The 144179-nt window shown below is 45.7% G+C and overlaps 1 long non-coding RNA gene across 2 annotated transcripts; it reads left to right on the top strand.

Annotated features, from left to right (window-relative positions):
• Positions 1-34874: 34874 nt before the first annotated feature.
• Positions 34875-38625, top strand: LOC109741552 (uncharacterized). Of its 2 annotated transcripts, none has more exons than XR_012181437.1 (5): positions 34875-35808; positions 35928-35972; positions 37351-37453; positions 37532-37653; positions 38305-38625. It is a non-coding gene; the product is annotated as an uncharacterized lncRNA (long non-coding RNA). The 2 variants fall into 2 exon arrangements; XR_012181438.1 differs by having other exon boundaries at positions 34895-35808; positions 37565-37653.
• The last annotated feature ends 105554 nt before the right edge of the window (positions 38626-144179 follow it).

The raw sequence follows: 144179 nt of genomic DNA, 5'->3' as shown, positions 1-144179 counted from the left end.
TAACTCTAACCTTTAAGTGAGTTAGAGTATCCAAACAGGGCCTTTGAGAGAGACGAGGAGGGAGAAGCGATACGAGCTGCTGGATTACTAGAGATAGGTGTCGCACGGAAGCCAAGAAATATGGTGATAGCATGGGTTAGCCATGTACTAGTATGATGTAACTACACTGGGCTGCCGTGTTTCGTACTCTTCCAGTCTACTGTGGAGATGATTGGTTGATTTTATATCACTAAATAATATAAAATATTATGAGTGCAGACGCTCCACCCCGAGGTTCCTTGCTCCTTCTCGGTCGTCGGGAATCTATGTTCTTCCACTCTATTTTTTTACGTGAGCTTTGTTCATCCTTTTGCCAACATGCGACACATCTAGCATCAAGGTGCACGTGTCATGCAAGGATCGTTCCATCTATATGAAGAACACGTGGGACTGGAACTACGAGATGGACATGTACCCAGGAGTGGACGTGCGAATCTGTGTAACGTAGCGCAGTAAGTGAAGTAGAAAGGCACAATTAGTATGAACATGCATGGCATATAGGCATTTGTCTCTTACTACCACTAAATGTTGTACGTGCAATGCTCGGTGATGTTATGGAGTACGTGACTAAGTACTCTACTACAACTATATTAGTTGGAGGCACATATTAGGTTTTATATTTGTTTACGTGTATGGCCCGAGACCTTCCAACTAGACGTGTCTTTCTCTCCGGGTCGCACTTTGTATCGTTCATACCACTAGTACGGTAGTACTACTACGTGTGGTCTCCGACCCAGAAGTGGAGACACTCTACCACGCTGTTCATGTCCCACTCCTTTCGATGACGTGTGCGACATCCAGCACGTGCCGTGTGTTTCGCACTCCTTCGTCATAAGATTTGAAACGCTAGCATTCATTAGAAATAAAAATAAATATAAATCACAAGTGATACTATACCACGCGGTTTCCTTGCTCCTCGATATCGGAAAGAATACTTCCGCTCGCCGACATGTGGGACGTCGACCATCCTGGTCCACTTGCCATGCCCGCAGAACTCCAATGGAGAGTCACCCCGGTCGTCGCGCTGCAGTAATTACTAATCAGCCGTCAAATCACAGGCCCAACCTTACCCACTGTGAAGTTGCTCGGACGAAGGAACCATCATGACTTTGAATTCCGCTTCTTGAAGAAAACTACTGTACCAGCAGTACGGCTAGCTACAGTAGTTACTCCAGTAGAGGCCTCCTTTGGTTCATAGGATAGGAATTAGGAATATGAAAATCATAGGAAGTGAGATGACATGCATCTCGATTCCTATAGAGAAAGATATGCCATTTGATGCATAGGATAGGAATTTTTCCATTGAGTCTAGGCTAATGTACTGGTAATTTGCTCTAAAAACTACAGTAGTAACTATTACATGCTCGTAATTAATTAAACAAACGTACGGGCGACACAGACACACGCACTAACTACTAGTACTACTACTTCTCACATGCTGGCCAGACGCCGTCGTTCTCCTTCCCGGCTTTGTCGGCGACACCCCACCGTGCTTGGATCTCCGCCGACCTCTCCGCAGCAGTGCGTGCGTCCTCTTCTTTCTTGCGGCGGCGGGCCTATCTTTTCTTGAGTGCTTTCTGACTTTTCCGCTCCCTCTGTGCGGGTTTGGCCGCCTCTTACTCTACCGCCCATTCGGCCTTGGCAGCTTCAAATTCCGCCCACATAGGTGTAAGGTCGCGAGCGGCGATGAACTCGGCACGGCGGGATGCCACCGCTTGCCTACCATTCTGTGTGCGGTCGTGGGCGGCGAGGAACTCGGCGCGGCGGGATGCCATCGCTTCCTTACGGGTTAGTGTGCGGCACGGTGGCATGAACGACGCTTGGTGACAGCTCTGGGGTGGAGTGGCCGGACAACCGTAAAGTGCATTGGTTTGTCAAGAGCTCAAGGACGGAAGACGAAGGAAATTTGGATTCCCCTTCAATCCTGGTCATTTATTACCGAGTAAAATGCATTGGCGGTCATTGAACTTGTCTTGATAGCTCACTTTGATCATTGTATACGAGATATGGTGATTATACGGTCACTGGCTCAGCGTATAGCTCCGTATTTGTCTGGTTGACCAGCCAAACAGTCCGCATGCGCCTCATCAGCTCGTGTTCTTTATCTATCTGTCTATGCGGGCCTACCTGTCAGTGGAGAAAGAAATAAAAACCAAAATTATGCGTATGTGACATTACTGTTTAGACGTTTGCTGGAGGCCTCCGCGAACACCGAGCATGTATTCACCTGGCTCAACACCAACGGTCATACTCGTGACTCGCGCCTTGCTCATGTATATCATCCATCACAACGACAATCTATAAAACAGCCTAGCTAGAGAGGGTACTATGGTGCGGAGTATGTACTATCATGAGCAACCGATCATAGTGCCACTGCACACGAGTGTGTGTCTGATCGATTCGTCCATTATTCGTAAGTTATGTATGGTTGTGTGGTGTCTAATGGTGGTCGTCGAATGCTAGCTGGCGACAAGAGCGGTTGCATGGACGCCTGGTTGTCAATATGTGCCACATACGCTTCAAAGGCTCGTCATCCATGAGTTCACATTTTACCACCACGCCAGCGTCTGACCGCCCTGGCCTACCGAAACCCCTTCCATCGCTAGCGCGCGCTTCCTGCCTGAAATGATCACCGTCTCTCCAGAACTTCAATGCCACATTCACCGGTCTTAACTGCAGGTGCAGTTGGTGTGTCACTGACATGCGGGCCTGATGCCCATTGGGCCCACATGTCAGTGAGACAACGCACCTGCGGTTAAGTCACTGAAGCAGCATCGGCATTCACGCCCGACGCAACCTCTCACTGGCGTCGGCATTGCAGCAGCGCGACGGCCGAGAGAGCGCCACCCGCGCGGCATCCCGGTGCAAGCGACTGCTCCGCGTTAATGACACCACGGCTACCGACGAACCTACTCCAGTGCCAGCCGTCCATCCGTCTGCCGCGGCTCATTGCCATTCGCCCGCTATATTAACTTGAGCCCAGCTCCCAGCCATAGCCAAAGACCCACACTCATTCTCCTCCGGTCCCTTCCTTCTGTTGGCACCACTCCAACCATGGCCTCCGGGCACTCCAAAGCTCTCTTGGACGTACTGTCGCAGGAGCAGACGAAGGAAATCGGTGGCTCCGCTCTGGGCGCACTACAAAGCTCTCTTGGACGTACTCTCGCAGGAGCAGACGAACGAGATCGCCGGCTCTCCCCCCCCCCCCCCCGGCCGCCCTCCGCCGCCACGACCATGAAGTTGGCGCGCGTGCGCGGGCGCAGCCGGTAGCGAGGAAGAGTAGTACATGGTAGGTCGCCACCGCTCTGGTCCCAGGAAGGCCACCGCTCCTCCACTCAATCGACGCCAAGCTTGGTGGGATAAAAATTGGCGGCCGATTAGCCGCTTGACGGCGATGTGGAGGCGGAAATCTACATAACCTTGTGCTCCGGAGGAGGAGGTTATCGAGGCGGATAAGGAGGAGGCAAAGGCAATGGTCGGCTTTCTCGGGTTCATGGCCGGACATGGTGGTCGGGGCCTGGCGATCGTTTAGATTAGGTTTACAGTAGGTTTTAGTACGGTTTGTGCGAAATATGTAATGAATTTTGCCCAGTTTATAGGAAAAATTCTCGAAATGTAATGAATTTCATCCGGTCAATTTGAAATTTGCTTTGTTTGCACGAATTTCGTCCGGTTAGTTCATATAGTTGTCGAAAGGTATGCGGGCAGCATTGGATGGCATCCACCAGTGTCCTCGGACAGATGCCGGTGTAAATTTGAGGGCCAGCGCTGGAGATGCCCTAACTATCATGCTATAATCGCTAACAGTGCTCCATTATTTCGCAGGGATCAGTTATCCCTCGATCAAAATCAGATCGGCCGTGTTTCGCACTCCTCCCACGTAAGAGTGTAGACTCTTGCTTACATAAAAATGGAGCAAGTGGACGGCACTGTAACACATCATTTCACTCAAACTAGCCCGCCTAACGCGCGGGAAAGCACCGCCCTCGTCATTTTGTTCCGGATTTCTATCAATCGATCGCACGAAAGTGTTACGCTTTGCAAGTTCAAAAGGAAAAGGCGGCACACTTACAACTCGTACGCGTCGCTTTCATGTCGCACCCCCGACAGTCCGGCTCGCACGCCGCTCACTAGAGGGGACACGCGTTGTCTTGCATTTTCACTGACATGTGGGACTGCAATTGAATAAACCGTCGATAGCCAAAATCTAATCGCTCGGTGGGCGTCGGCTGAGAGGAGAGAGACGGGGGAGGGAGAAGAGATCGACCGCCCACCGTGCACGGACTCCAAGAAATATGTGGTGATAATGTGAGGTGGGCCATGCAGGAGTCCGCACCGCTTCCAATCCCGCTTCTTACCGCCCTGGCCCACCAGAACCCCTCCCCCACCCCACCACCTCCCCACGCACGCTCCCCCCTCAAAGGCCAGCTGCCCGCATTCATAGCAAGTAGTACCAGTAAAATTCTAGGCTATAAAGGGCATGTACAATGGTTGATAAGATAGTCTTATCATAAGTCTTGCATGTAATTTAGAGATGACAAGAAAACATGTGTACAATGGATCATCTCTTAGCCTTATCTTCAATAACTAGTTATTCCTAAAAACATGGTGAAACATATTGTGCTAAGAGATCATCTCCTATCTTCTCTACAAGCCCGCCTATGTGGAGGAGAGAGAGGCATTGACAAAGTCAAGGAGTGGGATCTGCAGGAGCTCGTCTCTACATGTGCTCCTAGGTATAAAAAACTAATTCTAAAAAAAGAGGCATAAAAAACAATTGTGTCTAAAAAAAGAAAGGTAAAAAACATTTGAGAGGAAATAGATAGAGAGAAAGTGAGAAAAAGTTGTAACCTTATAGTCAACACTATGGTGCACATGCCAAGTTCACTGGGCTGCCGTGTTTCACACTCCTCCGTCATAACAGTGGAGACAATAGGTTTCATCAAAAATAAACAATGGATACTCGTTCCTCGTCCACTATATCGGAAAGAATACTTTCATTCGCCGACATGTGGGACGTCGACCATCCTGGTCCACCTGCCATGCACAAAATTATCCTGGTCCACCCCGGTCATAGCGCAGGCTCAACCTTTCCCACTGTAAGTTAGTCAGAGGAAGGAACCATCATGACTTTGTTGAATTCCGCTTCTTCAAGAAAACTTAGTCTACCCGCAGTACTGCTACCACACACGAAGACTGGACGACATTGTACCACGTCATATCACTAAAACCCACTAGGCCAGACTAGCCCGCCTAGGATCTGTACTCCCTCCGTTTCAAAGTTAGTAGTACAAAGTTGACTCGTCTATTTTGAAACGGAAGGACGTCTCTGTACTGCTATGATTTTGTGTTGTATGTCTCTGTACTTTTGCTACGATTTTCCTAACCTATGAACCAAATGAGGCCTGAATGTATCTGTGTCGACTATTGTCTGATCGATCGCTAAGCCTACAATTTTAGGAGCTTGGGCTATTGGTCGATCGACGATGGATCAGTATAAGCGTACCACGAGCTCATCAGCCCCAACATTTCTCTTCGGTGAGTGTTTTGCAAGTACTATAGCTCGCACAGTAGCTAGCCTACTAACACCAAGAATCATCAAATAAGCCCTGCTGATATGATAAACAGTTCAAACTTACATCTAAGCATGCCATATATTACATCAAAAGCTGGTGAGGATACATCTGTTTCCATAACTCGGAGAGGGTTCGCATGATTCACTATCAAACAAAAGTAGCAAGTACCGCCCACACAAGACAGTGCACTAGCCCTAAGATGGTTTGATAACATGCATCGTTCTGGTAATTAAACAGAGGGCAATGCAAACTACCCTGAAGGATTAGCGCGACCAACTATTTGTTGTCATCGATTTCTCGGGCAATGACCACAGCACGGACAGCGGCATGGGAATCGATCTCTGGGGTGATGTCCACAGGACTGACCGCGACATCGGAATCGATCTCTGGGGCGATGTCCACAGGATGGACAGCGGCATCGGAATCGATCTCCGGGGCGATTCCAACAGGACGGACTACGACATCGAAAACAATCTCGGGGGCGTTGTCCACAGGACGGGCCGCGACATCGGAATCATCAAGGACGTCCACCGGCACCTGCACAACCCTAACATATTAGCAAGCACATTGCAAATAATCAAAAACCACAACTTTCGGTAATAAGCCATTATTTTTTACCTTGTGCAGCTCACCAGGGGATCCCATCCCTCCGGGGGCCATCTCCTCGTCCTCGATGGGGGCCATCACCTTGCCAGGGGAATACTGCTTCTCAACGGCGACTATCTCCTCAAACTCGGCCTTGAGCCTCGCAAAGGTGGCCATCAGAGTTTCTGGGGTAGGCACGGTGGGGCCCTTGCTGTTCTTCCAACTTTCTTTGAGGAGTTCGTCCGCCAACGTCGTCAACTATTTGGCCAGTGCTTGTTTCTTGGAGTTCTTCGTCTCCATGGGTTGGCCCGCCAACATGGTCAACTCGTTGGTCAGTGCTTGCTTCCCGGAGATCGCTATCTCCAGTGGGTTGTCCGCCGGCAACTCTTTGCCTAGTGCTCTAGGATCAATCAATGAACTGACAAACAAAAATCAATCAAAAGGAAACCACAATCGCAATGAAAACGGGAAAAGAATAGGCTGTGAGAATCGGTCGGTGCTTCACAAAAAGAAGATTATTGGAATGAAAATATAGCAGCATCACTGATTCGCCCACCTTTCCTTCGTCGGTACAGAAGAAAAATGGCAGAAGTGAGTAGCCTGGAGTGAGGTTTTCTTCAAGAAAGGGGAGAAAGGGCTTCAACGAGCGTTCCAGTGAAATGATGGTTGCTTCGTCCAGTCCAACTTCGAGGCCACTTTACCACTGCTGGTAAAGGTGTGGGTTTTGTGATATGACGGGTCATGACGGCCACACCGAGGTGACCGGTGAGTTTCGACTGTAGCACCTCGCTGTGAATTGGTGGATGGCACGCGGGCTTGGATGCTTTGATGTCCCGCATGTAGATAGAGCGGCTAGTCATATAGGAGTGGTCAATATTGTGCACCGTGACCAAGATGGAGAGGAAAACGAGAGAACTACGTAATTAATGCATGAGTTTAATTAGGGTAGTTTTGTAAAGTACGAGATACATTCCTCCAATCGCAAAATGCCTTGGTTGATGAGATTTGAGATTTGAGCCCTATAAACCGGAAGGGAGATTTGAGATTTGAGATACTGCACGCGGTGTAGTCTAGTCACTTGTTGGAATCTCTAGAAAGACTTATACCGCATGATTCTTTGCTTCTTCTTACTACTACGTACTACTTCGCTGACATGTGGGACGGCCAACAGCATCCGGGTCGACGTAATACGTGTCATGCACCAGATTAGAGTGCGAAACGGAAGGGGGGCATCACCCCGGTTGATGGCCAGCCTCGACGCGGAGCAGTCGGTGCACCGGGAAGCGGCGCTCTCTCGGTCGTCGCGCCGCTTCAAAGCCGGCGCTAGTGAGAGGTCGCCTCTGCTCTGGCCGGGCATTAATGCGGCACTGACGCTCCAGGGCGACGCTGACCGTTCACGCGGGAAGCGCGCGCTGGCAAGGGAGTATAGGTTTTGAACCGTTTCATGTGTAGTACTGGTAGTTTGCAAAACTACTCAATTATTGCACTCAGTTTCCTAAGAAATTGCGGTAAAAACGTTACTCCACAGCCCTCTTCCCTTCTCCTTCCTCTTCCACCGCCTACGCACGTCCGCGGGAAGCGACCGGTCAACCCTTATATAGGGGTGCTAGCACAAAAATATGCATGCATGACCACTAAAATTTCCAGATTAAACAGCCGCTCCGGCGGGAGTATGGCGTATGTTGTTACCTTCGACCGGGCCATGGCTACGGGGCGACGGTGACCAGAGAAGAGGCGGCGGGAGGGGAATGAATGCAGCTACTGTTTGGGTTCGCCGTCCGGCTTAAATAAATGCGCAGCATCATGTGTACCCGCGGGTGCACAAATTGTAACATATGTGTCTACTTAAGTGGGCGTCACGTAACTGGTGTGTGTGTGTGTGTTTGTGTGTGTGATTCTGTGAGACAGAGTGCGTGTGTGTGACTCTACTCTTCAGACATGTACTCAACCTTTTGCATCGGGATATAAGTATAATGGTATTTACTTTAGCTAGTGATTTACGTGGCCATGTTAACGTGGTTGTGTAAAAAAAATGTCACTTCCTGCTCGTGATTTGCGTTATATAATTACAAGCAAGATGCTCGTGCATTGCATGGAACATCAATATGCATTTTTTTTACAAAACACATGTTGTGATCTACCCATGCAGGAGTAATCCCATGTGTAAAAACAAATGATATTTCGAGAATTTTATTGGAAAATTGGTATCTCGAGAATGTCATCGAAAAAATGAAAGATGAGAGATAAGGTGAGGAGGAGTGGAGCGTGGTGGTTACTGGTGGTCGGAACGGGCGGAGGCATGGGGATGGACGGCACCGGCAGGCGGCAGCGGCCACCATGCTTGATTGTTCCGGAGACTTTCTTTTTTAATTTCTCAGCAATGAGGTGTGGGAGATAAGTATGTGGAGAGAGGTGCGGCTATCTTTTGTAAAATTATCATAGTTTGCTTTCTATCCGTCAGATATAGATCAGACGGTCTATATTACAAGATGGCAGGCACACCATTATCGCCAACTCGGTTTTTTATAAGGGTACAAATGATAAGTTTGCTGACTACTAAAGTAAAGTGGAATTTGTCCATGTTATACAAGTAAATTAAGGTGATTGTTTATCATACGGGTAAGGGTGGATGAAGGGTGGTAGGAACAAATGCTACGCCTAGAGCATGTGTGTGTGAGATGGAGTCTCAGTGTGTGTGTGTGTGTGTGTGTGTGGGAGAGAGAGAGAGAGATGGAGTCTTAGTGTGTGTATGTGTGTGTGTGATGGAGTCTTACTGTGTGTGTGCGCGCGTGTGTGTGGGTGGGTGGGTGGGTGCGTGTGTGTGTGTGTGTTTGTTTGTGTGTGTGTATGTGGGTGTGTGTGTGTGTGTGTGTGTCGCGGGGTCCTCGGTGGCGGATGTAATTTAAGTGTGCATGGCTTCATCATAGAGAGGTGATGTGTATGGCAGATGCCACCAACGATGGGGTGCGAGAGAGAAAATGCCCGTAGAGAGGGAAGAGAAGGTGTGTGCGCGTGAGAGTAGTCGACATCGAGAGAACGTGTTTGTTCGAGAGACACCAAGGAAGACTACTATATATCGATGGTGCATGTAGGCGGGAATTAAACGAAGGGATGGTCTTATTGGTTTCGGGGATATAGGCGAAGAGTGAGAGGGGGGTAGCTACAAGGAGATTGTTAAGTGTGAGTGTGTGTTTTACCCATCCAGGCGGAAGTTATGTGCACACAAGAAGAGAACGATTCGATGTGGCGTTAGGGTTGAGGGTAATTAAGTATGTATGGAGACATAGAGACCTTCAACGTGCAGGTGTGAGAGGTATACATGTATACGTGGGATGTGTGTGTGTGTGCGCGCGCGCATGATCGAGATAAAAGAAAGAAGATATAAGTCATAAGCTAAGATCAACGACATGGGAGAGACGGATCGGTATGACAATATGCATGCATGCCGAGAATGCAGGGAAGAAGGCCCGACAATTGAGCATGTGTTTTTGTCTTTAAGAGATAGTGGCGTGGGCTGGAGCATGCATCTATGGCGAGCAGAGGGAGTGAGGCTCAACGATTGTGCAAAAGAGATCAACCTATAAATGAAAGAAGGTTGATGGAGAAACAGATAAATAGAAAGATAAAGATGCTAGCTAGTGTGCGTTAGAGATAGGAGTCGAGTGGATCAGAAGGCTGAGTTATGGGTGTGGGTGTGAGAGAGATGAAGAAAGGGTGCATGTGACTCACATACAAACAAATATCGGAGAGAAATGAGATCCCGAGAGACAGAGTTTTGTGTCTGTGAGAGAGAAAGATATTTCAAAATGAGAGTGATTGCTAGAGAAACATATGAGGGAACGCAAGATATCTCTAGGGAGAGACAGTGTGTGTGAGCGACATGCAAGAGAACAGTGGAGAAATATGAGACCCTGGGAGACAGAGTTTGTGTTTGTGTGTGAGAAAGAGATATTTAAGAGGAAGAGTCGTAGGTTCTCATACCTAAGGAGCGAAAGACATCTCTTTATTAGGGGTGTGCGAGTGGCACACAGGGGAATAGTTGAGAGAAATGAGACCCCGGAAGACAAAGTTTTGTGTTTGTGTGAGAGAAAGAGATTCCACATGGAGAATCATAGTTAGAGACACATAGCAGGGAGCGAGATACACTTAGAGAGAGATAGAGTGATGAAGGTCGAGGGAGAGAGTACCGTCAGTGTGTTACGAAGATAAAAGATCATTGTCAACATACAGGAATACCCGAGAGACGATGAACGCGTATAGGTCTAGAGAGATAGTCCTATATAAGCATGAGTGATAGTTATATGAGACGAATATCTGGATTAAATGGGATTCAAATATTTAAACTGGAGATCACGACATCGATAATATCATAACGCAAATTGGTGTATCAAACATGCATATTCATTTGAATTTGGGGACACGTGTAATGTTATATAGTTTATCAATATTGGTGATCCATAGATTCTTTAATTAGAAACAATGCATGGTTTACATGCAATTAATGTCTAAACGGGATACACTATATGTTGTGTGTGTGAAACACATTATACATGTTTGAGAAGTAAAAAAACGCATGAAACACACATTAATTGGAGACAGTTAGCGAGGAATGCATACATTGGATTTCAACATAAAGTGGTTTCAAATATTTGAAAATCCAAGTTGATGGATACAACCTTATGAATCTGAGATCATGCCATTTGTAAACCATATTTATGTATAAAGGGTGTTGTGCTTTTGAAAGTATATATATAAAAAATGATGTATATAGAATTTTATTCCAATCGAAAATGGATCCCGCCCGAAAAAAATAGAATACAAACGGGATTCGAATTGAGTTGGCACGGTAAACGTGCACTCTACAAAATTTGAACGAAGCGGGGAAAGTCGCAGTAACCGCCCGAAACCAAAATCTGCGAGATGGAAATTACTACTGCCTATCCCTGCCATGCAAAGCCTATCTGCTTGATTTCTATAGGTTTCGATAGGGGTAGGTTTGTAATTTCACTCGAACGTGACATAACCGCCTCTCACCCGGATTCATACACGGTGGGCGCCAAAACACAGAGTGTCCTCGGCCGAAATTGACTCCCTCCCCGATTCATACACGGTGGGCGCCAAAAACAAACTCTCGTCGGCAAATATTCGGTGTATGCGAGATTACCGTCCTATCCCCAACCGACTAATATTGTTGTGATGTAGGAAATTTGAAACGAGGGCTAAGTTTGTAAATTTCCTCGCATTTGAGACAAGCGCGCCCTGAAGACATGGTTCCCCCTTCCTCTCCACCTCCATTTCCCCATTCGTACTCCGTGGGCGCCAAAACACCCTCTCCACCCCAGCCTCCTCCAGCCGCCACCCCATCCACCGCCGTCCTCCTCCACCATGCCGGAGCTGATACCCCGACGCCGCCGTCCATTACAAGAGATCGACCTCTCTCATCCACGGCTTCGGACCGGGATCCTTGCATCCCGTCCTCTCGCTTCATCCCCGCCGTCGTCCACCTTGCCGGCGCCGCTCGTACGACCGTCTCGTCCACCACGCCCTGCCGCCACCGTCTACCCTCCTAGATCTGCTTCCACGCCACCGACAGCCAACGCTACTGCAGCACCGTCAAATTCTCAGCAGATGCATACACGGCGCCGCACCCGAGGTGGTACTCTTTCGTATCTGCTCAACTTATTTATCACAGCAAGAAAATAGATCGCCACTGCTTTACTCTGATTTCTTGTCCATCACTTACTTGCTAGTTGAGAGCAAACATTGGTTGAGAAGTTGCCTTTGTCCGGTTTGCACCTTCAGATCCGCCATGGCACGCTCAACACTATACTCCCAATGCTTATGGTTTCTCCCTTTTATATTCCACACTAGTTAAATCATAGTAGACTAGATTTCAAAATTGGGTCAGTCGATTTTTCAGAGCTCGCCGGATTTCGCCGGTGCGAACGAAGGGGCTCGGGTGGGGACTTTGGTTGTTGGGGGCGGTGGTGGGGCCTCGCCGAACGAAGAAAACTCGACGCGGGTGGGGGCGGGGGGTGGGGTGGCGGAGGAACACAGGCGGTGGGGGCCGATGGTCCGGCCGGCGGCCCATGCGGTGTTCTGTATGGGAAGAATCAGAGACGAGGAAGAAGAAGGGCTAGGAGACGTAGGATCTTCATTCAACCACCTGAAATGGTCGACTGACCCAAATGCAGACGTGCCTTTATATTCAGTACCGTCATCGTACCTGCTTAGCACTGCTCCTGAATCCATCAAGCTAAACAACGTGCCACTCATAATTCCAAACTTGCTGCTCAAGTACGAATCTGATATGATGCTGATATTACTAAAACAGATAACATTTAATTGGTCACCAAATGAAGAAAACTCGACGCGGGTGGGGGCGGGGGGGTGGGGGTGGCAGAGGAACACAGGCGGTGGGGGTCGATGGTCCAGCCGACAGCCCGTGCGGTGTTCTGTATGGGAAGAATCAGAGACGAGGAAGAAGAAGGGTTAGGAGACGTAGGATCTTCATCCAACCGCCTGAAATGGTCGACTGACCCAAATGCAAACATGCCTTTATATTCAATACCATCATCGTACCTGCTTAGCACTGCTCCTGAATCCATCAAGCTAAACAACGTGCCACTCATAATTCCAAACTTGTTGCTCAAGTACGAATCTGATATGATGCTGATATTACTAAAACAGATAACATTTAATTGGTCAGCTAATGTTCCTACTTTACTTTCAAAAAAGCACGTGCACCACATATAGAGAGACAGCAGGGAGTTGCTTTCTTAATGCGCTCTGGTTCATCATGTGTGGGCACTGCGCAATGAACTTTTTATTATCCAAAATCTGCTTTCTCTTCTTTACCATGTTCCTCTTTCGTTCTTCTTTAATAAGTACTCTCTCCGTTCCTAAATACAAGTCTTTGTATAGATTCCACCATGGACTACATATGGAGCAAAATGAGTGAATCTACACTCTAACATGTATCTGGATACATCTGTATGTGATCCATAGTGGAAATCTCTACCAAGACTTATATTTTGGAACGGAGGGAGTATGATAGTAGTACAGTATGTTCCTTATAGTGAAGATGAGCAGGGACATTTGCAGTGTGGAGGTCTATACGGTCGGTTGGTATGGAAACTTTGAACTCGTCGGGCCTCTTTGATTCGTAGGATTTTGTAAACATGGGAATAGGATTTGTAGTGGCCTGCCCACTTGAATCCTATAAGAATAGCAAGGAAATGCGGGGAGCCTATTTTCAAGCCAGCTCCACTTTCCCGATTTATATATCGTGGTTATGGTGTACCCATTTTATGTACACTATGATCTGCCTAGTTGCTGTGTGCTCTTGTTATCATGGTTTGGCATAAACTCTCTATACAGTATATTTTGAACCTATCATTTGCCAACTATCCTTACTTCTGGAGCCTATTTTTTGTGTACTTGTACCATATTACAACACACATGAGCTCTCTCATCAGAATCCAGTGATAGCACACAAGTATTTACAGGGGCGCCCCTATATTAGAATATCCTCTGCATTACAAAGATAATCTCACAACTATTTATGTTTTCATGGTTCTCAGATATTATACGTAATTACATTGAATATCAGAATCCGCGCATCAGAAGAATATTGTGGAACACTGCAATGACTTACAAAATTGGCACCAAGGCATTGAGTGCCATTCTGGATGCAATGAAACTCATACGCTCCCCACCTGTAGATTCTTGTTCAGAATATGATCCTAATGACTATTCTAACCTCGAGGAGTCAAAGGCAGATGACCTGTCATGTTCACCCATCAAGGTGCCTGCTCTAATTTGGCAAGGTTTTATTGATTGCGCGTATCTTGCATATGTTGTCTTGCATTTCTTCTACTTTGTTGCACCGCCATCTGCTTAGTTTACTCATCATATATGTCGAGATGCCATGCCCATCCATTATCAATACATATTACATCTGTCATCATACCATGTTTTTCCACTCAAATGATGTTCTTGTGCATCAGACATCAAAAAGGAAGAGGGTGATTGCCGAACCTGAAGGAGCACCAGCAAAGTCCTTGAAAAACGTGATTGTGCCGGAGAAATCAGACATCACCCCACTTATATTGGCTGTACAACTAGTGACACAAAACGTAGGACCGACTCCAGCAGACTGTACCCATACTTCACTGGCCACACCACTAGCCCCACCACACAGAACCTGTACTCCAGCAAAAGGTATGCCAATTTCAGTTGCCATAGCACCAGCCGTACCATAGAAAAATCCCACTCCAGCAAAAAGTATAGCAAGTCCACCGGCCAAAGACTTATCCCAACTGCAGAGACGGCCAATTCCTGCAGATTGGAACCCCATTCCAGTTATTCCCAGTTTAAAAGACAATGCTTTCAATGTTGTTAGGGACTACGTGCATATATTCCCATCCTTGGAAGATTATAGTGAAGACAAACACCATTTTCACATCTTCCTGTCCCACTTCGTGTATTCATGGTGACTATTTTCCTGTTTTCTGCTGATTGAACACATCAATGATTTACATTACAATGTTGTAAGTAGGCGAGGGTCGATCTGGATAGTCATGACGAGCATAGCTTGCTTGCGCTTTTCAAGGAAGCATTGCAGCAGTATTGGTGTTACCTGAGGAAATCACACTTTGATGGCAAGTCTATAAACGAATTTCTGGTGAAGTCTCCTGTGCTAAATTTAGAAGACATTGAATGGAAAAACCTTGTTATGCACTGGTCTCGTTCCGAGGATGAGGTACTGTCTATGATATCGCATGAAAATTTGAACTTCTACTTTTCCGCATGTGCCTTACTGATCTTTTTTGCAGGAAATCTGCTCGAAAAAGAATTCCGGTTTGAAAAGAACGACAGGATATTGCAAATATGCTGCCCGCTACTTTGCTCTTGTTAGTACCTGTTGTCCTGTATCACTGTACTTGCATACATACCTGGTTCATTATGTGACAGCAGTATGCATGATAGCTTGCTTATCAATTGTTCGCTCCAAATTATCTGATCTGTATGAATGGTTACATTAGCGTAGAATATATCCAATGCCAATAAAAAAATTTAGCTCTGCATTGTTCTTGTAAGTACCTGCTGTCCTTTATCAGTGTACTTATATTGACAGGTAGTTGTTCATGTACCATCTCTCTGCAGCTTATTTTCCTTTGCCCTCCATTTTCTACACATAAGATCTATATTTAGTCTTACCATAAGGTTGGATAACACCGATGGTACTGAAGAAGTTTAGCTCTGCATTGCTCTTGGCTGTACCTTTTGCCTGTATTGTTGTACTTACATTTATAGCTACTTGGTTATGTAGCATCACTCTTCATCTTATCTTAAATATTCTCCATTTTTTCTTATATTGTCACATCTATATTTACTCTTAACAAAATGTAGAATAAAGGCAATGCTTATGAAGAAGATTCTGTGGTAAACTTCTTGAATTGCCCCCCCCCCCACATCAGCATGGACAAGGGCTTTATAGAGCCTGCCTTCACCAATAATGTAAGTTTGTCCTTCTCAAGCCTTCAAACTTTGTTGTGTATATTTGGTTAGGCATGACTGCAACGGCTGTTTATTTTTGGTGTTTGCATCAAATTGCATGTTTAAAGTTTATTATGTACCCCAGTTCATAAACAAAAGTTTGTCCTTCTCAATTTAAGTTTTTAGTTGTACAACCAAGTTCCTTCTTCATACCATGTAAATTAAACTATACAGAGCAAGTGATCTTATTTTGCCAATCTGAAATGGGATAAATTGACAGCACACTAACCATTGATACTTATGAGTTCTTGATCTGTAATCCAGTGGTGTCGTGAAGCTGCCAACTCCTTCACAATGTCATTTCCTACCATGTCTTGACCTGAACAATACCATATTCTATTAATGCTATTTTAAATTGTGTCACTTTATTCGTCAGTAAGAAATGTGATGAACTGTCAGCACTGATACTTATATGTGCAAAACCTGTCATCTGTCTGCTTGTTTATCTTTCAGAGTGAGGAGGATATAAGTGTCAAACAAGTGCAGTCTCACCAGCTTGCTCAGCTGCTTGCGTTGCAGCTCCCGAGCAGGGCTAACCTTTCTTGAACTCTATTGAAGTGATGTCGGTTTTGTATATTATTTTGTCGGCGTGTTTAGTTGCACTGGTGGCGATCTTTGATGCCCTATGTAATCTGCTGTCTGCTTGTGCTTTATTATCATAGTGGCGAACTTTGATGCCCAGTGGATGTAATATGTCGTAATTTCTTTATTATATAGTCTAGGTTTTTTTCTTATTCACGAAGCTGCAGTTATTTTACTGTATATATATCCCGTCTTCGCAGTAAACCGGCCAAACCGTAAAATTACGGTACATAATCGGGCCGTCATGCAAATCACCATGTATGATCCGCATCATGGGCCCCGTCATCTTGGTCCGTTAACAGGCCTAAATGTAAACTGGCCCACTAGTAGATTCGGGCCTTTAATAGGCCGAGTAAACCCCCGGCCCTATTTTCCCAAGAAAACTTAATGGGCCTTTAGGAGGCTGAAAAGTAGGTTGGGCCTGAAACGTGCCGAACAGCTCACGCGCCAGCAGAAGGCCGAAATAGACCCCAGCCCATGAATGTGCCAATCAAATCATGGGCTTCTAACAGGCCAAAATTGTCTCCGTCCTTGTTTGGCCCAATTAGATTATCGGCTGCGAGCAGGCCGGATGCAAACCGGGCCGTAGTTAGGCCCAACTATATGACGGGCTTTTAACAGGCCGAAATTAATATAGGGCTGAAATTTTAAAAGGGCCCTTAACAGGCCGAAACTAATATCAGGCCGAATTACTAAATGGGCCTTTAGCAAATGGGCCCAAAAGCGTAGCGTCCAGTTGACGGGCCGAATCTGATGTGGGCCATAATTTAGCCCAAAGCCTCTTAAAGGGTCGGACCTGATCTGGGCCATAATTTGGCCCAGAACGTGGTAGGCTTTTAACGGGCAGGATATCATATGGGCCATTATTAGGCCCGGAACGTGGCAGGCCATTAATGGACCGGATCAAATATGGGCCGGCATTTGGCCCAAAACATGGCAGCTAGTTAATGGGCCGGCCTACTAGGGTCCTCAAAATCTTGTGGGCCTACAGCTGGGCCGGCCCATTAATGTCGGCGAAATCTCGTGGGCCTTTAGCTGGGCTGGCCCATTATGGTCCACAAAAATCTTGTGGGCCTTCACCTGGGCCGACCCATTATGGCCCACAAAAATCTTGTGGGCCTTTACCTGGGTCGGCCCATTATGGCCCGCAAAATCTTGTGGACCTTCAGCTGGGCCGGCCCATTATGGTCCGCAAAATCTTGTGGGCCTTTAGTTGGGCCGGCCCATTTAAACTTTATGGGCCACTTTTGGGCCGGTCCACTTGTTAACATATCATAGGCGCATCTCGCCCATTGGATGAGTGACACCTGTGCCAACACAGAGCTGACACGTGTTTCCTCCAACCAATGATGATTTTACACGTGGAAAATCCCCATTGGTCGGGGCTGTTAACAGGTTATCGGATCCAAAACCGGACCCCAATAGCTTAACAGTGTTCCATTACGGTGGATGCCACGTGTCGGTCACCCTTGACGAAAGCACTTCTGTGACGCGTGATTTATCGTCATGGAAGTGGACACTTCCGTGATGATAATTTTGGTGATGTCATGGAACACTTCTACGACAGCACATGTATGACTATCTTGATTCTGTCATAAAATTGTCATGGATGTACATGCATGACAGAAAACGTGACCTACTGTGACAAACACGTATCATCACAGAAGTGTCTTTGTTTGTAGTGTCGGTAGGATTTTTTAAACTTAGGCAAGTACTGGACTGCAGCTAAGCCCCCGAGTGGGAGGGTTGCTCACCACTCGGTAGGATTTTTTAAACTTGGGCGAGTACTGGACTGCAGCTAAGCCCCCGAGTGGGAGGGTTGCTCACCACTCGGTAGGATTTTTTAAACTTAGGCGAGTACTTGACTGCAGCTAAGCCCCCGAGTGGGAGGGTTGCTCACCACTCGGTAGGATTTTTTAAACTTAGGTGAGTACTGGACTGCAGCTAAGCCCCCGAGTGAGAGGCTTGCTCACCACTCGGTAGGATTTTTTAAACTTAGGCGAGTACTGGACTGCAGCTAAGCCCCCGAGTGGGAGGGTTGCTCACCACTAAGTAGGATTTTTTAAACTTAGGCGAGTACTGGACTGCAGCTAAGCCCCCGAGTGAGAGGCTTGCTCACCACTCGGTAGGATTTTTTTAAACTTAGGCGAGTACTGGACTGCAGCTAAGCCCCCGAATGAGAGGCTTGCTCACCACTCGGTAGGATTTTTTAAACTTAGGCGAGTACTGGACTGCAGCTAAGCCCCCGAGTGAGAGGCTTGCTCACCACTCAGTAGGATTTTTTAAACTTAGGCAAGTACTGGACTGCAGCTAATCCCCCGAGTGAGAGGCTTGTTCACCACTCGGTAGGATTTTTTTAAACTTAGGCGAGTACTGGACTACAGTTAAGCCCCCGAGTGAGAGGCTTGCTCACCACTCGGTAGGATTTTTTAAACTTAGGCGAAACGGATTCGCAGCTAAGCCTCCGAGTGAGAGGCTTGCTCTTCACTCGACAGTATTTTTTAAACTTAGCCGAAATGGATTCGCAGCTAAGCCTCCGAGTGAGAGGCTTGCTCTTCACTCGACAGGATTTTTTTTCAAACTTAGGCGAAACGGATTCGCATCTAAGACACCCACTGGGGGATTTGAAACATATAAAAAAGAAACAGCAAACATTTAGGAGACTGTAAAACTGTGTCTTTGATAATCAAACTAGAAGGTATTTCTTATTACATCTCAAAAGTCTGAATGCTTAAGTGTAAAAGGGGCGGAGCAGCTCCGCATTCCAAGCGTGTGGCTCATCTTTCTTGTGCTCGACGTTGTAAAGGTGGTACGCTCCGTTGTGGAGCACTCTGGTGACAATGAAGGGGCCTTCCCAAGCAGGAGCAAGCTTGTGTGGTTTCTGCTGATCCACTCAAAGAACCAAGTCTCCCTCTTGAAATGCTCGACGCCTCACATTTCTGGCGTGGAATCGACGCAGGTCTTGTTGATAGATGGTCGACCGGATCTGGGCCATCTCTCTTTCCTCTTCTAGGAGATCAACTGCATCTTGCCGTGCCTGTTCTGCTTCATCTTCTGAGAAAAGCTCGACTCGGGGTGCATTGTGAAGCAAGTCACTCGGAAGTGCAGCCTCAGCTCCATAGACCAAGAAGAATGGGGTTCGGCCAGTCGACCGATTGGGAGTTGTCCTCAATCCCCAAAGCACTGATGGATGTTCATCGACCCAGGCGCCTACTGCGTGCTTGAGATCACGCATCAGTCGGGGTTTCAGTCCTTTGAGAATCAATTCATTTGCTCTTTCAGCTTGTCCATCTGACTGGGGGTGGGCGACTGAAGTATAGTCGACTCGAGTGCCTTGGGAAGCGCAGAAGGCTCTGAACTCATCAGAATCGAAGTTCGACCCATTGTCGGTGATGAAGCTATGCGGAACACCATATCTGAATGTTAACTCTCTGATGAAGCTGACAGCAGTACTAGCTTCAAGATTTTTGATAGGCTTGGCTTCAATCCATTTGGTGAACTTGTCGACTGCCACGAGCACATGAGTGAAGCCACTCCTACCAGTCCTCAGAGGTCCAACCATATCCAATCCCCACACAGCAAAGGGCCAGACAAGTGGAATGGTCTTCAAGGCTGATGCGGGCTTGTGAGACATGTCGGAATAAAACTGGCAACCTTCACATTTGTCGACTATTTCTTTTGCCATCTCATTTGCTCGTGGCCAATAAAATCCCGCTCGGTATGCTTTGGCCACAATGGTCCAAGAGGACGCATGGTGACCACAGGTCCCCGAGTGAATGTCGTTGAGGATCACTCGACCTTCTTCTGGTGTTATGCATTTCTGGCTGACTCCAGTTACACTTTCTCTGAACAGCTGTCCTCTTATCACAGTAAAGGCTTTGGATCGACGGACGATCTGTCGAGCCTCTTCTTCATCCTCTGGGAGTTCCTTCCTAAGAATGTACGGGATGTACGGTACTGTCCAGTCGGGAGTGATGACCAAAACCTCCATGATCAAGTCGACCACGGCTGGGACTTCGACTTCAGTCAGATCAGTGGTGCTCTTTGGTTGTGGGGGCTCTTCAGTGAAAGGATCTTCTTGAACTGAAGGTGTATGAATATGTTCCAAAAACACATTGCTGGGAATGGCCTCCCTCTTGGAACCTATCTTTGCCAAATCATCGGTTGCTTGATTTTTCAGTCGGGGTATGTGATGGAGCTCTAACCCCTCAAACCTCTTCTCTAACTTTCTCACTGCATTACAATAGCCAGTCATAGCTGGGCTTCTGACGTCCCACTCCTTCATCACTTGATTAACAACTAAATCCGAGTTGCCATAGACCATGAGGCGACGGACGCCGAGTGAAATGGCCATACGCAACCCGTAGAAGTGCTTCATATTCAGCTTCATTGTTGGAGGAGTCAAAATGAATCTGGAGGACATAATTGAGTTTGTCACATCGGGGGGATACCAATACCACCCCAGCACCGGAACCATTCAGCATCTTGGATCCATCAAAGAACATGGTCCAATGCTCCGAGTGAATCTGAGTCGGCAGTTGCTATTCGACCCACTCGGCGAGGAAATCTGCTATTGCTTGGGACTTGATAGCTTTCTTTGCCTCAAACTTGATATCCAAGGGAAGGAGTTCAATCGCCCACTTTGCCACTCGACCAGTTGCATCTCTGTTGTTCAGAATTTCTGACAATGGTGCGTCGCTGACGACTGTGATGGAGTGATCAGAGAAATAGTGTGCAACCTTCTTCGTGGTCATGCAAATCCCATAAACAAGCTTCTGATAATGTGGATATCTTTGCTTGGATGGAGTCAGAACTTCAGAAACATAGTATACTGGGCGCTGAACTTTATAGGCTTTTCCTTCTTCTTCCCGCTCGACCGTGAGTACTGTACTGACAACTTGTCCAGTGGCTGCAATATAAAGCAGTAAAGGCTCTTTGCTGATTGGGGCAGCGAGCACCGGCTGGGTGGAAAGCAGGGCTTTGAGCTCTGCAAATGCTGCATCAGCTTCAGGAGTCCACTCGAACTTGTCAGGTTTCTTCATCAGTCGGTAAAGAGGCAATGCCTTTTCACCGAGGCGAGAACTGAATTGACTCAAGGCGGCCAAACAACCAGTAAGCTTCTGGGCATCATGCACACGCACAGGGCGCTTCATCCGGAGTTTGGCACCAACTTTCTCTGGGTTCGCGTCGATCCCTTGTTCGGAAACGAGGAAACCGAGTAACTTTCCGCCAGGAACTCCGAATGTGCACTTCGATGGGTTAATCTTGATATCATACCTTCTCAGGTTGGCAAAGGTTTCAGCAAGGTCAGCCAGCAGGTCGGAACCTTTACGCGACTTGACCACGATGTCATCCATGTATGCTTCCACATTTCGACTGACTTGAGTGAGCAGACACTTCTGAATCATCCTCATGAATGTGGCTCCAGCGTTCTCGAGACGGAATGGCATGGTGACATAACAAAAGCATCCGAATGGAGTGATGAAAGCTGTTTTTATCTCATCGGGTCCATACAGTCGGATCTGATGGTACCCGGAATAGGCATCAAAAAAAGACAGACGCTCACACCCCGCAGTCGAGTCGATGATCTGGTCAATGCGGGGGAGAGGAAAATGATCTTTCGGGCAAGCCCAATTGATATGCTTGAAGTCAATGCACATGCGAAATGAATCGTCCTTCTTGGGGACCATGACAACATTGGCGAGCCACTCGGAGTGGTAAATCTCTCGGATGAACTCAGCTGCCAGGAGCTGAGCCACTTCCTCACCAATTGCTTTTCTCTTCTGTACGGCGGACCGTCGAAGATGTTCCTTGACTGGTTTTACTTTTGGGTCGACTCGCAAACGATGCTCAGCCAGTCCCCTGGGTACACCCGGCATGTCAGAAGGTTTCCATGCAAAGATGTCCCAGTTCTCACGGAGGAACTGGATGAGCGCTTCTTCCTATTTACTGTCGAGTGATGTTGAGATATGAGTAGGAGCAGCATTAGGATCGGTCGGGTGAATATGAATCGGCTTGGTTTCACCGGACGACTGAAATGCAGAATCAGTGGCAGGCTTCTTGGAGCGCAGCAAATCATTCGGATCTGCATTCTTCCTGTATTCTTGCATTTCAACTGCTGCCATTTGTGCATCGGCGATCTTTGAGCCCTTCTGGAAGCACTCTTCTGCCTTCTGCCGATTGCTAGTGATAGTGATCACTCCTCTGGGACCAGGCATTTTCAATTTGAGGTACACGTAGCATGGTCGAGCCATGAAACGTGCATAGGCAGGCCTACCCAGAATAGCATGATAAGCACTCTGGAAATCCACTACTCCAAATGTCAACTTTTCCTTGAGGTAATTCTTGGAATCACCAAAAACCACATCAAGGGCGATCTGGCCGAGTGATTCAGCCTTCTTGCCAGGTATAACGCCATGAAAACTCATATTACTTTCACTAAGCTTGGACATCGGAATGCCCATTCCTTTCAGGGTTTCAGCATAAAGGATATTCAGGCCGCTACCACCATCCATCAGCACTTTAGTCAGTCGAGTGCCTTCAACAACTGGGTCGACCACCAACGCTTCCCTCCCAGGGGTGGCTATACGTGCTGGATGGTCAGACTGGTGGAATGTGATGGCAGTCTGGGACTACTTCAAATAACTTGGTATTGCCGGAGCAACCATGTTCACTTCTCTGTTGATAACTTTCAGTCGACTTTTGCTCTCAACATCAGAAAAAATCATCAGAGTGGAATTGACATTGGGAAAACCATCATCATCTTCTTCCTTATCCTCACCCTTGTCCGACTCCTTTTCCTTCTCATTGGGTTGTTTCTCTCGGAACTGCTGGATCAGGAGTCGACTGTTGAGTGGTGTGTTTAGGGTAAATGAGATTACCCTCTTCATCTTTCTTGGTATGAATGTGGCATGGTAAATCCAACACATCATTTCCGGCTTGATCTTTCACTTTCTTGGGGTTCCAGGGCCCTTTGGGCTTCCCCTTGAACTTTCCTTGAGCCACAACTAAAGCTTCACCAGGAGCAGCTGGCTCGGCCTTGCGCTTCTGTTTCCGATTGGAATTCCCTCCTACAGTTTTCTGGGCGACTGTTTTGTGCTTGCCACTCCGGAGTCGGTCTTCCTCTTTGCCGTTAGCATATTTGGTGGCAATCTCCATCATCCGAGTCAGGGACATATCCCCTGTCCGACTGAATTTCAGATTCAACTCTTGATACTTAACACCTTCTTTGAAGGCACAAACCGCTTGGTGATCTGACACATTCTCCACTGTATGGTGCAACGTGATCCATCTCTGGATATAGTCTCTCAGGGTTTCATTCGGCTTCTGCACACAGTGCTGCAATTCTGCTAACCCTGCCGGCCGTTTGCAAGTACCCTCAAAAGTTCTAACAAACACTCGGGCAAGTTCCTCCCAACTGTATATGCTGCCAGGTGTCAACTGAGTCAACCATGCTCTGGCCGAGCCTTCCAACATCAGAGGAAGGTGCTTCATGGCCACTTCATCATTGCCGCCACCGATCTGAACAACCACTTGGTAATCCTCAAGCCAAGTGTCAGGCTTGGACTCACCAGTGAACTTGCTGACTCCAGTCGCCAACCTGAAGTTGGGAGGAATCACTGCAGCCCTGATGGCTCTGCTGAAGCACTCTGGACCTGAAACATGCACTCTGCTGCCAGTCGGGTGATCTCTGTCATGACCCTCTCTGTGTGCTCTGTTCCTATCAACCAGACCTTGAACGAGAATAGATCTCGCATCAAAGCCCGGCTCCCTTGGGTCGACTGGTAATCTTCGCTCACCGCTGTGGGGGCGCCTGTCATCATGCCGCTGAGGCATGTATGACCCACTCCTCGGGGGAGGCGTGGGCACTCGACGACGGTCATCGTGGTCGAGTCGGTGATCATACTGCTCGTGGTTTCGGTACTGATCTTTCCGGTACCCACGTCCCTCACGCCGCGGGGGCGATCTTGGGCTGTGAGCCGACTGAACTGTGTCTGCCATCATAGATCTGCTATGAATCCTATTCCGCGACTGAGATACTGCTGTGTTCTGCTCTCCTACTGCCCGGAGTAAAGCCCGGATCTGTATCAAACCTCTGCCAGCTTCTGACTGGGAAGGCTGAATCGACTCTGCTATTCCGGTTGCAGCTGTGAGATTTTGAATCGGAGTTCGGTATACCTGAGTTTGAGGCGGAAAAAGCTGCCGTCGACTGGATTTAGGGATCCGCTACCGAGCATGCTCGTCGAGTGTGTGCTGGAGGTTCTCCAGTCGAGTGCGCTCAGCCAAGTTGGCCAGGCGCACCTCCTCCAAGGCCCGGGCCTCGGGGGTTTCTCCAACGATAGGAGTGTGAAGTGCATCCATATTGCGGCGGCGAAGCTCTTCCCTCTACTGCGAAGAAAGGGGCTCGGGGCGGTACTCCTCGTGAACGCGCGACGGATCGCCGCCGTCATCGCCACCGCCGTCGCGGGGGAAGCCAGTAGGACTGCGTGGTGCGTTGACCATCAAGACTTCCGCCGCGGGATCGCTGCTGTCGCACTCGGATGCGGTCTCGACGGGGCCAGTCGAACAGGCCGTAGAGAGTTTCGTCGGGCTCGATTGCCGCGACTTGTGGGGTGGCTGACTGATGGGCCACCGCGTGTCTCACCCACCGCTGGAGCCGTGACCGACCGGAACGCTTGCGTCGGCGAACAGCGGGGAGCGAGGACACCACAGGAGCCGAGCGATACTGGGTCGACGGCTGCTGGAGAAGGGCGCCGCGGACGCAGGCACGAAAGTGCGTCGCCCCGCGGACGAGGAGCGCCTCGACGTCGAGTGGAGCCTCTTGAAGCCAGGCGGAGTCGTCGGTGACGAAGACGAGCGCACCGAGACGGATCTCGCGGCCCTCAGCTAATCCACCGCCGGAAACCATGATGATGGGAATCAGAAAAATCACAACTTCACCAAAAAGTCGCTAAGATACCTGCCCCACGGTGGGCGCCAACTGTCGTGGATCTAAGACTGACAGTAGAATGGGGGTAGGTATTAGGAGGCAAGATCCTAGCTATGGCGAAGTTGTACACACGAGTTTTACGAGTTCAGGCCCTTCTCAGAGGAAGTAATAGCCCTACGTCTCGGAGCCCGGAGGCGGTCGACTGAATTATGTGTGTGTGTGTGTTACAGGGGGTGAGAACCTTTGTGCTAGTGGAGGGGGGTGGCTTATATAGAGTGCGCCAGGACCCCAGCCAGCCCATGTTACAAGGAGCTCAATGTACATAAAGAGGGAGCGTTATAGGTAACGTCCATAATAAAGTGATATAAATTATCATTAAGTCTACAAGTAACGCCCGACCATTGCTGTGCAGAGTGACTTTGGATCTTCTGTCTGTCGAGTGGTTTCTGTTACGGTCGAGTGACATCGAATCTTTCGAGTGGAATGCTTCTGGTCGAGTGGATGCTGTTATCCTTTGAATACTTCTGACTTTAGGGTGATGTCCTAGGGGAGGGTGTCTAAGTCAGGCCTATGACCCTACCCTAGGTACATAGCTTCATTAGGGATGACCTGCGCCAGATCGGGAAGCATGTGCTTGATTTCCGTTGTTAGATACCGCACTTTCCCGCAGCTCCTTGATGTTCTCCTCTGTGACGGAGGAGGCCATCCACTTGCCTTGAGAGCCGGCCATAGTCGGAGGAGTTGCAGAGGGGAGAAAAAGCTTGGAACATGGGCGCTGGAGCTCGATGGTGGAGAGCCAGAGAGAGAATGAGGCGTGGGGCGGAAGAGTTGGATTCTATCCACTTATATGGATTGCGAATAGCAAGCGTCCCCCTCCCTCAAGCCTTAAAACTCGCCTGTTCCCAAGTGGTCGTGTGAACAACACGGTTAGGTTACCAAAACTCGTATTGATGAGAATCCCACAATAAGGGGACACGATCTCTGCTTTGATAAAACGTGTCAATGGGAGTTGCGTATTGAAATGCAAGGCGGGAGGCCCAAAAAAGGTTCGAAATGGTAACAGAGCTAAACGTGACGTTTCGCCGGAAAAAGCCATCGATGGATATATTTTAAGTATTATGCTCTTATGGTTGGAAGGTTAACCTATTTTATAGAGCCGGATATAGATCTCCCGATCTCTTATTCAGAGGATTACTTTGGAGTATTCGGTGGAGGAACCTGCCTTGCGATGCCGAAGACAACTTGTGCCGAACTCATCATCATCGGAAGACTGGTTCAGGGGCTACTGAGGGAGTCCTGGATTACGGGGTCCTCGGGCGTCCGGGCTATGTGATGTGGGCCGCACTCATGGGCCATGAAGATACAAGATGGAAGGCTTTCCACCATGTCCAGATGGGACTCTCCTTGGTGTGGAAGGCAAGCTTGGCGTGCGGATATGAAGATTCCTTTCTCTGTAAACCGACTCTGTATAACCCTAGCCCCCTCCGGTGTCTATATAAACCGGAGGATTTAGTCCGTAGAGGCAATCATAATCATATAGGCTAGACATCTAGGGTTTAGCCATTACCATCTCGAGGTAGATCAACTCTTGTAACCCCCATACTCATCGAAGTCAATCAAGCAGGAAGTTGGGTATTACCTCCATCAAGAGGGCCCGAACCTGGGTAAACATTGTGTCCCCTGCCTCCTGTTACCTTCGATCCTTAGACGCACAGTTCGGTACCCCCTACCCGAGATCTGCCGGTTTTGACACCGACAGTCACCATTAAGGAACTCGAAACCCTCATAACCGAGGAAAAGGAAAAATATGAAATTCTTGAGCGGAAAACACAATATGAGGAAGCACGAAATGATGAACTATGCTTGAAAATTGGTGCAAACATTGATGTTCATGCTAAAGATCTTTCCTCCTTGAAAAAGGCTAAGGACTCTTGCGAAGAGTTGATGAATGATAAAAGTAAGCTTGTGAAGTCTCATGCTTCTCTCTCTAAGGATTGTGAGCTTCTATCCGTGTCCCTCAAGACTAAGGAAGAAGAGCTCACCCTTCTTACAAAGAGTTTTGAGACACTCAAGCTTACTTATCTTGAAACTCTAGCCAAGGCTTACTCTTCTCCTATTTATCAATGTTGATGCTTGTACTACTAACTCTAGTAGTGACCTAGCATCTTTCTTGAGGAGAATCTCTTTCTCAAGGCTCAACTCGAGAAAGGTCTCATGACATGTGCTCAAGGACAAAAGAACCTTAATGAGGTATTGAGCCAACACAATGAGGTGTTTGCCAAAGAGGGGCTCGGGTTTGACCCAAGCACAAGAAAGAAGAAGACGTCTTCTCAAAAGTGCACCACTCCTATAAAAGAAACATTTGTACGAAAAGGGCACAAGGAGAAAGGTAAGGTTGTGAGCGGGAAGGCTACAAGGGGCATGCCCACTCTCAACAAGCCAAAAGAGTTCATGCCTCCATCCTATGTACTCCGTAAAACTAAGGATGGAGAAGTTTATGCAAAATTTGTTGGTCCTCGAAATGCATTCCGTTTTTACGCTATTTGGGTCACTAAGACCCTTGTGACTAACTTGAGAGGTCCCATTGCAAAATGAGTGCCTCTAACCAAGTCATAATTGTGTGTAGGTTGCTTTCTCTGGTGGAGTAAACTGGGTGATCGATAGTGGATGTACCAATCATATGACCGGAGATAGCAAATTGCTCTACAATTTCATGGAAGCTATTCAACCATTTATGAGTATTATGTTTGGTGGAGGATCAAAAGGACAGGTACTTGGGTTGGGCAAGGTGGCTATCACAAATGACATGTCTCTTGCAAATTTCATGCTTGTCCAATCCCTTAAATACCATTTGCTTTCCGTTCGCCAATTGGCTTCTGTTGGCTATGATACACTCTTTGGACTAACGGATGTGAAAGTCTTTAAGAGAGATACTCTCGAAGTGGCCTTTGTTCTGATTGGACATAAGCAAACACCACCTCACTTCAACTGGATTTGGAGGAGCTCATGTCAACCAAAGCATAAAGTTTTCTTCTCGATTTTGTTACATGACAGAGTCAACACAAGAAACCTGCTCAGGAGAAAAACCTTTGAGCTTGAAGTTTACAATTGTGCAGTAAGGGACTGTCAACTGGAGGAAACATTGCATCATCTTTTTTTGGGATGTCCATTTGCGCAGCAATGCTGGGACTTTATTTGTCCTACAAGAACACCAAATCTTTCAGTATTAGAAGCATTCCAAGACCTGAAGGATAAGCTCAATTACCCATTCTTTATGGAGATCATTATTCTTGGATCATGGGCCATTTGGATAACCAGAAACAATAAGATATTTGAAAATATTGCTCCCTCATTTCAAGGATGGAAGTTCATCTTCAAGGAGGAACTGAAACTACTCAAGCACAGGATGAAGCAGAAATTTGACAGGCAGTTCTCTGTATGGTTGGATTCACTGTTGTAATTTTCCTTTTTCTTCTTAGGTATTCCTGAGTTCTATAGGTTTGTTTTCTTAGCTTTTATTTTGTTCCCTAGTTTCTTTTGTAGTTTTCTTTTGTTTTGCTTTCTTTAGTGGGGGCTTAGCTCAAGCCCCTCACAGAACCTTTGTTTCCTTTTATTATTTATAAAAGTTACAGTGGGGTTTTTACCCTACTGTTTATAGTAAAAAAAAAGTGGCCTTTGTTGGAGAGTTGGATGGCAACCTTTACACGGTTGATTTCTCGAAAGAGAGCACATTCCATGCAACTTGTCTAATGGCCAAGGCCGGCAAGGGGTGGCTATGGCATCGCCGGCTAGCCCATGTCGGCATGAGAAATCTGCAAGACCTCTTAAAGGGTAATCACATCCTTGGACTAACAAATGTCTCCTTTGAGAAAGATTGTGTGTGCAGTGCATGCATAGCCGGGAAGCAACATTAATCAAAGCACCCACCCAAGAATATCGTGTCTACTTCAAGGCCTTTGGAGCTCCTTCATGTGGATCATTTTGGGCCTCCTTCATGGAATAGTCTTGGTGGGAAAAAGTATGGACTTGTCATTGTTGATGATTACTCAAGATATACATGGGTGTTTTTCCTCAAGTCCAAGGACGAGACGAAGATCACCTTCACTGATTTTGCCAAGCAAGCACAACGCAAGTTTGACAAAGAAATCTTAGCAATAAGAAGTGATAATGGCTCCGAGTTCAAGAACTACACCTTGGAAGGATTTCTTAGTGATGAAGGGATTGAACATCAATATTCCGCACCATACACGCCTCAACAAAATGGTGTTACAGAAAGGAAGAATCGTACACTTGTGGAGATGGCATGGTCCATGTTGGATGAATACAAGTCGCCACATAGTTTTTGGGCCGAGGCTGTCAACACCGCATGCCATGCATCAAACCGGCTCTTCCTCCGCACAATATTGGAAAAGACTCCATATGAGCTCCTAACCGGGAACAAGCCAAATGTCAAGGATTTTCATGTATTTGGGTGCAAATGTTTCATCCTCAACAAAAGAGAACGAGTTAGAAAATTTCAATCCAAAACAACCGAGGGCATATTTGTTGGCTATGGATCAAACTCTCACACCTACAGAGTCTACAACAAATCCAATGGATGTGTTGTAGAAACTTTGATGTGGTGTTTGATGAATTTAATGGCTCCCATGGGGAGCAAGTTGATCTAAGTGATGTAGGTGAAGAGGATTAGTCTCAAGATATTTTGTTTATGGGTGTTGGTGCTCTTCTTCCCATGGAACAAGAACCTCATGATGATGAAGAATAAGATGGAAGTTTCACACATCATCAAACCACGTCAACACCCATACCACCACAAGATCCTATTGCTCAACCAATGCCCGTAGTTCAAGAACAAGAAGATGATCAGGTCCCTCACCATGATCATCTCCATGAGCAAGATCATCACCTAGTGCAAGAACAAGAAAGTGGAATCATTGATGATGAACCTCAACAAATGCAATATGAAGAAGAAGATTTTCCACCACAGATTAATGATCCATATGTTGAGGATGTGGATGATGCACATGAAGTTGAACCTCGCGAAACCCTAACCTCCATCATGCCCCGTGTGGCCGGTCGTGTTGATGTTGATAAAATTCTCACCGTCATATCGGAAGGTAGAGTCACTCGTAAACAATTGACAAACTTTTGTGCTCACTTCTCGTTTGTGTCTAGTGTTGAGCCTCTCAAGGTACAAGATGCATTGATGGACAACGATTGGCTCATTGCTATGCAAGAAGAGTTGAACAACTTTGAACGCAACCAAGTGTGGTCATTAGTCAAGAGGCCAACTACGGAACACAATGTCATTAGAACAAAATGGATTTTCAAGAACAAGCAAGATGAGAATGGTGTAATCATCCGCAACAAGGCAAGGTTAGTGGCACAAGGGTACTCACAAGTTGAAGGTTTGGACTTTGGTGATACCTTTGCTCCCATGGCCCATCTTGAATCTATTCGCATCTTACTTGCTTATGCTACTTTCAATGGTTTTACATTACATCAAATGGATGAGAAGAATGCTTTCCTTAACGGTCCTCTACAAGAAGAAGTATATGTATCACAACCACCTGGGTTCGTTGATCCCGATCACAAAGACTATGTGTATAAACTTCATAAGGCTTTGTATGGCCTCAAACAAGCACCTCGTGCTTGGTATGATCATCTTAAGAAGTTTTTACTCGATGATGGTTTTGGGAGAGGGGTGATCGATCCCACTCTTTTTACTAAGAGGGACAAGGGTGATTTGATCTTATGCCAAATCTATGTAGATGATATCATTTTTGGTTCCCTAACATTCATTTGTGCAAGAAGTTTGCGGCTTCCATGACCAAGAACTTTGAGATGTCACTCAATGCGGATTTGAAGTTCTTTCTCGGATTTCAAATTCAACAATTTCAAGAAGGAATTTTCTTGTCTCAAGCAAAGTACCTCAAGGATATTCTAGAGAAGTTTGGCATGTCTGATGGTAGTCCATGTAAGACACCCATGCCAACAAAAATTGTACTCACTGAAGACACAAATGGTATCCCTTTCGACCCATCTATTTACCGCTCTATGATTGGTTCATTGATTTATATTTGTGCATCTAGACTAGACATCATGTTCAGTGTATGCATGCGTGCTAGATTTCAAGCTTCCCCTAGGGAAAGTCATCATAAGGCGGTTAACCGTATTCTTAGATACCTTGTTCACACCCCAAAGTTGGGTCTATGGTACCCCAAGGATGCTAAGTTTGATCTCATTGGGTACACGGATGCGGATTGGTCTGGAGACAATTTGATCGTAAGTCCACCTCCAGTGCATGTCAATTTCTTGGACGCTCCTTGGTAATTTGGTCCTCGAAGAAACAAAATTGTGTTGCCCTCTCCACCGCCGAAGCCGAATACATTGCAACCGCTAGTTGTGCAACTCAATTACTATGGATGAGGCAAACTTTGAAGAACTACGGTATCACCTATAGACATGTGCCTCTTCTATGTGATAACGAAAGTGCCATCAATATTGCTGAGAATCCCGAAGATCATACCCGCACCAAGCACATTGATATTAGGTATCATTTCTTGAGAGATCATGTGGAAACGGGTGACATTGATATTGCTCATGTTGGCACAGATATGCAACTTGCAGACATTTTCACCAAGCAATTGGATGAAGCAAGGTTTTGTCAACTTAGGTGTGAACTTGGTATCTTGGAGCTTGACAACATTATGTGAAATCTAGTACCCATCCATGCATGTACTTAATGGCTTGTCTTGATGTAGGCATATATTTAGGGGGGAGATTCAATTCATGAGTACTCTCACCCTACATAATGCATAAATAGAACAAACACTCTCAAAGTTGTCATGGTTTTCGAACTATGGTGCTTCAAATGATGGAGTCATGACTATGTATCCAAAGTCAAAATCTTTGCGGTACTATGTCCCATATGCTCAAACATGGTGACTTCGGTCACCGCTCGTGGATTTCTTATATGAACCTTTCTTTCCTTAATGATTGTTGGGTTATTTTTGCACATCTTAGTATGGCCATAGATTACTCAGGTTTTCATCTCTACAATCTCTAAATCTCCTTGGCGGAGTCATCAAAATATTGTTGGAAATATGCCCTAGAGGCAATAATAAAATGGTTATTATTGTATTTCCTTGTTCATGATAATTGTCTGTTGTTCATGCTATAATTGTATTAACTGGAAACCGTAATACATGTGTGAATACATAGACCACAACATGTCCCTAGTAAGCCTCTAGTTGACTAGCTCATTGATCAATAGATGGTTATGGTTTCCTAACCATGGACATTGGATGTCATTGATAACGGGATCACATCATTAGGAGAATGATGTGATGGACAAGACCCAATCCTAAGCATAGAGCTTTTCTAATGTCAAGTATCATTTCCTTAGACCATGAGATTGTGCAACTCCCGGATACCGTAGGAATGCTTTGGGTGTACCAAACGTCACAATGTAACTGGGTGGCTATAAAGGTGCACTACAGGTATCTCCGAAAGTGTCTGTTGGGTTGGCACGAATCGAGACTGGGATTTGTCACTCCGTATGACGGAGAGGTATCTCTGGGCCCACTCGGTAATGCATCATCATAATGAGCTCAATGTGACTAAGGAGTTAGCCACGGGATCATGCGTTACGGTACGAGTAAAGTGACTTGCCGGTAACGAGATTGAACAAGGTATTGGGATACCGACGATCGAATCTCGGGCAAGTAACGTACCGATTGACAAAGGGAATTGTATACGGGATTGATTGAATCCTCGACATCGTGGTTCATCCGATGAGATCATCGTGGAACATGTGGGAGCCAACATGGGTATCCAGATCCTGCTGTTGGTTATTGACCGGAGAGTCGTCTCGGTCATGTCTGCATGTCTCCCGAACCCGTAGGGTCTACACACTTAAGGTTCGGTGACGCTAGGGTTGTAGAGATATTAGTATGCGGAAATCTGAAAGTCGTTCGGAGTCCCGGACGTCACGAGGAGTTTCGGAATGGTCCGGAGGTAAAGATTTATATATGGGAAGTCCTATTTTGGCCACCGGAAAATGTTCGGGATTTTTCGGTATTGTACCGGGAAGGTTCTAGAAGGATCCGAAGTGGGGCCCACCTGCATGGGGGGACCCACATGAACGTGGGTAGTGGGGGCAAGGCCCCACACCCCTGGTCAAGGCGCACCAAGATCCCACCTTAGAAGGAATAAGATCATATCCCGAAGGGATAAGATCAAGATCCCTAAAAAAGGGGATAACAATCGGTGGGGAAGGGAAATGATGGGATTTCTTTCCCCCACCTTTGCCAACGCCCCAATGGACTTGGAGGGCAAGAAACCAGCCCCCTCCACCCCTATATATAGTGGGGAGGCGCATGGGAGCAGCACCCCAAGCCCTGGCGCCTCCCTCCCTCCCGTGACACCTCTTCCTCCCCGCTTGCGCTTGGCGAAGCCCTGCCGGGATCCCGCTACTTCCACCACCACGCCGTCGTGCTGCTGGATCTCCATCAACTTCTCTCCCCCCCTTGCTGGATCAAGAAGGAGGAGACGTCCCCGCTCCGTACGTGTGTTGAACGCGGAGGTGCCGTCCGTTCGGCGCTAGGATCATCGGTGATTTGGATCACGACGAGTACGACTCCATCAACCCCGTTCTCTTGAATGCTTCCGCTCGCGATCTACAAGGGTATGTAGATGCACTCCTCCCCTCTCGTTGCTAGCATCTCCTAGATTGATCTTGGTGACACGTAGGAAAATTTTGAATTTCTGCCACGTTCCCCAACAAATATCACTATATGGCCCTTACAAAAAACTCCTCCCTGATTAGTCTCTCTGTCCAGTTGCCGGACATCTGGGCCCTCCACCGGACATCCGGGCCTTGGCAGAGTTTTTGCTGCTCAAACTTTCATCATGCGCCTCCAGTGGCCAGACATCCGGGCCTTAGCCGGACAACCCGGCTTGGAATTGTGCTCTCTGACCCCTAGTCGCCGGATATCCGGGCTGGGCCCCCGGATGTCCGGCCCGTACGCACATAGACACACAAAACGGGAGGGGGGGGGGCTCGGGATTTGGGGGCAGTTCCCCTTTCTTTCCCCTCTCGCTCCCCCCATCTATCTCACGTCGCCGCCACCGCCGGGCTGTGCTCCGGCCCTGCCCCGGCCATCTCCTCCGTCCCCGATCTCCTGCCCACGCCCTCATCTCCTCCTGATCTACGCTTCCACCCAATCCATTTCTTGGGTTGCGGTGTGAATCACTCGGGAAGGACCGGTTCGGGTGTTGACTTGAGGGTCGGCCGCCGGAGTTCTTCATGGCGTGTACCAAGCAATGCGGCCCTCCTCCTTCTTCCTGGGGTATGGCTGCTATCTACTCTTGCCTATTTCCTTGTTTGGCCCAACCATTCTAGGTTTTCATTATCTCTCATGACTATCTTGATATCTCTCCAATATAATAATCTCTCCCTAATAATAAACCATTGATCGCTTCTGGTCGTACGTCGTTTGACGTTTTTACAGAAAAGTCCCTCCACTTCTCAGAAATCAACCCGCAGTCCCTGTTTTAAAGTGAGAAAACGTTTCGTCCAGGATTGTAAATAAAAAAATGAACAGACATGACCACGGCTGCTCGGGCTCTCCTCTCTCCCTGCCAGCCGCCAGGAGGCACGCAGCCCACGCGGCGGCGGCGGCGATCGATCCGGTGATGCGCCGGCCGCCGGCAGACGCCGGCAATCGCAGCACCCTGCACCACCGTTACACATTAGCTCCTCCTCTGCCCCGCGTGCCCCAGCTCCTCCTCTCTCCCACGCGCCCGAGCTCCTCGTTGTGCGCCGCTCGGGAGGGCTTGCGCTCGCCGCTCGACCAGAGCCACCGCCAGTTGGTCGTCGTTGCACTTGCCGGCTACCTGGTCGTCCCCTCTGCACCGCCATCCACCTCAAATTTGTACGCGTATGTGTTTGTGGATGTTCTCAGTTATTTTTTGCACACAAGGTGTTTGTGTGTTTGTCCGAGCCAGTTTCAGTCACAGATCCTTGAGGTAAACTCCCACATGAATACATCATGAGAGTAACTCTCGTTCCATATGATTCAAAACATGTTATGATGGTGGGAGCTAATCAGGTTACTAGAATAATGGTTTGCTAATTAATTTACATCGTGTGGAGTCTCAGGACACATGGGTACGCCAGCTCCTACTGCTTGACAAATGTATATCTGCAGATTTTCTTTAATTGTATAAAGAAGTTACTGTAAGTTGTTGACCTTTTTTTGTGCCTAGACACAGCAGCTCCAACAAGATCTGTGCGCTCATAATGAGATATGTATGCATGCTTTTTGTTTTTGTTGTGCCTTGTTTTCCGTTTATCTTTGCTGCGCCTTTTTAGTTTTAATTGTTATTTACCTTCATCCGACCGAATTGAGCTATCGGAGGTGCTGCGGTCTTTTGGCAAACATGCTCTATATTCTATGGTTTGGCATCTACAGGATGCCATCTCAGGTCATGGATCCACTGTGGCTGCTTCGTCCTTCACTGAGATCAGAGGTAACCTACACAGTTGGAAATTGTTGCTCAAGTTCTTGCTTCAACCAATTTTGTTTCAGATATAATTTATGGACATGCCATGCATTAATTATTCTTATAATGGTCATCTGAATTTACAGAGAAAATTATATTTTGGAAGAAGGAACCCATACCTCAGAAGATGGGTGAGCTGTAGGATTTGATTCTGTTCAACTTGAATTAGTTTTTGCTCATCATGTTCTTTGTATTAGGAATTCAGATGGTTTCCAGCTCTAATCTTTTCGTATTGTTGGTGCATGCTGGGAGTCACATTGTTATGCATGCTAGCAAACATTAGGATTGGAAGTCTTACCCTGTAGGTTATTAATATCTTTCCACTATACTGAGGTTCAGCAATTTAATTCGTATTAAGGTCGCACAAGCAGTTTTGTTTTTGGATTTATTTTGGCAAACATATTTGGTACATCAATTTAATTCGTATTAAGGTCACAGAAGCAGTTAGTTCCATTACACTTGGGTCACCGACAGTTGTCGTGCTACTATGCTCCTCTCATGTTGTAGTGGCTAGCTGCTGCAATTCACGGATCATGCTCTTTCGTGGGAAGGAGGCTGTGGCTTTCTCAATTGATCAGAACAACAGAACCCCACATAGTTCTTTGCTAGATATATATTGTTATTTCTGATACTGTGTGGACCATCAGAAACCTGATGTGTCTGTATCATAGAATATCTTGCTATTTATGTATGTTACTTCCCTTTTATTCATGTTCTACTTCTCTAAATATAAGCCACTTCTTTTCTATTGTTAGCACTATCTTTTGATGTTAATGCGCTAAAAGTCTAAAGCCTTTCACTATGCAAAATGATGATATTAGAGTTATGCGTCTTATAATCCCTACTTTATATGACAATGCGATATTCAGTTATATTATGTTTGTAGCATGGCATTTTTTCATCCTTTTTTTTCGATGTATCACATGGTAAATTATGATGTACAATGACTGCTCTTGCAAAACGTTTGGAATTCAGTGAGGGATTCTACAACAAGCAAGGTTTTAGGATCTGAATCTAAATGACCTCTTCTTCAGTTCAGTCCTAGCAAAAGCTGATCAGAGAAACAAAGAAGCAACAAAGAATGGGTCCCTTTCTTGCCCAAAAGAGTTGTCTGTGTGCAAGTCATGAACCTTTTGTCCATCAATAGAAGTGCAGGATTTGAACAAGTTTATTCTGACCTTCTATTGGGAGTTTATATTATACCTTTCATGCGAAGTAGTTACATTTATCGCATGGAAGACGATGCCCATAGAGTGGAAGGTGGAGAGATTCAGACTTTGGAGGATGTTAATATGTTCAAAGTTTTTCAATTAAACATGTTGAAATCTTCCATGTAGCTGTGATTGTTCTCTCCGAACATGGAGGGTCAGTTCTTGGGCAAATTTATTTGTCTGTTGTATGACTTGCGACTATTTTTTCTAAATTTCTATTCACATGTTATCAAACCATAAAGATTTCAATATCTTAAAACTTTAGTAGAATTAATCTGCCTGTATTTCTGGACTCTAGCATTTTGTGCTTGGTGGCCTTCTTCGCCGACTTCATGGGCATGTCAGCCCTCATCTCCACTTCGTCATCGACGACATCTACGACCACGACACCTGGCACCTTGGTACGCAAATTAAATCCTTCTTCACCTAGCTAGGCCGTTCTTGTTCTGGAAATTCGAATGCTCGAGCTGGTGGAGCAGGGTATGATTGTGATCTGTGCAATGGGTGCATAGTGGAAGGGGCTGTCGTTCCAGTTCAGCAGGGGCTGCACCTTCTACCGCAGTTAGCCCGCCCCGCATCGGCAGCAGCGGATTCAGATTGTGTAAGCATCATTTGCTCACTAGATCAATTCGAATTTTGTGTTCTGATTTTCCACGTTGCAAGCTTTGCTATATATCACATATCACAACTCTATCATCTTTCAGTACCATGATATGCATGCATATCTCTTCAGTTCTGGAACAAGGACTGCATGTCTTTCAGTTTGCACTGTGGATAAATTGCAGTGTACGGTCGGTGTTATAAGTAAAAAAGTCTAGGCAGATCAAGATGCAAGTTTGTTTGGTTTTAACTCCAAGCATGAATATTTGATAATTAGAGAGAAGGATCTTGGGTAAAGATCTTTGCCTAGATCAATGTAGTCATATAGGCTGGGTTATCTTCTAGCAAAAATATAGCAATAATTTCTTCCTTGTCTATTCCTCTTTTTTTCTTTTTTGTATCTTTCTTTTCTCAATGCTGAGCTTCCCTGTATGATGATTGTAACGAGCCAGATTGGCAAATACTGGACATTCTAGATTTGGAAGAATGTAGTGATCAATTTTTGTGCAGGTGCAAATGCAACACACAACGAAACAAAAAATAGATACTCCTAGGCTCAATATTTCTACTGCAATTAAAAATATATACTTGTTATGACACTTTTGTCAATCTGTTTGGCATGTTTTATTATCTTCTTCTCTGGCCCATGAAGGTTTGGAGATGGTGGCCGTGAGGAGGATTTCAGGGGAGGTCGTACTGTGACTACAACAAGAGGCTGAGATTTGACCTGCACTGTTTGCGAAAAGCAGGTTCAGGAGCTCCAAGCCAACAACCGCCAGAGCTTTGAAGCTGCAAGATTTCTACTTTCTAGCTTCTGTCACAAAATTTGTTGTAGCGTGTTATTTTGTATGGTAGTCGAGTTTATTGTAATAGTGAGCTATAGACCTATTGTTCAATTTTGTTTGAGATAGAATAATATCTTGCTGTTCTGGGTGGATTTTAGGAATCTTTTTTTATGTGGGAGTGATCTTTCTGATTCAGTCTCTGTAGTGATATCATAAAGGCACTACACTTTGAAATCTGCTGAGAAATAGTCATTTAAACTTGCAGATTTTTACAACTAAAGTGAAGATACTGTGATGGTGTGTCATTTTCTGGAAACGTCGAAGACGAATTTCATGTTGGCAGAACCTTCTGTAACTTGCTTGTCAATTCCTACTTCATACAGTTCAGTTCCTTAGCAGATATCTGATATCCTGAGTGATGATCCTCTGTGATCAATGCAGGAAGGCACCCCTTTCTTCTTCAAAGGCCAACGTATTTGGGAAGCAATTATTAGGGAACTTTTATAAAAAGGTCTATCACATGCTAAAGAAGTAGCCTTCCTACAAAAATAGGTGTGGTCATTGATATCTGGGTTAGATAGAAGCAATGTTTGAATTTGAACTGTGCATGTGTCTCAACATGTTTTATTGGTGCCATATTAACACATCAGTTGTACAGGTCACACCTAGAACTAGCGCCACCACCACAAAGGAAATGAAGAAATAGATTAGTAACTTGTACCAAAGGCGTCTACTGTGACATATTATCTCTGTATCTTTTTTCAATCTGTTCGTATTGATAGCTGAGAGTGACACTTAGAACGATAATTCAGATATCATTTTTGTATTTAAGATGCAGGCTGATTTTTTTACTTCTGTAACTAAAAAACTATTATGTCAGATACTTTGTGTCATGTGTACTTATTGATTTCATATATGGTGCAGGGTAGTTGATTCTTAACAAGTGTTTGGAGCAACCAAAATTCAAGTGAGAATACAATACTTCGTTGGTGTGTCCATACATATGTCTATATATATACGCTGGAACCCTCAAGTGAGTACGAATCAAATGAACGATGCCCTAAGAACTCAGGTGCATTTCAAAATGTTATATTCCTCCCACATTCAGCCAAGTGGAGTATCCCGCTTTCCCTTCTAGAGGTTCTACATCCTTATTTTACGAATGAGGTGCTTGCATTTTATTGTATCAAGATACGTAAATATTTAGTAAGTTGTCTCCTGATTACCAGGTTCATTGACTTATGAAGGAACTATTACTCACGAAAGTGTACATGCAATGAGTTCTGTAGTTCTCATATATTTTTTACCAAAAGACAATTGGCTTTACTTGGTTCATTTTTTTGTTCTGTAGTAATCGATCATATATTCGTAGTTCTGAAAGATCTGACATTTCAAGTTGTCTATAAGTATGCATGCTTGGGACAAGGGTGGATTGAATATCACTTGGATTAGTAGGGTGTATTTTTACTTGTGTGCCCATGCTCCGCCCTCTGTTGATCGGTTTTGACCTGGTTGACCAGTTTTGACCAGTCAATAGGTCCAGTCAGCATGCCACGTCAGCAAAAAATGCAAAATTTGCAACGAAAAGTTTTGTAAAATCGAACAAAATGCAGGAAAAGAAATAAGAAATCAAATTTCCGAAAAACAGGGAAAATAAAAAACAAATTTCCAAAAAAACCAAAAACTCAAATTCCCGAAAAAAATATTCCAGAAAAAACAAAAAAAATCATTTTTTTATTTTCCCTAGCTTTTTTCGCAAACAAGTTTTTCAGAATTTTGCTTTTTCTATATTTTTCTTGATTTTTTCCTGATCATACATATTTTTATTTACTTTTTCTTGAAATTTTGAGAAAAACATCTGACATGGCATGCTGATTGGACCCATTGACCAGTCAAAACTGGTCACCCTAGGTCAAAACCGGTCAACAGGGAGGGGAGGGTTGAATCCTGACCGGTTTTGAGACTTGGGGGTTGTAATTTAGACGGTATTGAAGTTCGGGGTTGTAAATTAGACTAGGGCAAGAATTCGGGGTTGAAATATGCACTTCTCTCGACATCTATGTTAGTACCTATGTTACTCCCACTATGACCAGCCTTACAAGGCCGTGCAGCACTCAGCGATCCTCTGGTTGTAAAATAAGGTGAACACATAGTAATTGGTTTACTATGTTAAAAGAATGTACAAATAACAAGAGGTGGGTTCTAGTCAATGCTTGGAAAAGGTAAGCACCGGTGAGTGGTTCCTCTAGTAATTGGTTTACCACGTGTCAGAAATACAATTACCATGTACTAAAGGCTGACAATGAATATTAGTTTTATTTTATTTAAACAGAAAATATACTTGTGGTAACAGTGTTGCCACTCTTTACGTGAGTGCTACTAGCTACAGTAGGTGCTAGTAATTGCATTACGATGTGGTATGATGGAAAATCACGTACTAGTGGGAATTAAAGATGCCTAAAATAAACATACAATATTTTAAGTTTGCGACTGACCTACTTTGGGTTACTATTTTTTGGGAAAAATCGGCGGAAGAATTAATAACCTGATTACTATGTTCCCATCACAAATTGCAACTCGTTACTACAATTTCACGAACAGAGCCGTAATGATTAGGGTCCATCACTGTGTTCCATTAGTTTATTACGATGAAGGCATAGCAAATTTTACCATCCGACAGTGGAGAGCCGTAATGATTAGGGTCTATTACTGTGTTCCATTAGTTTATTACGGTGAATTTCCAGCCGGCAAGAGGCGCGCAGAGCAGGCTAATTAGGGCAGTTGGGAGACTGGGTCGGGCAGCCGGAGCGTACGATAACCCATAATGCGCTCTTGGCTTAGTATATATATATATATATATATATATATATATATATATATATATATATATATATATATATATAGAGAGAGAGAGAGAGAGAGAGAGAGAGAGAGAGAGAGAGAGATTTGATGTCACTTGCCTAGCCTAAAATTCTCTTTATGTACTTGGCTAAACAACTTAACCATGGGCATGTTAATATTTTGATCTACCACTTGGACTTGTCCTATGGTCATGTTTGAAAATGTTCACATCCTCACTGTTTAATTTGCTTTATCCATGTTCATACCTTTTTGACTCCTTCTCATCGGTACCCCTATCGTGTATCCGTTTCAGTCGATCGCCGGCAAGGTTCCACCGACTACGGTGAACATGCTCGACCTAAGAAGAAGAAGACCACTACCGGTCCTAAGAAGAAGCGTCGGGCACCATCACCAAGTCCGTCGACCTCTAATCCGGATGACGAGGACTATGTTGGGGAGGAAGAGGAAGACATTGCCCCTAGATGCTCTGTTGGTCAGTCAAAACCAGGCACTCGAAAGGCTCCCGTGCCTCAGGTACGTGGAGCTTCGATGGCATTTGTCCATGGTCGTCGCATCTCCATGGAGCTTCCTTTCAGCGGGGACCTCCCCACACACGACTTCACAACCGTGGGAGCTGGTCCATATCTTGAGTTCCGACGGGATACCAACCCATATGAGATGGTGGCTGATGCCGAGGATCCTCGTTTCCGTACTCGCATGCAGTAGGATCTCTACTCTAGCTTCGTCCATGGTTGTGGACTTGCTCCTCATAAATACCTGGATCTTCAATTCATGCGTGATCATCCTGACATCTTCCCTGACAACACGGTCAAGATCATTGATGATATGACTCTAGGTCAGGCAATGACCTTCAAGTGTGATTGGAATGAAGCTGCCATCCTTCAGTTCTATGCCACCTGCTTCTTTGGCCCAAATAACACTCTCACATGGATGACTGATGACACTATGCTGAGCATCACCTATGACCGTTTTGTTCAGATTTTGGGCTTCTTCGGTGTTGGACATCACATCCACAGTATGGATCCACAGTATAAGCCCAAAGGGATTGATGCTTGCATGTCTCTTCTTAAGCCTATCACTCAGCTCACTCTAAAGGAACGTGAATATCCACCCAATGAGGTATCCATCTTCCGGTCTCCTTACTACATTCTCTATCAGTGTGTGCTTCACACTCTCTATCCTAAGAAGGGAGATCGCTCAAGGGCTCGCAACTATTGCATTGATTTGATGGTTCGTATGCATGACACACCTACCGAGCCTCTAGACACAGCTCACTACATTTGGCATGAGATCCGTCTCTCCAGCTTTCTTCAGACGTGCACATTTCCTCATGCTCCATTCATTTAGGCACTGATTGATCACACTGCTCCCTTTGAGGTTTCTAAGACCGTTGTGCATTCCATTTGGAAACCTCCTACTCATATGCGCATGGTAGCTCCTGCACCATCTGCTGCACCTCATCAGCCTAGGAAGCCTGCTGGTGGGTCTCTACCCACGGGTTCCTCCGTGCCTTCCTCCTCGACCGCGCCTCGTGGACGTCTTGCCTCATTCTTGGGCAAGGCTCAGTATACTATTATGAAGGCTATCACTTTTAACTGTCAGCAAAACCATGATGTTCAGAAGCGCCTCATCATCTCCAAGAACCAGCTCAAGCAGCGCCTTCGCGACCGTGGGAGTCCCGTGAGTGATGATGATCTTATTCCCGCGGCACCGTCTTCTTCCACCTTCGGATTCCCGTCTCGTGACGAGTACGCCTAGTTCTTTGAGGGCATCGCTGATGATGATGACATCCGCCAGGAGTGATTTCTCTGGAGTTCTTCTAGTTCTTCGCCCCTTTTTGCATGTTGTTGTCAAAGGGGGAGAAGTAGTATCTTAGTTGGGTCATGCTATATGGTGCTATTTGTGTTCGCTATTATCCAAACTCTATGTATGCTACATAAGGTACTTAATCGTATGAGACTATGTTGTTATCCTTGTGGCTATGAGTTGTTGTTGCTATGGGTTGTTGTTATGTTTGTTTCATGTATGCTTGTCCTACTTTCCTATCTTTTGAGCTACATATGCTACCATGTGAGTTTGTGCAATAAATTCTAACATCTTATGCACACAACTAGCACATATGCTCGTGCGTTGCAACGGGAAAAATGATGTTTTGTGCAAGCATAATGTCCCACAGCACCGGATCGAACATGCTGCAACGCAGCATCCTTCTACAAAATGAACATAAAAAATACGTTGCAATTTAGCCATGTTCATATTTTCTTTGTCGGGCTTAATTTCCCACGGATTCCATTTAAGTATAATCCTTTTTAATGGCATTTAAGTATAATTCTTTCATTAATTACCATGACGTCCTCATCCATTTTAGTCGGGAATCAAATCCTTTGTTTTCTAATTTAGTAGCCCCAACACATTGAAGCCTACAGATCATTCCTTTTAATTATTCTACCTTTTTACCTCAAATCCTTCATGTAGAATTTATTAAGATCACAATCTTTCTTTTAGTTATTTCATCGGTTTACCCATAATCCTTTCTTTAATTAGCCACATCCATTTAAATATTCTATTTAAGCCCATGATCCTTCATTTATTAGCTCATTCGCTTAATTAGCTCGCCCTAAACATGATGACTGCCACTCGTATATTTAGAGCGAGTTGGGATTAGTAAATGTGAAAGGCACATAGGTCGTTGCTTGTTACATCGAAGACCTAGACAGGAGGTCCTGTATTTAATTCCCATAATGTTGATTTATTTTGACCCAATTATTTTTGCAGTCTCTAAGAAAGCCCATAAAAGGCCCATCAACATACAAATACCTGCCCCAGATCGCTTATGTGACGCCCCCGATTTGACCGTACACTAATCATGCACGCAATTGTGTACGATCAAGATCGAGGACTCATGGGAAGATATCACAACACAACTCTAGACACAAATTTAAAATAAAACAAGCTTTATATTGCAAGCCAGGGGCCTCGAGGGCTCGAATACAAGTGCTCGATCATAGACGAGTCAGCGGAAGCAACAATATTTGAGTACACACATAAGTTAAACAAGATTGCCTTAAGAAGGCTAGCACAAAAGTAGCAACGATCGAAAAGGCAAGGCCTCCTGCCTGGGACCTCCTAACTAGTCCTCGAAGCCGAACTCCATGTAGAATCATCCTCGGGATCTCTAGCTCCTGGACTCCAGCATCTGGTTGCGACAACCAGGTATAGAAAGGGGAAAAGAGGGAGAAAAGCAACCGTGAGTACTCATCCAAAGTACTCGCAAGCAAGGATCTACACTACATATGCATGGGTATATGTGTAAAGGGCCATATCGGTGGACTGAACTGCAGAATGCCAGAATAAGGGGGGCTAGCTAATCCTGTCGAAGACTACGCTTCTGGCCACCTCCATCTTGCAGCATGTAGAAGAGAGTAGATGGTAAGTTCACCAAGTAGCATCGCATAGCATAATCCTACCCGGCGATCCCCTCCTCGTCGCCCTGTTAGAGAGCGATCACCGGGTTATATCTGGCACTTGGAAGGGTGTGTTTTATTAAGTATCCAGTTCTAGTTGTCATAAGGTCAAGGTACAACTCCGGGTCGTCCTTTTACCGAGGGACACGGCTATTCGAATAGATAAACTTCCCTGCAGGGGTGCACCACATAACCCAACACGCTTGATCCCATTTGGCCGGACACACTTTCCTGGGTCATGCCCGGCCTCGGAAGATCAACACGTCGCAGCCCCACCTAGGCTCAACAGAGAGGTCAGCACACCGGTCTAAATCCTATGCACGCAGGGGTCTGGGCCCATCGCCAATTCACACCTGCACGTTGCGAGGGCGGCCAGAAGCAGACCTAGCCTAGCAGGCGTTCCAGTCCAATCCGGCGCGCGCCGCTCCGTCGCTGACATCAAAAAGAGCTTCGGCTGATACCACGACGTCGAGTGCCCATAACTGTTCCCGCGTAGTTGGTTAGTGCGTATAGACCAAATGGCCAGACTCAGATCAAATACCAAGATCTCGTTAAGCGTGTTAAGTATCCGCGAACACCGACCAGGGCCAGGCCCACCTCTCTCCTATGTGGTCTCCATCTGCCCTGTCGCTCCACCACAAAGTAACAGTCGGGGGCCGTCAGGAACCCAGGCCCACCTCTACCGGGATGGAACCACCTGTCCTTTCAGCCCCCTCATCAGAATCACTTGCGGGTACTCAACGAGCCGACCCGACTTTAGTCACCACATGTGTCATGTATAAAAAGTATATAGTATATACCCGTGATCACCTCCCGAAGTGATCACGGCCCAGTAGTATAGCATGGCAGGCGGACAAGGGTGTAGGGCCACTGATGGAACACTAGCATCCTATACTAAGCAGTAGGATAGCAGGTAAGGGTAACAACTGTAGGAACAATGACATGCTATGCATCAGTATAGGATTAACCGAAAGCAGTAACATGCTACACTACTCTAATGCAAGCAGTATAGAGAAGGAATAGGCGATATCTAGTGATCAAGGGGGGGGGCTTGCCTGGTTGCTCTGGCAAGAAGGAGGGGTCGTCAACTCCATAGTCGAACTGGGGGTCGCCAGCAGTCTCGGGGTCTACCGGAAAGAAGTAACAGAGGGGGAACACAATAAATAACAGAGCAATCAAAGCATCACAAAGCGTAACATGGCAATACACAGTGCTAGGTGTGCCCTATCACGGTAGTAGGTGATACCGACGAAGGGGGGAAACATCCGGGAAAGTATCCCCGGCGTTTCGCGTTTTCGGACAGATGAACCGGAGGTGAAATGTTGCACGTTTGCTATGCTAGGGACATGTGGCTGACGAACGGGCTGCGTATTCGGATTCGTCTCGTCGTTCTGAGCAACTTTCATGTACAAAGTATTTTCATCCGAGGTACGGTTTATTTTATATTAATTTTCAAAGTTTAAAATCATTTTTAGAATTAACAGAATTAATTTAATTCGAAACTGGATTTATGACATCAGCATGATGTCATGCTGACGTCAGCAGTCAACACAGGTTCACTGGTCAACCTGACCAGTGGGTCCCACTGGTCAGTGACACATTTTAATAAAACATATTAATTATCCTAATCAGGATTAATTAGGGGTGGGCCCCACTGTCATTGACTACTTAATTAGCTAATTAGGTTAATTAGGTAACTAATGTTTAATTAGTTTAATTAGTTGTTTAGTTAATTAATCAAAATTAATTAAGTTAATTAATTAATTATTTTTATTATTATAATTTATTTATATATTTTATTTTATTTTATTAATTCTTCCTTTTTTATATATAAACGTTCTCAGGGGCGGGCCCCACTTGTCATATGCACAGGGGGTCCTTAGCGGGCATCGGATTACGGGCGCGGGCGTGCGGGCGCTAACGGGCGCAGGACGCGACCCGGGCAGGCGCACGCCCAAGTGCGGGCGGACCCGGCAGGGGCCGGAGCAGGGGCCGGTGCCCACGGCGAAGCCATGGCCGGAGCGGGCGCAGCCAGCGCGGGCTACGGCCGCGGTAGGTGGAGCAAAGGGGGGCGGCTGCGGCGGTGAGTAACGGTGGCGGCAAGGTTGGAGAGCGCGGAGGGAGGCGGTTGGAGGGGCGGCCCGAGCGACAGAGCTCCGGCGGGCGCACGGTCGCGGGACAGAGGCTGGGCGCGGGCGCAGTGAGGGCGCCAAGAAGGGCCGCGGTTCGCGGGCGCGCGCGTCGGACGTGGCCGGCGCTACACGGGCGCGACCGGCGCGTGGCCACGGCGGGGTGAGGCGCGGGGTGTGGAGGACGCATCAGGGCAGAGGGGGAAGAGGAGGATGGACGGCGGCTCACCCCCGTTGCAGGGGAACGCCGGCGAGGCTCGGAGGAGCCGCGGTTGAGGAGGAGGTCGAGGACGGCGTAGTGATGAGGACGAGGCAGCGGGGCGACGTCGGGACGAGGTGGCAGGGAGCGGCGACAATGCGGCTTCGAGGCTCAGGGCGCCGCGGGGTCGAGCCCCCGATCCAGCTCGGGTCGAGGGGCGGGCGTCTGTGCGGCAGGCGAGACGGAGCAGGCTACGGGGCGGCGTCGGGGATGGGCGCCGGTGTCAGGGGCACGAGGCGGCGCGGGATGGGGTCCTCCCCGATCCAGATCCAGGCGAGTGGGGGAGGGGAGACGAGGGAGAGAGTGGGGTTCGTGGGGGGAGTGGATAGGGTTTTTCCCCCAGTGGGGTGGATAAGGGGGAGGGTGTGGGGTGCGGCTGGGCTGGCCCGGCGGCCCGATGGCCTGCTGGGCCGTGGCCTAGTGGGGGGAGGGGTTTCTTTTTCTTTTTTTGTTTTTAATTTTATTTATTTTCTATTTTCTTTTAACTTCCAATTTATTTAAACTCTATTAAGATAAATAATTAGCGCCTAAATTGGTGTTGTAAATTAAGCCTCTGCCCTAAAAAGGCTTGGCTTCCAAATAAAACAGTTTAGGATTTTATAAAATACAAAAGTCATTTACTTAACTGTTTTAGCTACCGTGTTAATTACTTTTGAGCATTTAATCATGTTTCATGTATGTGGTTTCTACACCATTATTACTCATGAATTATTTGACATGTTTAGAGCATTTTAGTTTTAATGTTTGGAAACTTTTATTGTTTGACTTAAATTCAAATTTGAATTTGAATCAGTTCTGAACTAACGCGAGATTAGCAACAGTAATCGAGATGACGTGGCATCGTTAACGTAGGATTACTGTAGCTTAATTATCCGGGCGTCACAATTCTCCTCCACTACAAGAAATCTCGTCCCGAGATTTAAGGGGTGTGTAAGGGGGGAGATCTGGTTACGAAATTCTAACGAAACTTCTCGATCTTGGTTGTTCTTTTCGAAGCGGTCGATCCATTACGTTGATGTCTTCATTTCTCTGCTTCAGGTCATCATGATGAAGTAGGCATCCTTTCTTCAGGTTCTTCATCGTACTTACGAAAGGGTAAGAAGGGAAAACTCTATAAGGACGGATTCTAACAAGATCGAGCATCAGACGGTTAACTCAGGGGAAGAAGCATAAGTATCTCTCGAATTGTAACTTAAGAAGATATCGAGAGCAAAGTAAGAAGGTACCATGAGAAGTTTCAAATGGATAGGCAATCGTTCGATGCCTAATCAGAAGGTGAAAGGGTTCGAGAGCAACGAGAATAAGTATTGTGTCTGATACCAGAATAGATTACTAGGGAGGTGACCCCGTGAATTACAAACGAAGTCAAGCACGAGGAATAACTTTGGAGATAGGGATATACAGAAGAGTCAGGTTTCGATCCTGTGGAACTGTGGGTTATGGGCCCACCATGTGAGTTAACGGTAGGAAGGGCGGTGGTATTTTGCACAGTCATGATAACAAGGCATTTCAGAGGGTAGCCTGTCAATTATGTCGGCTACAACATCGGTACCAAGGGCGAGGGACGAAGAGAACCCTTTTCCTGCTCGTTGAACGAGGCGGACCATTAGGCAAAGTTCTCGTCCATCGGTGGATACCGGAATGTCATCAAGAATAGTAACAGGTTCTTACTGACAGAGTTGTACACCGAGGTGCTTACAAAAGCAGTGACTTATTACTACTTAGATCATATAAATCACCACAAAGGTTAAACAAAACAATGCAAAGGAAAAGGTGATCATCAGATTAAATAGAACAATGGAAAGGAAAATGCGTTTAAACACATTATTCAGGGGTATATCCTTCCCAAGGACAAACAGAGCATAATATCCACGACATGATATAATGTGGAAAACCATTTAGGAAAGGGGGGAGAAATTTCATGACATTACCCATACAACGGTGTTTGGATAATTTGATAAAGAAAATTCAACATGGTGCTTCAGATGTTCTTATTGAAAATCGGAGTACCACATACATGCTTCGAGATAGCATTGACATGATCATCAGGCAAAGGTCAGACTCTAGATACACAAAGGACTTATTAGGAACAACTTATAGAATAAGTCTTACAATTTCCTCATGGAAGAATGGTTAACCTTGCTAAAGAGGAAACTATAATAATAGGTCCTCCGGCCAGGTGTGCTAGGCATGACATCACCTTAATGGGCCATATAACGACAAAATGTTATAACTCTTGGGAATATGATCCAACCATCATATCTGACCAAGATTCAGATCTGATTGGTGTCAGGATACCTCAGACTCAGGATGCTTGAAAAGAAAAGGTGCAACACCAATTGACGAATTGACGTTGCAAGATTCTCGGGAAATGGCGTCCAGAAGCAAGGCTCTGAAACAAGGGTTCATCATTAAACCAAGGAGAGGATGATGAGGTGGCTGATGGGCTAAGGACAATTCATCGAGATTCCCAAAAGATGGATTTCCACAATTATGTGACAAGGAGATAACATTCGTCAGATCAAATGATATAAGGATGTATGCTCGAGGAAAATATACACAATCAAACATTGGTTGAAATGTGCGCCCGAAATATGGGCTGGGTTGCACGATCAATGTTTAGACTGGTGATTCAATAACCGATAGGCTAAGAATGAATTATCGATCATTAATTTCAAAGCAATAGGGTTGCTAGAAGAGCAGAATCCAAACAGCACCGTGCACTTGTTGGTACCCCGGTTAGAACCAACACAGGGACCAAGAAAGAATGATGATGGGGAGAAGCATCACTATACCAAGAATTCTTAAGAGGTGGAGTAATCTCAAGACATTCCTGACATAAAAGATGGTAATACTCCAAGGTAAAGAAGAACTAAGGCTGGATAGCAAGGATCTCAAGATACAACACAAAATATGAACAAGTTTGTGTTGGGGCCAAGCAAGAATGTTGTTGATGATAACACAATTCATCGAGGGGCAAGGATGGTATTTCTCATCCTGAATTTCGACACACAACTTGGAAGAAGTCAAATTGTTGACAATGATCACGACAAATTTGTCGAGAGGTTTTCAAGAAGATGTAATTGATCGACGATGACATCAAGTCAAAGGAATGATGAAAGCGAAAGGTTATTGGAACCATGGGTAGGACACAAACTCGAAATCAAGTTTGCTGTTCAAGGAGAAGTGATATGATGAGGAAGATTGACGCTAGATTAGCTCACTATCGAAATTTGTGCGCTGGGAAGGTCCAGGTAGCACAGTTAAAATCGGCACGATAATGACATAGCCGAGCAGGCTAGGGATGACATGATCGAGTACGAACTCGTAAGCAAAGGAGATTACTAAGAGTTGTTTAATCGTGATGCGGACTCGATTCAGTTATCGATGTCCTTGAGTGTTTAATAACTCGGAGCCCGTCAAAAATTGGAATCAATGAGAATGTAATACTTGATGGAGAACTCATAAGAAGTTATGCAGTTCCGTGATAATCTCGAGATACCAGGGGGTAATACTCGACGACAAACCAAAGTAGAGGTTGGACTGGGGTATTGCTCTACAGAAGACAAGTGCTTAAACTTGTACGAGAAATGGTATTTAAAGGAGAACATGGTCGGAACCACGATTGCAAAAGGATCAATACACAGATACTAGACGATATCATATCAAGGAAATAGTTATTATTACAAGAAGCTTCTATGATAGGATCTACATCGTGTCCATGGGCATGAACACAAAGTTCAAGGTCGACTCCCACTTCTCCAATGCATACCCTTTCATTCACTTCTCGCGTTTGATGAAGTTGCAGTGTTGAAAATTTTTATCTGGCAAAATACCAGAAGAGTATGACTCATGAAAACTTTCGAGTTCACACATACTATGAAAGGCATAGGTTCAACCCATCGGGGCATCGTGGAAACATATACCACAAGCTTCAGGGGTAAATAACTCAAGCTCGATAGTAGAGCATGGGTAACAAAACGAGAGGATACAATTTACTAAAGGCATTATGTATCAGGGAAAGAACTTCCAATGTGATTGAATATGAAGGACGTTGTCGGATAAAATCCAACAAGGTTCTAATTGTCCATAAAGGATCTGATGTGAGTATCGGCACACAACCAGAGGTAGAATCAATGCAAAGACCTTGGATTATAGAAACAACTAAGTAACTTAGAGCTCAATTGCAAAGGAATTATGATTTACAAAGCGAAGGATCAGAAACAGACGCTCTGATCAAGGATGGATAAGTTCAATAGACATAGGGGCAAAATCGACGACAATTTGATTGGCAAGAACCAGCTCACGTTTCAAATGACGTCTGAGCCGGAAGGATGAATTCTAGGCTCTGATTGAGGATTGCGAGCATTCGCAACAGATTGAATCAACGGACTCAAAATGATAATGACAAAAGATGCCAATAAGATTACGAGACTTAAGATTAATCATAATGCAAGTAAGCAAGAATTTCAAGAGCAAAAGGCTCCTGAGGATTTTCGGAAGATCGAATGGTATTTTGAACACTTTTGTGAAATACTTGAATCAACTGGGGATGAGCGGATACTCGATAAGTGCGAGAATTATCCGTAGGGGTATTCAGGTGACAAAGAACAGCAAGGCAGTAAGCTCAAAGGATTCTCGAAACAACAGAGAGAATTTCGGGGTATCTTGTAATAACAAGATCAACTGGGAAACATTGTATAAATGGCGAGTATACGTGGTTATCCATAGGAGTTTATCGATGAAAGGGAATTGCAAAAGCGATGAACACAAGTTCTCGGGTTAACAGCGCAGAGTATCTTCAGGGTCTTCACGTGCAGCAGACGATCATCAGTAATAAGGGGCTCTCCGGGTGAAAGTGATAACGAGATCCTAATGTTAGATTTAGCAAAATTCATTTAACCCGAATAGAAGAGAGATCAGAGTCCCAGAGTATAGACAAGGAGTAAAAGATCCTAGTACCACCCAATGGCGACGTGGGCCCGTAAGCCACACAGCCATGTTAGTAAAAGTTTTTCAATGACTAGACTCGACTTCGGCCAAGGAGTTGGAAAGGGGGATTCCTACAGGAAGTCGGCTCTGATACCAACTTGTGATGCCCCCGATTTGACCGTACACTAATCATACACGCAATTGTGTACGATCAAAATCGAGGACTCACGGGAAGATATCACAACACAACTCTAGACACATATTTAAAATAAAACAAGCTTTATATTACAAGCCAGGGGCCTCGAGGGCTCGAATACAAGTGCTCGATCATAGACGAGTCAGCGGAAGCAACAATATCTGAGTACAGACATAAGTTAAACAAGATTGCCTTAAGAAGGCTAGCACAAAAGTAGCAACGATCGAAAAGGCAAGGCCTCCTGCCTGGGACCTCCTAACTACTCCACGAAGCCGAACTCCATGTAGAATCATCCTCGGGATCTCTAGCTCCTGGACTCCAGCATCTGGTTGCGACAACCAGGTATAGAAAGGGGAAAAGAGGGAGAAAAGCAACCGTGAGTACTCATCCAAAGTACTCGCAAGCAAGGATCTACACTACATATGCATGGGTATATGTGTAAAGGGCCATATCGGTGGACTGAACTGCAGAATGCCAGAATAAGGGGGGATAGCTAATCCTATTAAAGACTACGCTTCTGGCCACCTCCATCTTGCAGCATGTCGAAGAGAGTAGATGGTAAGTTCACCAAGTAGCATCGCATAGCATAATCCTACCCGGCGACCCCCTCCTCGTCGCCCTGTTAGAGAGCGATCACCGGGTTATATCTGGCACTTGGAAGGGTGTGTTTTATTAAGTATCCATTTCTAGTTATCATAAGGTCAAGGTACAACTCCGGGTCGTCCTTTTACCGAGGGACACGACTATTCGAATAGATAAACTTCCCTGCAGGGGTGCACCACATAACCCAACACGCTTGATCCCATTTGGCCGGACACACTTTCCTGGGTCATGCCCGGCCTCGGAAGATCAACACGTCGCAGCCCCACCTAGGCTCAACAGAGAGGCCAGCACGCCGGTCTAAATCCTATGCACGCAGGGGTCTGGGCCATCGCCCATTGCACACCTGCACGTTGCGAGGGCGGCCGGAAGCAGACCTAGCCTAGCAGGCGTTCCAGTCCAATCCGGCGCGCGCCGCTCTGTCGCTGACGTCAAAAAGAGCTTCGGCTGATACCACGACGTCGAGTGCCCATAACTGTTCCCGCGTAGTTGGTTAGTGCGTATAGACCAAATGGCCAGACTCAGATCAAATACCAAGATCTCGTTAAGCGTGTTAAGTATCCGTAAACGCCGACCAGGGCCAGGCCCACCTCTCTCCTAGGTGGTCTCCACTTGCCCTGTCGCTCCGCCACAAAGTAACAGTCGGGGGCCGTCAGGAAGCCAGGCCCACCTCTACCAGGATGGAGCCACCTGTCCTTTCAGCCCCCTCATCAGAATCACTTGCGGGTACTCAATGAGCCGACCCGACTTTAGTCACCACATGTGTCATGTATAAAAAGTATATAGTATATACCCGTGATCACCTCCCGAAGTGATCACGGCCCAGTAGTATAGCATGGCAGGCGGACAAGAGTGTAGGGCCACTGATGGAACACTAGCATCCTATACTAAGCAGTAGGATAACAGGTAAGGGTAACAACTGTAGCAACAATGACAGGCTATGCATCAGTATAGGATTAACCGAAAGCAGTAACATGCTACACTACTCTAATGCAAGCAGTATAGAGAAGGAACATGCGATATCTGGTGATCAAGGGGGGGGGGCTTGCCTGGTTGCTCTGGCAAGAAGGAGGGGTCGTCAACTCCGTAGTCGAACTGGGGGTCACCGGCAGTCTCGGGGTCTACCGGAAAGAAGTAACGGAGGGGGAACACAATAAATAACAGAGCAATCAAAGCATCACAAAGCGTAACATGGCAATATGCGGTGCTAGGTGTGCCCTAACGCGGTAGTAGGTGATACCGACGAAGGGGGGAAACATCCGGGAAAGTATCCCCGGCGTTTCGCGTTTTCGAACAGATGAACTGGAGGTGAAATGTTGCACGTTTGCTATGCTAGGGACATGTGGCTGACGAACGGGCTGCGTATTCGGATTCGTCTCATCGTTCTAAGCAACTTTCATGTACAAAGTATTTTCATCCGAGGTACGGTTTATTTTATATTAATTTTCAAAGTTTAAAATCATTTTTAGAATTAACAGAATTAATTTAATTCGAAACTGGATTTATGACATCAGCATGATGTCATGCTGACATCAGCAGTCAACACGGGTTCACTGGTAACCTGACCAGTGGGTCCCACTGGTCAGTGACACATTTTAATTAAACATATTAATTAACCTAATCAGGATTAATTAGGGGTGGGCCCCACTGTCATTGACTACTTAATTAGCTAATTAGGTTAATTAGGTAACTAATGTTTAATTAGTTTAATTAGTTGTTTAGTTTAATTAATCAAAATTAATTAAGTTAATTAATTAGTTATTTTTATTATTATAATTTATTTATATATTTTATTTTATTTTATTAATTCTTCCTTTTTTATATATAAACGTTCTCAGGGGCGGGCCCCACTTGTCATATGCACAGGGGGTCCTTAGCGGGCATCGGATTACGGGCGCGGGCGTGCGGGCGCTAACGGGCGCAGGACGCGGCCCGGGCAGGCGCACGCCCAAGTGCGGGCGGACCCGGCAGGGGCCGGAGCAGGGGCCGGTGCCCACGGCGAAGCCATGGCCGGAGCGGGCGCAGCCAGCGCGGGCTACGGCCGCGGTAGGTGGAGCAAAGGGGGGCGGCTGCGGCGGTGAGTAACGGTGGCGGCAAGGTTAGAGAGCGCGGATTGAGGCGGTTGTAGGGGCGGCCCGAGCGGCAGAGCTCCGACAGGCGCACGGTCGCGGGACAGAGGCTGGGCGCGGGCGTAGTGAGGGCGCCAAGAAGGGCCGCGGTTCGCGGGCGCGCGCGTCGGACGTGGCCGGCGCTATACGGGCGCGACCGCCGCGTGGCCACGCCGGGGTGATGCGCGGGGTGTGGTGGACGCATCGGGGCCGAGGGGGAAGAGGAGGATGGACGGCGGCTCACCCCCGTTGCAGGGGAACGCCGGCGAGGCTCGGAGGAGCCGCGGTTGAGGAGGAGGTCAAGGACGGCGTAGTGATGAGGATGAGGCAGCGGGGCGACGTCGAGACGAGGTGGCAGGGAGCGGCGACGACGCGGCTTCGAGGCTCGGGGCGCCGTGGGGTCGAGCCCCCGATCCAGCTCGGGTCGAGGGGCGGGCGTCTGTGCGGCAGGCGAGACGGAGCAGGCTACGGGGCGGCGTCGGGGATGGGCGCCGGCGTCAGGGGCGCGAGGCGGCGCGGGATGGGGTCCTCCCCGATCCAGATCCAGGCGAGTGGGGGGGAGACGAGGGAGAGAGTGGGGTTCGTGGGGGGAGTGGATAGGGTTTTTCCCCCAGTGGGGTGGATAAGGGGGAGGGTGTGGGGTGCGGCTGGGCTGGCCTGGTGGCCCGATGGCCTGCTGGGCCGTGGCCTAGTGGGGGGGAGGGGGTTTCTTTTTCTTTTTTTTGTTTTTGTTTTTGTTTTTAATTTTATTTCTTTTCTGTTTTCTTTTAACTTCCAATTTATTTAAACTCTATTAAGATAAATAATTAGCGCCTAAATTGGTGTTGTAAATTAAGCCTCTCCATAAAAAGGCTTGGCTTCCAAATAAAACAGTTTAGGATTTTATAAAATACAAAAGTCATTTATTTAATTGTTTTAGCCACCGTGTTAATTACTTTTGAGCATTTAATCATGTTTCATGTATGTGGTTTCTACACCATTATTACTCATGAATTATTTGACACGTTTAGAGCATTTTAGTTTTAATGTTTGGAAACTTTTATTGTTTGACTTAAATTCAAATTTGAATTTGAATCGGTTCTGAACTAACGCGAGATTAGCAACAGTAACCGAGATGACGTGGCATCGTTAACGTAGGATTACTGTAGCTTAATTATCCGGGCGTCACAGCTTAGCGTGTGTAAACCAAACGAAAAGGACTAAACCAAACCAAGAATACCTATTCCCTTTAATAGTAGGTATAGATGAGGGGGAGCTAAAGCAAATAGGAACATATATTGTATTATGCTCTCATGAATTACAATGCTAAATTCATTTATTTCATCTATGATACTACATGTATGATTGTCATCACAAACAAAAGGGGGGAGATTGAAAGTGCAATCATGCCCTTACATCAAGTTTTGATGTTGATGACAATATACATGTAGGGGACTGACTATGTTCGTCAAGTGAATCTCAGGTGTTAGTCCCCGGTTCATCAAAAGTGTGTGGATCATGAACATACGGAGTTGATTTTACTCAAGGAAGAAGTATTAAAAAGATTGCATATTTGTTTTCTTGAGTATAGGATCCCGCAGTATTAAGAGGGGATCGGTAGGGTTAGTAAAAGACTTGCTCATTCCAGAAAACTCCGTCCTCAAGTCTTTGGATCTATCACTATATTCTTATGCTTGTTCTGCCTCTGGCCTTGCCGGATGTCCGAGCTGCGTGCCGGATGTCCGGGCCACCTGCCGGATATCCGGCCCGCACGCCAGATATCCGGACCCTGCTATCCAGAGAACACTATGTGCTGGTGTCTTCTTCCGGATGTCCAGACCTCCATGCTGGACGTCCGGGCTCTCTAGTCTCGCCGAATTTTCGGGCATCCATGCCGGATGTCCGGGTCGAGCTATCCAGTGAGTGTTTTCAGTTCTATGAACTAGCCTGATGTCCGGCCACTTGCCGGATGTCCGAGTCTTCCAGTCTCGCCGGATGTCCAGGTTTTTCCCGGATGTCCGGCCCCTTTGTTCAGTCCTCTGTTTTCTACTTCACTTCACATACTACGCTAGGCCGGATGTCCGCCCCCTGTCCCGGATGTCCGGCCTTCCCTGTCACTTACACTACAACGACCATATTTGCACCCACACTATATATAGCCCTCTTCCCCCACGGGAGAGGGTTGACCATTCACTTTGAGCAAACCCTAGAACACATTTCACTCTCTCTCACTCACTCTCCTACACCAGATCTTAGATCCCCAAGGGATTTGAGAGCATTTGAGAGAAGTTGTCCATCTAAGTGATAGATCCACTTCTTCCCCTTCTTTGCACCAAAGGAATTCGTGATTTGAGCAAGTCTTGAGCTTTTCCCCATCATTCTTGTTACTCTTGGAGGTTGGAGACTCCTAGGCTGTAGGAGTCTTTCGGAGAGGAATCGACCATTGTGATTACCCCCAGAAAGTTTGTGAGGGTTTGGAGACCACCCCAAGGTCTACCACTAGTGGTTGAGAAACGCATTCGTGGTGTTGTCTCAAAGGGAGAATAGGGTGAGGCTTCGTGGCGTTGGTGTGCCTTCGTGGTAACATCCACCTATCTAATGGTGACGTAGCTTCCCTCCAAGGAAGTGAACATCGGCTTAGATCCTCGTCTCTCGGAGTTGCAGTTATTCCTAACCCTAACTCTCTACTTGTGGTTACTTGTCTCTTAGCCTTTACTTATATCATATTGTGCTTGCTCTCTCACTTACTTGTGTTACTTGTTTACCTTGCTTAGCTCTTAGCATCATACTTGCAATCGTTAGACTAAACGTCATATTCCGCATTATTGCCTAAAATTGCTAAGTAACAATTAAAATTTGTAATTGTACCTATTCACCCCCCTTTAGGTCCATCTCGATCCTTTCAGCAGTACTAGGGGTGTTCTAACGCGGTGTTACACAATACCGGCGAAGGGGAAAACATCCGGGAAAGTTTTCCCGGAGTTTGCATTTTCGGACAGATGAAACGGAGGGGGACGGTTGCTTGTTCTCTATGATAGGGGCATGTGACAGACGAACAGAGGGCATATCCGGATTCGTTTCGCTGTTCTGAGCAACTTTCATGTACAAAGTATTTTCATCCCAGGTATAGATTATTTTATATTAATTTTCTAAGTTTTAAAACATTTTTGGAATTAACATAATTAATTTAAATAGATAAAAGAAAATACTGTGTCAGCATGACATCAACATGATGTCATCAGTCAACAGTCAGTTTGACTGGTCAAACTGGCTCGTGGTTCCCGTTTGTCATTGACTGATAACTAATTAATAGTTTAATTAGTTAATTTAATTAGATTAATTAACAATATTAATTAATTAATTAATTAACTAATTAATTAATTTTTATTAAATTTATTAAATTTTTAAATAGGGCGCTAGGCCCACATGTCATTGGCCCAGCGGGCATATCGGGGCAGGCACGGGCATACAGGTGCGGGCGCTCGTGCCCGAGGCCACAGCTAGGCACCTGGGGGTTATAGCTAGGGTTTCGTTGCCCCTGGGGGTTTTATCCTATGATCTTCATGATAGAGAGTCTCCTATGATCTTCATGATAGAGAGTCTCCTATGTTGTCACTTTCATATACTAGTGGGAATTTTTCAAACTCTTTTGCCCTTGTTTTGGACTCTAACTTGCATGATTTGAATGAGTCTAACCCGGACTGACGCTGTTTTCAGCAGAATTGCCATGGTGTTATTTTTGTGCAGAAATAAAAGTTCTCGGAATGACCTGAAAATTCACGGAGATCATTTTTGGAATTAATAACAAATATTGGCGAAAGAATCAACAGAAGGGGGCCCACACCCTGGCCACAAGGGTGGGGGCGCGCCCTTCGACCTTGTGGGCCCCCCGGACCTCCACCGACCTCAACTCCAACTCCTTATATTCACTTTCGGGGAGGAAAAAATCGGAGAGAAGGATTCATCGCGTTTTACGATACAGAGCCGCCGCCAAGCCCTGTTCTTCCTCGGGAGGGCAGACCTGGAGTCCGTTCGGAGCTCCGGAGAGGAGAATCCATCGCCATCATCATCACCAACCATCCTCCATCACCAATTTCATGATGCTCACCACCGTGCGTGAGTAATCCCATCGTAGGCTTGTTGGACCGTGATGGGTTGGATGCGATTTACCATGTAATCGAGTTAGTTTTGTTAGGGTTTGATCCCTAGTATCCACTATGTTCTAAGATTGATGTTGCTATGGCTTTGCTATGCTTAATGCTTGTAACTGGGGCCCGAGTGCCATGATTTCAGATCTGAACCTATTATGTTTTCATGAATATATTTGTGTTCTTGATCCTATCTTGCAAGTTATAGTCACCTACTACGTGTTATGATCCGGCAACCCCGGAGTGACAATAGTCGGGACCACTCCCAGTGATGACTGTAGTTTGAGGAGTTCATGTATTCACTAAGTGCTAATGCTTTGGTTCGGTTCTCTATTAAAAGGAGGACTTAATATCCCTTAGTTTCCAATAGGACCCCGCTGCCACGGGAGGGTAAGACAAAAGATGTCATGCAAGTTCTTTTCCATAAGCACGTATGACTATATTCAGAATACATGCCTACATTATATTGATGAATTAGAGCTAGTTCTGTGTCACCCTATGTTATAACCGTTGCATGACGAATGCCATCCGACATAATTATCCATCATTGATCCATTGCCTACGAGTTTGTTTCATATTGACCTTTGCTCCGTTACTTTTCCGTTGCCACTGTTACGATTGCTACAAAACTACTATTGTTATTGTTGCCACTATTACCGTTACTTCCATACTACTTTGCTAATAAATACTTTGCTACAAATATTAAGTCTTTCAGGTGTGACTGAATTGACAACTCAGCTGCTAATACTTGAGAATATTCTTTGGCTTCCCTTGTGTCGAAACAATAAATTTGGGTTGAATACTCTACCCTCGAAAACTGTTGCGATCCCCTATACTTGTGGGTTATCAAGACCTTTTTCTGGCGCCGTTGCCGGGGAACATAGCTCTATTCTCTGAGTCACTTGGGATTTATATCTGTTGATTACTATGAGGAATCTAAAAGACAACAAAACCAAGATCTATCCCTCAACTACGAGGGGAGGAAAGGAACTGCCATCTAGCTCTGCACTTGATTCTCCTTCTGTTTTAAGTAAACTTGCGACATCTACACCTGCTATTGATTCTGATATGTTGCATATTATTGATGGTGCCACTTCTGCTATGCATGATTGAAAGTGCAACTAATCCCTGGGTGGTTTTGGTAATTCTTAACAACATATAGCTCATTGAACTAATACTCTTTCAAGATGATCATTTCAGAAAGTTCAATGATTGGCATGGCATGGACTAGAGATGTGGACCCCTCAAAATGCTAAGGACACATATTGGCTCAAGCTCAAGACTCTAAATTTTCATTTTATGATCCAAGATCACATTGAGTCCATAGGAAAAGCCAATACTATTAAAAGGGGATGAGGTGTTGCTTAATGGCTTGCTTGCTCAAAATGCTTAGTGATATGCTCCAAAAGCCCTCAACTACTTTCTCATATCCACATATGTCCCAAACCAAAAGTCAAACTCGGCCCCACCGATTTGATCTATCCGGCGCCACCGAGTTAATTTGACATAGCCATAACCAGAAACCCTAATCAGTTCGGTCTCACTGATAGGGATCTCAGTCTCACCGAGATGGGATTGCAAACTCTCTGTTTCCCCTAGTAAGGTTTCGGTCTAACCGAAATGAGCGATCGGTCCCACCGAGTTCGCAATGCAAACTCTTTGTTTCCTTTTCGTAATGTTTCGGTCTCACTGAAATGAGCGATCGGTCCCACCGAGTTTGCCTGACCAACTCTCTGTTTGCCTATTACAGAAATCGGTCTCACCGAGTTCATTGATCGGTCTCACCGAGATTACGTTATGCCCTAACCCTAATGAAATCAGTCCCACCGAGTTGACATGTCGGTCACACCGAAAATCCTAAGGTTCACATTTTGAACTAAATTGGTCTGCCCGAGTTTGAGTATTCGGTCCCACCGAGTTTGGAAAATTGTGTGTAACGGTTAGATTTTGTGTGGAGGCTATATATACCCCTCCACCCATCCTCCATTCATGGAGAAAGCCATCAGAACGTGCCTACACTTCTAGCATTCATTTTCTGAGAGAGAACCACCTACTCATGTGTTGAGACCAAGATATTCCAATCCAACCACAAGAATCTTGATCTCTAGCCTTCTCCAAGTTGCTTTCCAATCAAATCATCTTTCCACCAAATCCAAATCTGTGAGAAAGAGTTGAGTGTTGGGGAGACTATCATTTGAAGCACAAGAGCAAGGAGTTCATCATCAACACACCATCTATTACCTTTTGGAGAGTGGTGTCTCCTAGATTGGTTAGGTGTCACTTGGGAGCCTTCGTCAAGATTATGGAGTTGAACCAAGGAGTTTGTAAGGGCAAGGAGATCGCCTACTTCGTGAAGATCTACCCAAGTGAGGCAAGTCCTTCGTGGGCGATGGCCATGGTGGGATAGACAAGGTTGCTTCTTCGTGGACCCTTCGTGGGTGGAGCCCTCCGTGGACTCGTGCGGCCTTTACCCTTCGTGAGTTGAAGTCTCCATCAACGTGGATGTACGATAGCACTACCTATCGGAACCACACCAAAAATCTCCGTGTCTACATTGTGTTTGCTCCCTCCAAACTCCTCCCCTTTACCTTCATATGCAATGATTTACATTCCGCTGCTATACTCTTAGATTTGCATGTGTAGGTTGATTGCTTGACTTGTGATAAGTTGCTAAAATCTGCCAAGACTTAAATTGGCAAAAGGCTAGATTTTTATTTGGTCAAGTAGTCTAATCACCCCCCCTTCTAGACATACTTTTGATCCTACAAGTGGTATCAGAGCTTTGGTCTCCATTTGCCTTGATTTCCATAGCTTTGGTGATCATAGCCTTGGTTTCACAACCTAGGAGAGTATGGCGTCTAGCGAGGGAAATAACCACCGTAGAGGTCCTTACTTTGATGGTACTAATTTTGCTAGTTGGAAGCATAAGATGAAAATGCATATTCTTGGACATAACCCCGCCGTTTGGGCTATTGTGTGTATTGGCTTGCAAGGTGGATTCTTTGATGGGAGAGAACCGAATCGTGAAGCTATCGCGAAAGAATTGAAGATGCTGCAATACAATGCTCAAGCTTGCAATATCCTTGAAGAATTCAACAAAATCAGCCGTCTTGAGAATGCAAAGGAAATTTGGGATACCTTGATTGATATGCACGAAGGTAACGACTCCGTCAAGGAATCCAAATTGGATGTGCTTCAAAGTCAGCTTGACAAGTTCAAAATGAAGGATGGTGATGAAGGTGTCGCTGAAATGTATAGGCTTGCTCTCATCACAAATGAGATTGCCGACTTAGGAAGTGAAGAGATCACCGACAGATTCATCATCAAGAAGATCCTAAGAGCCTTGGATGGAAAATATCATACCGTGTGCACATTGATCCAAATGATGCCCAATTACAAAGATCTCAAGCCAACGGAAGTCATTGGTAGAATTGTTGCTCATGAGATGTCACTCAAGGATGAATAAGAGCTTCACAACAAGTCAAGTGGTGCTTACAAAGCCTCATGTGATGCTCCTACATCATCAAGTGAGAAACAAGCCTTCAATGAGGAATTGATCCTAATGGTGACGAACTTCAACAAGTTCTACAAGAGTAGAAGCAAGGAAAAAAGTTGCAAGTCAAGGTCCTACAATGACAAAAGATCTTCTAGTCGTGAGCGTAATTGCTACAATTGTGGAAGACCCGGACACTACTCCAATGAGTGTACGGCTCCCTACAAAAGAAGAGAAGACTCACCTAAAAGGAGAAGTAGAAGAGAAGAATCACCTCCAAGAGAGAGAAGGAGTAGAGATGATCGTTATGAACGAAGAACCTCTCGCAGAAGCAAGGATTCGGAAAGGAAGGACAAGTCATCAAGGAGCTACACAAAACGAAGACATCAAGCTCACGTTGGTGAATGGGTATCCGGCTCTGACTCCGACCATCACTTCGAGAGAAGTTATCACTCCGACTCAGAATATACTCAAGATGAAGGTGTTGCCGGTCTAGCACTTGTGTCGACCAACTCCTATGACATATTTGACTCACCAAATGAAGGAATTGGAAGATGCTTCATGGCTAAAGGCCGAAAGGTATCACACCCCGAGTATGTTGATTTCAATAGTGATGAAGATGATTTGCTAGGTGATGATGATTTACTTGTTGACAACTCTAGTGATGAAAATTATGAACTTGCTATTAATCATGCTAATCAAGATAAAGCGAATGACGATGATAAGAAGGAGATTGAGTGTCTAACTAAATAACTAAACACTCTTAAGTTAGCTCATGAAACTACCTTGGAAGATCATCAAGAGCTTTTAAAGACTCATGAGAAGCTACGCTTTGAAAAGCTCAACCTTGAGCAAGAGCATGGGTTCTTAAAAGCAATCAATGATGATCTTCATAAGAAAAGTTCTTCTTACATGGCCAAGCGTTTACTCTTGTCTACTTATATGCCACAAGTAAAATCTAGCAACAAGAGTAAGAAAGATTCTTCCTCTAGTAGTAACAATGATCATGCTAAATCCAATGTTGTTGCTTCTAGCAGTTCTCTTGATTCCACTAATGATTCTCTTAGCCAAGTTACACTTGAGCAAGAAAATAGCTTATTGAAGGGAATTATAGAGAAAGGTGTTTACAAGAGCCTTGCCGGAAGTAAGCAATTTGAGGAAATTGTACACAAGCAAGGAAGGCACCGGAAGAATCAAGGTGTTGGTTTTGAATGAAAGTTCAATGGCAATGGAGTTGAGTGGGAAGAAGATCAATACCCCAAGATGAAGTTTGTTCCTCAACAAGAGAAGTATGATCCTACTTCTTTCAAAGGAACACAAGCTCAAGATGATCTTCCACCACAAGACCACAAGCAAAAAGGCAAGAACAAGCTTCAAGAGGAGTTTGATGCATTTGAAGAAGCTCCCAAGGCCTTGGTCAAGTGGGTTCCCAAGACTACATCAAGTTCTACTTCATCAAGTATGAATACAACTCCAAGGATTCCCATCAAGTTGATGTGGATCCCGAAGAAGAAGAACTAGAGAGTTCTTGAGGGTGACTCCGCCAACATATTTCACTCATATCATTTTGGCGAGAACAAGTGCAAACAACTTCCACATCTTGCACTAGTTCAAGGAGTCACAAACCCTCTTGTTGGTAAGACAAGGGGCAAGGTAACCTAATGCTTTCATGGACATCATGTTGTGTGTACTTGACTCCATGTCTATGGATATCCTTGTTTGTTCCCTGTGGGACTAACCCGTGTAGGTATTGAAAGTGCAACTCACTCCAATGGATTGCTCCAAATGATCTACATCAACATTGAGCATCCACATCTTCAACATCTACATAAAGTCATCATCGACAAAACCCAAGGTTAGTTCATCCCTCTTAGGGGGGATATCACATCTAGGGGGAGCTTTACTCTAAGAATTGAGCTAAAACAACTCTAATGGTGTGAACACAACAATGCTTTATGTGAAAGTGGTAACCCCACTTGTGCTTAAACGATGAGTATGACCTATGATCAAGTTCTCATTTGACTCCTAAGTCAAGATACTCATATATAGATGACCTAGTCATCGCCAATTGCTTGATAGATGCTAGAGTGTTTGTGCATGCTTTGCCACATATTTCATTTGCCATTTTATTGTGTGAGCATGTTGATTGCATATTTTTCTTATACGAGGACATCCATTTGTTGCTTTGATTGTTTGGCTCTTCTTCTTTTGCCAAATGGATGGACAAGAATGCCTAAGAACTTCCTCTAGCCATCTATGCTTTTCTCATCTCAAACTCTATTCATGCTACATCACAAAGTTTGATCAAGTCAGATTCGAACCCTCTGGGTGAGGAGCACTCGGAGTCACCGATTTGTCATAGACTTAAACTTCCAAAACCTCTCTGTGCATTTCGGTTTGACCGATTCATCCTTTTTGGTCATACCGAGTTCACTGAGTTGATCTAGGTTTTCAATCTCGGTGCAACCGATTAGAACTGTTCGGTCACACCGAGTTGCAGTAACCGCTTGCGATTCTGCATCTCGGTGCCACCGAGTTGTTCCACTCGGTCACACCGACAGGGTCAGGATATATATACCGACGGGTCAAATTTTGGAAATTTCTCTGAAACCTTTTCGCCCGCGCGTGTCCTGCTCTGCCGACTCGGGTCTCCGGATCATCTCCTTGTCGCCAGCGACCTCCTACCGCTGGTCTCCGCCGCCGTCAACAGAAATCTTCACCGCCGTTGCCACCGTAGCGAGCTCATGGCCAAGTTAGGGTATGAGTTTGATCCTTTGTGCAATCTTTACCTCCGATTCTTAGCACAAAGTCAATGCCATGATTCTTACCACGTATGAGATCATCCTATCCAGCAAAAACTTCCTTTAGATTAGTTTTGATTCGAAAATTTGGGGATAGGTTTCCGCCGAACTCATCTCGGACCGACCGAGTTGTGGAAATCGGTCTCACCGATTTGGCTTAGGCCATTGCACTTGTAACTTTCGGTCTGACCGAAACTTGCAAATCGGTGTGACCGAGTTCAACTCTCAGTGAAAACCACCGAACTGTGTCTCGGTCTGACCGATTTCACTAGTTTAGACTCCAAAGTTGCTTCGGTGTCACCGAGTTTAACAAATCGGTAGCTCCGAAATGCTTTCTGTGGACAACTAAAACTAAGTTTTTGACTCAATTGTTTTGCAAAATCTCTGCACTTTGTGATGCTCATCCACTCTATCTCATCTATAACTATTCATAGGGTCAGCTTTCAGTTTGCAGTGTCAGACGTGTCAGATCAAAGTGATAGCCAGAACAAGTCTGACGAGTAGGTAAATCTGAGTGAGGGCACTAGTCCCTTTGGCAGTTATGATGAAGGCAGCAGATGTACTCCTAGCAACCTACCTAAGGCTGCTACTAGGCAGAGGAGAAAGACAAATTCTGATTTAGAGGATGAAGACTATGTTGCTACTGAGGAGGAGGTCAGCTCCAAGAAGAAGGTTGTCAAGAAGGAATTTGGCACAACTGCTTCAACAAAGCCTGGTCTGAACAAGAAGGCTCCTGCAAAGAGAGTGCCCATGTCCAAAGCCAGAGCCTCAACACAGGAAACCATTGAGTTCACTCTTGAACCAAAGGAGGCTGGTGAAGGCAAGAAGAGAAAGGAAAGGGTCAAGAAGACCATGGCCAGAGTAATTGGCAGATCCTCTATGATGAGAGACCCAGCAGAGGATGAGGAAGAAGAGGATGTTGCACCAGCACCTAAAGCACAAAAGCTGATGGGGATGCCATCAGGTCTGGGGCTGCTCCTTCAAAGCCCAAGACTGCCCCCAAAGCTACTGCTCCAGCCACCAAAACTGCACCAAAGAGAAGTACAAGAAATATACCAGCTGCTGAGAAGAACAATGCCCCAGTGCCTGAAATAGAAGAAGAAGATGATGAAGGCCAAGTGCTCAGAAAGTTAAAGCCAAAGATCCCTGATCATGATGACAATCATCCAGTGGCAAAAAACATGAAAATCAGAAAGGATGCAGGTCTCAGATTGTGGAGACAATCAGACCCTTACGCTGTAAGGAGAAGGACTATTTTGGACTATAGATTTCACACCAAGGATCAGCAGGACTACTATGAGACAATTCTTTTGGATAAGAAGCCCATAGTGTTTGACATGAAGTGGGTAGACTGGAAATACATCGACAACAATGAAGACCACTTCCTAGGAGTGCATGAAAGTTTTAGACTCAATGGAGTAGATAGTATTGTGGGTCAGAAACTGACCAAGTGGAATGATGAGCTCATTATGCAATTCTATTCTATAGCTCAGTTCTATCTAGATGGAAGGATTGTATCGATGTCTGAGGGTACAAGGTACCAATCAACAGTTGCTGCGTGGGCCAAGCTGATCAATGCCCCTACAGAGCTTGAGGATGGCATAGATGTCTATGCTAGGAGAAAGAAAGATCACAACTCCATGGCCAACATGTACAAGGAGATACCTGACAAGGCCTTGGAGACACACAAGCTTGGCTATGTATATTATCTGTTCTCTGGACTGGCCACTATTAACACCATCTTGAGGCACACCTTGTTGCCAAAATCAGGGGATCACAGGATGATCAGAGGCCACTCCATCAATTTGCTTTAGTTGTTTGATGTGCCCCCGAAATTCAAGGTGATGAGTTTGATTGTTGAGACAATCAAGAGGACAGCTGCAGACCGGAGGAGGTCATGTGGGTATGCTCCACACATCCAGATGCTCATCACATGCACATACTTGTTGGATAAAGAACACCTTCCCTTGAGGCCTTACTTTGAGGAAAACACAGTTGTCATGGATGCTAAAGATCCTACATCAGTAGAGGCTCAAGAGAAGAGGGAGAAAGCAAAAGCTGAGAAGGCAGCCAAGATGCCAAGTGCTGAAGAGGCTTCACAAGTTTTTCTCAGGTCAAAACAAGATCAACTTGGATATCTTATTCAAGCCACTTTGAGGATTGAGAAAGGATTGTCCACCCTGACTCAGAATCAAGAGAGTCTTGAGAGGATCATTGAAACAAATTTTATGATCTTGACTTGAAGGTGACAGAAATGCAAACAGCTGTTGAGCAGCTCCAGGAAGAAGCTAAAGAGAGGAAAGGGAAAGCTACCACTGAACCTTTTCAGAGAGTGCCTAGGGCACAGAGGTCTGCAGCAGTGCCTGTGACAGACACAAGAGCTACAACTTCTACACCTGCAACCACAGCTTTAGTTGTTCTTTCGGTTGCAACTCCACCAGCTCCAACAACCTCAACAGATGCATTCGTCCTAGGAGTCCTCTCCACGCCACCTCCTGAAGATCAAGCCTAGAGAGCCGCATAGCACTATGCATTTTCAAGCTTTTTGGTAACTTGTTGCCAAAGGGGGAGAAAGTGTATAGATCATAGGCTTCGAGAGAGAGAGAGAGAAGAGAGAGAGATTTGCTTCTTTTTGCTTTCTCTTTTGCTACTTGTTTGATACTTATTTGTTTGCTTGCTTGGATGCTACTTTATGGTTGTGTGTGTGAGATACTTGTATGGTCATGTGTTTGATCATATCATACGTTAATGCTTGTGCTTGGATGATGATTTTATTTATCTCTCATGTATGATCATTCACTTTGCCTTGGTGATGAGTGCATATTTCATTTACTATCATTTTGAGCACTCCACCAAGATGTATGTGACATGGAAGAGTAACCCAAGATCCTAATCGATTGTGCATTTGCATTCAAAAGCAAATTTTAAATAATGCACAAATTTAGGGAGAGCTCTTGCTTATCACATACTTCTCAAAGCGATGATATATTTCATTCTTATTATCATTTGTCAAAGCTTTGATCTATATGTTGTCTTCAATTACCAAAAAGGGGGAGATTGAAAGTGCAACTAATCCCTGGGTGGTTTTGGTAATTCTTAACAACATATAGCTCATTGAACTAATACTCTTTCAAGATGATCATTTCAGAAAGTTCAATGATTAGCATGGCATGGACTAGAGATGTGGACCCCTCAAAATGCTAAGGACACATATTGGCTCAAGCTCAAGACTCTACTTTTTCATTTTAGTGATCCAAGATCACATCGAGTCCATAGGAAAAGCCAATACTATTAAAAGGGGTTGAGGTGTTGCTTAATGGCTTGCTTGCTCAAAACGCTTAGTGATATGCTCCAAAAGCCCTCAACTACTTTCTCATATCCACATATGTCCCAAACCAAAATTCAAACTCGGCCCCACTGGTTTGATCTATCCGGCGCCACCGAGTTCATTTGACATAGCCATAGCCAGAAACCCTAATCAGTTCGATCTCACCGTAGGGATCTCAGTCTCACCGAGATGGGATTGCAAACTCTCTATTTCCCTTCGTAACGTTTCGGTCTAACCGAAATGAGCGATTGGTCCCACCGAGTTCGCAATTCAAACTCTCTATTTCCTTTTCGTATCGGTTCGGTCTCACCGAAATGAGCGATCGGTCCCACCGAGTTTGCCTGACCAACTCTCTGTTTGCCTATCACAAAAATCGGTCTTACCGAGTTCATGTGATCGGTCTCACCGAGATTTCGTTATGCCCTAACCCTAATGAAATTGGTCCCACAGAGTTGACATGTCGGTCCCACCGAAAATCCTAAGGTTCACATTTTGAACTAAATCGGTCTGGCCGAGTTTGAGTAATCGGTCCCACCGAGTTTGGTAAATTGTGTGTAACGGTTAGATTTAGTGTGGAGGCTATATATACCCCTCCACCCATCCTCCATTTGTGGAGAAAGCCATCAGAATGTGCCTACACTTCCAGCATTCATTTTCTAAGAGAGAACTACCTATTCATGTGTTGAGACCAAGATATTCCAATCCAACCACAGGAATCTTGATCTCTAGCCTTCCCCAAGTTGCTTTCCACTCAAATCATCTTTCCACCAAATCCAAATCTATGAGAGAGAGAGAGAGTTGAGTGTTGGGGAGACTATCATTTGAAGCACAAGAGCAAGGAGTTCATCAGCAACACACCATATATTACCTTTTGGAGAGTGGTGTCTCCTAGATTGGTTAGGTGTCACTTGGGAGCCCCCGTCAAGATTGTGGAGTTGAACCAAGGAGTTTGTAAGGGCAAGGAGATCGCCTACTTCGTGAAGATCTACCCAAGTGAGGCAAGTCCTTCATGGGAGATGGCCATGGTGGGATAGACAAGGTTGCTTGTTCGTGGACCCTTCGTGGGTGGAGCCCTCCGTGGACTCGCGCAGCCGTTACCCTTCGTGGGTTGAAGTCTCCATCAACGTGGATGTGCAATAGCACCACCTATCGGAACCATGCCAAAAATCTCTGTGTCTACATTGCGTTTGCTCCCCCCAAAATCCTCCCCTTTACCTTCATATGCAATGATTTACATTCCGCTGCTATACTCTTAGATTTGCATGTGTAGGTTGATTGCTTGACTTGTGATAAGTTGCTAAAATCTGCCAAGACTTAAAATTCGAAAAAGGCTAGATTTTTATTTGGTCAAGTAGTCTAATCACCCCCCCTCTAGACATACTTTCGATCCTACGGTGATACTTATGATGAAACTACTTCTCTGCTTGATAATACTGTGCCACTAGGTGAATTTCTTGATGAACAACTTGCTAGGGTTAGGGAGAATGAAATTAATAAAAATGATGTTATTATTGAAACTAAAGATTATGATACTTCCCCTAGATATGAATTGCCTATTGTACCTGAGGGTTATGTTATGGATGAAGAAACCGCTAGAGACTTCTTTGCTTGCAATGATAGAGAAGATCTTAAGAAATTGTTAGCTAAGCTGAAAGAAAAATCCTTGAATGCTAGAATCAAATATGATCCTACTTTCGCTATTTCACCTATCTTTGTTACGGATAAGGATTATGAATTCTTTGTTGATCCTCATTTAATTACTTTGGTTGAATCTGATCCTTTCTATGGTTATGAATCTAAAACTATTGTGGCATCTTACTAAATTGAATGATATAACTACCCTATTTGGTCACGAGGAAAAAATTTCGCTATTACTATATTCTTGAATTGTTTGCTTTCTCATTAAAGGGTTATGCTAAACTATGGTTTAATTCTCTTGCTCCTGGTTGTGTGTGTAGTCCCCAGGATATGATTTACTACTTCTCTGAAAAATATTTCCCCGCTCATAAGAAACAAGCTGCTTTAAGGGAAATATTTGATTTTGTGCAAATTGAAGAAGAGAGTCTCCCACAAGCTTGGGGGAGGCTTCTCCAATTACTTAATGCTTTGCTTGATCATCCTCTCAAGAAAAATGAAATAATTGATATCTTTTATAATGGACTAACTGATGCTTCCAGAGACCACCTGGATAGTTGTTCTGGTTGTGTTTTCAGGGAAAGAACTGTTGAGCAAGCTGAATTGCTATTAATAATATATTGAGTAATGATAATGATTGGACACTTCCTGAACCAACTCCTAAGCCAACTCCGAAGAAAAGGGTTGTTCTATTTCTCAGTCCTGAAGATATGCAAGAGGCAAAGAAATCTATGAAAGAAAAAGGTATTAAAGCTGAAGATGTTAAAAATTTACCGCCTATTGAAGAAATACATGGTCTTGATAACCCAACACAGGTAGCAGAGGTAAACTATCTCCATAGATTTAATGAAGGTGATATTCCTCATAGTAAGTCTGCTAGTCAATGCTTGGATGAGTTTGATAATTTTATTGTTAAATAAGAAAACTTCAATGCTTATGTTACTAGACAATTGAAACGTAATGCTTACATGCTTGACCACTCGGGCGATTATATGAATAGAACTGTTAATGATCTTAAGCTTATTAGTAAACATGCTTCCATGGTTACAACTCAAGTAGAACAAGTACTTAAGGCACAAGATGATTTGCTTAATGAGTTGAATAGTAAAAATAATGATAATGATGTTAGGGTTATGACTAGAGGTGGTAAAATAACCCAGGAACCTTTGTATCCCGAGGGTCATCCTAAGAGACTTGAGCAGGATTCTCAGAGAACTAATACTGATGCACCTAGTCCTCGTACTAAAATAAAAATAAAAATGATAGGACTTTGCATGCTAGTGAACCTACTATAGCCACACCTGAGAATCCCAGTGATATTTCTATTTCTGATACCGAGACACAACCTGGTGATGAACATGAACCTAGTGATAATGTTAATAATGATGTTCATGTTGATGCTCAACCTAGTAATGATAGTGATGTAGAAATTGAACCTACTGTTGATCTTGATAACCCACAATCAAAGAATCAACATTATGATAAGAGAGACTTCATTGCTAGAAAACATGGTAAAGAAAGAGAACCATGGGTTCAGAAACCCATGCCTTTTCCTCCTAAGCCATCCAAGAAAAAGGATGATGAGGATTTTGAGCGCTTTGCTGAAATGATTAGACCTATATTTTTGCGTATGCGTTTGACTGATATGCTTAAAATGCCTATTATTTTCTATATATTCAAGGTGGTACTAATCTATCTATATATATCCTGCTCGTACGTTGTTAATAAAACGTTTCGTTCCCTCCCAATGCTTGTACGTCCGGCTGGGCCTTGGCCCAAAGAAGCATACACAATGTTTCATCCATCCTAGCCCTTGCTAAATACCTGCCTGTGCCTGAGTCGCATCGATGGCTTCACGTATTTAAAAGTACCACCTCGGTCTTTCACATCCACCTAGACCAGTTAATATACCTCGACGAAAATGCACTCATGTGGCACCTGAGACATGGGAAAATAGCGAGGGGAAAATCAAGCATTCATGAGGCGACGTGGAGGACGGGGCATCGACTCGTTGGCTGGGCAGTTGAGGTTGCTGCCAGCCCACCCGAGTTCGAGTCCTGGCTCGGACGCGCGGTGCTCGCGGACTTTTCTCCTATAAAAAAATGCCAACGCGGGTTAGCCCTTGGGTTGGTCTCATTTTTTTATGAGGCGACGTGAGAAAATGACGGGAGCAAAAGCACGCATGAGCTTAATGAGCTAATTAAGCGGGTTATTAATTGAGGGGTGAATCAATGAGAGAGAGAAGAACCGATCGACTCATGCATGCACTGGATTCGTGAGAGGGAACCCGACGCCGAACTGTTGGAGCGCCATCAAAAGGCCCAGCATGCCGGGATGCTGGGCAAAGGACGAGGCCAAGATCCTCCAGGTCACTGTGCTGTTGCTGCGCGCCGACCACCTGGAGAAGCAGAAGGCGGAGCTCGGCGCGTGGTGGTGGAAGGACTGTACATCATCGGCATTCCTCCCATGGCTGGAGGAGGAGCTTAGCCGGGGTGACCTTCGAGCAGCTCGTCATAGCATGTTGTGGCGGAAGGAGGGTACGTACATTGTCGGTGTCCGTCCCATGGCCTGAGGAGGAGCTTAACCGGGTGACCTTGGAGCAGCTCGTCCTGACTCAGGCAAGAGCAATGGACAGTGGCACATATGCCTGGGCGATTTATACACAAAAGCAAATACAAAATAAATTATTCTGTAAGTCATGGTCAAAGAGTCTGATCTCAATGAAGCTATTGTTCTAGATCAAAAAGAAGATGACATGCTTAAGGTCCCTGTAGGTGGACATGCTGGAGGTGGTATGGAGGAACAGTTGCATCGAGGTAAATTTGTTTCACTTTAATATAAAAGTGTTGTGTGTAGGACATTTTTATTGTCTGACGTCAGTGTGATATGCTTCGTCACAATGTATCTATGGGCCGACCTTCAACAACGTACTGAAGTCGGATGACAATGTATATCAGTGCTCTTACTGCAATATAATTATTTTGTTTCCTAAATTGCATTCAGAAAAAACCCGACACTCTATCAACACATCCAGTTGACTCATGCATGCTTATTTCAAATTTTGTTTAGGGACACCGCACTAAAAAATATATTATTTGAACAAAAGGATATAATAAATGAAAGTAATTTAGTTATTAAAATAGATTGGGTAATTACGCCTCCATGTAGATGCGTATTTTTTTCAGAATTTTCTGTAAAGCAAAAATATGAATTTTGGATTTTGCAAACGGAGGCCTCCATGGAGCTCGGCCTCCAAAAGCAATTTTCGATGTAGAAACAACACATATATTCTAATGTTAGTGTCCAATGTAATTAAAGTAACTTACAAGTAGCTACATAAACTGCTAGGGCCATATGATTGTGCATGTTAATTTGCTCAGGATTTTAAATGCTTTTGCATTGGAGCCGACTGTCGAGTGATATTTTTAACATTGTCACATGTTGGTCATTAGCTATTAATGATATCCATATATCATAACTGATTCCACATGAGCTTATCAGTTAATGCTAGCCTACATAGACAGTGTATTATGTGGTGGATCATCTCATCATCTTGGGATTTATCACATTTGGGTGCATTGTGATCACATAGACATCACAACTATCATGGACAAGTGTGGGGAAGATGATAAGCTGCAATACGGCAAGGGGCGTGTGATATTGATTTTCACCCGTTGCAACGCACGAGCCTTTTTACTAGTATATGAAAGATATTGTTACTAATAAAAGAAAGATAGCGGAAGCTGAAATTTCCACCATGTTTGCTAATTATACTTTTAAGGGTGGAATACCAAAGAAACTTGGAGATCCAGGGGTACCAACTATACCATGCTCCATTAAAAGAAACTATGTTAAAACTGCTTTATGTGATCTTGGAGCCGGTGTTAGTGTTATGCCTTTCTCTTTGTATCGTAGACTTGAATTGAATAAGTTGACACCTACCGAAATCTCTTTGCAAATGGCTGATAAATCAACTGCTATACCCCATCGGTATTTGTGAGGATGTGCCTGTTGTGGTTGCAAACGTTACTATCTTAATGGACTTTGTTATTCATGATATTCCCCAGGACGACAGTATGTCGATTATCCTTGGTAGACCCTTTTTGAATACTGCAGGGGTTGTTATTGATTGCAACAAAGGCAATGTCACTTTTCATGTTAATGGTAATGAGCATACGGTACACTTCCCAAAGAAACAACCTCAAGTTCATAGTATCAATTCTATTAGAAAAGTTTCAACTATTACTATTGGAGGTTTTGAATATCCTCTTCCTACTGTCGAAAAGAAATATGATATTCTTATTGTTGGGGACATGCATATCCCCGTTGAGGTAACCTAGTGTTATTTGGAAATTCTCCGGTTTCATGTCATTCGGAAGAAGTTTGTTAATAAGACTTGATCAACCTTGTTAAAGGATTCCTTTTGATGAGCATGAGATGGTTGAATTTAGAAGGCACAACTCTCTGTACCCACCTTTCACTTTATGTTATTTAGATTATTACAGAAAAGATAGTATTTTTTGTCTGTTTCTGAATTATCTGTGCAATAAAAAATATCCCGAAAATAAAAGTTCTCCAAATGCCCTGAAAATTTAGTATGATTTTTTTATAGATTATTTAAGAATTTCTAGCGCTGAACACACACCAGGGGGCCTCACCAGCTGGCCACAAGGGTGGAGGGCATGCACTACCCCTCTGGGCGTGCCCCCTGTCCTTGTGGGCCCCACATGGCCCCCCTCCACTTATTCCAGCACCCATCCACTCCTTCCTCCAGAAAAAATCACTCCATAGCTTAAAGTCGTGTTCTTGCTCATCTTGCTGCCATTTTCAATCTCCTTGCTCAAAGCTCCATTCACGAAACTGCTTTGGGGGATTGTTCTTCGGTATGTGACTTCTCCAATGGTCCAATTAGTTTTTGTTCTAGTGCTTTATTCATTGCAAATTTTTGCTGTTGTGGTGACTTTGTTCTTGAGCTTGCATGTCAAATTTATATGGTCCAAAGTAGTTTTGATGCATGATATAGCCTCTAGGCACTTGTAGGAGTAGTTACTATCAATTTTGTTGAGTTTGGTTCACTTTTATTTTGAGTCACTAAAAATTTCAGAAAATTTCAGAGGGAGAAAATGATGAGGAGATTGTTGAGAGGCTCCTCGAGCCGGGGTTCAAAGGAAAAAGAAAATGAGGAGAAAGAGCAGCCAAAGTATAATCTTCCTCGTGCCGCGGAGATTCGGCTGTGTGGATGGCCATGTGATGCATTCTTGCAAGCGGCTTATGATGATTTCTATTATTTGGCTGGGAATGCAGGCATCACCGACTTCCTCCTCGACCAGTGTGATCAGTATCTCCTACTCACTAATACTTTCGTGCAAAAATTTCATTTTCATACTAAGAGATCACCACCCATGGCAGACTTTTACTTATATGATGAGTACAAGGAAATGACGCTTTATGACTTTTGTGAGGTTTGTAAATTACCTTATGAGGGTAGCGTCAAGGAACCACACCCTAGTGATGTGGAAGGTTTTATTCATGAAGTTACCGTAGGAGAAAGGAGAAGGGTGTCAGAAGCGAGAGTGGCTAGTTTACATTTCCCTGTTTTGTGCTATTACTCATTATTCGCTGGGAGATGTTTAATTGGTCGTGGTGAGAGTGGAGGACTTAGTGCTCCAGACCTTGCCATTTTGTGCCATGCTTTAATTCGTGATAGAACTTTCAGTTTAGGCGCTATGGTTGCTAAATGGTTGAGTCTAAACCGTTCAAAGGGTCCTATTTTCGGAGGTATCTTCGCCTCCCGCCTTGCTAAGCACTTTGAGATACCCATTAGGCACTATGAGAAAGAAAAGAAACTACTACCTACTATTTACTTAGATTATGACAGCATGGCAGCACATAAGTTTATTCGCCATGATGAGGAAAAGAGACTCATTTATAACTTGATATTTAGCGATGATTCTTGCCAGATTATTACCTTGCCTGCACCTATTTTGTTCGATATTCATTCAGGGAGGTACTTCGTTTTGCCCGCGGACATTTATGCATACTGGGAGGGGACACGATCCCCACCTCCTGAGCCAGAGCCATCACCTGATCCATACCAGGAGTCTATTTATCAGTGGGATCCATAGGAGCTCGCTAACCAGTGGAACCCGCAGGATCCTCCTCAGTACACCGGAGAGGGCTACTTTGATCCATGGGCGTAGACTAACTTAGGCCAAAAGCCTAAGCTTGGGGTGGGGGGGGGGGGGTACGTATCTCTCACTGACATTACATTCATGTTCACACACTCATTTCAGTTGTCGGTGTTCATACTCTTTCACTATATTATCCATGTTAGTTTATTTCTTTTTTCCGCTTTCTTCTTGTGTGTTTGAAAAACCTTAAGAAAAAACAAAAAAATTAGTTGTAATTAGTTTACTTTCTATGCATGCTTAGTTGTAATATTAAAAGAAAACCCAAAAAGATTTCTCATTCTTCTTTTGCTTGTCGGGAGCTTTCCCGTGTAAAAAGTTTTTCTCGTTCTTGTTCTTCTTTCTTCAGAAAAACAAAAACTCCAAAACATTTCAATGTGTTTCTTTGAAATTCTTTTCTTTTCTTTGGGGGTCGAGAGGAGAAGACCATGATGAAAATGTTGAGTGGCTCTCATATGCATTATTGTTGATCTAACAAAGAGCCCATATTACCTTGTCTTCTCCTTTGAATACATGTTTGCAGATTCCAGCTTAGTCCAATGCACGTGCACTATTATTATTATGCACACCATTCGGTCATGCAAGTGAAAGGCAATTATGACGATATATGATGAAATGATTGAGATGAGGAAAAGCTAGTATGAACTCAACCTATCTTGTTTTTGTAAATATGATTAGTTCATCATTCTTGATTCAGCCTATTCTGAATGAAACATGTTTGCAATGACAATTAGAGATTATAGTTATTCAATCCATGCTTAATTAGCTAGCAGTTTATAATGGTTTACCTTGCGTGCGAACATGAAAATTAAAATGGTTGTGATGTAGTATGATAGGATGATATCCTCCTTTGAATGATTCGAGTGGCTTGACTTGGCACATGTTCACGCATGTAGTTGAAACAAAATCAGCATAGCCTCCACGATATTTATGTTCATGGTGATTTATATCCTACTCATGCTTGCACTCAATGTTGGTTAATCTCAATGCATGTTTATGACTGTTGTCGCTCTCTAGTTGGTCGCTTCCTAGTCTTTTTCTAGCCTTCACTTGTACTAAGCGGGAATACTGCTTGTGCATCCACTTCCATAAACCCAAAGTTGTTCCATATGAGTCCACCATACCTTCCTATATGCGGTATTTACCAGCCGTTCCAAGTAAATTTGCATGTGCCAAACTCTAAACCGTTAAATGATAATCTGTTTTGTATGCTCGAATCGCTCATGTACCAACTAGGGCTGTCAATATCTTCAATGCTAGGTGGGTTATTCTCACGATGAGTGGACTTCGCTCATCATTCACGAGAAAATGGCTGGTAACCGGGATGCCCAGTCCCATGCTAAAATCAAATCAAAATAATTGCAAACAAAACTCCCCCGGGACTGTTGTTAGTTGGACGGTACCCGTTGTTTCGGACCAGCCATGGAATGTGTTTGTTGGTGGTGGAGGAGTATAAACTTTACCATTCTATTTGGGAACCGCCTATTATGTGTCTAGTATGGAAGATACCGAGATCTCTTGGTTGTTATGTTGACAATGAAAGTATACCGCTCAAAATATTATTTATCTCTACTTTAAAAACTCGAGCTCTGGCACCACTGCAAATCCCTGCTTCCCTCTGTGAAGGGCCTATCTATTTACTTTTATTGCTGAGTTATCATCCTCGTATAAAAAGCACCAGTTAGAGAGCACCACTATCATTTGTATGCGTTGTTATTAATTTATATTGAGTATGACTGTGAATGGATCTCTTTTGCCATGAATTACAATGTCTAGTCAGTCCTTGATCTTCAGGGGTGCTCTGCATTTATGTTTTGCGGTCTCAGAAAGGGTTAGCGAGATACCATCTTGTTATATCATATCATGATTGTTTTGAAAAAGTATTGTCATCCGAGATTTATTATTATTTCTCGCTAGGTTATTATGCCATTGATATGAGTAAATGTAAGACCTAAACGTTATTATGAATATGGTTAGTTCATAATCCTTGCTGAAAACTTGAATGTTGGCTTTACATATTTGCAACAACAAGATCAAACAGAGTTTGTAAAAGTTTTTCTTTATCACTTTCAGTTTGTCAACTGAATTGCTTGAGGGAAAGCAATGGGTTAAGCTTGGGGGAGTTGATACGTCTCCATCATATCTACTTTTCCAAACTCTTTTGCCCGTGTTTTGGACTCTAACTTGCATGATTTGAATGGATCTAACCCGGACTAACGTTGTTTTCAGTAGAAATGCCATGGTGTTATTTTTGTGCAAAAATAAAAGTTCTCGGAATGACCTGAAAATTCATAGAGATCATTTTTGGAATTAAAAAAATATTGGCGAAAGAATCAACGGAAGGGGGCCCACACCCTGGCCACAAGGGTGGGGGCGTGCCCTCCGACCTTGTGGGCCCCCTGGACCTCCACCGACCTCAAGTCCAACTCCTTATATTCACTTTCAGGGAGGAAAAAATAGGAGAGAAGGATTGATCGCGTTTTACGATACGAGCCGCCGCCAAACCGTGTTGTTCCTCAGGAGGGCAGATCTGGAGTCCGTTCGGGGCTCCGGAGAGGGGAATCCGTCGCCATCGTCATCATCAACCATCCTCCATCACCAATTTCATGATGCTCACCACTGTGCGTGAGTAATCCCATCGTAGGCTTGCTGGACCGTGATGGGTTGGATGAGATTTACCATGTAATCGAGTTAGTTTTGTTAGGGTTTGATCCCTAGTATCCACTATGTTCCATGATTTCAGATCTGAACCTATTATGTTTTCATGAATATATTTGTGTTCTTGATCCTATCTTGCAAGTTATAGTCACTGTGACGCCCGGATAATTAAGCTACAGTAACTCTCTACTAATGATGCCACATCACCTCCATTACGGTTACTAATCTTGCGGTAGTTCGAAACCGATTCAAATCCAAATTCAAAATCAAACAAACAATAAAAGTTTTCCAATCTTGAATCTAAAATTTTCGGAGATAGCCAAATAATGCATAAATAATAATGGTGGATAAACCAACCTCTTTGAAAGTGTTTGATTGTCCTAAAGTAAATAAGATAGTAGCAAAACAATTAATTAAATGCTTTTTACAGTTAATAAATTCCTGAACTATTCTATTTAGTTGCCCAAACTTATGTGGCAGTAGTATAATTATTTAGACAAAATTAGGGACTACTTTTATAGATTATAAAACTAAAATAATTAGGAACTAAAAGAAAACAGAAAAGAAAAATAAGAAAAGGGAGAAGACAAACAAAAGAAAAGGAGAAAAGCAAACCCCCCTCTCACTGGGCTTCGGCCCAGATGGCCACCGGGCCAACGAGGCCGGCCCAGCTAGCGCCCCCATAACCCTCAAACCCTAACCCCCGATCCCCACTACCCCCACGATCCCCACCCGTTCTCCTGTCCTCCCACACCGCCGCCACCACACGCAACACACGCGCACACGCACACGCACGCATCGTGCCTGGGGAGGGGCGCCCCTGCTCGATCCCCTCCTCCCGCACGGCCGCACCCGACGCAAGTCGCCGCGCCGCTAAGGCCACCGCCAGCCGGGCTCGGCGCCGCCCCTCAGGGACTCCTCTGCGCCCCCTGCTCTCCCTCGCGCGGCGCCCGCCTGACGCCGCGGCCTCGGCTCATCACCGACCCCGACCCCGTCGCACCTCGCCGGCGCCTCTCGACGCCGGAGCCACCCCGCCGGCCTGCTTCCTCTTCGCTGCTCGTCCCCGTCCTCCTCCTTAAGCCCCACTGCCCCGTACCCTACGCCCGCACTGAGCTCCCTCCCTTCCCCTCTCTGTCCCGCGCGGCCGTCACCGTGTCCGGGCCGCACTCACCGTGCCCGGCCGCGTCCCGCAGCTCCACGCCAGCGCTCCGCCCGCGGCCACCACGGCCCCGGCCGCGCCCGCTCGACCGCGCATCGCGACCCCTTCCCGTGCCTGCGTCGCCTGACCCGTGACGCCACGCCCGCGGCCACCTCCGGCGCTCCGGCGCCTGCCCTGCTCATCCCCTTTTGCCCCGCCGTGGCCTCGCCGCTGCCACGCCGGCGTTTCCCCCCTCGTCGTGGCCCAGTTCGGGCGCCCGCACCGGCACGCCCCGGTGCCCGTTAACGCGTGCCCGTGCCCGTTAAGGCCCATAGGGCCTATGACAGTGGGACCCCACCCCCAGAACGACTTAAAAAAGAGATAAAAATAATAATAATGAATATAAATTTAATTAATTAATTAACTTAATTAATCATGTTTAATTAACATAATTAATTAACTAACCAAACTAATATGTTAATTAAACTAATTAATTTGGTTAATTAGTTAACAGAGGATGACATGCGGGACCCACACGTTAGTTTGACTAAGTCAACACTCTGTTGACTGCTGGCGTCAGGCTGATGTCATGATGACGTCAGCAAACACTATTCTGGATAATGTTGGATTAAAATAATTAAATAAATGCTAAAAAGTGATTTAAATCTTTTAAAATCAATATAAAATAAACCGTAGCTCAGATAAAAATACTTTGTACATGAAAGTTGCTCAGAACGACGAGACGAATCCGGATACGCAGCCCGTTCGTCCGCCACACATCCCTAGCATAGCAAACTCGTAACTTTTCCCCTCCGATTCATCTGTCCGAAAACGCGAAACACCGGGAATACTTTCCCGGATGTTTTCCCCTTCGTCGGTACCACCTCCTACCGCGTTAGGGCACACCTAGCACCGCGCATTGTCATGTCTTCCATCGTCATGCTTATGTTTGCATTATATTCATTGTTTCTTCCCCCTCTTCTCTCCGGTAGACTACGAGACCGACATCGCTGCTGGTGCCCCGACCGACTACGCTGTTGACGACCCCTACTTGCCAGAGCAACCAGGCAAGCCCCCCCTTGATCACCAGATATCGCCTATTCTTCTCTATACAGCTTGCACTAGAGTAGTGTAGCATGTTACTTCTTTTGGTTAATCCTATTCTGCTGCATAGCCTGTCATTGTTGCCACAGTTGTTACCCTTACCTGCTATCCTACTACTTAGTATAGGATGCTAGTGTTCCATCAGTGGCCCTACACTCTTGTCCGTCTACCATGCTATACTACTGGGCCGTGATCACTTCGGGAGGTGATCACGGGTATATACTATATACTTTATATACATGACACATGTGGTGACTAAAGTCGGGTCAGCTCGTTGAGTACCCGCAAGTGATTCTGATGAGGGGGCTGAAAGGATAGGTGGCTCCATCCCCGTAGAGGTGGGCATGGGTTCCTGACGGCCCCCGACTGTTACTTTGTGGCAGAGCGACATGGCAGGTTGAGACCACCTAGGAGGAGGTGGGCCTGGCCCTGGTCGGCGTTCGCGGATACTTAACACGCTTAACGAGATCTTGGTATTTGATCTGAGTCTGGCCATTTGGTCTATACGCACAACTACGCGGGAACAGGTATGGGCACTCAGCGTCGTGGTATCAGCCGAAGCTCTTTTTGACGTCAGCGACTAAGTCGCGCGCGCCGCATTGGACCGTAAGCTCGCGCTTGTATTAAGGGGGCTAGGTCTGCTTACGGCCGCGTACACAACGTGCAGGTGTGCAATGGGCGATGGGCCCAGACTCCTGCGCGCATAGGATTTAGACCGGCGTGCTGACCTCTCTGTTGAGCCTAGGTGGGGCTGCGACGTGTTGATCTTTCGAGGCCGGGCATGACCCAGGAAAGTGTGTCCGGCCAAATGGGATCGAGCGTGTTGGGAAATGTGGTGCACCCCTGCAGGGAAGTTTATCTATTCGAATAGCCGTGTCCCTCGGTAAAAGGACGACCCGGAGTTGTACCTTGACCTTATGACAACTCGAAATGGATACTTAATAAAACACACCCTTCCAAGTGCCAGATATAACCCGGTGATCGCTCTCTAACAGGGCGACGAGGAGGGGATCGTCGGGTAGGATTATGCTATACGATGCTACTTGGTGAACTTACCATCTACTCTCTCCTACATGCTGCAAGATGGAGGTGGCCAGAAGCGTAGTCTTCGACAGGATTAGCTATCCCCCTCTTATTCTGGCATTCTGCAGTTCAGTCCACCGATATGGCCCTTTACACATATACCCATGCATATGTAGTGTAGCTCCTTGCTTGCGAGTACTTTGGATGAGTACTCACGGTTGCTTTTCTCCCTCTTTTCCCCCTTTCCTTTCTACCTGGTTGTCGCAAGCAGATGCTGGAGCCCAGGAGCCAGATGCTGAAGGAAATATGCCCTAGAGGCAATAATAAAGTATTATATATTTCCTTGTATCATGATAAATGTTTATTATTCATGCTAGAATTGTATTAACCGGAAACATAATACATGTGTGAATACATAGACAAACAAAGTGTCACTAGTATGCCTCTACTTGACTAGCTCGTTAATCAAAGATGGTTATGTTTCCTAGCCATAGACATGAGTTGTTATTTGATTAACGGGATCGCCTCATTAGGAGAATGACGTGATTGACATGACCCATTACGTTAGCTTAGCACCCGATCGTTTAGTATGTTGCTATTGCTTTCTTCATGACTTATACATGTTCCCATGACTATGAGATTATGCAACTCCCGTTTACCGGAGGAACACTTTGTGTGCTACCAAACGTCACAACGTAACTGGGTGATTATAAAGGTGCTCTACAGGTGTCTCCAAAGGTACTTGTTGGGTTGGCGTATTTCGAGAATAGGATTTGTCACTCCGATTGTCGGAGAGGTATCTCAGGGCCCACTCGGTAATGCACATCACTATAAGCCTTGCAAGCATTGTGACTAATGAGTTAGTTGCGGGATGATGTATTACGGAACGAGTAAAGAGACTTGCCGGTAACGAGATTGAACTAGGTATCGAGATACCGACGATCGAATCTCGGGCAAGTAACATACCGATGACAAAGGGAACAACGTATGTTGTTATGCGGTCTGACCGATAAAGATCTTCGTAGAATATGTGGGAGCCAATATGGGCATCCAGGTCCCGCTATTGGTTATTGACCGGAGAGGTGTCTCGGTCATGTCTACATAGTTCTCGAACCCAAAGGGTCCGCACGCTTAAAGTTACGATGATAGTTATATTATGAGTTTATGTGATTTGATGTACCGAAGGTTGTTCGGAGTCCCGGATGTGATCACGGACATGACGAGGAGTCTCAAAATGGTCGAGACGTAAAGATTGATATATTGGACGACTATATTCGGACACCGGAAGTGTTCCGGAGAAGTTTCGGATTAAACCGGAGTGCCGGAGGGTTACCGGAACCCCCCGGGGAAGTATTGGGCCTTAGTGGGCCTTGAGGGGAGAGAGAGGGCAGCAGCCAGGAAGTGGTGCGCCCCCTCCCAGAGGAGTCCTAGTTGGACTAGGAGAGGGGGGCGCAGCCCCCTTTCCCTCTCCCTCTCCCTCTCTTTCCTTCCCCCCTTCTTTTCCTAGTAGGACTAGGAAAGGGGAGTCCTACTCCTACTAGGAGGAGGACTCCCCCCCTCTCCTTGGCGCGCCAAAGGGCAGCCGGCCTCCCCCTTGCTCCTTTATATACGGGGGCAGGGGGGCACCTAAGAACACACTTGATATACGATATTTTAGCCGTGTGCGGTGCCCCCCTCCACCAGATTACACCTCGATAATACTGTCGCGAAGCTTAGGCGAAGCCCTGCGTCGGTGGAACATCATCATCGTCACCACGCCGTCGTGCTGACGAAACTCTCCCTCAACACTCGGCTGGATCGGAGTTCGAGGGACGTCATCGAGCTGAACGTGTGTAGAACTTCGGAGGTGCCGTATGTTCGGTACTTGATCGGTCGGATCGTGAAGACGTTCGACTACATCAACCGCGTTGTAATAACGCTTCCGCTGTCGGTCTACGAGGGTACATGGACAACACTCTCCCCTCTCGTTGCTATGCATCACCATGATCTTGCGTATGCGTAGGAATTTTTTTGAAATTACTACGTTCCCCAACAGATGCCACCGTCGACGACGACTCCTACTACACCGGAGGTGCCTACTACTACGTGCAGGCCGCTGACGACGACCAGGAGTAGTTAGGAGGATCCCAGGCAGGAGGCCTGTGCCTCTTTCGATATGTATTCCAGTTTGTGCTAGCCACCTTATGACAACTTGTTTAACTTATGTCTGTACTCAGATATTGTTGCTTCCGCTGACTCTTCTATGATCGAGCACTTATATTCGAGCCCTCGAGGCCCTTGGCTTGTATTATGATGCTTGTATGACTTATTTTTATTTTTAGAGTTGTGTTGTGATATCTTCCCGTGAGTCCCTGATCTTGATCGTACACGTTGCGTGTATGATTAGTGTACGGTCAAATCGGGGGCGTCACAAGTTGGTATCCGAGCCGACTGCCTGTAGGAATCCCCCTTCCACACTCCTTGGCCGAAGTCGAGTCTAGACATTGCAAAACTTTTTACTAACATGGATGTGTGTCTTACGGGCCCACGTCGCCATTGGGTGGTACTAGGATCTTTTACTCCTCGACCTTTACTCTGGGATTCTGAACTCTCTCCTGTTCGGGTTAAATGAATTTTGCAAAATCTAACTTTAGGTTCTCGAAAACACTTTCTGCCGGAGAGCCCCTTCGGTCTAGATGATCGCCGGCTGCACCAGAAGATTTCGAAGTTACTCTCCGATACTCTTTTGAGACTTTGTGCCCGTTGCTTTTGCAATTCCTTACCACCAAAATATCCCTATGGATAAATACATACACTTTCCATTCTTACTTTTATTCCTAGTTGATCTTGTTATAACAAGATACCCTGAAATCCCCTCTATTGTTCCGAGAATATTTTGTGCCTACTGCCTTGCAGTTCCTTGCCACCTGAATACCCCTACGGATAATTTCCCGCCCTTATTGAGTATTCGCTCATCCCCAGTTGTTCATGTGTTTCACAATTGTCTTCGAAATACTATTCGATCCTCCAAAATTCCCCAGTAGCTTATTGCTCTGCAATACATGTTGCTTGCATTATGGATGCTTTCCATATGTTTGGCAATATTCGTTAGTATCCTTAGACACCGTCATTTTGATCCTATTGATTCAACATGAGTGCGAATGCACGCAATCATCAGTTGATCCTTTTAAATTATCTTTCCGGCTCAGACGTAATTTTAAACATGAGATGGTTCTCGCCGAATCAAATTGCCATCGATTGTATACCTAAGCTTATTCAACTTATCCAGCTTTGATCAGACCGTTTGCTTCTGATCTCTTGATTTGGAAAACATAATTCCTTTGCATTTGATTGAATTAGTCGATTGTGTTATTTACTCCTAAAGTTCATGGTATATGTTCTAAGAAGCCTCGATGGGTTGAACCAATGCCTTTCCTAATCTGTGTGAACCCGAAAGATTTCACAGGTCATACTCCTTTGGTAATTCACCAGGTAGTTCTTCACCTTCACTTAATTTTAACAGAGTAGTGAGTGAAAGGTTATGCATTGAAGAAGTGGGAGTCAACCTTGAACTTTGGGTTCATGCCCATGGACACGATGTAGATCTTATCATGGAAGCTTCTCTTAAATAATTATTCCTTTGGTACAAGTTCATCTTATATCTGAGATCTAGTCTTTTGCAATCATGGTTCCGGCCATATTGATATTATTTGATTCCTTTTCTCGGGCAAGTTAAAGTACTTGTCTTCTGCAGATCAATACATCTCCGCAACCTCTATTTTGATCTTCCTTCGAGTATTACCCTCCGGTATATCAAGAATATTAAAGAACTGTGTCGCTTCCTATGAGTCTACATCTAGTATTGCTTCTCACCGATTTCAGATTCCCCCCAGGTTTTGAGTTATTAGTCACTCGAGAACACCGATAAGTGAATCGATTCTGCACGCCGATTTAATAACTCCAAGTAATTTTCGTTGCTTACAAGTTTAATAATCCTTCAAGTCATTCCCTAGCCTGATCGGCTATATCATTATTGTGCTAAATTTTAACTGTGCTACCTGGTCCTTATTCCCGGAGCACAACTTTCAACGATGAGCTAAGCTTACTTCGATCTTCCTCATCATATCATTTCGCCTTGAACAGCGAGCTTAGTTTCGAGTTTGTGTCGTACCCAGGGTTCCAATAACCTTTCGCTTCATCATTCCTTTGACTTGATGTCATCGCCGATCGATTACATCTTCATGGAATCTCTCGACAAATGTGTCGTGATCATCATGAGCATTCCGAGTCCTTTCGGAATATCAATTGAATTCATGATGAGAAAGACCATCCTTTCCCTCGATGATTTGTGTTATCATCGGCCACTTTACTGCCTTCCCTCCAACACAAACTTGTTCGTGTTTGGTGTTATACCTTGAGTTCCTTGCTATCCAGCAATTGTTCTTCTTTACCTTGGAACATTAACATCTCTTTTGTCCTCAATGTTGTGAGAATTCACCACCTCTTAAGAAATCTTGGTATGGTGATACTTCTCACCATCACCATTCCTTCTTGGGTCCTCGTGTTGATTCCAACCGGGGTACCAACAAGTGAGCGGTGCTGTTTGGATCCTGCCCTTCTGGCAACCCTATTGCTATGAAGTTAATGGTCGGCCGTTAATTCTTAGACTATTGATTATTGAATCACCATTCCGACGTTGGTCGTGAGACCCAGCCCATATTTCGGGTGCACCTTTCAACCAATGTTTAATTGTGTATGTTTTCCTCGAGCATACATCATTATACCATCTGATCTGACAAATGTTATCTCCTTGTTCACATAGTTGCGGAAATCCATCTTTTGTTAATCTCGATGAATTGTCGCTGATTCCATCAGCCACCTCCTCATCCTCTCGTTGGTATACTGATGGACTCTTGTTTCGGAACTCGCTTCCATAGTTCATTTCCCGAGAATCTTACAATGTCATCTCGTCAAATTGTGCCGCACCTTTTCTTCTCAAGCATCCTAAGTCTGAGGTATCGTGACACCAATCAGATCTGAATCTCGGTCAGATGTGGTGGTTGGAACATATTTCCAAGAGTTATAATGTTGGTCTTTATATGACCCGGTAAGGTTATGTCATGCATAGCACACCTGGCCGGAGGACCTATTGTTATAGCTTCCTTTTCAGCAAGGTTATCCATTCTTCCATGAGGAAATTGTCAGACTTATTCTACAAGTTGTTCCTGATGGATCCTTCCTGTATCCAAAGTCTGACCTTTGCTTGAAGACCATGTCAACGCTATCTCGAACCATGTCTGTGGTAATCCGATTTTCAATAAGAGCATTTGAAGCACAATGCTAAATTTTCTTTATCATTTATCCTAACACCGTTGTATGGGTAATATCATGAGATTCCTCCCCCCTTACCTAAATGGGTTTCTACTTTCTATCCTGTCATGGATATCTTGCTCCGCTTGTCCTTGGCGAAGATATACCCTCGAAATATGTGTGTATACACATTTTCGTTTCCATTGTTCTGATTAATCTGATAATCGTATTTTCCTTTCTATTGTTTTGTTTAACCTTTCTGGTAATCTGACTTAACTAAGCAGTGATAATTCCCTGCTTAGTTAAGAACCTTGTGGTACCACGTTGTTAGTAAGACGCTGTTACTATTGTTGATGACATTCCGGTAATCGCCGATGGACGAGAACTTTGCCTATTGGTCCACCTCGTTCAACGAGCAGGAAAATGGTTCTCTTCGTCCCTCGCCCTTGGTATTGATGTTGTTGTCGACATAACTGGTAGGCTATCCTCTGACATGCCTTGCTATCATGACCGTGCAAGAGGTCAGCGCCCTTCCTACTTTTAACCCACATGGTGGGCCCATAACCCACAGTTCCACAGGATCGAAACCTGACTCTCCTGTACACCCTGTTGTCAAAGTTATTCCTCACGCTTGGCTTCGTATGCAGATCATGAGCCACATTCCTAGAGATCATCATTCTGGTATGTGACACAATATGTAATCCGTTGCTCTGAACCCCTTTCACGCCCTATTTCAGGCATCGAACGATTGCCTGCCTGCTCGAAACTTCCCATGATACCTCCTTACTTTGCTCTCGATATTTTCTTAAGTTTCAATTCGAGAGTTATTTTCCGCCACCTTCCCCGATGTTATCGACCCGATAGTCACCCTTGCCAAGGTTCGTTCTCCCGGAATACCCACCCTTTATTCTTTCGTAAGTATGATGGAGTTCCCGAAGGAAGGATGCCGACTTCATCACGATGACCTGAAGCAGAGGAATGAAGACATCAACGTAATGGATCGACCTCTTCGAGAAAATCAACCAAGATCGAGAAGATTCGTTAGAATTTCGTAACCAGATCTTTCCCCGTTACTCCACCCCCTAAAATCTTGGCACGAGATTTCTTGTAGTGGAGGAGAATTATGACGCCCGGATAATTAAGCTATAGTAACTCTCTACTAATGATGCCACGTCACCTCCATTACGATTACTAATCTCGCGGTAGTTCGAAACCGATTCAAATCCAAATTCAAAATCAAACAAACAATAAAAGTTTTCCAATCTTGAATCTAAAATGTTCGGAGAGAGCCAAATAATGCATAAATAATAATGGTGGAGAAACCAACCTCTTTGAAAGTGTTTGATTGTCCTAAAGTAAATAAGATAGTAGCAAAACAATTAATTAAATGCTTTATACAGTTAATAAATTCCTAAACTATTCTATTTAGTTGCCCAAACTTATGTGGCAGTAGTATAATTATTTAGACAAAATTAGGGACTACTTTTATAGACTATAAAACTAAAATAATTAGGAACTAAAAGAAAACAGAAAAGAAAAATAAGAAAAGGGAAAAGACTAAAACAAAAGAAATGGAGAAAAGCAAACCCCCTCTCACTGGGCTTCGGCCCCGATGGCCACCGGGCCAACCAGGCCGGCCCAGCTAGCGCCCCCAAAACCCCCAAACTATAACCCCCGATCCCCACTACCCCCCACGATCCCCACCCGCTCTCCCGTCCTCCCACACCGCCGCCACCACATGCAACACACGCGCACACGCACATGCACGCATGGTGCCTGGGGAGGGGCGCCCCTGCTCGATCCCCTCCTCCCGCACGGCCGCACCCGACGCAAGTTGCCGCGCCGCTAAGGCCACCGCCAGCCGGGCTCGGCGCCGCCCCTCAGGGACTCCTCTGCGCCCCCTCCTCTCCCTCGCGCGGCGCCCGCCTGACGCCGCGGCCTCGCCTCATCACCGACCCCGACCCCGTCGCACCTCGCCGGCGCCTCGATACCGGAGCCACCCCGCCGGCCTGCTTCCTCTCCGCCGCTCGTCCCCATCCTCCTCCTCAAGCCCCACTGCCCCATACCCTACGCCCGCAGTGAGCTCCCTCCCTTCCCCTATCTGTCCCGCGCGGCCGTCACCGCGTCCGGGCCACACTCACCGTGCACGGCCGCGTCCCGCAGCTCCACGCCGGCGCGCCGCCTGCTCCGTGCTCGCGGCCACCACGGCCCCGGCCGCGCCCGCTCGACCGCGCATCGCGACCCCTTCCCGCGCCCGCGTCACCTGACCCGTGACGCCACGCCCGCGGCCACCTCCGGCGCTCCGGCGCCTGCCCTGCTCATCCCCTTTTGCCCCATCGTGGCCTCGCCGCTGCCACGCCGGCGTTTCCCCCCTCGCCGTGGCCCAGTTCGGGCGCCCGCACCGGCACGCCCCGGTGCCCGTTAACGCGTGCCCGTGCCCGTTAAGGCCCATAGGGCCTATGACAGTGGGACCCCACCCCCAGAACGACTTGAAAAAAGAGATAAAAATAATAATAATGAATATAAATTTAATTAATTAATTAACTAACCAAACTAATCTGTTAATTAAACTAATTAATTTGGTTAATTAGTTAACAGAGGATGACATGCGGGACCCACACGTCATTTTGACTACGTCAACACTCTATTGACTGCTGGCGTTACGCTGATGTCATGATGACGTCAGCAAACACTATTCTGGATAATGTTGGATTAAAATAATTAAATAAATCCTAAAAATTGATTTAAATCTTTTAAAATCAATATAAAATAAACCGTAGCTCAGATGAAAATACTTTGTACATGAAAGTTGCTCAGAACGACGAGTCGAATCCGGATACGCAGCCCATTCGTCTGCCACACATCCCTAGCATAGCAAACTCGTAAGTTTTCCCCTCTGATTCATCTGTCCGAAAACGCGAAACACCGGGAATACTTTCCCTGATGTTTTCCCCCTTCGCCGGTACCACCTCCTACCGCGTTAGGGCACACCTAGCACCGCGCATTGTCATGTCTTCCATCGTCATGATTATGTTTGCATTATATTCATTGTTTCTTCCCCCTGTTCTCTCCGGTAGACTACGAGACCGACGTCGCTGCTGGTGCCCCGACCGACTACGCTGTTGACGACCCCTACTTGCCAGAGCAACCAGGCAAGCCCCCCCTTGATCACTAGATATCGCCTATTCTTCTCTATACAGTTTGCATTAGAGTAGTGTAGCATGTTACTGCTTTCGGTTAATCCTATTCTGCTGCATAGCCTGTCATTGTTGCTACAGTTGTTACCCTTACCTGCTATCCTACTACTTAGTATAGGATGCTAGTGTTCCATCAGTGGCCCTACACTCTTGTCCGTCTACCATGCTATACTACTGGGCCGTGATCACTTCGGGAGGTGATCACGGGTATATACTATATACTTTATATACATGACACATGTGGTGACTAAAGTCGGGTCAGCTCGTTGAGTACCCGCAAGTGATTCTGATGAGGAGGCTGAAAGGACAGGTGGCTCCATCCCGGTAGAGGTGGGCCTGGGTTCCTGACGGCCCCCGACTGTTACTTTGTGGCGGAGCGACAGGGCAGGTTGAGACCACCTAGGAGAAGGTGGGCCTGGCCCTGGTCGGCGTTCGCGGATACTTAACACGCTTAACGAGATCTTGGTATTTGATCTGAGTCTGGCCATTTGGTCTATACGCATTAACCAACTACGCAGGAACAGTTATGGGCACTCGGCGTCGTGGTATCAGCGAAGCTCTTTTTGACGTCAGCGACTGAGTGGCGCGCGCCGCATTGGACCGTAAGCTCGCGCTTGTATTAAGGGGGCTTGGTCTGCTTCCGGCCGCGTACGCAATGTGCAGGTGTGCAATGGGCGATGGGCCCAGACCCCTGCGCGCATAGGACTTAGACTGGCGTGTTGACCTCTCTGTTGAGCCTAGGTTTTGCTGCGACGTGTTGATCTTCCGAGGCCGGGCATGACCCAGGAAAGTGTGTCCGGCCAAATGGGATCGAGCGTGTTGGGAAATGTGGTGCACCCATGCAGGGAAGTTTAGCTATTCGAATAGCCGTGTCCCTCTGTAAAAGGACGACCCGGAGTTGTACCTTGACCTTATGACAACTAGAACTGGATACTTAATAAAACACACCCTTCCAAGTGCCAGATATAACCCGGTGATCACTCTCTAACAGGGCGACGAGGAGGGGATCGCCGGGTAGGATTATGCTATACGATGCTACTTGGTGAACTTACCATCTACTCTCTCCTACATGCTGCAAGATGGAGGTGGCCAGAAGCGTAGTCTTCGACAGGATTAGCTATCCCCCTCTTATTCTGGCATTCTGCAGTTCAGTCCACCGATATGGCCCTTTACACATATACCCATGCATATGTAGTGTAGCTCCTTGCTTGTGAGTACTTTGGATGAGTACTCACGGTTGCTTTTCTCCCTCTTTTCCCCCTTTCCCTTCTACCTGGTTGTCGCAACCAGATGCTGGAGCCCAGGAGCCAGAAGCCACCGTCGACGACGACTCCTACTACACCGGAGGTGCCTACTACTACGTGCAGGCCGCTGACAACGACCAGGAGTAGTTAGGAGGATCCCAGGCAGGAGGCCTACGCCTCTTTCGATCTGTATCCCAGTTTGTGCTAGCCATTTTATGGCAACTTTTTTAACTTATGTCTGTACTCAGATATTGTTGCTTCCGCTGACTCGTCTATGATCGAGCACTTGTATTCGAGCCCTCGAGGCCCCTGGCTTGTATTATGATGCTTGTATGACTTATTTTTATTTTTAGAGTTGTGTTGTGATATCTTCCCGTGAGTCCCTGATCTTAATCGTACACGTTGCGTGTATGATTAGTGTACGGTCAAATCGGGGGCATCACAGTCACCTACTACGTGTTATGATCCGGCAACCCCGGAGTGACAATAGTCGGGACCACTCCCGGTGATGACCGTAGTTTGAGGAGTTCATGTATTCACTAACACTACTAAAGGATACTGCCAACGCGACACTACGATCAGAGACCCTTTGCCGAAGCTGTGTGCGATGCAATAATCGCAAACGGTGGTGTAAAAAAACCGTCAGAAAAGGTGGAAAACGTTTGCGATGGCGGAGCCATCAAACACGATTCAGATTTTAGTTGCGTGTGCTATGCAGGGCACACAGTTAATCCATTCAAACTGTTTGCGATGAGGCAGAACAACAGAAACGGGCAGCCATATCAATGTGTGTGCGATATACGGCATACAGTTCACTCGGACGAACTGTTTTCGATTAGGGAACACAACAGAAACGGTTCAACTTAACAAGATGTGTGTGATATGCGGCACACGGTTCACATGGATGAACTGTTTGCGATGAGCCAAAAGAACACAAACGAGTCGTGTAAAGAAGATGTGTGTGATACGTGGCAAATAGCCGACTCAGATGAACTGTTTGCGATGAGAAAATACAACACAGACGGTAAATACAGTTACTTCGTCTGCCATTCTGTGTGTACAAAGAACTTTGAAAAATACAAACTAGTTGCTTGCGGTGGCTAGGAGTATCGCACACGATGCGTCTGCGAGATCATGTGCGATGATTAGTATGTTACACATATGTTTCCATATGTTAACATGTCTGTGAATTTGCAATATGGACAGTTAATATGCAAATGCCTTCTGGACATCGGGCACACGCTTAAACTCAATGAACTGTGTACGATACTAATACTTTCCATGAAAATTTATGAACTTGGGTAACAGCAATTGAGTAACATATATATATAGTGGTTACACTATTCGACAAAAGGACGATCTTCGTAACACGGTTTTGACAACCATATGGTCCATATGTACATACTTAACATAGTAACAACTATCACATTTTAAGAGACTAAGGGCCAACAACCATATGGTCCATATCTACATACTTAACATATATAGTAATGGCTAGCACATATTAAGAGGCCGAGGGCCAACAACCACAACTATCCACTGGAAGCAGCTTGATCACGGCGACTCGGCATCTCATCAATGAAAAGGAAGAGCCCTCCTGTGCCTTGGTAGAGCATGAGTAGAACAGTGTCTCCAATTTTCCAATATGGATGCATTGCCACGAGAAGCGAGAACTTATTAATTTGAATGGTTCCATTTCTGCGGGAAATGCAGTACCTTGCAATCACTTTGGCGTTGTTAGTAGGCACAAGTGTAATTCGACCATGCCGGGAAATCGATCCAGGAACTGCTACAGGGGGCAATTTCTGTTGACATGTAGAATAAAAAATAATTGTAACATATCGTTGAAGATATATATAGTTTATGAGAATCAACATTAAAATAAGACTTTTTACCAGCGTTTTGTGCACACAATTGGTCTTGTTCAGTGTGTGCACCATAGGTCTAATTAATCTCATCCAAAATCCAGCGTTCATACGCTGTGCTATCTCTGTCAGATTATCAACAAAGTTTATGACATGCTTCAAGTCCTTCCAGTGAAATTTGGTACGCTTAGTAACATACAGATCGTTCACTATGCATCCAACATATCCTTCTTAAAAGGTGGAAAGGTATTATTTATTCAGAACATGGCAGAAGAATATATAGTGCGCATAAATTGGTAAATAGAATTTGTTGCTGCCTAGGAACGGAGTCAGAATATGATATCACAATTGGTTGCTTAAATAGTGATCAATTGGTTGCTTAAATAGTAATATGACAACATGGAGAAAGTTGAAAGGACACTAACCTTGATCAGACTTTGATCGGCTGATGACGTTGGGGGAAGTAAACATCCATGTTAATTAGACCAGGTTGTGGTGCACGCACTAGAATTTTATTGCCAGCTTTCAGTTCATAACACTTAGACATTTTTCTCCAAAGGCCCGCATTAAAATAGGAGTGACCATCTTTATCAAGTTTTACACTAACCGTCATTGTAAATCCATGTTGCATTGTCAATATGACATCCTCGGAGTCATCAGCAAAGTAAAGCCCAAGATTTCCTTCTACTCCTGTTCTTGCAAAGCAAGGGATGTACTGCTTGAAATGAAAATTAAGATCGTAAATTAGATATATTGAAATAACAGAGCAAGATGCAAATATGGGAGTAACTGATAGAACAGATCAATATATAGATGAAAGCTAAGTACAAAAATATAGAATTAAAAATAGATAATGTAACAAAGATTTGATGCAAATATATAGATAATGTAGCAACAGACGGTATATGTTCACAAATTTAGGCCATGCCGACCGTGGTAGGTTGAGATTGAACATACCGAGCGCTCCCTGAAGTCATCCGGAATGGTGAGATAGAACTTTATTTCCGACTGGCCACGACCACAGTTGCCCGATTTGTGCTCGCATTATGGACACATGAATGAACACCCACAAATCAGCTAGAACAAAAATGATTCCACGGCGATTTCTGTCGGTTGATTAACAGTGACGGACGGACTGCAATAAGAGATGAGTGAATATTTCGCTAATTAAGTTGATTACCTTCTCCATGAGAAAAATCCCCGGCCCAATCCCGTCGAAAACCCCAGTCGACCAGAGTCTAGAATGTTGGTGCAGATAGGCGGCGGAAAGCGGTAGGGGTGAAATCTCGTGCCGTTTGGAGCGCGACCTACGCCTACCGCCAATAGCCGTCGAGCTTAGGGTGCAGAGTTGCGGAGGAGTCCGCGGCGAGTGAGTGGGGACGAATTGGGCGAGGGTTTTCTTTTTCCGTTTGCATGTGTGAGTGAACACACACGGTTCGCAGAGGTGACGGAGATGAATCGTGTGCGATAGTAAATCACCGAGATTGAATGGGAATCCAAATTTCCTTTGTCATTCATCCATGAGTTTTTTTCTACGATGAACATAAACCCTGCTAATCACCGTGTTCAAATTTGACACTTTCCCGGGTTCATTTACAATATTTAGGGGATTATGTGCATTTTATAGGCATTAATGCACATAATTCAAATTCAAACAATTGGTGCTTGAAAAGGTGCACAAGAACGGTCTGGAAAAACGATACTCGTGGTATTTAGTAATTTCTCGAGCCTTTTACAAGGAATGGGCAGAGATTTCAATGGAATACGTGGCAATAGTCAACCACAAACGAGTCATTTACTGGGTTATCAACTATAGAACAATGAAATATGTGCTTGAAAAACATGACGCCTGGCATGGTGCCATGGTATGGCCTCACCGTGCCCTGGTTAAAAGCTGAGAAGGTTTGATTTATGTCGTCATGCACGCCCTTCATAAATCAAACCATCACCGAGGAAGTTCAATGCTTTCGAGAGGCAAATCACCAAGATTGAAGGGAAATCCAAATTTCCGTCCTAGTTTGTCATTCAGTTTTTTCCAACGATCAACATACCGCCTCAAATGCAACATGTTCAAATTCGACATTTTTTCAAACTCGTTTACCATATTTAGGGGATTATGTGCATTTTCTAGGCATTAATTATGCACATAATTCAAATTCAAACAATCGGTGCATGAAAAGGTGCACAAGAACGGTCTGGAAAACCATGCTCGTGCTATTTAGTACATTCTCATGCCTTTTACAAGGAATGGGCAGATATTTCAAGGAAATGTGTGGCAATAGTCAACCATAAACGCGTCGTTTACTGGGTTAACAACTATACAAAAATTAAATACATGCTTGCAAAACATGACGCCTGGTGTGGTGCCATGGTATGACCTCACCGTGCGCTAGTAAAACTGTCATCATGCACGCCTTTCATAAAACGAACCATCACCGAGGAAGTTTCATGGTTTCAAGGGGGAAATCACCAAGATTGAAGGGGGTCCAAATTTCCTTTGTCCTTTGTCCACGAGTTTTTTCTATGATGAACATACAACCTGCGAATCACCGTGTTCCAATTTGGCACTTTTCCGGGTTCATTTGCCATATTTAGGGGATTATGTGCATTTCCTAGGCATTAATGCACATAATTCAAGTTCAAACAATTGGTGCATGAAAGGGTCCACAAGAACGGCCTCGAAAACCATGCTCGTGCCATTTAGTAAATTCTCATGCCTTTTACAAGGAATGGACAGATATTTTGATGAAATGTGTGGCAATAGTCAACCACAAATGTTTGTTTGTTGGGTTTTCAACTATAGAAAAAATGAAATAAATGCTTAAAAAACATGACGCCTGGCATGGTGCCATGTATGACCTCACCATGCCCTGGTAAAAATTTGAGAAGGTTTGTCTTATGTCGTCATGCACGCCCTTCATAAATCGAACCATCACTGAGGAAGTTCCATGCTTTCGAGAGGGAAATCCCCAAGATTGAAGGGGAATCCAAATTTTCGTCCTAGTTTGTCATTCATTTTTTTCAACGATCAACATACCGCCTCAAATGCAACGTGTTCAAATTTGACATTTTTCCGGGCTCATTTACCATATTTATGGGATTATGTGCATTTTCTAGGCATTAATGGGCATAATTCAAATTCGAACAATCGGTGCATGAAAAGGTGCGCAAGAACGGTCTGGAAAACCATGCTCGTGTTATTTAGTACATTCTCATGCCTTTTACAACGAATGGACAGATATTTCAAGGAAATGTGTGGCAATAGTCAACCATAAATGCGTCGTTTACCGGGTTAACAACTATACAAAAAATAAAACACATGGTTGGAAAACATGATGCTTGGCGTGGTGCCATGGTATGGCATCACCATGCCCTGGTAAAAATTGGAGAAGGTTTTCCTTAAGTCGTGATGCACGCCTTTCATAAATCGAACCATCACCGAGGAAGTTTCATGGTTTCGAGGGGGAAATCACCAAGATTGAAGGGGGATCCAAATTTCCTTTGTCCTTTGTCCATGAGTTTTTTTCTACGATAAACATACAACCTGCAAATCACCGTGTTCAAATTTGGCACTTTTCCGGGTTCATTTGCCATATTTAGGGGATTATGTGTATTTCCTAGGCATTAATGCACATAATTCAAGTTCAAACAATCGGTGCATGAAAGGGTGCACAAGACGGTCTGGAAAACCATGCTCGTGCCATTTAGTAAATTCTCATGCCTTTTACAAGGAAGGGACAGATATTTCGATGAAATGTGTGGCAATAGTCAAGCACAAATGTTTGTTTATTGGGTTTTCAACTATAGAAAGAAATGAAATAAATGCTTGAAAAACATGACGCCTGGCATGGTGTACCATGGTATGACCTCACCATGCACTGGTAAAAATGAGAGAAGGTTTGGCTTATGTCGTCATGCACGGCCTTCATAAATCGAACCATCACCAAAGAAGTTCCATGCTTTCGAGAGGGAAATCACCAAGATTGAAGGGGAATCCAAATTTTCTTCGTTCTTTGCCCTAGAGTACTTTTCTACGACGAACATACACCCTGCAAATTACCATGTTCAAATTTGGCCTTTTTCCGGGCTCATTTACCATATTTAGGGGATTATGTGCATTTTCTAGACATTTAGGGCATATAAATCCAATCCAGCTACAGGTGCACGGGTGTGATGTGAGGGACGTGGATTGCCGTTTGATTGCGGCGCATCCTACGGTGCACACGTGCGATCCGCGTGGCTAGGGTTCCGGCCAATCATAACGCAACACACAATAGGCTCAGCTCACAATGTTTCCGAAAGCGACAGAGATGAACCGTGTGCGATAATGAACAAGCAAAATTGTAAGGGAAGCCAAATTTCTGTTGTTGTTTGTCATTGAGCTCTTGAATACCACCGCACTGTATGGCTGCCCGGCCCCTCCATCCCAGAGCTCTCTCCAGGCATCGTCCATGGCACCGCCGCGCACAGTAACTGGTAAGGAAGCGATGGCATCCCGCCGCGCCGTGTTCCTCGCCGCCCGTGACCGCACACATGGTAAGGAAGCGATGGCATCTCGCTGCGTCGAGTTCGTCGTCGCCGCCGGCCAGACAGTTACATGGGCAGACTTTGAGGCTGCCATGGCCGAATGGGTGGTGGATCTAGAGGCGGCCAAAGCCGCACAGAAGGAGCGGAATAGGCAGAAAGCAGTCAAGAAAAGAGAGTCTTGCCGCCATAAGAAAAAAGAGGTCGCACGCTGTGGTGAGGAGAGCTTGGCGGAGATTGAAGCACGGTGGGCTGCTGCCTACAATGCCGGGAAGGAGAACGCCGGTGTCTAGCCAGCATGCCCTAATGGCAGCATGTGAGAAGTAGTTTAAGTTTGTAGTATTAGAGCAAATTACCAGTAGTACTTTAAGTTTGTAGTATTAACGTACAATGTCGGTAAGAGCATCCTTTGAGGGCTTTGAGCGTTGATTAGCATGTGTGCCCGTGTGCGCTTTTTGCGTTAATCATTAGAAGATCACAAAACACACGGTTTCTATGCCGTACCCGTCTGCGTTTTTTTGCATTAATGACCAATAAGTCAGTTACCTGTGCGATGTTTCCTAATAAACCAGGCGTACCATTGACTGAAAAAAATCAAGTACACGTGTACATTTTGTTGGAGACGGGATCTGCCAACTTTCTTTTTTCTCGCACACGAGTATTTTACGTGTTTCATCTGTGTTGTGTGTTCCCCCACCCAAGTTTCAAGTTTCGCAGTGAAATTTTCATTAGGCGCGCGATTTCAGAATTTATTCCTCCAACCACATCCCCACCCTCAGTATCCCCCCCTCACGCCTCCCCCTACCGTCATCTCAAACCGTCGCCGCCACAACCACAGCTTCAACCACATCTACATTCTGCTCGGATTCAGTCAGGTAACCCACCGATCTCTATCACGGCCCCGGCCTGATTGCTTAAATGGCACCTGCAAAACATCCTCATGCCTCCAAATCCCCACCGCCAGGAGCTGATGGCAGTCCATGGCGCGATGGCCGCTGTGCATGTTGACCCGGAGGAACACCTCGCCTCCGCCACCGCCGCCGACATGGTGCAGGCTCTGGCCCAGATGAAGTTCCCCAGCGACTACCCCCTAGGACTTAACAGGTAAGATCTGACCAGCTAAATCTTACCAATACCACTTGCAACGGCTATGATTTGTACGGTTGATGTATTAAGCATGTTCGTGCCTTGTTTATTTTAGTACTGCACACTGTGTGATGTTCAAATATTACCGTGTCCAGCTCAATTTCACCAATATTAGCAACAAACTTACAATACATGACTCAGGATATCACTAAGATGCTGCCCATTTGCTATTTTAAGTGGATGCTAACCCTATTGTACTTAACATGCCTGTCCATGTACTTACGTAGGGTCATAACGGTTGATGCTATTGTTTTGCCGTCGAGGTTAGCTGCATCCCATGTCTTACAGTATTTCACATATTTTGTGCAATTTCAGTTTAACTTCTACCATTTACTGGTTGCCTGTAGGTACACATGTCAGTGGCACTGATCCACGCTTCGACCCGGAGGAACAACTCGCCTCCATCGTCGCTGACTTCGGGCGGGCTCTGGCCAAGATGAAGTGCCCCAGCAACTACCTCTCAGGACTTACCAAGTATGTACTCACCAGTTCAATCTTACCAATACCAGTTGCAATTAATGGCTATGTTATGTACGGTCGATGTATTAAGCATATTCTAGTAAACATGCCTAACACGTTTTTGCTACTTTCCCTACCTTTTTACAGACATCTGGGCCATTCTCTGCTCTGGCAGCACCTGCCTTGTGATGTTTAACTATGCCAATTGCATTTTTATCAGTACCGGTTTCAATGTCTATTAAGCTTGTTGCAATTAATAGTTGAATCCATTTTTAAACAGTTGTATTTCAATGGCTACAAACTTACAAAACATGACTTAGGATGCCGTTAAGCCTGTTGCAATTAACATTTGTATCCATTTTTAATCTGTCCATTTGCTACCATGCTACTCTCCGCAATGAAGATATACTAGAGATGTTGCCCATTTGCTATTTTTGGTGGATGCTAACCCTGTTCTACTTAACATGCATGTCCATGTACTTATGCAGGGTCATAACGGCCGATGCTGTTGTTTGCCGTCGAGGTTAGCTGCATCCCATGTCTTACAGTATTTCACATCATTTGTGCAATTGCAGTTTAACTTCTACCATTTACTGGTTGCTTGTAGGTACACATGTCAGTGGCACTGATCCACGCTCCGACCCGGAGGAACAGCTCGTCTCCGCTGCCGCTGACTTTGGGCCGGCTCTGGCCAAGATGAAGTGCCCCAGCAACTACCTCTCAGGACTTACCGAGTATGTACTCACCAGTTCAATCTTACCAATACCAGTTGCAATTAATGGCTATGTTTTGTACGGTCGATGTATTAAGCATGTTGTAGTAAACATGCCTAACACGTTTTAGCTATTTTCCCTACCTTTTTTATAGACAACTGGGCCATTATCTTCTCTGGCAGCACCTGCCCTGTGATGTTTAACTCTGCCAATTGCATTTTTATTAGTACCGGTTTCAATGGCCATAAAGCCTGTTGCAATTAACCGTTGTATCCATTTTTAAAGAGTTTTATTTCAATGGCTACAAACTTACAAAACATGAATTAGGATGTTGTTAAGCCTGTTGCAATTAACAGTTGTATCCATTTTTTAATCCGTCCCTTTGCTACCGTGCTACTCTTTCGCAATGAAGGTATCACTACAAATGCTGCCGTTTTATTACCATTTGCTATTTTTGGTGGATGTTAACCCTGTTGTAGTTAACATTGGCTTTCCATGTACTTACACAGGGCTACAATGGGCGATGATGTTGTTTGCCGTCGAGGTTAGCTGCATCCCATGTCTTATACACCATCTATTCCTAAATATAAGTATTTTTAGAGATTCCAATATAGACTACATAAGGAGCAAAATGAGTGAATCTAGATTGTAATCTAAACTATATCTATAATTCTATATACATCCGTATGTAGTTCATATTGAAATCTCAAAAAAAAATACTTGTACTTAGGAACATAGGTAGTTGTATTTTACATCATTTGTGCAATCTCAGTTTAGCTTCTAACATTTACTGGTTGCTTGTAGGTACATATATGAGCGGTACTGATCCACGCTTCGATCCCTTTTGCGTATGGGGCAATGAGATATTCATGAACAAGCGTCAACTGAGGAAACTAAGAAAGATTGTTAGGCGAAAGAAACGGATGATTGGAATTAAGCTCTTTATTTACACTTTGTCGAAGACAACAGTGAACTTTAGGATGGTAAGTAATGTGTTGCCTTTTCCCCTGCCCACAACAAGTTACTCTATTAGACCTCAGTATCTGATATTTTTCTCTTTTTAGTGGTTTCCTAAGCTATCTATTGATGATTACCTTGCAAACTACATGACCGGAGTGGAGGCAACTAAGGTTAAAGTATATAATTCATGCTACCATGATAATGCTCTAGAAGTCTTCCTGAAGGCGGTGAAGGATGGGCGGGCGATCGTCACAAGGGATTGGACAAAGTGGTTCATGCCTATGGCATGCAGGAAGGCACATTATGGGCATTCCGCTTCTTCAACACCGTCGGCAGTCAAAATGATTTACACTTGTCTCTTCACCTTTACTGCCTTTAAATATTGTGGTTCATCATAGATAATTGCTGCCTAATCCTGTAATTACTGAACATATTGTACTGGCAATTTTATTTATGGATTCGTTGTTGAACCATTGTGCTGAGAATTTGAATTGCACGTTTCATATTTCAAAATTTCCAGTTCGAATAATAAATTACAGGCAAAAATAAAAAGAGAACAGACGGTCATGGAACTTTGCAAACAGTTCTGGCAGTAAAAGCGCTTGTGATGGATAGCCCAATGCCACACAGTTTTCTACATCAAATCGTGTCTGATGTAGTTCATGAAAGCAAACAATTAACCAAGGCAGAGCTTGTGTGATAGTTACACCTTTCACACATGAGCGTATACATAAAATTGTGTGGGATGTACATACGAACAGAAACATTTTCCCTGGATTGACTGTGTGGGATGTACATAAGAACGGAAACGTATTCCTTGGATTGACTGTGTGTGATATACATACGAACGGAAATGTTTTTCTGGGATTCACCGTTTGGGATGTACATACGAACAGAAATGATTGGGTTTTGATGCCTCGCCTGATCGCACACGGCCCCAGCCTGTGTCCCAGGAGGGCCTATCCCCGAGGATTTCTGGGTTGTGTGGGAAGGACCCCCCTATCGCCCACACTCACTTGGCGACGGTTCCAAATGTCGTTGCGGAAAGGGGTTAAGAACCGTTTGTATAGCACCGACGTGTACTAGTGTAAGTGCTAATGCTTTGGTCAGGTACTCTATTAAAAGGAGGCCTTAATATCCCTTAGTTTCCAATAGGACCCCGCTGCCACAGGAGGGTAGGACAAAAGATGTCATGCAAGTTCTTTTCCATAAGCACGTATGACTATATTCGGAATACATGCTTACATTATATTGATGAATTGGAGCTAGTTCTGTGTCACCCTATGTTATAACCGTTGCATGATGAATGCCATCCGACATAATTATCCATCATTGATCCATTGCCTACAAGTTCGTTTCATATTGATCTTTGCTCCGTTACTTTTCCATTGCCACTGTTATGATTGCTACGAAACTACTACTGTTACTGTTGCCACTATTACCGTTACTTCCATACTACTTTGCTACTAAATACTTTGCTGCAGATATTAAGTCTTTCAGGTGCGGTTGAATTGACAACTCAGCTGCTAATACTTGAGAATATTCTTTGGCTCCCCTTGTGTCGAATCAATAAATTTGGGTTGAATACTCTACCCTCGAAAACTGTTACGATCCCCTATACTTGTGGGTTATCAGTCTCGTTTTCATCTCCCCCACTTCACAAAAATTTGCCGTTTTAATCGCCCTCTTTGTCGTTCGCCGTTTTCCCGTCATATCTGTTTTTTGTGTGCAATTTTTTTGCATAGTCACGATGACTCAAGAAAACACCAAGTTAGGTGATTTTTCCAATACCAATAACAATGATTTTATTAGCACTCTGATTGCTCCCCCCGCCACTAGTGCGGAATCTTGTGATATTAATGCTGCTTTGTTGAATCTTGTTATGAAAGATCAATTTTCTGGTGCTCCTAATGAGGATGTCGTGTCCCATCTAAACACATTCGTAGAATTGTGCGATATGCAAAATAAAAAGATGTGGACAATGGTATTGTGAAGATGAAATTATTTCCTTTCTCTTTGAGGGATCGTGCAAAAATTTGGTTTTCTTCTTTGCCTCGCAATAGTATCGATTCTTGGGATAAGTGCAAAAATGCTTTTATTACTAAGTATTTTCCGCCTACAAAAATTATTTCCCTTAGAACTCAAATCATGAATTTTGAGCAACTTGAGCCTGAACATGTTGCACAATCTTGGGAAAGAATGAAGATGATGCTAAGAAATTGTCCTACTCATGGTTTAAATCTTTGGATGATCATAGAAATTTTGATGCGGAAAACTTTGTTTCTAGAAATCTTTTAGATTCCGCTGCGGGTGGTACTTTTATGGAAATTACTTTGGGTGAAGTTACTAAATTACAAGACAATATTATGGCAAATTATTCGCAATTGCATACCGAAAGAGCACCTACTAGTAAAAAAGTTAATTCGATTGAAGAAATTAGCACGTTGAGTGAAAAAGTTGATGCTCTCATGAAATTGGTTGCTAATAAAAGTGCTCCTATTGATTTTAATGATGGGACTTTGTCTACTTTGATTGAGCAAAATAGTGATCCCATAGATGTGAATTTTGTCTCGTGAAACAATTTTAATAACAATACTTATAGAGGTAATTTTAATCCTATGCCTTTTCCTGGAAATTCCTCTAATAATTATGGTAATTCCTATGGTAATTCTTCTTATAATAATAATAGGAACCCCTCTGATATTGAGAATAATATTAAAGAATTTATCAATGCTCAAAAAGTTTTCAATACTACGATAGAAGAAAAGTTGAATAAGATTGATGATATGTCTAGAAACATTGATAGAATTTCTCACGATGTAGAAAATCTCAAGTTGAAAATTTTTGTACCCAAGGTTGATGAATCAATTAAAGCTTTATATGTTTCTATGGATGAAAGTAACAAAAGAACCACTATGCTTAGAGGTAAAAAGGAATTTTAAAAAAGAGCGTTTTCTAGTGATTGCTTTCATAAAAATGATGAAGATCTCAAAGTGATTGGTGTTTCTTCTATTGACTCTTTGTTTAGTAAGATTAAGATTGATGATAAAGGGACTGAAGAAGAATCAACTTTAACTAGAAGGCGTCCCGATAATTTGGAGGGTGAAAATCTTGATGAAAAAATTGATTAAAGTGGGTTTGGAGAGGTCAAAACTTTAACTAGTGATGTGCCCACTCTTTTGGATTACAAAGACTTTAATTATGATAGTTGCTCTTTGCTTGAATGTATTTCTTTTGTGCAATCCATAATAAATTCACCCCATGCTTATGAACAAAATAAAGCTTTTACTAAACATATCGTAGATGCCATGATGAATGCTTTAGAAGAAAAAATGGAGTTAGAGATTTCAATTCCTAGAAAATTACATGATGAATGGGAACCTACCATCAAAGTCAAGATAAAAAATTATTAGTGCTTTGCTTTATGTGATTTGGGTGCTAGTGTTTCCACAATTCCGAAATGTTTATGTGATGTGCTTGGTCTTACCGATATTGAAGAATGTTCTCTTAATTTGCACTTGGCAGATTCTACTATTAAAAAGCCTTTGGGAAGAATAATGATGTTCTTATTCTTGCAAATAGGAACTATGTGCCCATAGATTTTATTGTTCTTGATATTGATTGCAATCCGTCTTGTCCCATTATACTTGGTAGACCGTTTTTACATACTATTGGTGCCGTGATTGATATGAAAGAAGGCAATATTAAATTTCAGTTTCCACTAAGAAAGGGTATGGAACACTTCCCTAGAATAAGAATTAATCCACCATATGAATCAATCATGAGGGCATCCTATGGATCTAAAACTAAAGATGACAATACTTGAATCTATGTGTTATGCCTAGCTAGGGGCATAAAACGATAGCGCTTGTTGGGAGGCAACCCAATGAATAAAATTTATTTTTTGCCTTTTTCTTTCTATTTTTGAGTGTTTGCACAATTATGCTACTGTTATGTTTTTTTTAATGTTTTAACTAGTGTTTGTGCCAAGTAAAGCCTTTGGGATCATGTTGGGTGATAGTTCATTTGATCTTGTTGAAAAACAGAAACTTTTGCGCCCAGTAACAGAATTATTTAAGTTCACATAAGTGCGATAAAATCCTGATTTTTGTACATGAGATTGATATGCAAATTGGCTACATTGTCCTAATTTTTAGAATTTTTTGAGCTACAAAAGTATACGAAGTTTTCAGATTACTACAGATTGTTCTATTTTTGACAGATTCTGTTTTCTTTGCGTTGTGTGCTTATTTTGATGAATCTATGGATTGTATCAGGGGGTATAAGCCATGGAAAAGTTGGAATACAGTAGATATAATGCAAAATAAAATATGAATGGGTTTGCAACAGTACTTAGAGTGGTGATTTGCTTTCTTATACTAACGGATCTCACGAGGGTTTTGTTAAGTTTTGTGTGATTGAAGTTTTCAAGTTTTGGGTGAGATCGCGTGGATGAAGGAATAAGGAGTAAGAAGAGCCTAAGCTTAGGGATTCCCATTGCACCCCAATATAATATCCAAGGAGAAACAAACAACTAAGCTTGGGGATGCCCCAAGTGGCATCCCCTCTTTCTTCTAATGACCATCGAATTTTATTTGGAGCTATATATTTATTTGTCACATATCATGAGTTTTGCTTGGAGCATCTTGTTTTATATGAGTGTTTGCTTGTTTTGCTTTTTAGTTTATCACAAGTATCCTTGTTGAACACACCTATTTGAGAGAGCCAAAATTATGCTATGATCTATTAGAATTGCTCTATATGCTTCACTTAAAAAAATTGAGCTATGTAATTGCTCTAGTGCTTCACTTATATCTTTTTGAGCATGGTGTGCTTTAATGTTTTTGAGGAAATGCTCTCATTCTTCACTTAGATTTATTTGAGATTTAGTAATTTTGAAGAAATTCTCTCATGCTCCACTTATATTATTTTGAGAGACGAAAATTTTCATGCTCATGTTCTTCACTTAAATTTGTTTGAGCTTATCAAAAGCAACATATGAAACTAGTCCCAAAGTGATAGATATTCAAGAGGGATATAATAAAAACTTTCATGAAGATCACTGGACAAAATAAACTGATTCTTTGTAATAGTTTTGAGATATGATGATAGTGATATGTGAGTCATGTTGGTGAGTAATTATGCTTTAGTAAGAATTGGTGTTAAGTTTGTGATTCCCTATGCAAGCACGAAAATCAATAGTTGTGCAATGAAATTACATCCTACTTGTGGTGCATTATTCGGTGTTAGTTATGCTTAATGCTCGCTTACGTGATTTTTCGTTTCTTGGTTGGTTGCCTCTCAATCTTTTCGCTAGCCTCCACTTGTACTAAGTATAAATACTACTTGTGCATCCAACATCCTTAAACCCAGTTTTACCATATGAGTCCACCATACCTACCTATATGCGGTATTTCCGTGCCGTTCTAAGCAAATTTGTATGTACCATCTCTAATTTTCAAAATAAATTTCCTTTTTGTGTGCCCGTACCGCTCATAAAGCGGTAGGGTGATACGTCTCCGTCGTATCCATAATTTTTGATTGTTTCATGCCAATATTCTACAACTTTCATATACTTTTGGCAACTTTTTATACTATTATTGGGACTAACATATTGATCCAGTGCCCAGTGCCAGTTCCGGTTTGTTGCATGTTTTTTGTTTCGCGGAATATCCATACTGTCGGGGATATACCCCGCGGTATGACCCGGCCGGAATTGGTGACTCACTGGTGACCCGCCCGGAGCTTGGCGATTCACAGATAACCTGGTCGATCTTGGCGACTCATTAGTAACCCGGTGGGCGGGTCAGATGGACAACAAGGCCTAAAGCCCAGAAGGTCGGCTCACGTTATGATGGGCCGGATTAAAAGGAAAGGGATGACGAATATTTCCTTTACGAGGAAGCAAGACCCGGACTTGTAATTAACTTGTAAGAGAAGATAGACTAGTCCTAGTCCTACTAGGACTCCACATGTAACCCGCCCCTCTAACTTATATAAGGAGGGGCAGGGCACCCTAAAGAGGGACAAGCAACAAGAAACGATCTCTAGGGCTAGACACCGAGAGCCGGTTCCCGGCGACTCTCCCGTGATCATAATGAGACCTAGCCTCAAACAGCATGTAGGGTTGTTACCGGATGATGTTTCCCGGGGCCCGAAGCTGTCTAAATCCTTGTCTTGTGTTGCATCTCTCGATTCCGTTCAACCCCTCTCAAGCTAACACATAGATGCGTTGGCCTCGTGACTAAGTCTTGACACTAAGGACATCTGCCATGACAATTCCACGACAGTTGGCGCCCACCGTGGGGCCTGCGCACGGTGGTGTTGAGTTCTGGGAAGGATCTATCTCAGGGATCGAGATACTCGTGATTGATCGGAAGAAAAAAGAGCCGTCACGAAACGATCGCATGAGCCACCGGACAACCATAAGCAGAGCCGGTGAATTTATTGAAATTATGGTTAACTTTGGAGCTGACAGATACAGATTTGAAGACGAGAGATTAGGGTTGCTGTTGTGTGCGCCGTCGTGTCCGTGCATTTTCGCCGAGTCCGAGACGAGGTCTACCGCACGGGTGATTTATCAATGACGCCGTTACCCAAGACCGAGAGGGAGTTGATCTGCTGTACCTACGCGTACAAATCGCCCGGGCTGCAGCCTTTTTTAACCGAGACCAACAGGTGTCCTCATATTTTTCTCCGCTTGGATCATCTATCCGAACCAGCCACCGTACGCCACTACCAACCAGAAGCTTGGCCATGTCTCCCCATCCACTTACAGCGTCAAGTCCCGAGAGAATCGCCACAGAGATCCAAGGGATAAAGAAACAATCATTATATGCAGAGATTGACTGAGGACTAGCAGGCAACAATTGAATAGAATATCTATCTCAATTTTGGGGAGAGCTGCAAAGAGATTATAAAGTCCAGAAGCTAATCCAAAAGTTAAGGGACGTTTCCATTAACCATCGTACTACTACTTCCTGATGAGCACAAGGATCAAAGCTGCATTATTTAAAAGAGCACTACCATGTTCAAATCGGAGTTCTACTTCCTACATGTCGTGGAATTATCACGGCAGATGTCCTCGTGCTAGGACTTAGTCGTGGAGCCATTGCAGCTAGGAAGCTTAAAGGGGTTCAACGGGACAAGGGACACGTGGATTATACTGGTTCGGCCCCTTACGGTGAAGGTAAAAGCCTATGTCCAGTTGAGGTGGTATTACTTAGGGTTTCGATGACCAGGGAGCTTAATCGCTAAGCCTGGCTATCGATCTGTTGTCTCCCGTCCTGAACCGCCGCCGGGTCGTCCCTTCAATAGAGAGGTTGACGCCCCCCGCGGCTCTCAGAGTTCCGGCCGGCTTATAACAGTGTCCGGCTCGGACTCTTAGCTATTCTTGCCTTACACTACAAGTCTTGCCATAATGGTGGTTCATCACTACAGGCCTTAAGCCGCCTCCGGGTCTCAAGCCCGTTACTGACCCGCCTTCCGCAAACTTGGTACTGGGCTTCGCGTGATGATCATTATAATGTAACCCGACCCCTCCTGGGCGGGTGACTCTAATGGTTATATCCTCAACACTAGGCCCCAGATTGATTTGAACCGGTTCACGTCAATCTTCAAAATCTTCCGGCTTCTACTTGTGCAAAAGTTATAACCCGCCATGACATCATCTTCTGGATTCTTGGTAACCCGCCATGACATCATCTTCCATTAAATTCATTTTTTTATTCTGTCATATCCCAACAGATCTTATCTTTAATGACCATCCCGAAAATCGAGGCGTTTCTGCGGCAAGATAATAATGTCTTCCGCCTCCTCTTTTCCCAGGCCCATTTACCAGCCGGCCCTTATAAATAGGCCCGGCCCATAGGTCTTCGTCACTCTTCTCGATCCATCGTCTTCCTCCTCTGACGCCCCAGAGCCCGAGCTCCGCCGCCGCGCACCTCGTCTTCACCGACCAAGGCCGCTGCATCAGCCTGTCTTGACCAGAAACCTGCGGCGCGCCTCCGCTGCTCATCAGCACTAGTAAGTCCTCGCCGTCCCGTACCTTAGATCCGCATTAGGGCTCGCAAGTTCTCTGTGTTCTTCGTAGTTCATCGCGATTTCTTCACAGTTCCGCCACCGAGGTTCCTTTTGATCCAAAGCGGTACAGACTCCCTGCGGTAGTAGTTTCTCACCCATTTTTATGCTAGTAGATCCCTTTTGTCCGCAAAAAGACCTCATTTAGAGCTTATGAACTTCTCTGTATCAGTTTTTAGGTCTAGAAATTTTTCCTTTCTAGACGATCGTTTGATCCAAAATAATCCCTGCAATCTGTGAAACTTGTTTGTGCAACACTTAGACAAAAAACTGCATCTGTTAGCCATGGCGGCTCATATCGCCGGCTTAAAAGAGGCCATGCTTTGTGAAATTTCCGGCTCATTCATAATAGAGTTTTAAACAACTTGAATTACTTATGATATCCACAGCGGCTTAGATAACCCGACACAATTAGCCATATATCATTAGGCCCCTTCATAAGCCGCCATCGTGAATACTGAACTGAAATCTTCCTCCGGCTTAAATTTGAACCGGAAATTTTCTTTTGTTATAGGCTTCCGTCTTTCACAATGCCGCCCAAGGCTCCCAAGGCGCCCATTACGCGCAACTGGGTGAGATCCAACGTTACTGATAATACCTTAGATGACTTCATGAAAACGGGTTACCTGCCTAAGAAGGAGGTCATGTCCTATCGTGCCCCTGACCCGTCCGAAGAAAGACCTCAACCAAGAGACGGAGAGGTTGTTATATTTGCTGATCACATGAGCCGGGGTTTTGCACCTCCCGGCTCAAAATTCTTCAGAGATGTTCTGCACTTTTTAGATCTGCGACCTCAAGACATTGGACCCAATTCCGTGTCGAACATTTGTAACTTCCAAGTGTTCTGTGAGGTGTACCTTGGAGAAGAGCCCAGCCTACTGCTCTTTAGGGAGTTGTTTTATCTGAACCGCCGGAATGAGTGTGCCAACGGGCCTAGCTTGGAACTTGGCGGAATCTCAATTCAACGACGGCGAGATTGTCTCTTTCCTTATGCTGAGCCGCCAAGCCACCCAAAGGACTGGAACCAGACATGGTTCTACTGCCAGGATACTTCTCCGGCTGATGAGAACCCTCTGCACGGCTTTCGCGCCCTGCGTCTGGAGTCAAATCACCCCCTGCCAGACAAATTATCTCAAGCTGAGCGTCAACCACTTATCCCCACCATCAACAAAATCAAAGCTCTTCTGGGAAACGGCCTTAGCGGCGTTGATCTGGTCCGGGTCTGGATTGCTTGGCGGGTGATTCCTCTAAGCCGCCGCCCCGGCTTAATGTGTGATTACACGGGCCGGAAGGATGATCCTCTTTGGCATAGCCCCAACGAATTACCTGAGGACGTCGTTGATGACATGACCAAGTCCCTTCTGAACGAGAGCTTAGCAGATTGTGGGAGGACAGGCTTAAGTCCCTTCTGCAAAGCTAACCCGGCTCCGGCGGTAAGCTACTGATCTGAACACCTTACTTTCCATTCTAACAATTTTCGTCTTAACTTCAAGAAACCTTTGTTGTATTTTTCAGGCTAATGATAAGTTCTGGAAGGTCAGGTATGACCATGAGGCTGCTAAAAAAGCCAGGAAGGTTAAAAAAGCCGCCAGGAGAGCCGCTCCCCGCAAGAAGGGGAGTAAGCCTAGCGCCTCAGACCTGCTTCAGCTGGATGACACCTCCGAGTCAGAGGTAGCCCTTAATTCTTTAGGCTCTTCTTTTGTTTTTTGTTTGTTTTTAACCACCTTATTGACACTAATTATCAGCAGGAGGATACCAGAGCGAGTAACCCGGTGATTGAAGAGGTAACTATACTTTCCTCCGACTCGGAGCCCTTGCCAAGGCTGAAAGTCCGAAGAGTAACCCGGAAAGTAAGATTTTCACATCCTTTAGCTTATCAAGATCCTCAATTTCTTTTGAAGCGACAGATTCATGAGAGCCGGAGGCAAACCCGGACCAACAAGGATGCAGACCTCTCCTCCGGCTTACCTGAAGCATCAAGGAAGCGCCGGACCGAGGTTATCTCCAACTTATATCCTTTTCACCCTTTGGCGGGCATCACTCGTCAACCACTCAATTCTTCTGATTCAAACTATCAGGAAACTTCACCTTCCTCCGGGGAGTCCATGCAATCTAACTTGCCGGCTTTCAAGACCGCACCCGGGTAATAATGATCAGCTTGTTTTGTGCTTATCTTACTCATGTTTTTGCACTAACCTTTTGACTTTCAGTGCACAAGCAAAGCTCAGCAAGAAGGCAAAGAAAAGTAAACCGGTCGAAGAGCTGGTCTTAACTGAACCGGAGGCTTCTGCTCATGAGCCGCCGTCTGCCTCAGCTCCAGAAACCACCGCTCCAACCGAAGAACAAGCCATGGAGGGTTCTGATAACCCGGAGATCCCCAGCCCAGCTCAACCGGCCGATGACCCAGACGTTGTAATCACCCGGACAGAGTTTGTCGAGCCAGGAATACCCACTGTGCTGGCTAGATGCTCTGCCAAGGAAGAACTGCTGGAGCACCGCAGGGCCAGGCTGGATATCACTGACTATGCTAACTTGAGCATTGGAGATATTGTCGCTGGTTATATTGGTCAAGTGCACAACAGCCGAGACCTGGAAATTGACATGGTGAAGCAGATACAGCAAAAATCTGAGGTACAACTCTCTTGCTTACTCCATAGTCATCCTTACCATGCTAGCCCCCAAGTCTATTACTTATGATAGAATATGTTGTAGACTTAATACCGGCTTAATAACTACTGCAAGAAAAACCGGCTTTACCTGGTAGCACTCAAAGGCCGGCTTAAACCGCATAGTTCACCTGATTCTTTCCTTATTTTAACCAAGTAGTTGAGCAACTTGACACATTAGCCCGCACGTGCCAAGTACCTTTGCCTGCAAAGTGCTTGGGACTTTATTTGCATGAACCGACACTATAAATAGAGCTTCTCAGCCTACATTAGCCCCCAAGTGCCAAGTGTCTTTGCTTGCAAAGTGCTTGGGACTTTAATGTTGCATGATAATCACTCAAACTGTAACCCGGAATTTGTACAGGCTGCCTGCAAGAAATTTGAATCGAAAATCTCTGATCTGAAGAACCGCCTGAAGACTCAGGAAAATGAGACCCAGAAGGCCAAGGCCAAATTTGAGTTCAATGTCTCTGCACAAGAAAAACTGAAGAAAAAATTTGAAATAGAAAGAAAAGCCTGGGCCGATGAGAACACTGCCTTGCTCAGCCGGGCCGAACAAGCGGAGGCCACTCTTAATGAGAGAACCACCGAGCTGTCCGGCTTAAAACGCCATGTCTCTCAGATGGTCTCCGCAATCTTTGGTAAATTTCTAATCAGTTTACCTCATTTAGTTCCCAGAAACATCTCAATTGCTAACAGTTCACTTGACTTTGTAATGCAGGTCCCAGGAGTTCCAACCTCAACCAGAGCGTGCTGACCAAGTTGAAGGCGGTTTACACTTTGGTGGAGCAACTTTACACCGGGTCACAACGTGCTTTAGCCGTTGTGGCTCTCTCCAATGAAGTTCCTACTCACCTGGCAGATGTACTCAGGCGGCTTGCCGTACTTCCTCAGCGCTTCCAAGAACTGAGACGGGCTTCTGCGAGAGCCGGAGCTATAGCTGCTCTGAGCCTGGCCAAGGCGTTTCTACCGGAGCTAGACCCGGCCGACATCGCTCTTGGATACCCTAGCCTGAAGGAAGACGGCACCCCCTTTGACCAGAAAGACTTCGCCGCCTGTGTGAAGAGCGTACGCCCGGTGGCCACCTTGATTGGGAATGATACAGACCTTACCAAGTATCAACCGGGCTATGACGCGGAAAATCAGAGGATCCCAACTCCACGATATGAAGCAGTCAGCCTGATCCCTCCGACTCGTAAGCATACCTTCGCCCCAGAAGTTGACCCGGCCGGGTTAATTGATGATGAGGCTCAATTTGAAGCCTTGAGTGGCATTGATTGGAAATTATCAACCTTCCAAGTCATGGAAACAGCCAGAGGAGCAGAGAGGGATGAGCCAGGAGCTTCAACCCAACAAGCACCTTGATTTCTTAGGTGGCTCATGGTTACGCCTTAAAAACAATGCCTCACCTTTTGGACTCGGGGAGTCCTGTAATAGAGTAGGACAAACACTTAATTTTGTCGTGCCATCGTGCACGTGTGCAGCGCTTAACTCCGTTGAAGCTGCTCTTTTATATTCCTCCGGGTTATGTTTGATCATTTACTTTCCTTAAGCTTAAAGAGCTGTCTTTAATTTTCCTGCATAGGAAAACAAATCACAAGTCTCTAGGCGGCTTACCGCATGGAGAGTCATATATTTTACATATAACCCGGAATATGAATCAAGGTCATAAAAGACCGGCTCTCAATTATGTCTTCGAGATAACCATAATAGCATACCTGTAAGCCTTCAAGTACACTTCCGGTTTATGTAACCCAAATAATGAGGTTGAGAACTCAACTCCGGTTCACCAGTACCCATAATGCTTATTGTGTGCTCTCAACATTATTAATCAAAGTTAAGCCGGTGGAGTAAGAACCACCCGTGCATACTTTTGATATGATCAAAAGAACTTGTTGCAAACCAAAAGATCAAAAAATTTGGGGCTTCTGATTCGAATACGACCAGAGAACCGTCCCAAAGGGGTTAAGCTAAGATTCGAATGCGATCATATAGCCCCAGTGGCTTTGGCATTGCCGATCAAGAGGGTACCGACAGCTATGTTCTCTTAGGTTCGAATACGACCTATGTTTGAACAGGAAGCCCCCAAATGACCTTGAGAGTTGTTTAACGAAGCTGATTCGAATACGATCCACGTCGGTTCCCAAAGGGGGTTGAGCTATGATTCAAATATGATGAAGGAAAACTCCCCAATGAGCTCGGCAATTTGCCAATCAAATGGGTATCGACAGCTATGTTCTCTTTGGTTCGAATACGACCTATGTTTGAACAGGAAGCCCCCAAGTGATCATATTGTTAACGGCTAGATTCGAATACGATCATAAGCCGGATCAACCTCCAAGTGACCATGTAATGTTGTAATGGAAATAACAATAACACGTTTACCTTCGGAGGAAAATAGGACAGAGGTCCTGCTTTATTATTTATCATAATATATACATGGCTATAGAAATATGTACATTATGAGAGCCGGCGGCTCAAGTGTAATAAGGCCGAAGCTGAGCTATGTTCCACGGCCGACGGATCTCTTCCTCCGACTTACGTGAATCTTTGTGCTCCCGAACATCGATAAGGTAGTATGACCCGTTGTGCAAGTTCTTGCTGACCACAAAGGGCCCTTCCCAAGGCGGGGATAATTTGTGCACATCTGTTTGATCTTGGATAAGCCGGAGCACCAGATCACCTTCCTGGAAGACCCTGGACTTAACCCGGCGGCTGTGATAGCAGCGCAGGTCTTGTTGGTAAATCGCCGAGCGAGCTGCTGCCACATCACGTTGTTCATCCAACAAGTCAAGAGCATCTTGACGCGCCTGCTCATTATCCGCCTCAACGTAAGCCGCCACTCGAGGCGAGTCATGACGGATGTCGCTAGGGAGGACCGCCTCCGCTCCATAAACCATGAAGAAAGGCGTGTAACCCGTAGACCTGTTAGGAGTAGTATTGATGCTCCATAACACGGAGGGTAATTCCTCCACCCAACAACCCGGCGTCCGTTGCAAAGGGACCAAAAGCCGGGGCTTGATGCCCTTCAAGATTTCCTGATTGGCTCTCTCAGCTTGACCGTTGGATTGAGGGTGAGCCACTGATGAAACATCAAGCCGAATATGCTCTCGTTGACAAAACTCCTCCATGGCGCCTTTAGATAGATTGGTACCATTGTCAGTTATAATGCTGTGTGGAAAACCAAAGCGAAATATCACCCTTTTCATGAACTGAACCGCTGTGGCTGCGTCACAGTTACTAACTGGCTCTGCTTCAACCCACTTTGTGAACTTGTCGACCGCCACCAAGAGGCGGCTCTTCTTATCCTTGGACCTTTTAAAAGGCCCAACCATATCAAGCCCCCAGACCGCAAATGGCCAAGTGATTGGAATCATCCTCAACTCCTGAGCCGGCACATGAGCCCGTCGCGAGAACCTCTGACAACAGTCACATTTACTGACCAAGTCCTCTGCATCAGCATGAGCCGTCAGCCAATAAAAACCATGACGAAAAGCCTTGGCCACAAGGGATTTTGAGCCGGCATGATGGCCACAATCCCCCTCGTGAATCTCACGTAAAATTTCTTGACCTTCCTCAGGGGAAACACAACGCTGGAAAGTTCCAGTGACACTGCGACGATGCAGCTCGCCATTGATAATTATCATTGACTTAGACCGCTGGGTTATTTGTCTGGCCAAAGTTTCATCTTCAGGCAATTCTCCCCGGGTCATGTAAGCCAAGTATGGTACAGTCCAATCTGGGATAATGTGGAGAGCCACCACCAACTGCGCTTCCGGGTCAGGAACAGCCAAGTCTTCCTCTGTAGGCAACTTAACAGAAGGGTTATGCAGAATGTCCAAGAAAATATTAGGTGCCTCCGTCCATGAGCACCTTAGTGAATTTATACCCCCCGACCTGAGGAGCCACTACCAAGGCCAGGTGACCCGGATTATCAACCCCGGGAGGATGATCTTCCCTACTCCACACAATAGGCTGCTCAGACCATCTTAAATAGCGTGGAACCGTCGGCTCAACAGCATTCACAGCCCTCTTATGAAGCTTCTGCTCTCGCTTGCATAGACTGGTGGTAAACACATGGTACTGTCCACCATTGAGCTGCTTTGGATTGGTCTGGTATCCCCCCTGTTGTTGCTGCTGATTACCCTGGCCAGATTGCTGATTAAAGCCCCCTTGAACATTCTGAGAATTGGAATTTGAGCCGCCGCTCGGGCCATGAAAGCCGCCGCCCGGGCCATTGAAAGCATTGGAATTTTTAAAGGCCTTCATGATTGCGCAGTCCTTCCATAGATGAGTGGCCAGCTTTTCCCTAGAGCCATGCCTTGGGCAAGGCTCATTCAACAACTGCTCAAGCGTCGGGCCTGACCCGCCGGCTCGGGGAGGTGGTCTCCCCTTGCGCCGGTGGTTGTTACCCTGTGAATTGGCATTGGCCACAAATTCCATACTGCCATCAGCCTTACGCTTGTTACCTCCCTGGTTCGCCGGGTTATGCTGGGGGCCCTTGCCATTGCCATTCCGTTTTCCCTTCCCTGTCCTTTCATCATCCGACGCGGGATCCTTGGTACTATCAGAGTCGGCGTACTTGACCAAAGCCGCCATCAGCGTACCCATATCATTGCAATCGCGCTTGAGCTGCCCAAGCTTCATCTTCAGGGGCGCAAAACGACAATTCTGCTCCAACATTAAGACTGCAGAGCCGGCATCCATCTTATAAGATGAATGTATTATCTCCTTGACCCGGCGAACCCAATGGGTTGTAGACTCACCCTCCTGCTGCTTGCAGTTAGTCAAATCCACAATTGACATAGATTGCCTACATGTATCTTTCAAGTTCTTGATGAACCGGGCTTTTAGCTCCGCCCATGACCCGATAGAATTAGGCGGCAGTCCTTTCAACCAAGTGCGGGCGGTCCCATCTAACATCATGGTGAAGTACTTGGCCATTGCCGCTTCACTGACCTCCAGCAACTCCATAGCCATCTCATAACTCTCGATCCACGCTCCGGGTTGTAAATCAGCCGTGTAATTAGGCACCTTCCTAGGCCCTTTGAAATCCTTGGGCAGACGTTCATTACGGAGAGCCGACACCAGACAAGGAACACCTCCAGTCATCGTAGGTATACCCGCATCGATAGAAGCCGTCGGATAAGCCGGGAGTGGCTGGTAAGCCGTCAACTGAGGCGCCTGCTCCGCCTCTTGCCGCGCTCTGTCTTGGTCTACCACGTTAAAGGCTCCATTATGAGCCAGGCCGTGGCCCGCTGGCAAGTCACGGCGCCGGACGTTGCTTGAGCTGGTCGCTGAGACCATGTGTCTGCCGTAACTTGGGCTCCGGCCTGGACGAGGGGTTGAATGAATCTTGTCCTAGCTATATGAATATGCCTCCTGTTGCGCCAGAGCCGTCTGAAGAAGTTCTCTGACCCGGCGGGTTTCGACTGCCGTTGGAGAGTCGCCATCGATTGGGAGAGCTGCCAGTCGCGCCGCCGCGGCGACCATGTTTTCCAACGGGTTGGCATAATGACCCGGTGGTATTGGCACGTACTGAGGCGGGGCAGTGTTCACCCGGGGAGGCCCCATCACTTGGGGCTGAATTGGCGTTCCAGCCCCGGGCGCCGTGATCTCTGGCGGGTTACTGGGCCCTGCACCAGGCGTGTTGAAGAGGTTTCGAGGATCGTAAACCGGAGGGAGTCGAGATTGAGCCTTTTGATGCCTCCTTCTCATGATCTCATTGGACGCGTTCTGATCCATCATGAGCCGGAAAGACTACGCCTGAATCAGCTGAGTCTGGGCATCGAGAGCCGCCCTCTCTGCAGCCATCCTGATCCCTTCCGCCGCCAGATCCTCCTTGGCTTTTGCTAGATCCAGCTTTAACTGTGCCACCTCCGCGTCATGCTGAGCTTGATCCGCTGGGGCGACCGTAGCGGTTAACAGGGCCGTCATCTTGTCTGTGAGATCCATCAGCACCTGAGCTGGCGAGTGCACCGGGCTTCCTGCCCCGGCGGCGGGGTTTTGAACAGGTTGTGCGCCGGCCATAAAGATTCCAACCCGGCTTGGCGGCTCAAAGGGGTCCAGAATACTATCGCCATCGGAACAACCCCTGAGCCAACCATCTTGAAGTTGGTATAACGAGTCGGTCTCCTCTGTGGATGACTCGCCGTCAGAGCGAGCGGCTGTCTCATCGCCAGATCCAGATCCTTCAGAGAGTCCTCCATGGACGCATCCCACGAAAGCACGCTTCAAGGCAGGCAGAGTCCGGGCGGGTCGTGCACGCTGAGCCGTCTCGATGAGATCGGCGCAGAGGTCCGGCTCAGGGCCCGGCTCACCAATCTTGCCAATGAAGACATGGATTCTGCCGAAGGGGACCCGGTACTCGTACTCGATTGAGCCGGCGTCGGGGCCCCAGTTTGCATCATCGATGTAGAGCTTGCCGCGACGACTCTTGGTCATCCAGCCCACAGCGTATCCCTTGGGCCCTTCGAAGCTGCCCTTCAAGAACTCGAATCCACCGTGCGCTGGCCCCATGGTGGGCGCCAACTGTCGTGGAATTGTCACGGCAGATGTCCTCGTGCTAGGACTTAGTCGTGGAGCCATCGCAGCTAGGAAGCTTAAAGGGGTTAAACGGGACAAGGGACACGTGGATTATACTGGTTCGGCCCCTTACGGTGAAGGTAAAAGCCTACGTCCAGTTGAGGTGGTATTACTTAGGGTTTCGATGACCAGGGAGCTTAATCGCTAAGCCTGGCTATCGATCTGTTGTCTCCCATCCTGAACCGCCGCCGGGTCGTCCCTTTATATAGAGAGGTTGACGCCCCCGGCGGCTCTCAGAGTTCCGGCCGGCTTATAACAGTGTCCGGCTCGGACTCTTAGCTATTCTTGCCTTACACTACAAGTATTGCCATAATGGCGGTTCATCACTACGGGCCTCAAGCCGCCTCCGAGTCTTAAGCCCATTACTGACCCGCCTTCCGCAAACTTGGTACTGGGCTTCGCGTGATGATCATTATAACGTAACCCGGCCCCTCCTGGGCGGGTGACTCTAATGGTTATATCCTCAACACTACATGTAGGCACATGGATAAAAAAAGGGAGCACGATCCAGAAGAAAAACGACCTAAATATTGATTGATCAAATCCACCACGACCCGGAGATGTATACAGCCGTTGCACAGAACTCGGACGCCTCTGTCACCGTAGCATGCCCGGTCGGCCTCTGCAGCAGGCTGCTCCGCTTCGCCACACTGCCTCCGGGTCAAACCAACCCCGCGCTGCTTCCATTGGTGTCCCATATCTTGGTCAGGCCAGGCCGCCTTATATTCACTCTGCACGGCCACGGCCCCGACCTGCTTCTGTCGCCAAGGTCGATGCCCGCTTCAATCTGAGTCATCACTGCGCGCCTCCGATTCTGCGCCGCCGTGTCCCTCGCTCCAGCTGCGAGTCGCCGTTGCTATGAGCCACCACTGTCCCGTGTCGCCAGTGTGCTGCAGGAACAGCTGTGAGTCGCCGGCCGCTCCACCGGTTTTGAGCCGCCGCCGCAATCTGCACTCTATCTCCTACTGGGTCACCGCGCCCCTGCGTGCTGGCCTCCTCCATGGGCGCGCCCCCACACTCAACCGTGCTCGCCGGTTGGCTGTTCCAGCCGGTTGTCGGCTCTCCGCCCCGGGTCCGCCTACGCCCGAGTCGCCCTGCCTCAAGCCGCCGTCGTCGTCGGCGTGGCCTACTTCACCATCGCGGCCTCACTCCAAACGGGCCATGTTCCCACCTTTGCAGTGCGTCACGTCGCACGATGTTGTTCCTACTGAAAGCATTGCCTTGAATACCGTTCAACGTCGACAGTGCAAGTCTGAAATGCTGTCTATTTGGCTGTCACAATATTTGGAGGGGATTAACCATCGTCGTTGCATGCTACTTCCACGTCAAAACAGTCCAAAGGAAAAGAAGTGATCTGTCAGGTTGGAGTATTATTTAAACAAAGAACTACTGAGTACGTGATTTGGAAAGTACTACTTGAGTACGACATCACATGAGCAACTGTGAGATGGTTTTGTTAAAGCCACCGTGATTTGGAGGATTTGAATGTGGATTAGTCAAAATCACCATGATCTGGAGGAGAATGGTATGACCCGTATCAGTGACTCACCGGCGTGACGGCCGACCTCCGCAGCTGCCCGCCTTCTATTGTTGCTGCGCGCGCGTGTGTACACGGAGCCATCCGGCTCGCCTCCGGCTGCCTGATGCTACGCCGCGTTCCTGCAGGCACGTCTTGCTGTGTAGCTGCGGTACCAAAGGCAGTCTCTTCTCATTGAAGGTTACAAAGGTCAAAGGATCAGCCGCCCGATTCGCGCATTAGTAGTATATAAAATTACTACAAGTACAGCATCAGTATCCGCCTTATCCGACAAAAATCAGGTGCTATTTACCCTATTTATTTTTAAGCACGTATTAATTCATCCGAGCAAAACTATTTTGCCCTGCTGTATTTTATACGCAGGAGAATTATTAATTACAAGGTGGCATTATACCGCAAAGATGTTGGGGTGCCAACATCATTCGGCACAGGTGGTCGTCCTTATTCAACGGACCCCTGCGCCGGCTTACAATGCCTTGGCCAACTCGCCCATACACGCCGCCTTACAACACCACGGACAACTCGCTCATTCTGCCCTCGTGGCGGTTCACGCGCCCACCGGTTTATAACGCGGAGGACAACTTACACGTCTGCGCCGGCTTACAAACACCGCGGCCGACTCATCTGTCTGTGTCGCTTCTGAAGCCGCGGTCGTCATTGTCTGTAACGCCGCGAGACCGACGCTCCAGACGCCTTCCATATATTTCGTGTTCGGCGTATGTTTTATTTGTGTGTTGCATTCATCTTTGCATCATTTGCATTGCATCGGAACCTTGTTGTCGTCATGTTTTAAAACTTGCATTCGCTCGTCGTTGACGTTTCTCCCTTTGCCTTCATCACCTTCCCTCGGATCGCCTTGTCTTCGTTGACCGTTACGATACCAACCGGGTTTTTTCGAATCCCTCTTGTCGGACCGCCTAACCCCTCTTTGCGGAGAGCATCGACCCCTCGCCCGTGTCCGAAACTTCCCCGAACCCGAACCGGACTATCGTTACCGTTGGGTCCGGATCATCCCCTAACATCTGCAAAACATCTCCATTTTCTTAATTGGACGCCCTAACCTATTTTATTCTCGACCGCTCGACTTCGATCAGACGGACCGGATTAGTCCCTAACCTAATCCGCAGGCTATATATAATCTAGTCCAACCCTATTTTCCTAGGGATCCATTCCATCCATCCCATCCGCGGCCACTAGCTCCACCTGGTCTCCCCCCTTCCTCGGGATCTTGCCCGATCCACCCAATCGATCCTGCCTTCTCCTCATTTTCCCCATCCCACCAACCAGCAAACCCCACCTCTCCTTCTCAGATCGACTCTGCGCTCGATCCCGAACGGATCAAGGCGCTGCCTTCGCTCCCGTGCCCGAGTGCCTACTGGAGCTCAACCTCGCGCGGGCCTCGAACCTCTTCGCCATCCCGAGCAGAAACGCTCGACTTTGTCTCCTCTCGACCCCGAGCTCGTTGCCTCCTCGTGCCTTCCTCACCTGCCCTGAGGCCACAACCGTCGACCTCGTCAGTCAAGTCGCCGCCGGCGACCTCATCCACCAGGGTGTCGCCCTCATCCACCAGGAGCTCCCCGCCGCCGGATCGGGTCGCCTCCGCCGGGTTCCTCTCGCGCCGTTGCCTCACGACGCCCTCGCTCCGCCAAGCCCCTCTTCAGCCTCCTGCAGACCGCCGTGCCTCTGCTTCGTGCGTGCGACCGCCGCCTTGGAGACCCGCGTCCCCGTCGTTCCGGCGTTGCCCTTCGTCGAAACCGCGCCCAAGTCCCCGCCGACGTTGTTGTCCCGTGCGCTGCGCCCCTGCTTCATCTGCATCGAGCAGCAGGTCGAGCACTGCGCTCGCTCGCGTGCATCTGGTGGTAGTGGCCCGCCTACTTCCTCTGCAGTCCGGCCGCCACCTCGCCGGAGTACGTCGTCCGCGTCGCCGCCTCGCTTCATCTCCGCCACGATCCGGTGCCATCGACCACCCCCGCGCCTCTGCTGCCCCGCCATGTTCCTGGAGCCACGGCGCCCACTCGTCCTCTGCTTCGGGCGACAGGGACATGCGCCTCCCCTGCCTCGCGCGTTGACCGAGCGCAGCGCCAGCATGGCCAGCCTCCTGGGCCGCAAGCTCGCCCGAAGCCCAGACCTGCCTGCCTGGGCCACCGTAGCCTCCCAAGGCCCAAGCCAGATCCGGCCTGCCTTGGCCTCTCCACCAAACCGGGCCGAAGCCCATGGGTGAGCTCCCCACAGCCCTCCTGTTCAACCCAGCAATGCATCGGTTTCGGCCCGTGTTGTTTTTTTCCCTGAACCATTTGCCTATTTATCCAGTGAACGACAGATTTGCAGAAAAACACTTGAACTTCATGCATATAATAACTTCACAACCGTGCATCGGATTAAAATAATTCAAACATGTAAAATGCTTAGAATTTCATCTAGTTTCATAATTTGCCACTTTCAACCATGTTAAAAAATGTTTAAACCTGCTGTTTGTTTAATTTTTCTTAAATGCCATGTTAAAATGATTTAATTCATAACTAATTAACCGTAACTCGGATTTAAATAAACTATATATGTAACTTGCTTGGGAAAATGCCTAGTTTAACATGGTGCACTTTGTTTTACTGTTCAACAACTATAAAATTATGTAATAGGCAGAACAGTACCAAATTCAAAATATGCATATGAGGTTTTTCCGGAATTGTTGTTTGTTGTTCCGGCCTCATTTAAATTGCCTATAATAGTTTTTTTTCCATATGCCTCACCTCTTGCCATGTTAATCAACATTTAATATTGTTGGGTACATAAACAAGGGCGAACTAAATAACTAGAATGTGGTGTTTCGTCAATATGCAACTCGTTGCATATTGAGCTCCACTTAATTTGTAGTGTTGTTTGTTGCACTTTGCCATGCCAAGCCTCATTAAACCGGACATGCATCATATTTGTTTTTGCATCATGCCATGTGTATGTGGTGGTTGTTTACTATGTTGTTTGTTTCTTTCCGGGTTGCTTCTCTCGTTACCTTCGGTTTCGTTCCGGAGTTGTGAGGTTTAGTTCGACTACGTCCCCTTCTTCATGGACTCGTTCTTCTTCCTTGCGGGATCTCAGGCAAGATGACCATACCCTCGAAATCACTTCTATCTTTGCTTGCTAGCTGTTCGCTCTATCGCTATGCCACGCTACCTACCACTTGCTTATCAAGCCTCCCAAATTGCCATGAACCTCTACCCTTTGTCACCCTTCCTAGCAAACCGTTGTTTGGCTATGTTACCGCTTTTGCTCAGCCCCTCTTATAGCATTGTTAGTTGCAGGTGAAGATGGAGTTTGTTCCTTGTTGGAACATGGATTTTATGAACTCTGTTGGGATATCACAATATCTCTTATTTAATTAATGCATCTATATACTTGGTAAAGGGTGGAAGGCGGCCTTATGCCTGGTGTTTTGTTCCACTCTTGCCGCCCTAGTTTCCGTCATACCGGTGTTATGTTCCTTGATTTTGCGTTCCTTACGCGGTTGGGTGATTTATGGGACCCCCTTGACAGTTCGCTTTGAATAAAACTCCTCCAGCAAGGCCCAACCTTGGTTTTACCATTCGCCTACCTAAGCCGTTTTCCCTTGGGTTCTGCAGACTCAAGGGTCATCTTTATTTACCCCCCCGGGCCAGTTCTCCTTCGATTGCTGGTCCAAACCGAGCGATGTCCGGCGCCCCCTGGGCAACCAGGGTCTATGCCAACCCGACGTCTTGCTCATCCGGTGTGCCCTGAGAACGAGATATGTGCAGCTCCTATCGGGATTTGTCGGCACATCCGGGCGGCTTTGCTGGTCTTGTTTTACCATTGTCGAAATGTCTTGTAAACCAGGATTCCGAGACTGATCGGGTCTTCCTGGGAGAAGGTTTATCCTTCGTTGACCGTGAGAGCTTATGATGGGCTAAGTTGGGACACCCCTGCAGGGTATTATCTTTCGAAAGCCGTGCCCGCGGTTATGTGGCAGATGGGAATTTGTTAATATCCAGTTGTAGAGAACTTGACACTTGACCTTAATTAAAACGCATCAACCGCGTGTGTAGCCGTGATGGTCTCTTCTCGGCGGAGTCCGGGAAGTGAACACGGTTTCTGGGTTATGTCTGACGTAAGTAGGAGTTCAGGATCACTTCTTGATCATTGCTAGCTTCATGACCGTTCCGTTGCTTCTCTTCTCGCTCTTATTTGCGTATGTTAGCCACCATATATGCTTAGTGCTTGCTGCAGCTCCACCTCATTACCTCATCTTTCCTATAAGCTTAAATAGTCTTGATCTCGCGGGTGTGAGATTGCTGAGTCCTCGTGACTCACAGATACTTCCAAAACAGTTGCAGGTGCCGATGATACCAGTGCAGGTGACGCAACTGAGCTCAAGTGGGAGCTCGATGAAGATCTTGTTTGTTGTGTTGATTCGTTTCCTGTTGATCAGTGGTGGAGCCCAGTTGGGGCGATCAGGGATCTAGCAGTTGGGTTGTCTTCTTTTCTTTTGGTTCCGTAGTCGGACCTATGTGTGTACTCTGATTGATGTATGATTTAATTATGTATTGTGTGAAGTGGCGATTGTAAGCCAACTCTTTATCCCATTCTTGTTCATTACATGGGATTGTGTGAAGATGACCCTTCTTGCGACAAACCACAATGCGGTTATGCCTCTAAGTCGTGCCTCGACACGTGGGAGATATAGCCGCATCGTGGGCGTTACAAGTTGGTAATCAGAGCCATCCCCGACTTAGGAGCCCCCTGCTTGATCGAATCGCTGATGTTGTTGAGTCTAGAACAAAAATGTTTTGAGTCTTAGGATTATATATATTGGAGAGTAGGATTCTTTTTACTCCTCAGTCCCTTCGTCGCTCAGGTGAGGCCTCCTGACGTAGAAGTTTTGACTATTCTCTCCTCAAATTTCACTAAAAAAAATTTGGATCACGCGGGTATCTTGGAATTATTCCGATGGTTTTGTGACGAGAACATTGTTCTTGGTGCCTCCTGACATTTAGGGGTTGTGGCAGTGTCCTGGGGAGTTGAGCTCTGAGGTGTTGTCGTCACAATTTTATCGTTGCAGTTCTGGAATACCTGAGTTTCGCCGACATCGAAATCTCTTTTATGTAGTTGTTGGTGAGATCACCTCGACGCCACCCAGTACTAGGGCGGGAGTTCGGGAGTATTGCCATAACTCGTATAACGGATGCTTTTCGAAGGTTGAGGTAAACGATTTCCAAAGGTTTCTTCGTTATGTGTTGACGGATGGATACAGCTGGATCTAGGGATTGCTAGTTTGGGTGATATATTTTGTGTCTCCTGTATCCCCAACACCAGATTGCATAACCAGAAAGTTTCGGGAGTTTATAAGTGGGAATTCAAGTAGCTCTTAGGATATCTTTCCGACAGATGCATGATATGAGATTGGGGTTCGACGCCTAGTGGTCCGCCTTTCCACGGTTGGTTTTACAGTGGTCTCGTAGTGTCTTAAAGAGTCCTTGGCTATGCCGACTCGGGGACGCTTCGTATGTCATGTGCACTGCCTTGTACATGATGGTGTTGTACGATCGAGCCCGTGTGGGCCCCACCACGAAAACTTCGGACGAAATCTCTATCATATGTTTGTTCCGGCTTATTCTGCGAGCCAATCCTTTGTTTTTGTTTTGTTTTGTGGTATTCGAGTTGCTTCGAAGTCAAATGTTGAATCCATACCTTTCCTAAACGGTGTTCTCATATTGCTATGTGAATATTAATCCTTCTTGATTATCGAGATTGTCATGTCAATTCTTTTCCAACCGGTGTGCTTCTCTTCAAGTGGATCCGATCATTTCAACATTCGCGAGATCAATTCTTAGTTCTTTGCAACGGTGTTTGCTTCATCCGTCCCAAGTTGCCTTTGTTTTTCCCGCCCTCCCACCCTTCTTCCTTCAAGGAATCAGATTGCTTAATCTAATATCCATTTTTATTCACGTGAAGTCCCTTCATTCTTTTCAATCAATGTTCTTACCCGGTGGTTCTCATGAAGATGTTCTTCAAGTTGTTCATTCTTCATTCTTTTTCTTCTCCGGTGGATTCAATTCAAGCTTTCGGTGTTCATCATATTCCCTTCCTCGTTTCAAGTGTTTTCGTATGTTGGTTCATCTCTTAATCATTCCCCGTTTGCTATTCAATTGTTCCGGAGTGCTGAAGTTATCCCAGAAGATTCAAGTTTCTATTCGAAATCCTTTCAAGCTATTTCGAGGTCTTACCTTATTCAAGCCATTTAATTCAACCGGTGCAATCTCCTTTTCAAGTAATCATTTCAACGGTCCTTCTTTTCAGTGGGCCCTAACCCACAGGTCTTATCCCAGAATCTTACCTGACTCTTCTAACTTTTCTGGAGTTATTCTCAAATTCATTTCAAAGTATGACGTAAGAATAAATTTTCATCAGTCATATGTCTTTCTCCAAGATCTTTCAAACTCTTTTCATTGTTGGTTCAATCTTTCTAATTTTCATCCGGAGTGCCTCAACAATTCATGGTGATGTTTCTCATCGTCATTCTCAACATTTGAAGACCGAAGAAGAGTTTCTCTTAAATCTTGCTTCATTCTCTTCAAGATTCAGGGTCCTAGCTTGATGCCATCCTCTCATAATTGTTTTTGATTGTGAGAATTCTTTTCACCCATCCGGAGCATTTCAGGAGTCTTTTCAGTTTGATTCTCCGAAGGCCATCATTTCAGAAGATTTCTTCGTTCTAAGTTTTCAGCCTCGTTCTCCAATTATTCTAAATTGATGTCTCTTCGGTCACCTCCATATTATTCCGGTGCATCGTTCAAATATCCTCTAGTCAGCTCGTGATCTATTCGTTCTCATGTATCTAATTTCCCTTGAGTATTTTCGCACGTTCTTAAATTCTTACGGTGTTTCGTCCTCTTTTCTTCAATTGTTTTCAATTCTCGCGGTGGTTCGTTCAAGAGTTCTTTTTCTTGGTTATCATATTAATTCATTCATTGTTTCCAAATCCCACCGGTGGTTCCATCAAGACCTTATTCAAGTTTGCGCTATATGTATCTTAATCCTTTCTACGAGAATAAGTAGTATGCAAAAATCCATTGCTTGTCATCAATCTAAATTGGTGAAGGCTAAGCATAATGTAATTCTTATTATTGTTTCATCCAAGTGATAAATTCCTTATTCCAAAGATTCATCAAATTCTTGATTTCAATTGTTCATCTATCTTTCCGGAGCTTCAAGTTATTTCAATTATATCATTTCAAAGCTTCATCTAATCATTGCAAGGCTTCTCCCGGAGTTCTTTTCAATTTTCCTTTCGTTTGATCATTCTTTTATTACCGGAGTTCTTCATGGAGGCTCTACATGGTGGTTCATCAAGGATTTAATTCATTCTCGAAGTGTTCTTCAAGATTCTTGTTGGAGCTCAAGCATTCTTGCATTCCGAAGTGCAATTCGTTCTAACTTATCATATGAGGTGGTGTTATGTCATTCTTGACAATTTGAGTTCGCGTTTCATGATTCACATGTTGTCAAGAATGTGATATTTTGAATCCACCAATCTCTTCGTTGGATTTATCTTGTGTCATGTTTCACCTAAAGCCTTCCCTAAGGAATGTTGCTATTATGGTGCTTATCAATGATCCAAGTTTTCTCCTATCCTCTCGGCGAGAGAGGATTTCATCTCTTCGTTGATCTCAAGCAAGCAATTGTTTTCGTTAGTGGCAAAATCTTCAACTCATGTTTTGAGATGTCTCCATAAGCCCACGAGGATCATATGCTTTTGTTGTTGGTTTTTTCCAACAACTCCGTTATAACCTTTTTGGAAGGATGCTTTCCAAGCTCATTTGTGGCAGAAGTTGTCATTTTCTTCTCCGTTATCTTTTTCCGACGATCTATCTTCTATTCGTTCGTCCCGGAGGCATTGTGATGTTGCTCTCTTCGACCAATCATCTTGTTTTGTCAAGATCATGTAATTTTTCCTTTCTTATCCGTTTAGCCGGAGTGTCGTGTTTTCATTCGAGTTCTCTCTTCTTATCAAGTTCTGTCTCCTCCCTCAACCGGAGTGCTGTCTGAAATCTTTCTTACCCCTTGTGCCTTTCTTTCAGTAGTTCCGGAGGCAATGTGTTGTTAATTTCATCGAGTATCCTCTCATCTTGTCAAGATCATGTTCAATTCCTTCCATTTACAGTCGGAGTGCTGCCCAAATTATATCATTCTTATCCCTTCCCTATCTTGTTTTAACCGGAGTGTTGGTGTCTATCATTCCTCTTCTAACCGGAGTCTCATCCAAGTGCTTTCATTCTGCCAAGTCCATATTGTACCCTTTCCATTTTCCAACCGGAGCGTTATCGCAATTGATCATTATCGTTCCTTGTACATCTCGTTTCAACCGGAGTGCTTGCATGTATTTCTCGTCCATTGTTCTCGTCATTCATAGCTTTGCAAACTCCAAAGTTCACATGGTGTTCCTTGTCTCTCTTTTCTACCGGAGTCTTCTCAATTTTGTTCACCTCTGTCGTGTCATTTCTTCAAGCTTTGTTTAACCTCTCAAGGTTCGTTGGTTTCACTCTTTTGTCAAAGAAGCAAATTGTTTTACCTCTTCCCCTTCCATTTCTATCTGGTGCCATCCTAGATCTCGGGACGAGATCCTCTTGTAGTGATGGAGTGTTGTAACGCCCCGAGACCTACGCTCAAGACGCCTTCCATATATTTCGTGTTCGGCGTATGTTTTATTTGTGTGTTGCATTCATCTTCGCATCATTTGCATTGCATCGGCACCTTGTTGCCGTCATGTTTTAAAACTTGCATTCGCTCGTCGTTGACGTTTCTCCCTTTGCCTTCATCACCTTCCCTCGGATCGCCTTGTCTTCGTTGACCGTTAGGATACCAACCGGGTTTTTTCGAATCCCTCTTTTCAGACCGCCTAACCCCTCTTTGCGCAAAGCATCGACCCCTCGCCCGTGTTCGAAACTTCCCCGAACCCGAACCGGACTATCGTTACCATTGGGTCTGGATCATCCCCTAACATCTGCAAAACATCTTCGTTTTCTTAATTGGACGCCCTAACCTATTTTATTCTCGACCGCTCGACTTCGATCGGACGGACCGGATTAGTCCCTAACCTAATCCGCAGGCTATATATAATCTAGTCCAACCCTATTTTCCTAGGGATCCATTCCATCCATCCCATCCGCGGCCACTAGCTCCACCTGGTCTCCCCCCTTCCTCGGGATCTTGCCCGATCCACCCAATCGATCCTGCCTTCTCCTCATTTTCCCCATCCCACCAACCAGCAAACCCCACCTCTCCTTCTCAGATCGACTCTGCGCTCGATCCCGAACGGATCAAGGCGCTGCCTTCGCTCCCGTGCCCGAGTGCCTGCTGGAGCTCAACCTCGCGCGGGCCTCGAACTTCTTCGTCGTCCCGAGCAGAAACGCTCGACCTCGTCTCCTCTCGACCCCGAGCTCGTTGCCTCCTCGTGCCTTCCTCACCTGCCCTGAGGCCACAACCGTCGACCTCATCAGTCAAGTCGCCGCCGGCGACCTCATCCACCAGGGTGTCGCCCTCATCCACCAGGAGCTCCCCGCCGCCGGATCGGGTCGCCTCCGCCGGGTTCCTCTCGCGCCGTCGCCTCGCGACGCCCTCGCTCCGCCAAGCCCCTCTTCAGCCTCCTGCAGACCGCCGTGCCTCTGCTTCGTGCGTGCGACCGCCGCCTTGGAGACCCGCGTCCCCGTCGTTCCGGCGTTGCCCTTCGTCGAAACCGCGCCCAAGTCCCCGCCGACGTTGTTGTCCCGTGCGCTGCGCCCCTGCTTCATCTGCATCGAGCAGCAGGTCGAGCACTGCGCTTGCTCGCGTGCATCTGGTGGTAGTGGCCCGCCTACTTCCTCTGTAGTCCGGCCGCCACCTCGCCGAAGTACGTCGTCCGCGTCGCCGCCTCGCTTCATCTCCGCCATGATCCGGTGCCATCGACCACCCCCGCGCCTCTGCCGCCCCGCCATGTTCCTGGAGCCACGGCGCCCGCTCGTCCTCTGCTTCGGGCGACAGGGACATGCGCCTCCCCTGCCTCGCGCGTTGACCGAGCGCAGCGCCAGCATGGCCAGCCTCCTGGGCCGCAAGCTCGCCCGAAGCCCAGACCTGCCTGCCTGGGCCACCGTAGCCTCCCAAGGCCCAAGCCAGATCCGGCCTGCCTTGGCCTCTCCACCAAACCGGGCCGAAGCCCATGGGTGAGCTCCCCACAGCCCTCCTGTTCAACCCAGCAATGCATCGGTTTCGGCCCGTGTTGTTTTTTTTCCTTGAACCATTTGCCTATTTATCCAGTGAACGACAGATTTGCAGAAAAACCCTTGAACTTCATGCATATAATAACTTCACAACCGTGCATCGGATTAAAACAATTCAAACATGTAAAATGCTTAGAATTTCATCTAGTTTCATAATTTGCCACTTTCAACCATGTTAAAAATGTTTAAACCTGCTGTTTGTTTAATTTTACTTAAATGCCATGTTAAAATGATTTAATTCATAACTAATTAACCGTAAGTCGGATTTAAATAAACTATATATGTAACTTGCTTGGGAAAATGCCTAGTTTAACATGGTGTTGTTTTACTGTTCAACAACTATAAAATTATGTAATAGGCAGAACAGTTCCAAATTCAAAATATGCATATGAGGTTTTTCCGGAATTGTTGTTTGTTGTTCCGGCCTCATTTAAATTGCCTATAATAGGTAGTTTCCATATGCCTCACCTCTTGCCATGTTAATCAACATTTAATAATGTTGGGTACATAAACAAGAGCGAACTAAATAACTGGAATGTGGTGTTTCGTCAATATGCAACTCGTTGCATATTGAGCTCCACTTAATTTGTAGTGTTGTTTGTTGCACTTTGCCATGCCAAGCCTCATTAAACCGGACATGCATCATATTTGCTTTTGCATCATGCCATGTGTATGTGGTGGTTGTTTACTATGTTGTTTGTTTCTTTCCGGGTTGCTTCTCTCGTTACCTTCGGTTTCGTTCCGAAGTTGTGAGGTTTCGTTCGACTACGTCCGCTTCTTCATGGACTCGTTCTTCTTCCTTGCGGGATCTCAGGCAAGATGACCGTACCCTCGAAATCACTTCTATCTTTGCTTTCTAGTTGTTCGCTCTATCGCTATGCCGCGCTACCTACCACTTGCTTATCAAGCCTCCCAAATTGCCATGAACCTCTAACCTTTGTCACCCTTCCTAGCAAACCGTTGTTTGGCTATGTTACCGCTTTTGCTCAGCCCCTCTTATAGCATTGTTAGTTGCAGGTGAACATGGAGTTTGTTCCTTGTTGGAACATGGATTTTATGAACTCTGTTGGGATATCACAATATCTCTTATTTAATTAATGCATCTATATACTTGGTAAAGGGTGGAAGGCTCGGCCTTATGCCTGGTGTTTTGTTCCACTCTTGCCGCCCTAGTTTCCGTCATACCGGTGTTATGTTCCTTGATTTTGCGTTCCTTACGCGGTTGGGTGATTTATGGGACCCCCTTGACAGTTCGCTTTGAATAAAACTCCTCCAGCAAGGCCCAACCTTGGTTTTACCATTCGCCTACCTAAGCCTTTTTCCCTTGGGTCTGCAGACTCAAGGGTCATCTTTATTTACCCCCCCGCGCCAGTTCTCCTTCGATTGTTGGTCCAAACCGAGCGATGTCCGGCGCCCCCTGGGCAACCAGGGTCTATGCCAACCCGACGTCTTGCTCATCCGGTGTGCCCTGAGAACGAGATATGTGCAGCTCCTATCGGGATTTGTCGGCACATCCGGGCGGCTTTGCTGGTCTTGTTTTACCATTGTCGAAATGTCTTGTAAACCGGGATTCCGAGACTGATCGGGTCTTCCCGGGAGAAGGTTTATCCTTCGTTGACCGTGAGAGCTTATGATGGGCTAAGTTGGGACACCCCTGCAGGGTATTATCTTTCGAAAGCCGTGCCCGCGGTTATGTGGCAGATGGGAATTTGTTAATATCCGGTTGTAGAGAACTTGACACTTGACCTTAGTTAAAACGCATCAACCGCGTGTGTAGCCATGATGGTCTCTTCTCGGCGGAGTCCGGGAAGTGAACACGGTTTCTGGGTTATGTCTGACGTAAGTAGGAGTTCATGATCACTTCTTGATCATTGCTAGCTTCACGACCGTTCCGTTGCTTCTCTTCTTGCTCTTATTTGCGTATGTTAGCCACCATATATGCTTAGTGCTTGCTGCTGCTCCACCTCATTACCTCATCTTTCCTATAAGCTTAAATAGTCTTGATCTCGCGGGTATGAGATTGCTAAGTCCTCGTGACTCACAGATACTTCCAAAACAGTTGCAGGTGCCGATGATACCAGTGCAGGTGACGCAACTGAGCTCAAGTGGGAGCTCGATGAAGATCTTGTTCGTTGTGTTGATTCGTTTCCTGTTGATCAGTGGTGGAGCCCAGTTGGGGCAATCAGGGATCTAGCAGTTGGGTTGTCTTCTTTTCTTTTGGTTCCATAGTCGGACCTATGTGTGTACTCTGATTGATGTATGATTTAATTATGTATTGTGTGAAGTGGCGATTGTAAGCCAACTCTTTATCCCATTCTTGTTCATTACATGGGATTGTGTGAAGATGACCCTTCTTGCGACAAACGACAATGCGGTTATGCCTCTAAGTCGTGCCTTGACACGTGGGAGATATAGCCGCATCGTGGGCGTTACATTGTCGTCCGTCTCTCGCGGCCTGGTCTACATCAACACACCGGGCCGCACCTATCTGCATAAGCTGTTTATTGAATATAAAGCAAGTCACAGCTTGGGTAGCCTAGTTTTTCTTTCAACAAATTGGAGGCAAATTATCATATACTATCAAACCGCCGTCTGCACTGGATAGCTCAATGGGCAGGCGCACAAGTCGCCGCCACTAAAGTTTGGTTAACTTCAAACAGTCAGTTGGATGGAACCGTTGGCCGACTTGCTAACACGGCTCATACAGGATCATTTATAACCCGCTGCAGTCACCTCAACTTTCTGTGGATTCACATCGCGCTATCAACACCAATGATATACACCTTATGCTATGGTCAATATAGAGAATCTCAAAGCCAACTCCTCGAGTCGTCTTGAGACTCGGGGGCTACAATGATATGACTCGGCAGCATTGGTCGGTTTCAATGCATTCAAGAATTCCGAGTCATTGGAGGGAGAAATAATTTGGTCCCGGAGGCTACCGCCATATTGGTGAAAAAGTTTAAAGGCCGTCAGAAAATTTCCGGCTTAAAAAGAAGGATTCCGGTTTAGATCTGGATCAAGAGACTTGACATCTCCCACAAAGCACTGAAGCTATTAATATCCGGTTTAAAATCCGGTTCAAGGGAAATTTATCTGCCACAAAGTTTTGAAGCTCTCAAATCTGGTTCAAAATCCGGTTCAAGGTAAATTTGTCTATCACAAAGCTTTGAAACTCTCAATATCCGGTTTTTCCGGTTCAAAAAGAATTTATCTCTCGCAAAGGTTCGAGTTCTCAGGAAAAATTAAAGGGACCAAAAAGAGTCTGTTACAAAGCACAACCCAAACATAGGTACCCTGCTTTAATGACCATTGGAGCTGATCGTATTCGAATTTAGATTAACCCTTTAGGTGTGACCCTGATCGTATTCGAATCAGAGTCGTTAAATATTCTCATGATCACTAGGGGGCTTCCTGTTCAAACATAGGTCGTATTCGAACCAAAGAGAACATAGCTGTCGGTACCCTCTTGATCGGCACACTGCCGAGCTCACTAGGGGGCTTCTTGATCATATTCGAATCATAGCTCAACCCCTTTTGGGAACCGACGTGGATCGTATTCGAATCAGCGTCCTTAAACAACTCTCAAGGTCATTTGGGGGCTTCCTGTTCAAACATAGGTCGTATTCGAACCAAAGAGAACATAGCTGTCGGTACCCTCTTGATCGGCAACGCCAAAGCCACTGCGGGCTATATGATCGTATTCGAATCTTAGCTTAACCCCTTTGGGAAGGTTTTCTGGTCGTATTCAAATCAGAAGCCTCAAATTTTTTGAAGTCTCTTTTTGCAAACAATTTTTGGATTTTATTTGAAGCTCTTTTGATCATATCTAAAGTGTATATGAGTGGTTGCTATTTAACCCGGTTTGACTTTGGATGATAAGTCGCCATCATATGACAATCATAAACATTTGAAAGTCTTGATTTCTAAAGATTGGGTTATCACCCTTACTGCACAGGTCACATAAACCGGCAGTGAAAATTCAATATCACAGGTATAATATTGTTATTATAGTTATGTTTCAAAGTTATGATTCACAACAGGCTTATCTGTGACTCCTTGTTACACATCAATGGTTATATGTGAGATATTATGACCCGCCCTGCGGTAAACCGCCGAGGGATCTTGTGATCTAATTATGTGTAGGATAAGATTACATTTGGGTGGTTACCCGCCCTGGTTTTTGACGTTAAGTCCCCAGGGCATACGTTGTTTAAACTCTGCAGGATTTACAGAGCTATGACTTACATAAATGATTAAATTCAAGCCCATCATCATAGATTGAAATTGGTGTCTCAAAAGGGTTATCAATTCTTGATTTTCTCAAAGGCTATAAACCGCCGGGTAGTACAAATTCTGGCTTACAATGGAGGCGTATTAAATCGCCATCAGCCAAGAGCCGCCGGGTATTTAAACTCCGGATTGATTTATCAGCAGATGAGGTATTCAAAGTCGCTTTGGCGCAGTGGCTATTATTTTATCAATGGATATGATTTATTCTACAATGGAAAGAATAGTCCCGAGTCGCTGCAGGCTTACGACCCGGCACTTGGGGGCTACATTATTTAAATTGAGATTACATCAAATATGCAAGTCCCATGTCACTGCCAGCATGCACCATGGCACTTGGGGGCTAATGCAAAGTCATTTTTTGCTCAACTTATTGAAGACCCGACTCATCATATTCTAAATGAGCCGGCCCTTGGGGACTACCATTGCTCCTGTCAAAAATTCAAGGTACACAAGCCTTAATCCATTATATTGAAGGGTTCATTGTTCAGTTGGTAGAGGACAAGACTCATAAACTTTTGGACGTGGGTTCAAACCCCATGGTGGGGTTACATCATATGATGTTATTATCAATGAATTATATACAAAGTCCCAGCTCAGTAATATCTTACTGAGCCGGCCCTTGGGGGCTACACGTTGCTGCTCCAGTTTACATGATCATATTTACAAAGTCCCTGCTCATTATTGCATAATGAACCGGCCCTTGGGGGCTACACTGGTTGAAGTTTTATGAGCATAAGGCAATTACAAGTCCCAGGTTGCTACAAGCATGACAACCCGGCACTTAGGGGCTACAGGTGATATACATATAAGGGGGGGAATATTCAAATTCTTAGTTTTGAGCAGATCAGATTGACCCGGTGTTTGCAACAATCATGATCCGGTGTCACTAATAATTATGACCCGGCGTCGGCAACAGTTATGACCCGGTGCTATCAATATTTACAAGCCGACAATTTTGGTTATGATAAACCAGCAAGTTTTACCTCTTCAAGCCGACTGAAAGTCAGATGAGTATTTCAAGACCAATATGTTTTAAGCCGGCGCTTTGGAAGCCGATTCAAGCGGATTATTTCTTACAATATTTCTCTACAAGAGACTAATGCGAGTAAATTGACTCTGAAGCTGGCCTATTGACCCGGATTTTTCAAAAGAAGTATCTGGATTTTTTGCATTCACAAAGTTTGAACATATCTACTAAAGGAGATTTGCTATGAGTTCATGGGCATGTATCAAGAAGGAAATGACAAGGATTTAAAGATGATCAGGTGCCGGCTTACAAAAATTTAACCCGGAGCACAACCTATCAAGTTTGTTCTTGTGTTTATTTTACAGGATCAGTTTAACATGGATAAATCAAAATTAAACTGGGGGCTAATGTCAGGGATATACCCCGCGGTATGACCCGGCCGGAATTGGCGACTCACTGGTGACCCGCCCGGAGCTTGGCGATTCACAGATAACCTGGCCGATCTTGGCGACTCATTAGTAACCCGGCGGGCGGGTCATATGGACAACAAGTCCTAAAGCCCAGAAGGCCGGCTCACGTTATGATGGGCCGGATTAAAAGGAAAGGGATGACGAATATTTCCTTTATGAGGAAGCAAGACCCGGACTTGTAATTAACTTGTAAGAGAAGATAGACTAATCCTAGTCCTACTAGGACTCCACATGTAACTCGTCCCTCTAACTTATATAAGGAGGGGCAGGGCACCCCAAAGAGGGACAAGCAACAAGAAACGATCTCTAGGGCTAGACACCGAGAGCCGGTTCCCGGCGACTCTCCCGTGATCATAATGAGACCTAGCCTCAAACAGCATGTAGGGTTGTTACCGGATGATGTTTCCCGGGGCCCGAAGCTGTCTAAATCCTTGTCTTGTTTTGCGTCTCTCGATTCCGTTCAACCCCTCTCAAGCTACCACATAGATGCGTTGGCCTCGCGACTAAGTCCTGACACTAAGGACATCTGCCGTGACAATTCCACGACACATACCAAACAAAGTCCAAACGCGATAAGAACTTACGAAGATTTTTTTTGGAATATATGTGATTTTAGGGAACTAGAACCAACGCGAGACAATGCCCGAGGGGCCCACAAGCCCTGGAGGCGCGCCCCCCTACCCTGGGCGCGGCCAGGGGGCTTGTGGCTACCCCGTAAGACGGTTGGTGCCCTTATTCCCCGCAAGAAAGATAATATCCGGATAAAAGTCGTGTTAAAATTTTAGCCCAATCGGAGTTACGGATCTCCGGGAATTTAAGAAACGGTGAAAGGCCAGAAAATAGGAACGCGGAAACAGAAGGAAACAGAGACAGAGATCCAATCTCGGAGGGGCTCCCACCCCTCCGCTGCCATGGAGGCCATGGACCAGAGGGGGAACCCTTCTCCCATCTAGGGGGGTCAAGGAAGAAGAAGGAGGAGGGGCGCTCTCCCCCTCTCTCCCGGTGGCGCCGGAACGCCTCCGGGGCTATCATCGTGACGGCGATCTACACCAACAACTTTGCCGCCGTCATCACCAACTCTCTCCCCCTCTATGTAGCGGTGTAACCTCTCTTTTACCCGCTGTAATCTCTAGTTAAACATGGTGCTCAATGCTATATATTATTTCCCAATGATGTATGGTTATCCTATGATGGTTGAGTAGATCCGTTTTGTCCTATGGGTTAATTGATGATCGTGATTGGTTTAAGTTGTATGTTTTATTATTGGTACTGTCCTATGGTGCTCTCCGTGTCGCGCAAGCGTGAGGGATCCCCGCTGTAGGGTGTTGCAATATGTTCATGATTCGCTTATGGTGGGTTCACTGGTACGCGTCGGTGCTATACAAACGGTTTTTAACCCCTTTCCGCGACGGCATTTGGGACCGTCGCCAAGTGAGTGTGTGTGATAGGGTGTCCTTCCCACATGACCCAGAAACCGTCAGGGATATGGAGCAGTGATCCAGAGGCCTTCCAAAATGTAATCGTGTGCGATGCAGCACACACTAAATTCTTTCGCACATGTGGTATCGGTGATTAAGCGTTTCTAATGATGCCGTGAAACCATACGGTCTGTCGTAATGAACCGTTTGGGAAACAGTATGTAAGGCACATGGGCCAACATATGAACAGTGTGCGATTTGTGCCCCATCGCACACGAGTTTTCTGCGTAACCCGTGTGCCATGATAGACTCCATTGCACACGTTTGCCAACAATTACCGTCTGCGATAATGTTCTATCACAAAAGGTTCAGGAGACCCTTCGCACACATACAAGTTCTGCAAACCATTTGTGATTTGTTGGGTATCACCGACGGTTGCCGCAAGAGTGACGTGTGCTTTTCGTTTGGGATCCCACACGTTTCCTAAAAAATTACGACCGAGGTTGTATTTTGCATTGGGCACGGTTTACTCCCAGTTCTCGTGTGCGATAATGCGATATCACAAACGGTTCCGGAGACCCTACGCACACGTAGTAGCGCTGCAAATCGTTTGCGATCTGTTGTGTATCACCGACGGTTCCGCTATGATTGACGTATGCTTTCCGATGTGGATCGCACACACTCATTTAGTTGAACCGTGTGCGGAGCAATTGCCAGGTTAAAAGAAAAATATCTTATTTTGAATCAGCACGTAAAAAGCAAATTCACCACAATATTCAATTGAACAAATAGTGTCCATAGGAAGAACATTCATCAGATTTCGCAACAATTGCAATTGAACATATGGTAGCTAAATTCCAATGATTTGTCCACATATATATGCATTACATAATTAATCATAGTGTACGAAATACGAAGACCTCATCAGATGGAAAACAATGGATCCATGCGTTATATTTTTAGCGGCTAACTCTTACTCAATGTTTCAGGAGAACGCATGCTGAAATCTTCATTATCACCAGTGGGATTGATGTAGTGATACAGGAAGAAGTATCTGATAAATCTCCGAACCATCAGCAATTCACCAGCCGGGAGCGGTTCAGGGGTCCTCGGTTTTAAGATGAGCTGCAGTATTTTTAAGATCAGAATGTGCCATATGAGTGGAGTAGAAGATATTAATTAAGACTTACTCGTACTAATTCACAAGGATCGTCACAACTATCAGCAGATTTGCAGATGGAGATCATGTGTCTGCAAACATAGTATCCACAAAGGTTGGTCCCTGCTTCTTGCTGAGGACACTGAAATTTTTTGTACAGAATTAGTCATGTATTTGTCCTGTTAGGAACAACCTAACTGGTGTTAGATGTATTATTTTTTCTTTGGACAAAATAGAAAGAGGTTTATTTAGAAGCTTGAATATTTGACTAGCATAAGGAAAGGTATTTGCAGACTGTTGGATAAATTTTCCGAAAATAACGGATTTTGGTGTGTTACTAGAGAAACGATCTCGTGCTGCAGAGGTAGTTCCCTCTTGAACAGGTTCCCTGGTTTAGTTTTCCACAATGCGAGCACACTGCAAATGATGATGAATTTTGACAACATCAATTATCGAACCAGATATGAATGCAAATTAATTTCAACATCATAGAATTCAATACCTATCCATGAATTGCTGAACATGCGTCAGATCTTGAGTGTTTGTTGACTCTCTGAGAGAATCGATGTAGTAAACCGTGTTCTTGTTTGGAACAATGAATAACAATATCCAGTGATCGCTACATATTAAGAAAGCCATGAACTTACGAATTATGTCAAAATCTGAAAGACAATAAGTGTACGCGTGGTTGTTTACTTGACTTACCGTTCATGATATGGCCAGAGAAATGATACTGCATGGGACGTGTTTTCGAAGAGACGGACGACCGTGTTAACGGCCCAGTCCCATAGGTCCTTAACATGTATTGTTGTGCCATTTGCTACTTCAGGATCTATGAAATACACACCCTCCCATTTTCTTCTCTGCGCGTTCAATCCCCTGAGAGGAATAAAATGCAGTTAGCTCTTTATCATTTACAGCCTTGTATGGAGAAGTTGATCAGAGTTTGTTAAGTACTTACAAAATCAGGCATCTAACGAGAGTGGCATCGAGCACGTTGAAGTTGAAGAAGAGATGTAAGTCCTTGAAACTCACATTGATGGAACCAGCATCGTGTCGGAAATGATCTCTATTGTAGTGGACTAGCAAAGCATGATGACCTGCTGACATTTGATCCATGCAATATTCATGTAACTCGCAGCAACTGGAGCTGCACTCATCAAAGTATTCGCCAACAAGAAATGGTTGGCCATGGATGTAATTGCGTGCTTCAAGTACATCTCATTTACTTTTAGCAAGCAACAAACATACTTCTTCCTCATCCATGGCGTCACAAATAATATTACTCCCTGATTCGAACAAGCTGTTGTTAATTTGGTTCTGGGCGATGAGTGCTTTAAGTAAGAGGTAATCATTCTCTTTCCTCTTCACTCTCCCGCTGCGCTTCCTCGTGGTCGTGGGTTTAGCCTTTTTGGCCACTTCCTTCTTGGTACTTGAAGCATTTCTGGCAGAACGTCTGGTTGCCTGCAAGGTAGACTGCCAAGCAGACGGTGAGGCTTGGACGGACTGCTTAGCAGACGGTTTATCTATGCCGGACCGCCGTGCTGGCGGTGCTGCTGTGACGGACTGCTGGGCTGTAGGAGCAGAGGCATCGGACTGTTGACCATGCGTTGAAGCTATGTCGGGTTTCTGCGCAGGTGGTGCCAACTTGTTGGTGTGCTGAGGAGGCCGTGCCAACGCGTTGGTTTGCTGAGCGGGAAGTGCTGACGCATTGGTATGCTGATCACGCGACTGCAGACCGACAGACTGATGAGGAGTCGGTTCTGGACCTACAGACTGCTTAGCACGCAATTCCGAAGCATCAGACTGCTTAGCAGTCTGTTCCACCAGGTTGGTCTGCTGAGCATGTGCTGCAGCTGGGTCTCCCCCCGCTGCTTTAGCGGCCGACATCTGAACCGGTGGTGCGTCTTCAGCAGTTGTAGGCCTTGCCACTGGCTGCTTTGGGGTAGAGGATGACATGGCCTGTACGCCACAAAGTCGGGCCGGCAGATCACAGGTTGATGCATCAGCCCGTGAGAGCTGCCGTGGCAAGGAGAGCGTCACCGGTTGAGGGGCAACAGTGGTTGCTCTTGGCGGGGCTTCAGGGATCTCATCGATGAACTCTATTTCCTTTCGTGGCCACTGGATGTGATGTAACAGTGTTTCTCCCAAGGTCCTTTGCTCATCGAAGTCTCCTAGGACATTCTTCAGGGCAAATTCATTGAATCCAGGCTTTACTTCAGTCACATAGCACTTCACACAGCCCGGCTTCAATGGCACATTGTCCAAGAAGAGGCCATCTTCCAAGAAGGGTGGGCAAACCCAGGCTGTTGCACATTTTAATGTACCTTCATAATGTGTAAGCACGCCCTTCAGTCTGTCTTTCATTCCAGATAGATCAGATATAACATCATCACGAGCAGCTGCAGTCTCGGTGTCGCTGGGGTCAGGTGATGCACAACTACTCTTGTGCAGTGTTGTCGCGCAATAAGCAGCATCCTCCATGCCCGCCTCCCCTCCCATCTGCTGGCTATCTATCAGTGTTAGAGTCTTCTGCATCTTCATTGACTCCTCAACATCCTTTCGAACAGCCAGATAAATCTCCTTCTTCAACCTTTCATACAATGCATTCTGCTTCATTTCACTCCTCGCTTTTTTCATGCTGAGCCTCTCTTCTTTGCTGAGTGTGAAAGCCCTCTTGTGCGGGACATTAACACCTATACCCCTTGCACGGCCAGGGGGCTCTTTTGTTTCCAGAGCAATGGACAGAATGTCACTTGGCCCTGAGTTCCTGTAGAACCTTCCAGGGATCTTGGAAGCCTCTAACATCACTTCATACAGTTTGGCGTCACGTGCGTTTTCAAAGCAATAAGTTCTGTCATCACGCCTCTTTGCACGTGCCCGCAAGTAGTCTCTGGCGCGTTCGCCCCTGATTTCACTAAAGGTCGGATTCCCACCCGCCGCTACTACTTCTTTGTCCTCATGTTCCCATATCAGTTTCATGTCGTAGTATCCCGCCACACCCATATGGTGGGGGTGTATGTTCTTCTTCCGAAGTTCCGATTGCTTGAAACTCTTCTCAGCAAACTCTTTAGTTGCCCTGACCCTTTTGAATTCTGCCCAGTCTGCCTTTGTAATTTGGGGGTATGCGGGGATTGGGTCCTTGCCTTCACTCAAGTACTTCTTGTACAACACGTGCTTCCAGTTTCTCCAGGCATCCCTAGCCTTCTTCAGTGCAGCGTGTTCCACCTGCATTCTCCACTGCTCTGGAACGTTGAAGTGATCCATGATCTCCTGGACTATCCTTCGCCGTGTTTCTATGTCAGCCTTTTGAAACCCCGGCAGATTAATGTTGAGCCTTGCCCTGCCAACAAATCCACACACACTCCTGAACTCATGCGTGTTTTATCTGGTTTAGTTGGATCCCAAGACTTTAAATCAATCGCGGTTACTTCATATACACCTTTAGGCTGGTGTGGGAGCTTCCTTGGAGCGTTCCTCCATGTCCTGACTGGAAGGGTAATTGCTGCAGCTCTATCCCGTTCAAGACTACTTGATCCCTCACAATCTACTGAAGACCTAGGGTTGTCCGAATCAGATGAAGATACATGGCCTGAAGCATGAGTGATGTCGCTGCTACTCGGCATCTACAGAGAACACATGCAAAACTCGGGAAAGGAGGATAAGCATAAAACTAACAACTTGGTATCAAGCTTTCTAAACATGCCATGCAATAATTTAGAAAATGTACGGCTAATTTGTTAAGTTTGTATGACTCGGGCGCCCGCGATCTGTAAATAGGCAGTAACTTATTGGAACAAATACAGCTTATATGTAGTAATGAAGGTAGATAATGAACATATATACGCTCTCCATTATTTTATAGCCAATTTGGGAACATACGGAACAAAATTGGAAGAGGGATTGCGAGGAAATATGCCTCACCGCGATGGAGAGCAGTAACTAACATGCTTCTTAAAGCAAACCCAGTCGGACCACACGAGAGGCGAGGGTTACTGCATTGATATGCTCAAGGGTGGCTAGCGAGCAAACGAAGACGGCGAGGCGCGGGCCTCCACGTGTTGGGAACAGCAGTGGAGGTAGGCTTGACGCCGAAGAGCGGGCACACGGCCGGGGTGAGCACGGCGGCGCCGGAGAGGGTTCTGCTATGGATATGGGGGAGGGGGGAGCTGGCGAAGGAGATTGGGTGGACTAGTTGAGTGAAACGCAGGCGGGCGGTGGGGGGTGTTGGGGACTCCATGTGTTGGCGGCCTAGGTGAAAAGGGTGGAAATATCCCCGGTCGCCACGCGCGCGGAAAGGCCTATGCAAACAGTTGCCTCTAAGCGCTCGTGTGCACAAACAGAATAATTTTGTTTGAAATGAAGACGTACTAATTTTGAAATGAAGATGTGAGTTCGTCGTTTCGCCTCTAAATTTTTCCCACGTAAACCAATCACAATTTTACCACGGGTTTGATTTGTTGGCGCATTTCAGGTCTCGTGTGCTATATGTAAGACATTTTTTGGCATTTATCGTGCATGTTGGCATATAAATCAATTCCTAGCTGGACTGCATTTCCTGTCGAAAGGGATGAAGATTGTTGTTCGATCTGGGAGCATCCAACGGTGCAGACGTATGATCCGTGGGGTTTGGGTTCTGGCCAATCAGAACGCACGACTCAGATCGCGCGCGCACCAAAGGGGGGGCATCGGCCACGGTTTGGTAGGCACACGGCTTTCGTGTGTGAACCGTGTGCTATTTGAAAACATTTTTTGGGGGAGGGGCTATTTGAAAACATTTACGTGTGCTGTCGAAAGGGATGAGGGATCGCCGTTTGATCAAGGAGAATCCAACGGTGCAGACGTACGATCCGTGGTGTTTGGG

This window comes from Aegilops tauschii, chromosome 4 (genome assembly GCF_002575655.3).
Source record: "Aegilops tauschii subsp. strangulata cultivar AL8/78 chromosome 4, Aet v6.0, whole genome shotgun sequence".
NCBI classification, from domain to species: Eukaryota; Viridiplantae; Streptophyta; class Magnoliopsida; order Poales; family Poaceae; genus Aegilops; species Aegilops tauschii.
This window is presented reverse-complemented; position numbering and strand designations above follow the sequence as displayed.